The 139,046-nt window shown below is 48.7% G+C and overlaps 1 protein-coding gene across 3 annotated transcripts; it reads right to left on the bottom strand.

The window, feature by feature from the left end:
• Positions 1-61,560: 61,560 nt before the first annotated feature.
• LOC143806201 (class I histocompatibility antigen, F10 alpha chain-like) lies at positions 61,561-133,116 on the bottom strand. 3 transcript variants are annotated; one of them, XM_077286324.1, is made up of 8 exons: positions 132,983-133,116; positions 126,661-126,924; positions 103,106-103,384; positions 101,947-102,216; positions 80,697-80,792; positions 80,214-80,240; positions 62,643-62,680; positions 61,561-62,540 (listed from the first exon to the last, which is right to left on the bottom strand). In XM_077286324.1, the coding sequence occupies exons 1-7, from the start codon at positions 133,032-133,034 to the stop codon at positions 62,655-62,657; spliced, it is 1,014 nt and encodes a 337-aa protein (XP_077142439.1). In that variant the 5' UTR covers positions 133,035-133,116; the 3' UTR covers positions 61,561-62,540; positions 62,643-62,654. The 3 variants fall into 3 exon arrangements, with proteins under 3 accessions (XP_077142439.1, XP_077142438.1, XP_077142440.1); XM_077286323.1 differs by lacking the exons at positions 61,561-62,540; positions 62,643-62,680 and adding an exon at positions 75,734-75,841 and having other exon boundaries at positions 132,983-133,106; XM_077286325.1 differs by lacking the exons at positions 61,561-62,540; positions 62,643-62,680; positions 103,106-103,384 and adding an exon at positions 75,734-75,841 and having other exon boundaries at positions 132,983-133,106.
• Positions 133,117-139,046: the final 5,930 nt, after the last annotated feature.

Below are 139,046 nucleotides of genomic sequence, written 5' to 3'. Positions count from 1 at the left end.
CAGTGACTTGAGGGACATGGGACATGAGGGCCAGGGACATGAAAACCAAGGACCTGGGACATAGGACATGGGGGCCAGGAACATGAAGGCCAGGGACATGGGGCCAGGACATGGTATCAGAGACATGTGGCCAGGGGCATGGGACCAGGACATAGGACCAGAGGCATGGGACCAGGACATGGTGCTTGGACATGGGACCAGGGGCATGGGGGCCATGGACCAGGGACATGGGACCAAAAGCAGGGACATGGGACCAGGACCAGGGACATAGGGGCCAGCATCATGGACATATGGGCCAGCACAATGGAAACGGGACCAGGGACATGAGGCATGGAATATGGGGCCAGGGGCATGGGATCAGACCAATGGGACCAAGAGCATGAGACCAGGGGCATGGGGCCAGGACATGGAGCTAGGGGTATGGGGCCAAGATATGAGACAAGGGGGCATGATGCCAGAACCAGGGACATAGGGGCCAGCAGCAGGGGCATAGGGACCAAGATCAGGGGCATGGGACCAGGGGCATAGGGGCCAGTGCAGCGCCCCAGAGTCCTGGTCGTTGCAGTAACGTCGCTCTGCCGCTAAGGGGAGTGATGTTGCGTCTGATTGCACTAAAGGAGTTCACCTGATCAGGTAACACTCACACTACACTTCACACTCTGGCCACCAGGGGGAGTGGTTCTATTTAGTAGGCCACTCCTCACACTCTGGTAAAACTGGGGGTTGGACAACAAGACAGGGAGAAGTAACTGGGAAGTGCGAGAGAGAGGACCTGTCAGGGATGGGATTCTGGCAGACTCCTAAGAGAACAACGCAACAAGTAAGCAAAGGGAATACAGTAAGGAGACAATAGGACCAGAAGGAGTCGTGCTGAAAGATCGAGGCAACATCCTTCTGAGGCGCAAACAGTCGGTGGCCGGAACGCTGAGAAAGTAAGAGACTTTAAGCAAAACTTCAAACCTACGGCAGGACAGTCAGTTATAGGCGGGCTGTCTCACCCAATTGACCTAGGAGGACACAGGGGGGTAACAACAGGAGTGGGGCGACGCTAGAGTCCCGGAAGAGCTCCGAGCCTCCCCGTCATACGGGTGCGTCCTAACCATAAGATCTGGGGGACGTGGAAGAACATCAGAATCGAGTTGTGAGGGAACACGAGAAACAGACACAACAGTTGTGAGGACTATCCCGTGGTGCTTAGCAGGGAAGGACTACAACACACAAGCGCTAGAAGGTAGGCACAGATTTCCACCTGCAAAGGGAGCTCTGGATGTGCCATCGGACCGGCCAGGCTTGCGCAGCCCGGTTAACCGTATTCCGGATTGAGGATCCTGAAGCCTTCAGTAAAGAGGTAAAGAGACTGCAACCTGGTGTCCTCGTTATTTACTGCCACCTGCACAGCACCACCACAACATCATCACTATTCCCTCCACCTATCATTGTACGCCCCTCAGCAGGGTCACGGACCGGGTCTAGCCACCGTGACAACCCCAGAACAGAGACTCGGAGGCCCGGTACCGGGTACCCCTCGGCCCTGCGACAGTGGGGGCGCTACAACTTGGCGTCACGAACAGGATCTACTTAAGCCTGAAGAATCAGGTCATGTGTGCCTTGGAACTGTGATTTATTATACCTGGACTGTGACTTATTGCAAAGACTGTGTATTGCCACTTGCCGCCAAAACGAGCCGCCATTACAGCGCTGAGGAGAGCGCAGGAGAAGAAGAGGGGCGTGGAAGTGGGCGGAACCAGTCAAAAAGAAGCGCGGAACGAGAAAGCGCGGTAAAGTGCCAGCCCCGGAAGAGGAACTCCGACCCCCAGCAGGTTAGTGGGAGGAAGGGACAGCCATGTCCGAGTCGGGAGGAGCAGAGGCGGCGGTTGCAGCCGTGGACGCAGGGGCAGCTCCGGCCCCCGCAGCGGACGAAGCCGCGGCCCTAATACCACCACTGGTGGCCGCAGAACCCGCTGCCCCCCTCAGCCAGTCGGACGCTGCCGCTACCACAAAGGCCATAATGCCCTTCTCTATGCCGTACCTGCCCGGAGCGGCCTGGCTCCCACGATACTACGGGGAGTCGCATACATTCACTGACTTTAAAGAAGGGATCAGCAGCCTGCTCGAGTTCTATCCCCTGACAGAGCCTCAGAAGGTTCATATGATAATCGGCCAACTCTTTGGGGCGGCTCTGAGAGAAGTGAAGTCCTGGCCCGCCGCGGATAAGGGAACGGCACAGCAGGTTTTTGCAAAGCTTAAAGCCACCTTCGATACCCGTACTGCTACAGAAATTAAATTGACTTTCTATGGATGCAAACAGAGGCCGCAGGATAGCTTACGGGACTATGCCCTGAATCTCCAGGAGGCGCTGCGGGCCATTAAGCAGAGTGACCCCGGCAGCATGCAAGATGAGGATAAACTCCTGAAAGAGCGGTTCATTGAGGGGCTCCTGTGCAGCCACCAAAGGGGCCAATTACACTTCCTTGCCATGCAGAATCCAGACTTGACTTTTGCGCAACTCAAGGATAAAGCTATCCAGGCGCTGCAGGAGCGACAACCCAGCCGCGCAATACCCCCCAGGCGTCCCGCTCTCACATACCACCAGGAGGTGGCATCAGATGCCCCAGTCGCCGCCGAGGCCGATGCCCAGAGCCTAGAGGACGACTCCCCTGCAGGACTCCGCCTTCAGATGCAGGAGCTGACCAAGAGCGTTGCTGCCCTGGCCCGGACGGTGCAGTCCCTACAGGAGGCCCCCAAGGAGAAGATCCAGCTGGCATCCAGACCAGAGGATGTCCCTTGGATACGACGGAGGAGGACTCCGCCGACCAGAGGCCGGGACAACGATCGCTTCCATCAGGACGGACGACCCATCTGCCGCCGCTGTCATCAGGTGGGCCACCTTGCAAGGTACTGTCCTTTAAACGAGCAACCCCTGGGGCAAAGGGCCAACCCCCAGGAGTAGGACGATCAGGCCCGCAACATTGGAGAGCCAAATACGTTGGAGGGCGACCAGTCCTTCCTGTAGTGGTTGTGCAGCGCCCCAGAGTCCTGGTCGTTGCAGTACTGTGGCTCCGCCACTAAGGGGAGCTATGGTACGTCTGATGGCACTGAAGGAGTTCATCTGACCAGGTATCACAGACACCAATACATTTCACAGCCGGGCCTCCAGGGGGAGCTAAGGGTTCTATTCATTAGGCCACTCCCCACCATTGTGGGTAAACTGGGGGTCAGGCAGGAAGTTAGTTGAGAAAGCTGACTGGGTTGGAACCAGGCAACACCTTGTGACAGGGGGTGTTGTGGGAGAAGATTCGGTAGGGTCCCTGTCAGGGGTGGGATCCTGAAAGAGGCCTGGCTACAAGAAGGAATGTTACGGGACCGTGCCTGCTCAGCATAGCGGCGGTGCCCAAGGAAGGATTAGAAGCGAGATAGATTGTGCTGAGTGAGAAACGAGATCAAAGCAAGAAGGAGAATACCAGTAGGAGTCGTGCTGTGAGACCGAGGCAACATCCTACTGAGGCGCACAATCGGCGGCCGGAACGCCGAGGGAGTATTACAATATTCAGCTTCAGGCAATACTCTAAACCAACGGCAGGACAGTCAGTCTAAGGCGGGCTGTCTCACCCAAATCACCTATGCAGTCTTGGGGGGCAACTTGTGGAGAGGGGCGACTCTAGGGTCCCGGAAGAGCTCCGAGCCTACCCGTCATACGGGTGCCGTCCTAACCGCAACATCAGGGAGGGACGGAGGATTAGCAGAACATCATCTAATCGAGTTGTGAGGGAACTTAAGAAACGGACACAACAGTTGTGGGGACTTTCTGTAAGCACAGCAGGGGAGGACCACAACACATAGCGCTAGCAGGAAGGCACAGATTTCCACCTGCAAAGAGAACTCTGGAGGTGCCATTGGACCGGCCGGACTTGCGCAGCCTGGTTATCCGGATTCCGGACTGAGGACCCAGAGATCTCCAGTAAAGAGGTAAAGAGACTGCAACCTGGTGTCCTCGTTATTTACTGCGACCGGCACTTCATAACTACACCACCATCTACATCCGACATCTATCATTTGCTGTACGCCCCTCAGCAGGGTCACGGACCGGGCCTAGCCACCGTGACAACCCCAGAGCAGAGACTCAGAGGCCCGGTACCGGGTGCCCCTCGGCCCTGCGGCAGTGGGGGCGCTACAGTTGACGGTATCCCCATGAACGCTTTGCTGGACACTGGTTCTCAGGTGACGACTATGCCTTACGTGCTTTATAAACAGTATTGGGAGGACACTGATATTACTCGTGGCCCCGATGACGATTTCACCATAATAGCCAGTAATGGTCAGCCATTGCCACAAGTGGGGTATAAAGAGGCCACCATCAAAGTGGGGCGGGTGGAATTGAAAGCCCAGGGGATTGTAATTGTTGATATTGACCGTCGAGAATGTAATCCCATGATGACTATCGGTACTAATGTTATAAAAAATTGTCTTGCAGAAGTTATTGTTCTGTTGCAACAGGTAGCAGAAACCGCTGGCCACAGTGAACAACGCGCCCTGCAAAAAGAAATCAGAGCTCTGATGCAAAGACAGCAGGTAGAGCTGACTGGTGGTGAGATTGGTCGTGTCACTGTGAGTGATTCAAACCCCATCGCGATACCCCCCAGGAGTGAGATGTTAATATGGTGTCGGGCAACCATAGGTCTCAGGGGAAAGGACTACCAGGCCCTGGTAGAACCCGTCTATTCAGACAATAGACCTACGCTCCTAACAGCCAGGGGGGTGGTCGACGTCCGCCAGGGGAGGGTGCCAGTACGTGTCCTTAATTGCGGGGAGGAAGAGGTCCATCTCACCAAGTATGCCACGCTCGCCAAACTGTTCATCATCAATAATAGTGTGATACAGACACCTGGACCCTTGGCCCCATCTAATCTGGCGGGGGACAACGGTTCTGCAGGGCCCTCGAAAGATTCCTGTCGGGAATTGCATGTGGGCACTGACTCCACCCCATCCCATCAGAAAAAGGGGGCCTACAGGGTGGTTCACGAGTACGAGCGGGTATTTAGCAAACACCCCTTAGATTTTGGACAGGTGAAAGGGATCCAACACCATATCCCCACGGGAGATCACCGGCCCATAAAAGAGAGATACCGCCCTGTACCCCCAGCTCATTACCAGTGCGCTAAGGACATGTTGCGAGAAATGAAGGAGGCTGGGGTGGTGAGAGACAGTTGTAGCCCCTGGGCAGCTCCGTTAGTCCTTGTTAAAAAGAAAGATGGCACAATGAGGATGTGCGTTGATTACAGGCAGTTGAATCGCATTACACATAAGGACGCATACCCACTGCCCAGGATAGAGGAGTCTCTGGCTGCCCTAAAGTCTGCTATCTATTTCTCTACCTTAGATCTCACCAGTGGGTATTGGCAGGTTCCCGTGGCGGAGGCGGACAAAGAGAAGACTGCCTTCACGACACTGATGGGTCTCTGCGAGTTCAACTACATGCCCTTCGGATTGTGCAATGCCCCGGGGACGTTCCAGAGAATGATGGAGTGCTGTCTGGGGCACAAGAACTTTGAGACCGTACTGCTGTATTTGGATGATGTCATTGTCTTCTCTAAGACCTACGAAGACCATCTGAAACACCTGGCTGAGGTGTTTGAAGCCCTGTCCAACTTTGGCTTAAAGGTGAAACCGTCCAAATGTCATCTGCTGAAACCCAAAGTGCAGTACCTGGGCCATGTGGTGAGTGCTGAAGGAGTGGCCCCAGACCCCGACAAGGTCACGGTGATCCAGGACTGGCCGAAGCCCAGCAACCTCCACGAAGTCCGGCAGTTCCTCGGGCTGGTAGGCTATTACCGGAGGTTCATTAAGGACTTCACCAAGAAGGCAGCGCCCTTGCAAGACCTGTTGGTGGGCCAATCAAAGAAGACCAAGGGGAAGAACACCCCATTTGATTGGAACAAGGGGCTGGAAGGATCCTTCACTTGCTTGAAGTCGGCACTGACGGGAGAAGAGGTACTGGCCTACCCTGAATACGACCAACCGTTTGTGCTGTACACGGACGCCAGCAATGTAGGATTGGGAGCCGTGCTGTCCCAGGTCCAGAAAGGCAAGGAAAGGGTAATCGCTCACGCCAGCACGAAACTTCGCCCCACAGAAAGGAACCCTGACAACTACAGCTCCTTTAAGCTGGAATTCCTTGCCATCGTCTGGGCAGTGACAGAGAGGTTCAAACACTACCTGGCCTCAGCGAAATTCACCGTCTTCACGGATAACAATCCGCTAACGCATCTGGATACCGCCAAACTTGGGGCCTTGGAACAGCGGTGGATGGCCCGGCTGTCCAACTACGACTTCACCATCAAGTACCGGGCAGGACGCAAGAATGCAAATGCCGATGCCTTGTCTCACATGCCAAATTTGCCAGAAACGGGGGAAGACCCGGAGGCACTTGAAGAGGTGGAGCTGCCTGCATTCCATCGCCCCAAGGCCACTCAGAACTCCCATCACGTGAGGAACAGGCACAAGAGCCAACCGGATGCCACGCTGAATCCCCTGCCCCATCACGGATGGGCGGAAACTCAGGATGGTGACCCCGCGGTCCGTTGGGTGAAAGAGCTCTTGACGCAGGCAGGGCTGCATCCCGTCCCAGATGATCTACAGGAGACCCAACAGCTGTGGAAGGGGAGAAGCAAACTGTTTATCCATGATGGCAAGCTGTGCCGGAGAAGCATCGACCCACGTACTCACGAATTGGTATGGCAGATAGTGGTGCCAAGGCGAGATGCACCCATGGTTCTAGGAGCCTACCACGATGGAGCCGGACACTTCGAGTGGAGGAAGCTGGAGAGGCTACTCCGAGGGAGGTTCTATTGGATTGGCATGAAGAGAGCCATTGAGAAGTGGTGTCGGGAGTGCGGTCCACGCAGGAGGGACCGTGGCAGCCAGCGGGCTCCCTTGCAGCCTATCATCACCAGGCGGCCGCTCGAACTGGTCGCGCTGGATCATGTGAAGCTGACACCTAGCCGGTCAGGCTATATTTACGCTCTTACCATCGTAGATCACTACTCCAGATTTTTGGTGGTTGTGCCTGTCAAGGATCTAACGGCCAGGACTGCCGCCAAGGCCTTCCAGCAGTACTTTTGTAGGCCCCATGGCTACCCGGAGAAGGTACTGACCGATCAGGGACCAGCGTTCGAAGCAGAAGTGTTCCAAGAGTTCTGCCAACTGTACGGGTGTAAGAAGATCAGAACCACACCGTACCATCCTCAAACCAATGGGATGTGCGAAAAGATGAACCAAGTGGTGATCGACTTATTGAAGACCTTGCCCGTAGAGGAACGGAACCTGTGGCCGACAAAGTTGCCTGACTTGGTGGATATATACAATCACATCCCAGTAAATTCTACCAACTGCACTCCAGCGTACCTGATGCGAGGAAGGTCTAGCCAGTTACCCGTTGATCTGGACATGGGGGTCCTAGTCCCCGAAGATACCCCGCCGGATGCAGATTGGGATGCAGAAAGGCAGCGAAGGTACCGCAAAGTACAGGAGTGCGTGGAAAGAAGTCTCGCCCAGGCTAGGCAGAAACAAGAAAGGGACTACAACCAGCACGCTCCTGCGATTCCCCTGTCACCTGGTGAGCAATTACTCAAACGAAAGAGGAGACTACACAAGCTCGATGACCAATGGGAAGCGGAACCATATACCATCCTGCCATCCGATTTTGACAACACGAAGGTCTGTCTCATCAGCAAGGACAGAGGGCAGACCTCGACGGTGATATCCAGGGACCACCTTAAAGCCTGCCCTGATAAGCTGAGAGCGAAGGAAATGGATCCAGGAACCTCCCCACCTGTAGAAAAGGAGAAGATGATCCACACTGTCCTTGGTGACTTTCCCCAGTCCTGGACTCAGATAAATCAGGCCATCGTGGTACCTGTTCTAACGTTCCACCAGCCGGACCCACCAGAAACAATGGTGGCACCAGATCATCCGGTCCCGCAACCTCAGCAAGCCCTACCTGAAGATGCTGTGCCGACCGTTGAAATGGCAAATCCTCCCTCTGCTATCGGCGAGCCTGCCGTACCCACTGTTGGTAGCAGCAGCCCTGAGAGCTCTAGCCTGCCAGTGCTACCCAGACTCACTAGAAGTGTAGCTAGAAGGCAGTGCACTACACCAGCAGTAGCAAGCATAGTGGGCCCTGTTAGGCCAGTAGCAACCCCTGCGCTGCGAAGGTCTACGCGCAGCACTCAGAATCAAACTCCCCTCTGCTACAAAACTTGGAGGTATTAGTGAGTGCTGCTATTTAGTTAACAATTGTTTGTGTGCATATCTTTTGTTACAGGTTTTAAAATGGACAACGGAGTAATGGACAGTGAATTACTCTAAAAAACTTCTAAAAGGGGACCCCTTTGTTTACCCGGGGTCCCCGCTGTTTCAACCACTGAACTGAGAGTCATAAACTGTGCATGACCTAACCTTTGCAACGTTCAAGAGTCCTCACCTCCCATAAAGGGAAGCACTGTTATGTTTAATTGTTTATGATGTTTCAAAATTTTGTGTGTTTTCTGTTAACATGTGTTGTTGTTCTTATTTTCCCAGTCCGGGAGTACTGGATTTAACCGGGGGGGAGTGCAGCGCCCCAGAGTCCTGGTCGTTGCAGTAACGTCGCTCTGCCGCTAAGGGGAGTAATGTTGCGTCTGATTGCACTAAAGGAGTTCACCTGATCAGGTAACACTCACACTACACTTCACACTCCGGCCACCAGGGGGAGTGGTTCTATTTAGTAGGCCACTCCTCACACTCTGGTAAAACTGGGGGTTGGACAACAAGACAGGGAGAAGTAACTGGGAAGTGCGAGAGAGAGGACCTGTCAGGGATGGGATCCTGGCAGACTCCTAAGAGAACAACGCAACAAGTGAGCAAAGGGAATACAGTAAGGAGACAATAGGACCAGAAGGAGTCGTGCTGAAAGATCGAGGCAACATCCTTCTGAGGCGCAAACAGTCGGTGGCCGGAACGCCGAGAAAGTAAGAGACTTTAAGCAAAACTTCAAACCTACGGCAGGACAGTCAGTTATAGGCGGGCTGTCTCACCCAATTGACCTAGGAAGACACAGGGGGGTAACAACAGGAGTGGGGCGACGCTAGAGTCCCGGAAGAGCTCCGAGCCTCCCCGTCATACGGGTGCGTCCTAACCATAAGATCTGGGGGACGTGGAAGAACATCAGAATCGAGTTGTGAGGGAACACGAGAAACAGACACAACAGTTGTGAGGACTATCCCGTGGTGCTTAGCAGGGAAGGACTACAACACACAAGCGCTAGAAGGTAGGCACAGATTTCCACCTGCAAAGGGAGCTCTGGATGTGCCATCGGACCGGCCAGGCTTGCGCAGCCCGGTTAACCGTATTCCGGATTGAGGATCCTGAAGCCTTCAGTAAAGAGGTAAAGAGACTGCAACCTGGTGTCCTCGTTATTTACTGCCACCTGCACAGCACCACCACAACATCATCACTATTCCCTCCACCTATCATTGTACGCCCCTCAGCAGGGTCACGGACCGGGTCTAGCCACCGTGACAACCCCAGAACAGAGACTCAGAGGCCCGGTACCGGGTACCCCTCGGCCCTGCGACAGTGGGGGCGCTACACCAGCACCAGAGACATACGGGCCAGTACCAGTGACATAAAGACTCAAGATGAGGGAGCATACAGTAGGTGACCAAGACGGGGGGACATTATTAATGAAAGAGGCCAAGTTGAGGGACTTAATTACAGTATGGCGGCCAAAATGAGGAACCATCATTATTAGTTTATGGTGGTAAGTTGGGGACATAATTACAGTAGGAGCCAATTAAGGAACATTACTGCTGTAATGTAATTTACTTTTTAGAATACTGTTTGTTATGTGGGTGACAATAGGGCTTTCCTGTTACTGTGCAGGGCGCACTATGTCACTGTCATGGGGTTACTCCTATGCTGAAAAGAATCACTTCACCTTCTTTTTAAATGGTGTTTATTTTGGCAGAATAGGGGTTAATCGGCTATGTTGGAAGCTCTGGAAGTCTGACCTCTCAGCTGAGCTCGGTTAGTCACTCCTATACCCTATATAATCTGGGTCTTGATTCAAACACATGTCAGAGCTAGCTTATGCTGCATGGCTTGGAGGAGAGGTGTTTTTGGTACTTATATGAGAAGGAGTTTGGAGGAGTTATCTGTGACTGTTGGTATAGGTTTGTAAGTGTGATAAATCCCTTCCCTTCTCTTGTTTTATTTTTTCCCCATCCTCCACTCCCTTGTACATTCCTCTGTTATATGTGAGTGAATATTTGTATGCTTGGTATTTTCAGTTATCCCTTGTTCTTGTTGCCTTGTTTGTCGGGTTGGTGTACTGAAGTGCATGGCAGCTCCCCTCTTTCCTGGGTGGGGGAAAGGAACAGATGGAGGGCTGATTAAGGCGTTAAGGCAAGGGTGGCGGCCCTGGCATCTTCACCTTCAGAAGTATCCCAGGGAATAGGGCAAGCTAGGGTGCCCACTAGTGTTAGGGACAGTGAAGGAGTCCCTGGTCCCAGATCACCCGACAGTGGAGTCGTGACAGTTGCCTTTTTTCTTCATCTGACGTAGTTTATAAGTTGGGAAATAAGTGGGGAGAGTTGTCTGGAAACGATCAGCTATTGATAACAGTGTGGTATTTTCTGGAGAGACGAGTCCTAGCTGGAAGAAGTGATGGTGGTATTTGCCAGATTAAAAATAAAAAAAGCGAAGATGAAGTACTTCACCTAGAGACGTCTCTGGTGAGTTCCTATATTACCTGTACACTTACACTATACAGTATATACAGTGCTCCTGTGTATAATGTAACTGGTGATCACTGTATTATCTGTACACTAACACTATATACAGAGCTCCTGTGTGTAATGTCACTGGTGATCACTGTATTATCTATACACTAACACTATATACAGAGCTCCTGTGTGTAATGTCACTGGTGATCTCTGTATTACCTGTACACTGACACCATATTGTCATGCGCAGTGTAGGAAGACTAAGTGCAACACGAGGGGAAGGAAGCCCAAACGCTAGGGAAAGGGGGAGTGGAGACCCCTAGGCAGATCTAATAACACTCTGCCTTCCATACTGTCCCTATATTGGTTTCACACCAATCACCGAGCAGGAAGCTAAGCCCTGAATAGGGAAGTAGGGGAGAGGGTGAGCACTGGTTAGTCCCTTACTGAACGCTAAAGAGAAGAAGGGGGGACGAATAAGGGGGAAGCAACTTAGCTTGAGAAGACTCAGAGAGGTAACACCAAACGTCCTTCAACAGCACCAGAGAGAAAGTTAGCCTACTGCTATCACTCCAAGCCTTGACAAGGGAAAATGTGAATATCACCAATGACTCCCTGAAGCAGACTGGGAGTCTATAAACACTCAGGTCCAGGTGTGTCAATTAGAGCTGGCGGGAGGTTGCCACTGGATCCAAAAGTCACAAGGTTTAAGAAGGCGTCTGCAATGCCAAACGCAGAGACCTTCTGCAGCCAGATGCAGAGTGGCTGTCTGTAGCATCTTACACACCCATGGCATATATACAGAGCCCCTGTGTATAATGTCACTGGGATCACTATATTATCGGTACACTTACAGTATACACATTTGTATGTTGTATTATTTGGTCACTATGTGGTGGTAATATTTAATCCAGTCATCTTGTGGCGGTATTTGGCACTTGTACTGTATGTGGTATTATTCGATCACTATTTAGCTGTAATATGTGGTCTATTCATGCAGTGGCGGTACTTCTCCCTTGTATGTGCTATTATTGTTCTTGGTATAGTGGATTGTGTTGTGTATGGCGGTCAATTGTTCTTTCTGATATTAATTGGGAGAAGATTCTTTATTTCCATTACTGATTAAATACTTGGAACAAGATGCAAATACAGGGGTTCTCCGGCGAAAACAAGTAATAATCACATCTCCACAGGATAAGTGATAAGTTATTGACTGATGGGGTCTGACTGCTGGGACCTGCACCGATTGGCAGAATGTGGAGCTTTGATCCCCCATTAGATAGGAGCGGCATGTGCGACTTGACCACTGATCCATTCATTCCCTCAGTGGCTGTAAGTACTGCTCTTGTTTTTTTCTGAAAGCCCCAAAGAGAATTAATGGATGCCGCTGCATTTTAAAATGGGGATAAAAGTGCCCTGTCAGGGATAAAACTTCACAGTTCTTCCGATTGGTGCGATTTCCAATGGTCAGACACAAACGATCAATAAGTTATCACCTATCCTGTGGAGCCAATGGATCCGTGATAACTTGTTTTAACCACAGAACCCTTTAGGCTGTGTTCACACGTTGCAGATTATTCGCGGTTTTTTCGCGTTTTTTCCCTATAAAAACGCTATAAAACCGCAAATAATCTGCTTAATATTATGCATCCTATCATTTTTAATGAATTCTGCACTTTTTGTACACATGATGCGTTTTTTTCCGCGGTAAAAACGCATCGCGGTAAAAAACGCAGCATGTTCATTAATTTTGCGGGTTTTTTTCGGATTTCCCACTTAAAATGCATTGGGAAGTGTCCGGAAAAAAACGCGGCAAAAACGCATCAAAACCGCGGCAAAAACGCACGCGGTTTTCTTGCGGATTTCTTGCAGAAAATGTCCGGAATTCTCCAGAATTTTCTGCAAGAAATCCTGAACGTGTGCACATAGCCTTAATGTAAACTACCGTAATTGTACATCCCAGTTATGGAGGCGCACAGTAGATGAGCAGGAGCCGCCTGTGTTTTACAGTCAATGCTCCACTATTACAGGGATAACAACTTACAGGTATCTGCATGTAGTTGTAGGGTGGGCCCCTAGGGTCAATTCCTCCTATGGGCCCCAGACATCCCAGTCCGACATACAGGTACAGCTGTCAGTCATTGATAGGACCGCCCACCGGACAAAAAAATCCCAGAAAAAGAAGAGGATTAAATAATTAAAACACAAGTTATACTGGGTCTTTCTCACAAAAGTATATATCAGTCTGCTCCGCTCCTCCTGTTCTATGTTATGGTACTTGCATTTCATGATGACAGGTTCCCTTTAAGATGTGATCATTCAAGGTTTTTTCCAATGTAGGAACGGATCAAAATTCACAAAAAACTCAATTTAAAATGCAGATTTTATAATGGTAAAAAATCTGAAACATCAGGAAATATAGGTCACGTAAGATAGCACACGGATTTCACACTTGTACTCATGGATGACGCACACAAGTATGTCACACGGACACGCAACACTGATAGCACCACTACTGTTTTTTTCCAGTTCCAGTATCATCAGGATGTGTGAAGGGAGACTAAAAGAATAACAGCATTTTACAAATGTAACCTCTGCATTTGTAATGTAATGGCTGCACAATGATTCAGTGCGGTGGACCAACTTTACAGCCTTCTTACACAGGAAGGCCAAAGTATATGATGTGCACTGAGAGATCTGTAGCAGGTCAGTGATAGATCGCCCAGTGTGCGTAGGCTGCCATGGTTCTCGGCAGCACGTTTACACAGGACAATGTGCTGCCGAGACTTTAAAAAGAGCTATTGTTAGGGCTGGTGGAGCGCACCAAATAATTATAAAGGTGGAATAAGGTGCGTTCACAGCCCGGGGTCCACCGTGCAGAGATGATACCTGCTGCTAGGTAATGGCGGACAGTAAATGGCAGTATAATGAAAACACACGGGATAGCTACATCCAGTATGAAGGAAGCGAACCCTGTTGCGTCACAGGGCCGCAATACTGCAGAGGAAACGCAAGTAAAGAGTCACAGAACTCTGCCCCAAGATGCGGGGTTAGAGTCCCTCTTGCGTTCGGCAACAAATACAAAATAGATGTAGCGCAGCACCGCTCTGACGGACACCACTAACCGCCCTAACTAGTGACGGGTAAGCGCACTGGTTGCGCACGGTGCTGCACTCGCTAAAGCTGCCGATAGATGCTATAGATTGTGCCTGGCGCTAGACAGCTCCAACATTAGAGAGCATTCATCAACACTAGGGATGGGTATGATTCGGAGCTTTCACCAGAACACGCACGCACATTTATACTAGCGCATGGCCACGCGGCCATGCAAACCTTTTATAGCGGAAGTTCTCCAGAACCTTCCTAGTGGTCCAATAGGAGCTGCTACAGGACCTGAGCATGTGACCCCCGACCTCCAATGAGAGGTTGACCAGTGGGCATGCTCAGTAGGGGAAAAGCAGGACATAGTCCCTGGAACGTCTGCTCACCACTGATCAGTGCTGGCTACAAGGGCTGAGCCTGGAAAGTCAGCAGTAACCAAGCGCACAGTATCAGCTTGAGCCAGACACTGGGATCGACGTTTCTGCTGAGCAGGTTCCACTGTGGCTGGAGGAGAATGGGAGACCACAGCGGACATGGTTCAAGATTCCCCCTGTGCAGCGGTGGGAACTCAACACCTAACATTATGCTGCCTCCTTGGGCCTCTCTACCCTCGAAGGCAGCAATGAGATGCAGAGCCCAAATGTGCTCAACAGGCTCCGAGGACCTCTCCTCTGGGCCATGACCCTTCCAATCCACCAAATAGAATTTTTTGCCATGTACCACCTTACACCCCATGATAGAGTTCACCTCGTAATCGTCCGTGGACGAAACCGATGTCCCGGCAGATGACTCAGAAAACCGGGACATTTGAAAGGGCTTTAGGAGGGAGACATGAAAGGTGTCGGTGATACCCAGGCATGGAGGAAGGGCCGGAAGATAGACCACAGGGTTGACCTGTTCCAGAACCTTGAAGGGGCCTAAGTAGCGAGGCGCAAACTTAGTGGACTCAACTCGCAGCCTGATATTACGGGCGGAAAGCCACACTAAGTCGTCAGGAGCAAAGGTCGGAGCGGGGCGCCGATGTGCATTGGCGGAGACCCTCATTCTCTCCTTGGAGGCCAGGATGGCATCCTGTGTGCGGTCCCAAATGTCACGTGCCTCTACAGCCCAGTCTGCCACCCTGGAGTCGGTGAAAGACACGGGCAGGGGCACCGGAATCCACGGATGCTGGCCGTAGTTAAGGAGGAATGGGGTCTGCCCAGTAGAGTCGGCTACGGCGTTGTTCAGCGCGAACTCTGCCCACGGTAACAAGGATGCCCAGTCATCCTGCCTGGCTGAAACAAAATGTCACAGGTATGTGACCAGGGTCTGGTTGGCCCTCTCTACCAACTCATTCGTCTCGGGATGGTATGCTGAAGAGAGATTCAGCTCGATGCTGAGTAGACGACAAAGCTCTCTCCAGAACCGAGACGCAAACTGGGTACCCCGGTCACTGACAATTTTGTCTGGCATACCGTGTAGGCTGAAAACATGTTTAATAAACAACGCCGCCAAGGTCTGTGCAGAAGGTAGCTGTGGAAGAGGCACCAAGTGCACCATTTTGGAAAAATGGTTGGTGACTAACCAAATAGTGGTGCAGCTACGGGACTTGGGTAAGCCCACCACGAAGTCCATCCCGACCATTTCCCAGGGCCTGTCCGCCACCGGCAGGAGGTAAAGTAACCCAGCAGGCCGTTGTCGAGGAGACTTATTCTTGGCGCAGGAGACACATGCCCGAATATAGTCTCTGACATCACAGGCCATATGCGGCCACCAGTACGTCCCAAGAGAGAACCTCCGGTCGCAAATTAGATGGCACAAAAGTCTTGCCCGGGGGGCACAGACTCTAGCGAAACCGGGGCCATGGTCCTCAGGCTCTCCGAAGGGACAATTAGCCGAGGCTCCTCCTCTACTGATGACACTATGGAGCGGGAGAGAGCATCGGCACGGATGTTCTCCCCGGAAAGATAATGGAGGGTAAAGTGGAAATGGGAGAAGAACAAGGACCATCTAGCCTGGCGAGAATTTAGCCCCTGGGCAGTTTGAAAATAAACCAAATTTTTGTGGTCGGTAAACACTTGGAAGGGAAAACGAGTCCTCTCCAGGAGGTGTCTCCACTCCGAGAAGGTCAGCTTCATAGCTAGCAACTCACTGTCCCCAATGGAGTAATTCCTCTCCACTGGTGTGAAGGTCTTGGAGAAAAAGAAGCAAGGATGCTTCCGACCTTGAGCATCCTTCTGGAAGAGGACTGCTCCAGCACTGACGGATGAGGCATCCATCTCCATAATAAATGGTTTATCTACATCGGGGCGATGTAGGATGGGCGCGCAAGTGAAGTGAGAGGAAGGCCTTGGATACCTCCTCCAACCACAATTTGGGATTAGCTCCCTTCTTGGTGAGGGCAACCAGGGGAGCTACCAAGGATTTGAAGTGGGGAATGAACTGGCGATAATAGTTGATGAACCCTATAAAGCGCTGCACCGCTTTGGGAGAATGGGGTTCCTGCCAGTCCATCACAGCCTGTAACTTGGCAGGATCCATAGCCAACCCCCGGGCGGAGATGATATAGCCCAAGAAAGGCAAGGAATCCTGCTCAAACACACACTTCTCCAACTTGGCATAGAGGGAGTTTGCCTGTAAGAGGTCGAAGACTTTGCAAACATCTCTCCGGTGGGAGTCTATATCTGGAGAGTAGATGACAATATCATCCAGACAGACTACGACCGAGGTGGTGAGCATATCCCAGAAGATATCTGGAGCACCCCCAGACGCAGGGCAATGGGGTACTCGGTACCGGGTCCCTCTGTGTCGGTTCTGGGGATGTCACGGTGGCCTGACCCGGTCCGTGGCCCTGCTAAGGGGCGTCCAATTAAAGGTGTAGGTGAAAGTTTGTCAAGTGTTCGTGACGCCACCTGTGGTGTTCGGTCAGGGTGACCGACGCTGCTAGGGGTCCGCTGGGGTGATGGAATGGCAGCTAGATGGTATACCTTCCCACAGGTGAAGTAGGTCCCCAGGGCTTCCCATGATGTGTAGATGGTGATGGTGTAGGTCGCAGTAAATAACGAGGACACAGGGTTGCAGTCTCTTTACCTTTTACTGTAGACTTCGGTATCCACAATCCAGAGCACTGCTAACAGGGCTAACTGAGACCGGCCGGTCCGAAGGCACATCCAGAGTTCCCTTTGCAGGTGGAAATCAGTAGCCTTCCTACTTGCGCCTGTGTGTTGTAGTACCTCCCTGCTGAGCACCACGGGATAGTCCTCACAACTCTTGTATCTGTTTCTGATGTTCTCTCTCTCCGTCCCCCAGATGATATGGATAGGACGCACCCGTATGACGGGGTAGGCCTGGAGTTAATTTATAGGGACCCTAGAGACGCCCCTCTCCCACAATTGCCTCCGTTGTCTGCATAGGTGAAAAGGTGAGACAGCCAACCTAAAGTTAACTGCCCTGCCGTGATCTGGAGTAATGCGTAGAACCAGTACTCCCTCGGTGTTCCGGCTACCGGCTACGCGACTCAGAAGGATGTTGCCACGATCTTAGGGCACGACTCCTCCCGGTATTATCTCCTAGTGCTGTGATCTCGTTTCTCACTTCTCCACAATATACTCCGCTTCTTGTCCTTTCTTAGGATGCCGCCGCAGTGAAGTGCAAGCGCGGCTCCGTAACGATCTGTCCCTTGCTAGGCCACTGTCAGGGTCCCACCCCTGACAGGGACCTCCCTGGATCTTCCCAGCAACTCTCTCTCTAGGTGTTGCCTGGGCAAAACCCAGTCAGCTTCTCTCTAACTTCCTATCCAACCCCCAGTTTTACCAGAGTGTGAGGAGTGGCCTAGTAAATAGAACCTTTTGCTCCCCCTGGTGGCCGGAATGTGAAGTGTAATGTGTGACTGTGATACCTGGTCAGGTGAACTCTTTTAGTACAATCAGACGTAACATCACTCCCCTTAGTGGCAGAGCAACAATACTGCACGACCAGGACTCTGGGACGCTGCATAAGCTTAGTGATACCAGTATCTGATCCGTGGACCTCACAGACTGCGGCATCCTCTACATCCCAGATTTATAATAAATAACAATGTGTGAAATACAGGACTGGAAAAATGTCATCTCCAGATTATGTCGTGGAAACTTCTTATACTTTTCTTCATCTAAAATGACAAAAAATGGTGACAGGAAATCACAAAAGATGCGCAAATTATGTGATATTAGAAAAAACAAGTCTGCGTTCTCCTAGAAACAGCGCCTCCCCTGTATCCATGGTGGCGGCCGGTACTTAATCTGCGATATGTGACACGCAGCTATACACAAAAGTGACATTGTTCCTGAAAGAAAGCAGCAATGATTTTCTAGTCTCAGGCTCTTGTATACGTTAGTATTTTAATTCCCCACTATGTAGGATCTCTGCTTGCTGCTGTGATTGGAAACATTAATTGTCTGCATTTATAAATCTCATCCTGATCTCGGTAATTGCAGCCGTGTGATGGTGGCGTTCCGCCTGTGTGAGCTGCACGGTCTGCCAGTGGTGAGAAGCAGGGATCTGGAAAATATTGGTAAATCAGAAAACGCAGACTGACTGCAGGCGGCCATACAGATTTCTCTCCTGACCCCCTTGTATATGGACGTCCAACAATCTATGAAAATGTTATTTTACTAAACCCCTACAGTAAACGCCATAAAAGAAAAAAACAGCAAAATTTCCTTTTTTTGTTTTAAACCGCGCTGATCCCTCAAAAGAAAAACAGAAAATGATCCAATCATCGTATGTACAATAAAATAGAACCAAGAAAACCTACAGCTCGCCATGAAAAATACAACACCATCCTGACACCGGTCCGACCACGAGAAGGAGAAAAAAAGCTGCAGATCTCACAAAATGTGGCACAAACCTAAATATAAACAAATATAAACCCTTCTCCGTACAACAAGATACAAGGTGTCATCGCCTTAATTCTGCCGACCTGAGAAATCATGTTACCGGGTCATTTAGGCCGGCGTCACACTAGCAAGTTTTACGGACGTATGAGCGCATAAACTACGTCCGTAAAATACGCATAACACACGGCCCAATGATTCTCTATGTCCCAGCTCCTATCAGCCGTATTTTACTGATCCGTATTATACGGTCTTGTGCGACCGTAGAAAATCGCAGCATGCTGCGTTTGTCACCGTATTGCGCAAAAAAATCGGCAATGAAAGTCTATGGGGGCGAGAAAAATACGGATTACACACTGACCAGCAGTGTGACCTGCGAGAAATACGCACCGGTGTTAGAGAGAAAAGCCGGTAATTCAATTGCCGGCTTTTCATTTCTCCTTCCCAAACCCGACAGGATGTGAGACATGGTTTACATACAGTAAACCATCTCATATCCCTTTTTGTTTTGCATATCCCACACTACTAATGTTAGTAGTGTGTATGTGCAAAATTTTGGTGCTGTAGCTGCTAAAATAAAGGGTTAAATGGCGGAAAAATTGGCGTGGCAATTTTCTCTGCCAGAGTGGTAAAGCCAGTGACTGAGGGCAGATATTAATAGCCTAGAGAGGGACCATGGTTATTGGCCCCCCCTGGCTACAAACATCTGCCCCCAGCCACCTCAGAAAAGGCACATCTGGAAGATGCGCCTATTCTGGCACTTGGCCACTCTCTTCCCACTCCCGTGTAGCGGTGGGATATGGGGTAATGAAGGGTTAATGTCACCTTGCTATTGTAAGGTGACATTAAGCCAGATTAATATCCTGGATCCTGGATGAGCCTCTGATGTCACTGGTGATTATACACATGACTAATGATGGGGGCGGTTTGATGTGTATGGAGCCTGGATTGGCTCCGCTATGGGGCGTGTCCTTCGGCGGTCCGTGGTGACGTTGCATGCTGGTGGCATGTATTTCGTTACCATGGAGCCGGCGGGCATGCGCACCATGTTCGGAACCCCTATTCTGCCCGGTGAGCCAGATGGGCGTCTGATATCACGGGCAGAAGGTCATGTGTTTACTGTGGCAGGCGATTCAATATGAGTAGGCATAGAGCCTGGATTGGCTCTGCGGTTTGGAATAGCCAATCTGTTGCTGCCGGTGGGCGTGTCCCACGGCTGGCCGTGGCGGCGCTGCATATTGTTTATGTGCAGCGTTGCTATGGAGCCGGCGGGCATGCGCACGAGACATGGGGGTTTTTTATTCGATCTGGCGAGTCATGTGAACATTTGCTGTCACGGATAGCAGGCCCTATAGGCGGTATGATAGACGTAGGTATTGAGCCTGGATTGGCTCTACTGCATAAACTTTGGGCATGTATTGAGGCACATGATTGGTCTTCTTGTATTGTAGGTGTTGATTGGTGGGTTATTAGGGGTTGAGATACAAGCGCAGTGATTGGCAGTTTGTTTGCACTTATGTATGCTCTGATAGGTTTAGATCTGACAGCCAGCTTTGTTTGTTTATGTTTTATCTGGATACATGTGTACATTACTATGATCGTGAACAGAATTATCATTAATTGGGTTTTCTACTGATATTATGATATGTTTTTAATCATATATGTTTCACTGTTTATATATTTTTTCCTGTAATTAAGATCACTTGATGATGTGTATGTAAATTTTATGGGCGGACCTATTAGGCGGTGGTTATCCACTTCCTATTTAAGGCCGTCATTTTGACTGTTATGTATGCTTGACAAAGACCATCTGAGGTTGAAACGTTGCACTTATGGCACAATAAAGTGTTTATGGTCTTCACCTGGATTGGATGCTGTCCTTCACTTTGAACTTTTGGCTTTACCACTCTGGCGGAGAAAATTGCGCGGGAGCCCACGCCAATTTTTTCCGTGATTTAACCCTTTATTTTACAAGCTACAGTGCCCAAATTTTGCACATACACACTACTAACATTAGCAGTGTGGAATATGCAAAAAAAAAGGGATATGAGATGGTTTACTGTATGTAAACCATGTCTCATATCATGTCGGGTTTGTGAAGGAGAAATGAAAAGCCGGCAATTGAATTACCGGCTTTTCACATATCTCTACGCTGAATTAAATATAAATACAGAATATATATATATGTGTCTCAATGACATATATATATATATATATATATATATATACATACTGTAGATATGTTTTAACGAACATTTGAGCACATAAATCCATTAGATGTCGGTTTTGCAAGCCTGCGAGAAAATATCGCAGTACGGATGCCATACGGATTACATACGGAGGATGCCATGCGCAAAATACGCTGACACACCCTGCCTACGGATGACATACGGATCACTATTTTGGGAACATTTCTGCGTATTACGGCTGTAAAAAACGGACCGTATTTACATACACTGAGTGTGAGGCCGGCCTTATGGTGGACAATAAGTGCCATAAACTGGCAAACAAAAAATAAACCTATGGTGCAATTGCTACTTTTCACCATTTCAGCACTGTAGGAATGTCTTCCCGGTTTTCAGCACATTACTTGATAAAAGAAATGGGATTGTACAAAACTATAACTCGTCTCACAAAAAAATAGTTAAGTGGATGGAAAAATAAAAAAATATGACTCTCGGAAGAAGGGGAGGAAAAAAAAAAGTACAAAAATGAAAAATCGCCCGGTCATAAAGATGTAAAAAGGTTTAAATTTCACCAATCAAAAGCAGCTGACGGGACCTCAACACCGTCACAACAGAAACAGCGGCGGGTCCTCACCAGGCGATGTGTCTGCCACCTGCTAGTGAAGGCAAATGTGTAACAATTAGTGATGAGCGAATATACTCGTTACTCGAGATTTCCCAAGCATGCCCGGGTGACCTCCGAGTATGTTTTAGTGCTCGGAGATTTAGTTTTCCTCACCTCAGCTGAATGATTTACATCTGTTAGCCAGCATAAGTACATGTGGGGGTTGCCAGGTTGCTAGGGAATCCGCACATGTAATCAAGCTAGCTAACAGATGTAAATCATTCAGCTAAGGTGAGGAAAACTAAATCTCCGAGCACTAAAAAATACTCGGAGGTCACCCGGGCGTGCACGGGAAATCTCGAGTAACGAGTATATTCGCTCATCACTAGTAACATCGGCAGTTTCCCTGCTGAGATAATAATCACTGATACTCACACTCAGGCGGTGACTGATGTATTGGAGTCTGAGGAGACGTCCAAAGCTCCGAAAAGACAAAAGGGTTAATGCGATATACACACAGGACACAACTAGTGCCATCTATATATATAATCGTCTAAGGGGCACTTCTGTCTGTCTGTTTGTCTGTCTGTCTGTTTGTCTGTCTGTCACGGAAATCCCAAGTCGCTGATTGGTCACGGCCAGCCGGCTGCGACCAATCAGCGACGAGTAGAGTCCGGCCACAAAATGGCCGCTCCCTACTCCCCTGCAGTCAGTGCCCCCTCCATACTCCCTCCCAGTCAGCGCCCGCCGCCCACATAGCGTTTTAGCAGTCCGTTAAACCGACTGTGTTACACAGAGGCATAACGCGGTGTAACGCAGTCTGTTAACGCTGCCATTAACACTGTGTGACAAACTTTTTACTTTTGATGCTGCCTATGCAGCATCAATAGTAAAAAGATATAATGTTAAAAATAATAATTAAAAAAAAAATGGCGCTATTCTCACCTTCCGCGGTCCACCGATGCATGCGAGCGGCGAGGCTGCCAGCAGCTTCCGTTCCCAGAGATGCATTGCGAAATTACCCAGATGACTTAGCGGTCTCGCAAGACTGCTAAGTCATCTGGGTAATTTCGCAATGCATCACTGGGAACGGAAGCTGGCGGCAGCCTCGCATGCATCGGGACAACTTCGGTGGACGCCGGAGGGTGAGTACATAACTATTTTTTCTTTTAATTCTTTTTTTTTAACAGAGATATGGTGCCCACACTGCTATATACTACATGGGCTGTGTTATATACTGCGTGACTGATATATACTACGTGGGCAGTGTTATATACTGCGTGGGCTGTGTTATTTACTGCGTGGGCTGTGTTTTTGGGACACTGCGGCTTACGCCGCTGTCCCCTGACTGCTGCGCCTTCCCCCTGTGTTAGAAACAGATCTCCCATCCAGTGAGACCAAAATGGAATATGGGGTTAACTCCCCGTGGAGGGGGCGGAGCTTATCTCCTGCTCTTGGCGCCGGGAAGTGCTGAAGCACATCCGATCCCTGGACCCGGACCTGTTGGGCTGCCGGATCATGGACCCGCTGGAGCATGCGGTGAGGGATAGGATCGGCAGGGAAGGAAGCGCTTGGTTAGCAGCTTTGCTGACTGGGAGCGACTCCTTCATTGTTATGGTGCAGGCGATGCCGCCGGAGGGTCGCTTCTTCTGATTCGGGAGCCAGATGCAGTAGTACGACGGGAAGCAGCATCGTACCTCAGGTGGGGGAGGATCAGGGATCGGCGCTGCGCGACACGTGCATTAGTACAGCCCCTGCTGCCCCAGTGACAGGAAGAAGGAGTGCAAGTGCCAGCGTTATTACCTGGCTCTGCAATCTTATTTGGAAACAGCATGGGGGGAACCCAGGGAACGTCTGCTTCCTCACAGGATGCAGGCTCTGCAGAAAAGGAGACTGAGGCTCCGCAGGGGGGCATCCCACCACTTTCTAGGAACATGGGGGAAGTTATGGCCAATACTGACAGGAGCAGGGATACGGCAGCCCCAGTGCAACATAATGTGGGTTCACCTCACATAATATCAGCGCCCGGACAGCATAGCGCATACTCCCAGTCTAGTATAGGAGGAGAGTCGCAGTTTCCATCCTACCCACTCATCTTTAGTACCCCGTATTCGCAAATACCAGGCGGGCAATTAGCTCCCTCTCAGGCGGCGGTAGCCGAACATCAGAACGCCCCAGCGTCGCTATCGCTGATGGCAACCGGTGTTCGTCCCCCAATTCAGGGTGCTGGCACCCCGGCTCTGGATAACAGAGTGCGGGTATCCGCTCCGCGCGCAGATCATCATCGTCATCATTGTCATCCCCCAGAGGGCACCGCAGGAATAGACATAGGAAGCGCGGTCGTTCTGACAGCAAGCGGCGTTCGTATCGATCCAGGTCCAGCCGGCGCAGTAGGCGTTCTAGAGCGTCGCGCTGGCGCTCGCCTTCGTCATCAGGCAGTTCTTCAAGCAGGTCGCACAGGCAGGAGTCTTCTCGTCGTAGGTCCATACATCGCACGGAGCGTCAAGGTTCGATGAATCCCGTGGCACGGGACGCAAGCCGTCCGGATGTTGGTGCACCAATTGGTGAGTACCCCTTTGTTGGGGCTTGGGGGGGGGGGAGAACCAACACCATCCTTTCAGACACAGTAGCCAATGCGGCCACAGGGAATAGGATTTATGTTAACCCAAAAATACTACAACCGTCAGGATCGCGCAGGCAGCCCCTCCCTCCTCGCCCGGACGTTTATAAGGATGGTCTGTTTTGTGGTGTCCCTCCGTTAGGGGCTCACTTGGACAGCGCTATCAAGGAACAAATCTGGGCCAATGAGTTCGTCGATATATGGTCCCTGGTTTCCACGGACCAACACTCAATTGATAGAGAGAGACGTTTGGGCGACAAGACATACGAACGAAAACCAAAAGTTGCGAAAACCATTAATAACTGGTTGCAAGCTTTTGCGGTTCGAGGATGTGTTATGGGAGAGAAGCACCCGGAGAGGTGCTCTGAGCTATTTATATACCTAGACAGCATCTATAATTCCTATAACGCCCACGGGGGATCAGCATGGTGGAAATATGATGAAGATTTCCGCCGTCGTCTGTCTGTCAATCCCCAATTAGGCTGGGGTGTGAAAGCCACGGATTCGTGGCTTCGCCTGATAATGGCCCAAAAAACATCTCAATCCTTTCATGGTCCCGCTCCCGGGTCCAATAGCAACACGGCGACAGCATCTATTCGTAGGCCAGGTTCGTGCTGGTTATTTAATGAAGGACACTGTAAGTTCTACGGGCTCTGCAAATATAAGCACGAGTGTTCAGCGTGCGGTGGACCCCACTCCGTGGCTAAATGCACACGGCCACCCCAAAAAGCTAACCCCGGAAAAAACCCCTCTACAGGTGAGGTTACCGACGCCAGAGCGTAGAAAGAATGGGGCCGTGGCTGGACAAATACCCCAATAAGTCGGCTGCGGCGCAACTGCGGTTCGGTTTTTCCTATGGTTTTTTCATCCCGTTTAATCGGTCCCTCGAGTCGCAGTCAGCCCCAAATTTACAATCAGCTAGGGAGTTACCCAACGTGTTAGCAGAGAAATTGGGCAAGGAAATCGGGTCGGGTCGCTTCCGCGGCCCTTTTAAGACACCCCCTTTCCCTAATTTGCGTGTTTCACCCCTAGGTATAGTTCCCAAAAAAGAGACAGGCAAGTACCGGTTGATTCACCACCTGTCCTACCCCAAGGGGACGTCGGTCAACGACGGTATACCCAGTGAGGACTCAGCCGTTACTTATATATCCTTTGATAAAGCGGTGGATTTAGTCAGAAATGCCGGTCCGGGGGCCCTTATGGCCAAGTCAGACATAGAATCCGCTTTCCGTCTACTTCCGGTTCACCCGGATTGCTACCACTTACTGGGAGCCAAATTTGAGGATTTTTACTATTACGACACATGTCTTCCCATGGGGTGCTCAATTTCCTGTTTTTATTTTGAATTATTCAGCACGTTTTTAGAATGGGTTGCCCGCGAGATCACCCGGATAACCGCCATTACTCATTATCTTGATGACTTTTTGATAGTTGGCCCAGCTGATTCAGATGTCTGTTCCATAGCGCTGGCACAATTCAAAGAGGCCATGACATATTTTGGGGTTCCACTTTCCCCCGAGAAGACGATAGGGCCAGTATCAGTGATCACATTCCTTGGGATTGAAATCGACACGGTCGCCATGGAATTTAGATTGCCGAAAGACAAAATCAACAAATTGCTGAACCTCATTAATGGATGCATTTCGGTTGGCAAAGTCACTTTGACGAAAATGCAGTCACTTCTTGGCTCACTAAATTTTGCATGCAGGATCATGCCAGCGGGCAGGATATTTTCTCGCAGATTGACGATTGCCACTAGAGGAGTGAAACAACGTCATCACAGAATCAGGATCACAGCTCAGTTACGTTCTGATTTAAACACATGGAAGATGTTTCTCAGCAATTACAATGGTAGGACTTTATTTCAGGAGACGGAATGTTCAAACGTTGATATGGGTTTGTTGTTTGCAGCGTCAGGCCACACGGGTTTCAGTGTTCGTTTCGGCAGCCAAATATGCTCTGCCCTATGGCCCGCTTCCTGGATTGCCAGGGAGTGGAATGGTGATCCAACCTTGATTGACCTTTTTCCCGTTGCGGTTGCCATGGATATATGGGGCCCACTATTGGCCAACAAGCGAATTCGCTTACACCTTGAAACCGTTGGTGGGGCGCATGCCATCAACTACCTAGCATCTCCTTCTCTTTTGGTTCCGGACCTGATCAGATTCATAGTATTAAAATGTTTGATGTTTAATGTTTGGTTTAAAGCTAATACATTACCTGATAACAATGAGACTGTTCCAGAGTCAGTAACTGGGATTTATTCACAGGACCTACGGGATTTGCGTCTTCAGGAGCGTTTGGAGGAGGTGGATTGCCCACATTCGATCTGGGATGTCCTGGGGACCTGATGCCGTTAATACGCTCATCGGTAGCTCCGTCGACCTGGAGAGCCTATGATGGAGTGCGACCCAGCGTCTGGATTGTGGGTCACTCATACATCTATTGGGCAGCTCGACGTGCTGAATTGTGCCCAGGAGGGCGATCCTTGGGTTTTGATGATGTCGACGTGATATGGCGTGGTATGAGAGGTCTGACGTGGTCCCAAGTGCTGCCGGAGGTCGTTCACATTGCACGGGTGTCTTCATCTCCCGCCATTGTGGTTATCCATGCCGGAGGAAATGACCTGGCTTCGTCTCCACTTGCCGAGCTGCTCACGCTTATCAGATCTGATATGGACAAATTCCCGAGTTTTTTCCCGCTGATGCGACTAGTCTGGTCTGAGGTTATCCCAAGACTGGTGTGGCGGGGTGCCAGGGAATTGGACGCTATGGAGAGATCCAGACGTACTTTGAACCAGAGGATATCGCGCTTCGTGAGATTTAAGAATGGTGTAGTGGTAAGGCACCACCGTCTGGAGGGAGACAATTCCGGTTTTCTTCTTCCAGACGGAGTTCATTTGAGCGAGGCAGGTTTGGATATTTTCCTCAATGGGCTTCGTGAAGGCGTGGTACAGGCTATGCATTCGTTGGGGGGGTCGTAGCTCTCTGTATTCGCTCCTCCTTGGCGGAAGGGTGGAGTTTTGTTGGTGGTGAAGATACCAGTCCGGAAGGCAGTTAATCTTCCTACACCCCAATTTGTTGGCAGATATTGCCTGTTTTTCTAAGCTGCGACCAAAATATTTTACCCAAAGTTAAAAGATGGAAATTTTATGTGTAGATTTCCCAATAAAAGTTTTCAATTTTTATATTTGTTTGTGTCACTTAATGGGAGAAAACGGTAATGGGTCGTAGCAGTCTTTGGGACACTGCGGCTTACGCCGCTGTCCCCTGACTGCTGCGCCTTCCCCCTGTGTTAGAAACAGATCTCCCATCCAGTGAGACCAAAATGGAATATGGGGTTAACTCCCCGTGGAGGGGGCGGAGCTTATCTCCTGCTCTTGGCGCCGGGAAGTGCTGAAGCACATCCGATCCCTGGACCCGGACCTGTTTCCCTCCCTCCCTTTTGTATGGTTTGTTTCAGTCGCAGCTGCGGAAGGATGGAGTTTTGTTGGTGGTGAAGATACCTGCCCGGGAGTCCGGAAGGCAGTTAATCTCCCTACACCCCAATTTGTTGGCAGATATTGCCTGTTTTTCTAAGCTGCGACCAAAATATTTTACCCAAAGTTAAAAGATGGAAATTTTATGTGTAGATTTCCCAATAAAAGTTTTCAATTTTTATATTTGTTTGTGTCACTTAATGGGAGAAAACGGTAATGGGTCGTAGCAGTCATATACTACGTGGCTGCTATACAGTATACTACGTGGCTGCTATATACGACGTGGCTGTGCTATATACTACGTGGCCCTGCTATATACTACGTGGCTGTCTGTGTTATATAGTACGTGGGCTTTGTTATATACTAAGTGGCTGTGCTATATACTGCGTGGTTGATATATACTACGTGGCTGATATATACTACGTGGCTGTGCGATATACTACGTGGCTGTGCTATATACTACGTGGCTGTGCTATATACTACGTGTCTGTGCTATATACTACATACTACGTGGCTGTGTTATATACTACGTGGCTGTACTATATTTTGCACCCCGAACCCCCGGCATCCTGCGACCAATCAGCGACAGACGCAGTCCAGTCGCGAATTGACGCGGGATTTGAACCACGCTTCGCTGATCGGCCAGCCGGGCACGACCAACTAGCGATATTGGTGCGGAATTTAACCCCCACTCACAGCGCGACGTACATACATACATACATATTCTAAAATACCCAATGCGTTAGAATCGGGGCACCATCTAGTGGTCATATAAATGCCCAGGGATGAGGAGAGGAGAGATGAGGAGGTCGCCATGGAAGCCTGCAGCCCTTTATAGGCCACAAGCGTCAGCAGAGGAATCATTCAGGATACAGGGACAACTCTTTAGAGATCCCAAAAAAATTTCTACCCCCTCCACCCCCAGATTCATGGCCGATACCTATGTCTTCTTATTAAATATCACAAGTAGTGACAAGTCCCAGTATACTCACTTCTGGCTGCCGTGTAACGCCTCTTATTTTCTGAAATAAAAGGAAATAGAATTAGGAACAGAAAACTTCCTCTACAAACACGAATAATGGGCCCTTCTTGTTCTTATGATGGGATAATTGTCCCAAAATGTACGTGCACCCGGAGAGCCCCAGGGATCCCTCCTGTACCTGTGTGCTCATATAGGACTGTCTACAACAGAAGAGCCATGTAATACCACATTTCTCCACCAGAGGCAGCAGCAATCCAAAAGGTTAAAGGAAAAGTCCAGTGAATAAAAAATATTTTTAACCTTTATATAACTGAGCAATTTTTTTGTTTTGCGCTTTCAAGTTTTTCCTTCAACTTTTCTGAGACTCATAACTTTTTCATTTTTCTGTCACTGTAGCTTGGTGAGGGCTCGGTTTTGCCTGACGAGCTGTGGTTTTTGTTTTGTACAAGGTATTGATTGACTTTTACTGCAGTTATAGAGGGATATGCAGCTACAAAAATTGCCAATTTTGGAGTTTCAATTTTTTTTCTATCATTTAACATACAGCAAGAGGCTTGGGGGGAGGGGTAATACACCTATCTATCTATCTATCTATCTATCTATCTATCTATCTAATTGGGGTTTTTTTAAATTGTAATTTATTTTTTAGTTCATAAAGCATATGAGCATATTGCAGCATATTGTGAAACTGACATCTTATGCAGGCCGGCCACAGGCTGAACTTTACAGGAAACCAAAGATTACAGTGACAGATACATTCAGTTGGTTCATAGCTGCCATGGCATTGCATTGGCACTACATGATCACAACCAACACTTATAAATGCCGCAATTAGTGATTGATAGTGGCATCTAAATGGTTAAGCAAGAGCGATCGGAGCTTGTTTTATCCGTTGCTGTTAGTGGCAACATTCGGCTTGTAAGCAGCCACCACTAGGGGGAGCTCATCGGCTTACTGCAGACCATTATTGACCTGTGACGTATTCCTCCATCAGAGGTTGGGTGCAGATGTATGGCGAGGGCTCAAGAGCTGATTGCTATGTTCACTATATAATGCAAAACTGAAGTCAGTTCAAGTCATATGTAGGAACTATAAAAAAAAATATGTAAAAATGTAATAAAAGAAATATTTAAGAAATAAAATTTTGAATCATCCCCTTTTCCTATCCGAAAATAAAGACATTCAAAATAAATAAACATATTTGGTGCTTCCTCACCTGTAAATGTCCAAACTGTCAAAATGTAAAAAATTAATTAACCCATAAAGCAAACAGAGTGAAGATAAAATAAATAAAAATGCCAGAGTTGCTATTTTTCACCTTCCCCTAAAGAGCAATAAAAACTGATCAAAACATTATATACACCCGAAACTGGTATGTATTGGGGAAATCAAGAGTTAAAAGTTATAGTAAAATATATTTCCAATATATGAGAGCCAATGGTAGAAAAAACGCCAGAGCACTCACCGATCTTGCAGTTGCAGAAATGCTTTATTGCTTCATACAAAAATCATCTTCACGGCATACGGGAGGACGGGCAAAGTGCAGGAGTGCAACGGACGAGACAACGGTGACCCGTTGAAGCGCCGTTACTGGGCGCGAAACGGCCGTTGTCTCGTCCGTTGCACTCCTGCACTTTGCCCGTCCTCCCGTATGCCGTGAAGATGATTTTTGTATGAAGCAATAAAGCATTTCTGCAACTGCAAGATCGGTGAGTGCTCTGGCGTTTTTTCTACCATTGGCTTTGATATGGACTTTCATGTTTCCACGCTAGCACCTCCGGTCTTTGCCGCTCAGTCTGGCACCTTCTGACATACTCCGCGCTGCTGTGTCCTCTTATTCAGTGGAGCTGTGCTGCTCTAACCCTCCCTCCTCTCATATTCCCAATATATGTTCTCATATCAGGGACAAAATAATGTTTTGCAACCTTGTACAAGAATGGGCTTATCTGCGCCTGTGAGATAACGGCTGAAATATGTGAGGAGGACGTCTTCAATATGAGCAACTCTTTATGTTTATTGAATTCCGAGAAAGTTGCTTAGGCATATACCGTAGATTTTGGACCAATAAAGAATAGACAAGTATGTTTGCATTATCCATCGTATTGTAAGAATATAAAAGGTCTGATGGTGTATCAGATGTCAGACCACGCTTATAGCCAATGTTTTTTGTCCACTTGCTGCAAGTTAAGAATAGAAACTACCTTGTTCCAGATGATACCGTGATTTGGGAGATTATTTTTCTTACAGCTTGGTCCTTCAAACCCAAGATCTCTCCCGCCCTTCAGGGCTGAGGGTGACACTGTGCACGGGGTGCCAAAGGCTCCTTATTCTAAGACCTCCGGCTGAATTGCTGTAAAGCGAGACCAGTCTCTCTGGACACCGGGAGGGTGACGGGTTCTAGACCTGAGAGGACGGTTTCATCAGAACCAAGGTAGACAAAAAATCTACTTGTTCTCTTTACATAAGCAAGCAAATAAGAGTATCTTTGGAAGCTACAGCGAGAAAGTATCTTATTCGGAGGAGGGAATAGGACTAGTCCTGGGAACCAAGTTCAATCCATTGTCTGTGTGAGAAGAGTGCAGGAATAAATAACCCCGCGTGCATGATAAGTTCATGAGAAAACTTATCCTGAGGAAGGAATAAGGACTAGTTCTGGAAACTAGGGAATATAATCCGAAACCCATGACAGAGAGGACTCGTCTCAACCTCAGTGAAGAAACCAACTACAAAAAGAGAAACAGGGTGATGGGGTTTAGACAGGTGGCAGTTATTCTGGGGATAATACTTTGCCTCCAAGGAAGATATATACCTCACCCAAGGGCTAATGGTGATGTTGGTAAAAAACAATAACCTGTCATTGGGGAGAGACATCTACAGTACAGGTGGATTTCTGATAAAGGATAGTTGTGAAACAAGGGAAGATGCAGCGAAGCTCACATGGGCAGATAAGTATGTAAGTTATGTGGCCACATCAAACCCAAGATTAGTCTGGTGTAAGAGTTGGTCACATATCATATGGATCACGGGGAAAGATTATGGGTACTGAATACATTGTGGGGGGAACGAACCTGGATCCAGGGATACAGCAGAGGTTCAAGATCATTATAAAAAGCTAGAATGCACGGAATCTGATGACTGCCATAAACAGGGCCGGCTCCAGGTTTTCATGGGCCCTGGGCGAGTCCCAGTGGGCCCCTTTAACACATACCACAATTCATAATGCACCGATACAGCAGAGAAATATAGGTATAGTACAATGCCAAAAATTTCACTTACTTCTTACATTATATGAGTGATATCTATTCTACATTAGCTCAGAAACCGGACAGTATAGTCCTCTATACAGAATAAGGAGCCCCATATATTGCTCCAAAGAGAATAATGAGCCCCATATATTGTCCCATACAGTATAATGGCCCCATATAGTGCTCCATACAGTATAATTGGCACCACATAGTCCTCTATACAGAATAATGAGCCCCATATATTGCTCCAAACAGAATAATGAGCCCAATATTATGCTCCATACAGAATAATGAGCCTCATTTAATACTCCATACAGTATAATGGGCACCACAGAGTGCTCCATACAGAATGAGCCGCATATATTGCTCCATACGGAATTGACCCCATATATATATAACAGTATAGTGAGCCACATATAATTCTCCATACAGTATATGATGGGCCCCATCTATTGCTCCATATATAATGGGCCTCATATAATGCTCCATACAGTATATGATCGGCCCCATCCAGTATACTGAGTCCCATATATTGCTCCATACAGATTGGGCCCCATATGATGCTCCATACAGAATGGGCCCCATATAATCCTCCAAAAATAATTGGCCCCATAAGATGCTCCATGTATAATGGGCCCCATATAATGCTCCATATATAATTAGTCCCATGAGATGCTTCATATATTATTGGCCCCATATACTGCTCCATATGTAATTGGCCCCATATACTGCTCCATATTGAATTGGCCCCATAAGATGCTCCATATTAAATTGGCTCCATATTAAATTGGCCCCATATAATGCTCCCCATAGAATTGGCTTCATAAGATGCTCCCTATATTATTGGCCCCATAAGATACTCCATATAGAATTAGCCCCATATATTGCTCCAAATATTTAAAAAAAAAAAAATTAAATACCTCTCGTTGCTTGTTGCTGCTCTGCTCTGGACTCCTCAGCGTCTTCCTGCTCTCTGTGCTGTGACTGCTCAGGCAGAGGGCGCGCACTGGTGACGTCATCGCGCCCTATGACCTGAACATCACAGTCAGAAGATGGAAGACGCTGCAGCGCTGGAACCGGGAGAGATAAGTATCGCAAGTGCTGGGGCCCGAAGCAGGCGGGGGGTCCACTCGCGGGGGCCGGCACTATAGCGTGCCAGTGTCCCCGACGGCGAGTGGGCCCCCTGCCTGCTCAGGGCCCCGGCACTTGCCCGGATGCGCCGGGTGCTGACGCCGGCCCTGACTGTACCAGAATGAACGCCCTCCCCTTAGTGAAATCTGAGGTCGCATGGGTCGCATGATAACACAGCCACCATGATAACAATGTGTAATATATGTTAATCTTCACAGTTTTATTCTCTACAAAGGGTTAATGAATTTGGTATGTAAGCTGTGCAGTGCACGAGCAGGTTATTCTGGTTCAAGCTGTTTTTTTCAGGTGTCCTTCCCGCAATTTTTATGGATTTTGATTGGTCAAATGGCTTTGAGCGGGAAGGAATTTTGCGTATAAATACAGCTGTTCGGGAGCGCGGTGCGCAGTTACTTCAAGCAAGTTTTGAAGATAACAAGAGGAACAGCTGAAAAAATCGCTTATGCAGCAGCTGCTCCGAAGGGCGGAGGATGAGGGCGGTGTCGAGTGGCTACGGAGCTGTTTAGCTATAGAACCTACTATAAAACCTACCTCCGCTCCGGAGGTTTTCTCAGCTCCTGTGCCGCAATCGCCGCTCTCTCCTCCTGTCCCCCGTGAGCCGCTTGTCCCTCCGCCTCCTTGCCGCAGCTCAGCGAGGAATCGTCGGCCCAGGAATTCATTTTCACCGCCACCATCTTCCCGAGCTGCTGACCGGATGTCGGAACCGCGCAGTAGAAGCAGGAGGTCCTCGCGTTGGAAGTCCCGCAGCCCATCGCGGGAGTTCAGCGAAGCTCATCTCGGGTTACCGGCATCATCATTTCCAGCCGCCGGCACTTCCTCGAGGTCTCGTTTATGCATCTCTGACATCCCGGATGCCGGTTTTGGAGCGCAAGGTTCATCTAGCCACCGCATCCATAAAAGAGCTGCGGCGGCCTAGGGAATTCCAGCGACAACTTGCCAGCCATGCAAGAGAGCATCGTCAAGGGAGGTGAGCACTGCTGCTGCCGCAGCGGCGTCGTGGAGGTCTGTATCACCAGTCTCGGAGCAAGAAGAGGATCACATCTCGCCACCGCTACAGCATTCTCCAGCTCATGGGGGTTCGTGTGCCGAAGTCTCCATGGAGTGTGACGTCGTCCATCAAGACAGGGGTGAGATTTTAAATGTGCCCCCGTTTGTCTCTTCTTCTAATTTGATATATGTAGTCAGGGATGGTAGGCACGGTACTGTATAAGGAATGTGCCTCTGACTGCAGAGCCCCTTTAAGGGATAGCTAGATGGGAAAACTGTGCAGTGCCCAATTCCCCCCTCCCACTACTTCCCCAGGTGATGTCACGATTGGGACGCCCAGCGGACCAACCGGGGAGAGGAGGGGAGTCTGGCCACACCCTCAGGGGTTAAATTCTAGTGACGGGACCAGGTTCTCCCTCTTTCTCCCCGGCTGACCCTTGGAAGCTGTTGTCCTCTTTCTCCCCGGCTGACCCTTGGAAGCTGTTGTCCTGACCACCATGGCTGCCCCTACGATCGAGGCCCTACAGCAGGGAGCTGCACAGGAAGGTGAGCAATGGTCGCGATCCCTTAATTCTGGCCTGGGTGCTCACCTTCCTGTGCCCTCTCCTCACCCCATAGCCTCCCCGTCGTCCCCCAGGGCTCCGTCCCTGCACACACCCCCTCCTCGGGCCTCGGCCTCTCCTGCCGCCCCAGTGCTGCTAGCCCTCACTCACCTGCCCATGTTATCGGCCCCGTCCCCTGCAGACCCCGGTTCCCCAGGGCTCCCGCTCTCAGCCCCCGGCGCTCCTGCTGACCATGGCGCAGCGGCGCCGCCAGGTAAACGCTCGGGGCGTTCCTCCCGTCCTCCCCAGCACCTGCGTGTCGGAGCGGAGCCGGCGCTGCCAAGCCGCCGTGCTTCTGCCCCACGTACGGCTCCGGGGGGCGCGGTGGGCGTCGCGACGTTTGCCCCAGGTTCCGCTTCCCGCCGGTCCCAGGCGCCCGCGCCACACTACGAGTGCGCCCGGTCACTTCCGGTCCCCACTCCGAAGCCCGGAGCCCGGTGCGCTTAGTGGAAGACTCCCCCTCTCACACAGTCCAGGCCCGCCCTGCCTCCCAAAGTGCAGTGCGGGCCGTGTGGGACACGCTCACTTCCGGCCCCACTTCCCCCCTGCAGCCCCGCGGCTTTGCTGGGGCAGGCAGGGGGCCGCCCGCCGCCTCGGTGTCCTCGGCTGTGCGCCAGCCTCTCAGGAGGACCGGGGTGCGGCGTGGCCAATCAGCCCGGGTGCAGCGCCGGTCCCCTGCAGCGGCGGGGAGTCTCCCCTCCCTGATGCCGGCCGGGGACCATCAAGCCCCGCCCACGTATGCCCCTGCACGCACTGGTAGCACAGTGCTAGCCTGTGGGGCCCCAGCCCGCCAAATCGTTCGGGGGGGTGCCTCATATGCAGCGCCCCCTAACCCCCCGAGCCAGTTCCCGCCACACAGCGTCGCACCAACCCCTGCCACACCCGGGCTGCACCACCGTGGACCTCTGGCCAGCCCACTCCTGGCTCACCATGTCCCCCCAGCAGGCACATCAGCGTTGCCTGTGCGGGGGGGCGGGCGGTCAGGGGCCAGAGGCACGAATACGGCCGCAGAGCGTGATGACCGGTCTAACCGGACCGGCCAGCACGCTCTGCGGCCAGGAGTGTACGCACCAAGCACGCACACAGTCGCACCAAGCACAAACACAGCTACAATAAATTGTGCTCCACCAACACGCCCATGGTCACAAAAGCAAATCGCAGACAGTTTCCTATCATTCCCCGCCCTCTTAAGCTCACCACGCAGTGCAAGTCTAACAGTCGCTGCGCCTTCCCCGGCTCTACGCCCAACACCGCCACTCACGCCCCATAACCAAATTAACGTCCCCCCTAATCCCGAATTAAATGCCCCCACACAACCCCTAGACATGGCAATCGCAGGCATTGATGCCGCAGATCGTCCTCACCCTCATCAGGAGATTCCCGCCACCGTCCTCGCTGTCCCTCTAGCTGTCGGCATTCCCACTCCAGTTGCCGACACCACTCATACAGGAGCCGCAAGAGCCACCATAGATCCCGCTCCTCCAGATGGCGCTCGCCATCCACAACCGACGGCTCAGACACATCGGGGAGTTACAACGGGCGGTACCTGTCGCATGCCGAAAGACGGCGGTCTCACCGGTCACCCAGAGTGGTTACTCGGTGGGAGCAGACATTGACACCCCCCGTCACCGACCAGGCGGAGATCGGAGCCCCAATAGCATCTCGTCCTCGAGCACACGACAGATCTCATCCGTCACGTGCTCCGTCTCTGGCTGCCGCACAGGGAGAACTACCATACATACCTCCCCGGTCCACCAGCCAGCACCAAACCATTGAGGCAATAGAAGCCGGAGCACCTCCCTCTCCAGGAGTCGCTCGGCACCAGACGCAATGCAGCAGACAACATCCCCGTGCCACGGCGCTGGCCGCTGGCCTGCCATCTTCATCATTCCGGGCGGGCGGCCAGCACCAGGACAGCGCCACGGCGGGAGCCAGAGTCCCTCCGTCCGGAGACACTCTGCCTGCATCCGACAGCGGTGAATTCCCTGATTTCGGTGACCACTCAACCATACAAAATGTGGGAGAAAGCGAGCTAGCATCCGCTATAAAGGCCCTAGTTCAGCAGTTGACTCGCCCAGGCGTACCAACTGACACTAGCACCACCCAAGCAGCTAGTCTTCACAAGGTTGTATTTTTCTGTGGAGTTAGCCCACTGGGAACACACGTAGATTTAGAAACAAATCAGAAAATATGGGGTAACGATTACGTAGATATATGGTCACTGTTATCGGCCGACCAACAGTCCGTAGACAAAGAAAGGAGGATAGGCGAGCGGCTACAAGATAGGAACAAACAAAAAATAGCGCAAACGATGAATAACTGGCTTCAGGCCTTCGCGGTTCTCGGCTGCATCATGGGCCAAAAGCACCCAGAGCGCTGTTCCGAACTATTTATCTATCCGGACCTAATTTATAATTCATATAAGTGTCACGGTGGGTCTGCATGGAAGCAGTACGACGAGGAGTTCCGCAGGCGGTTGGCCATGCAACCAGACTTGGGCTGGGGGGTAAAAGCGACGGATGTATGGTTGCGACTCATGCTGTCCCAAAAGCACCCCCCCTTTTCAGCAGCGACCACTTATCACTCAGCAGCAGCAGGCCAGAATACAGTGGTCGTACGCGGACCTGGGGCCTGCTTACTGTTTAACGATGGATACTGCCGCTTCCAAGGGTCCTGTAAATACAGACACGAATGCTCCTCCTGCGGAGGTGGACACCCTGCATCCAGGTGTACCCGCCAAACAAACAGAGCGCCTGCGAGGCTTAACCCCGGTGAACGTAACCTCAATGGGCCCATGGCTAAACCGTTATCCTAATAAAGAAGTGGTGCAGCAAATATATTTCGGTTTTAAATATGGCTTTTATATCCCCTTCAAACCCAGTCCCACACCGACTATGGCAAGTAATTTGAAATCGACACGCGAGTTCCCTGAGATTTTACATAAAAAAATTCAAAAAGAAGTAGAATTGGGCAGGATGGCGGGCCCATTTAGATCATTGCCATTCAAGAATCTCAGGATCTCGCCATTAGGGATCGTTCCCAAAAAAGAGCCAGGAAAATATCGGCTAATACATCACCTCTCTTACCCAAAAGGTGCATCGGTTAACGACGCGATACCCGCGGAAGAGACGTCCGTAACCTACTCTTCTTTTGACAGGGCCGTCGAGCTCGTGCGCGCAGCGGGGCCCGGTGCCCTGCTGGCGAAATCCGACATAGACTCAGCCTTCCACCTTTTGCCAGTTCACCCTGAGTGTTTCCATTTATTAGGTTGTGAGGTGGACAGGCTATTCTACTTCGATATGTGCCTACCAATGGGCTGCTCCATTTCCTGTCATTACTTCGAGCTTTTCAGCACCTTCCAGACTGGGTAGTACGGTACGAAACTGGTAGCAATTCAACAATTCACTACCTCAACGATTTCTTGTTCGTTGGTCCCGGGGACTCCAGACTCTGCTCATTTCTTCTCCAAAAGTTTAACTTTTTAGCTTGTAAATTCGGAGTACCACTTTCACCGGATAAAACAGTCGGCCCCTGTAGCGTTCTGCCTTTTCTCGGTATCGAAATAGACACCAATGCAATGGTGTTTCGTCTACCTGCTGATAAACTGCAAAAAACTCTGCAAATGGTAAAAAACTGCCACGAAGCCAAAAAAGTCACCCTACAGCAGATGCAGTCCCTGCTAGGATTGCTCAACTTTGCCTGTCGGGTAATGCCGGCGGGCAGAGCTTTTTCACGCCGACTATCACTAGCAACCAAGGGCATAGCCCAGCCGAGCCACAGAATTAGACTAAACCGCTCCCTGAAGGCAGACTTGCTGGTCTGGAGGACATTCCTGGAGCCTACAATGGGCATACATGCGTTATGGCACGGGAGACGCCGAGCAAAGATTTGGGCCTAGTGGTCGGTGGAAATATTACAGATGGTTTCGCGGCAATCTACAAGGACCAGTGGTGCAAAGGCCCATGGCCTGAACTATGGACCACGGCCGCATGGGGCCGTGACCCAGCACTGGTGGAAATTTTGGCAATAGTAACATCAGTCGAGCTATGGGGTGCCCAATTGGAAAATATGAACATCAGATTTCTAACCAAACAGCTGAGAACAGCAAAAACCCTAAACAGCATGTCCTCTTCTTCTCAGCCAGCACTCGCGCTGTTGCGCCGCCTAGCATTATTATGCCTCAAACACAACATCTGGTGCCGGGCCAGATTTACAGCGACTGTGGATGATAAAAGTGTTAACTCTTTGTTATCTTCTGATTGGCAGGCATTCAAACTCTTCCTCCCCAAGGCGCAAACATCAGGCCTACAATGTCCTCCTTCCCTCTTGGACATGGTGGCCAATCACTGATGCCCTTGATCCGCGCTTCAGTGACACCGGCTACTTGGCAGGTTTACGGTAAGGCGTGGGAGGAGTGGTGCTCGCTAACTCAAGGAAGGCCAGTCGACAGGTGCGACCGGGCGAGATGCGACGTCTTAGTAGAACTCTTAGAACGGCTCAGGTGGAGAGGTGCGTCGGAGACATTAGCGCAACATCATCTATCGGGAATAGCCTTTTTCTTTCAGCTGCTGGGGTGGGTGGACGTAACCAAATATTTTTTCATCAAACAGGCCGTTAAAGGCTGGAAAAGGCTTCAACCTAATCAGGAATGCCGTCGCCCAGTTTCCTTAAGGCTACTGCACGACATAATTGCAATATCTTCAGCAGTGTGCAAGTCACAATACGAGGCAACGCTGATATCTGCGGCATTCGCTATCACCTTCTTTGGGGCGCTTCGCATCAGTGAATTAGTGCCGCAGTCAAAAACAGCATCAGTAGGCGGTTTAATCAACGAAGACCTCGTCATATGCAGCGAAGCTCTGCGCATTAGAGTACGGAGATCCAAATGCGACCCCACCGGGAGGGGGACATGGGTATTGGTCAAGGCGTCAGGCAGCCCTATATGCCCTCTAAAAATAGTCAAACACTATGCGGTAGTAAGACGTACGGGTAGATTTTTTCTTTCACACACCGACGGGTCCCCGCTTACTAAATATCAGTTTCAAGCGATTTTTAAACAGTGCCTAGAGGCAGTCGGCGTTGCCCCGAAAGAATATGGGACACATTCCTTCCGAAATGGGGCGGCTACCAAAGCAGCTAGAGCGGGGGTATCGGAAGTTGAGGTGCAGAGAATGGGCCGCTGGAAATCCGCATGCTTTGCCAGATACATAAGACCAGACCTGCTTTAACATTTTTTGTCTCTTACAGGCAGCTTTAAGCCCACAGTTTGGGTAGTGGGGCATTCTTTTGTCTACTGGGCGTACGAAAGAGCCAAACTGCGGCCGGGCGGAACAAATTTTGACTTCCCGAAGCTGGAAGTCAACTGGAGAGGCATCAGAGGGCTTCGGTGGCATCAGATCTTCCCGGAGATGGTCGACATCGTCAAGAGGGCCAAGGGGCCGGTGGTGCTGGTGCTACATGCCGGAGGCAATGATTTGGGCAAACAAAAAGGGGCCGAGCTGTACACAGTAATGTCAACAGATATTGAGCGGTTTGTTTGTTTATTACCGGATATGGTGGTGGTGTGGTCTGAGATAATTCCTCGAGCGGTTTGGCACGGAGCCAAGGACGTGAAAACCATCGAAAAATCAAGAAAAAGGATTAGCACAAAGATGTCGAAGTTTGTGAGAGAAAATTACAGCATTGCGGTTCGCCACCAAGAGCTAGAAGGGAACAATTTATCTTTACTAAGACCGGACGGCATCCACCTCACGGACGTCGGGCTCGACATATTCTTGACGGGTTTGCAGGATAGTGTTGAACAGGCCATAATGTTGTTGTGTGGGAGTCGGAGTCCTGTGTAGGTCATACACATGATCCTCCGTGGCGGTAGGTAGAGGGGGCAAAGGTTCGTAACCTCTCATCGGCTTGCTGGCCCAGCGGTCGGCGGCGGGGCCTTTCAGCAATGAGTGCGTCGCGAAATGTAATTGCCCTTCTCTACTTTGCAAATAATAAACTGTGACCGACCTGTTCAACCCATCCAGGTTTCTCGGTATCTTTTATTACGGTGTGGTGGGACGGGGGAAGGCACTGGTTACGACACACGGGTCTCTGCAGTCTGGTAGGCACGGTACTGTATAAGGAACGTGCCTCTGACTGCAGAGCCCCTTTAAGGGATAGCTAGATGGGAAAACCGTGCAGTGCCCAATTCCCCCCTCCCACTACTTCCCCAGGTGATGTCACGATTGGGACGCCCAGCGGACCAACCGGGGAGAGAAGGGGAGTCTGGCCACACCCTCAGGGGTTAAATTCTAGTGACGGGACCAGGTTCTCCCTCTTTCTCCCCGGCTGACCCTTGGAAGCTGTTGTCCCACCCTCCCTCCCTTATAAACTGTTGAATGTACTGTGCTATTATTGTTAAAAATATTTTAAATCATTTAAAAAAATAAAAAAATAAAAACTTTTTGACGTTCTTTTTATATACGTCACAGCGGTAGGTAGAGGGGGTAAAAGGTTCGTAACCTCTCATCGGCTTGCTGGCCCAGCGGTCGTCGGCGGGGCCTTTCAGTAATGAGTGCGTCGCGAAATGTAATTGCCCTTCTCTACTTTGCAAATAATAAACTGTGACTGACCTGTTCAACCATACAGGTTTCTCGGCATCTTTTATTACGGTGTGGTGGGACGGGGGAAGGCCCTGGTTACGACACACGGGTCTCTGCAGTCTGTCCTTTACGAGTATTTTTCTAGTGGTGTTCTTGCAGCAATGGCTAATGTCCCTGCTGCGATTAATGAGTCAGTCTCTGGGAATGTAGTTATCAAACCTGGTTTGCCTGAGGTATTCTTAAAAGAGTCCCTTACTTGTGAGGTATCCCCCCTGGGTTTTCATCTTAATCCCTCAGTAAAGGAACAAATATGGAAAAGGGAATACATTGACGTTTTTTCCCTTTTACCTTCTGTAAAGGAACAGCAGCATAAATATGACAAGAAGGAGGAAATGGATGTGAAAAGAAAGATTTCTAACCCTAAATCATTTAACAATTGGCTCCAGGCCTTCTTTATTTATGCTGCTGTTTTAGGCCATGTTCACACGTTGCGGTTTTTACCGCAGAACCGCAGCGATTTTGCCGCTGCGGGTCCGCTGCAGTTTCCATTGCGTTTACAATAACATGTAAACCTATGGAAACCGCAAACCGCTGTGCACATGCTGAGGGAAAAACCGCGCAGAAACGCAGCGGTTTACATTCCGCAGCATGTCACTTCTTTGTGCGGAACTGCAGCGGTTCTGCACCCATAGACCTCCATTGTGAGGGTCAAACCCGCAGTAAAACCCGCAGAAGAAAAAATATCTGCGGGTTTTCTGCGGTTTTGGTGTAGAAACCGCTGCAGCAGGAAGTGCGGGGAAGCGGGAGGAAGTGCGTGGGCGGAAGTGCGTGGGCGGAGTGTGACCGTCAGCATGGAGGCATGTATGTGAATGTGTGTCTGTGTATATGTGTGTGAAGTCTGTGTGTGTGCGTCTGTCTGTGTGTGTGTGTCCCCACGCGACGATAGTGCCACCCAATTGTGCTAAGTCGCCGTATGGGATTACTACTCCCATCCGATATTAGGATGGGAGAGTTGTCCCTGTGTCCGGCGACTTAGCACAATTGTCAGTAAAACACAAAACACATACACATACAATACACATACAATAAACGTAACATACATGACAGACATTACATACACCATATAACATAGAGTATATACTCACCATACAGCACACTGGTACGCGAAGCCCTCGGTCCCCTAGGGAAAATGTCCAAAAGAAATAAACCAAATCCATACTCCCTGTCCACAAAATCCAATAACGAGTGTCCCACGCCGATCGCTTGCTCTCCGGCGATACACTACCAGGAGCGAAGCTCCCGGCAGTGTATCGCGTACTTTACCGGAGTTCAGCGGCTCCGGCATCTCTATTTACGGCAGTACAGCTGCGTGTGAACTTTCCCACACAGCACTGCCGTAAAGCGAGAGTACCGGGGTCAATGAACGCCGGTAAACTCTCGCGCATGCGCAGTTACACACCGACATGAGCCGGAGCTCCTGTCAGTGTGTTGCTGCAGCCGTGGAGAGCAGACACATCTCGGATGTGTCTGCTCTCCATGGCAGATCGTCGTGGGACCCTCGTTGGATTTCTGCGGACAGGGCCAGGGAGTATGAATTTGGTTTGTTTTTTTATTTCTTTTTTCAGGTCGAGGGTCTTCAGATGGATTGAGCGTATAATAAAGGCTTTGTGAAAAAGTGGGTGTCTTTAGTTCATTAAAATATTTTTTTCTAGTGTCTGTGTTTTTTTTAACCCTTTCATAGGATTAATAATGGATAGGCGTCTTATAGACGCCTCTCCATTATTAACCGGGCTTAATGCCACCTTACAATAGCAAGGTGGCATTAACCCCTCATTACCCCATATCCCACCGCTACACGGGAGTGGGAAGAGAGGGGCTAAGTGCCGGAATTGGCGCATCTTTTTGATGCGCCTTTTCTGGGGCGGCTGCGGGCTTCTATTTGTAGCCGGAGGGGCAAATTTCCATGGCCCCTTTCCTAGGCTATGAATATAAGCCCACAGCTGTCTGTGTAGCCTTTCTGGCCTAAAAATATAGGGGGACCCTACGCAATTTTTTTTTGGGCCCCCCTGTAGTTTAGAGCCAGAAAGGCTACACAGACAGCTGTGGGCTAATATTCCTAGCCTGGGAACAGCCATGGGTATTTTAACCCCTTCCCAAGCCACAAATATTGGCCCACAGCTGTCTGCCTAGCCTTTCTGGCCTAAAAATATAGGGGGACGCAATATTTTTTTTGGGTCCCCCTATGTATTTTTTTAACCTTTTAATAGGATTAAAAAATGGATAGGTGTCTTATTGACGCCTCTCCATTATTAACCGGGCTTAATGCCTCCTTACAATAGCAAGGTGGCATTAACCCCTCATTACCCCATATCCCACCGCTACACGGGGGTGGGAAGAGAGGGGTTAAGTGCCGGAATTGGCGCATCTCATTTTGATGTTTTCACAAAATGGAGGATGAAAGAAGAAGGGGTTGGGCAAGGAAATGACATCATGTGGTTTGTTTTTTTTCCCACTGCAGTTCAAGCTTTATTTGTGTCAAAAACACAGACAATCTGCAGTGAAAAACGCATTAAAAACCGCATCAAAAAACGCACCAAAAACCGCACCTGCGTTTTCTGCCAAGATCTGCGGTTTTTAGTGCAGAAAAAAACGCAGGAGAATCTGCAACGTGTGCACATAGCCTTAGGGGAGAAATTCCCCAATTTATGTTCAGGCCTTTTTTAACACCTAGATTCTATTCTTGAAGCTTACAGAAATTTTGGGGGTATGGCGTGGCTTCAATATGATGAGTTGTTCAGACAGAAATTAGCTATGTACCCCAATTTATCTTGGATAAAAGAAAGATCTAGGTTTATGGATCAATTTAATGTTGCCTCAGAGATTTCCAACATCTAGGCAGAATGTGAGTGCCCCTCCCAAAAAAGGTATATGTTTCGCTTTCAATGAAGGTAGCTGTAAGTGGGCTCTTAATTGCCGCTTTCGGCACGAATGTTCATTTTGCGGGGGAAATCACCCAATGTCTAAATGTTACAGGAAACAATTTCAAGCCGGACATCAAGGGCTCATTAAGGATACTATTCCAAAAGGCTCAGACTCCGGTGAAATTGCAAAACATGGTCCCATGGTTAGAAGCGTTCCCAAATCAGGGGATTAGTTCTCTAATCTTTCACGGTTTTCATGATGGATTTTTTGTTCCTCAATTCAAAGGCTTAGGTTGTAAATTTGTTCAGAATTTACCCTCAGCTGCTGACTACCCATTAATAGTTAGAGATAAATTGTTGAAAGAGCTGAAAACAGGTAGAATTTCTGGCCCTTTTGATTCCCCCCCGTTTAAAAATGTTAGGATCTCCCCTATTGGGGTAGTCCCCAAAAAAGATCCAGGCTCCTTTTGCTTAAGGCCGGCGTCACACATGCGTGTTTTACGGACGTAAGAGCGCAGAAACTACGTCCGTAAAACTCGCATTACACACGGCACAATTATTCTCAATGGGGCTGCTCCTATCAGCCGTATATTACGGATCCGTAATATACGGCTTTCTACGGCCGTACAAAATCGCAGCATGCTGCGTTTGTCAGCGTATTGCGCAAAAAAATCGCCAATGAAAGTCTATGGGGGCGAGAAAAATACGGATTCCACACGGACCAGCAGTGTGACTTGCGAGAAATACGCAGCGCTGTTAGTGAAAAGTCGGTAATTCAATTGCCGGCTTTTCATTTCTCCTGCACAAACCCGACAGGATATGAGACATGGTTTACATACAGTAAACCATCTCATATCCCCATTTTTTTTGCATATTCCACACTACTAATGTTAGTAGTGTGTATGTGCAAAATTTCAGCGCTGTAGCTGCTAAAATAAAGGGTTAAATGGTGGAAAAAATTGGCGTGGGCTCCCGCGCAATTTTCTCCGCCAGAATGGTAAAGCCAGTGACTGAGGGCAGATATTAATAGCCAGGAGAGGGTCCATGGTTATTGGCCCCCCCGTGGCTAAAAACATCTGCCCCCAGCCACCCCAGAAAAGGCACATCTGGAAGATGCGCCTATTCTGGCACTTGGCCACTCTCTTCCCACTCCCTGTAGCGGTGGGATATGGGGTAATGAAGGGTTAATGCCACCTTGCTATTGTAAGGTGACATTAAGCCAGATTAATAATGGAGAGGCGTCAATTATGACACCTATCCATTATTAATCCAATTGTTTGAAAGGGTAAGGCTACTTTCACACTAGCGTCGGGAACAACCCGTCGCTGTGCGTCGGGCCGACGTTCCCGACGCTAGCGTGGTCTCCGCCGCACAACGGGGGCAGCGGATGCATTTTTCCCACGCATCCGCTGCCCCATTGTGAGGTGCGGGGAAGTGCGGGGAGGTGGGGGCGGAGTTCCGGCCGCGCATGCGCGGTCGGAAAAAGCGGACCGTCGGGAGCAAAAAACGTTACATGTAACGTTTTTTCTCCCGACGGTCCGCTACCACACGCCCAAGCGTCGCAAAACGGACGCGACGTTTGGCAATGCGTCGCAAATGCGTCGCTAATGTTAGTCTATGACGAAAAAACGTATCCAGCAAGAACTTTTGCTGGATGCGTATTTTCGGCAAAACGACGCATTTGCGACGTATTGCAGTTAACGCTAGTGTGAAAGTAGCCTTAAAAAAAACACACACACATGATTTAAAAGTATTTTAATGAAATAAACACAGCGGTTGTTTTAATAATTTATTGCTCTCTCAATCCATCAGGAAACCCTCGCTTGGCAAAATAATAAACGCACAAGATACATACCTTCTGATGTCCGATCACGTCCCACGAAGTAATCCATCTGAAGGGGTTAACTAATATTACAGGCACGAGCTGCGATAAACCACTCGCTCGTGCCTGTAATCCCCGGGTGCTGAAAGGAAAGCAGAGTGATCTATACTTACATTCAGTTGCGGTGATGCGCCCCTGCTGGATGTTCTCATGAACTGCAGCCTGGGAACTTTTTCCCACGCTCCAGGTCATATGAGGACATCCACCAGGGGGCGCATCACCGCGACTGAAGGAAATGTAGGTCAATGACCTACATTTCATTCATTCGCCGGGGATTACAGGCACGGAGCACAGCTGCATTTGCAGGGCTCCTGCCTGTAAAATAATTAACCCCTTCAGATGGATTACTTCGTGGGACGTGACGGTTCAGCTGAGGGTATGTATCTTGTGCGTTTATTATTTTGCCAAGCGAGGGCCTGCAAATGGATTGAGAGAGCAATAAATTATTAAAACAACCGCTGTGTTTATTTCATTAAAATACTTTTAAATCATGTGTGTGTGTGTTTTTTAACCCTTTCGTACTATTGGATTAATAATGGATAGGTGTCATAATTGACGCCTCTCCATTATTAATCTGGCTTAATGTCACCTTACAATAGCAAGGTGGCATTAACCCTTCATTACCCCATATCCCACCGCTACAGGGAGTGGGAAGAGAGTGGCCAAGTGCCAGAATAGGCGCATCTTCCAGATGTGCCTTTTCTGGGGTGGCTGGGGGCAGATGTTTTTAGCCACGGGGGGGCCAATAACCATGGACCCTCTCCTGGCTATTAATATCTGCCCTCAGTCACTGGCTTTACCATTCTGGCGGAGAAAATTGCGCGGGAGCCCACGCCAATTTTTTCCGCCATTTAACCCTTTATTTTAGCAGCTACAGCGCTGAAATTTTGCATACACACACTACTAACATTAGTAGTGTGGAATATGCAAAAAAAATGGGGATATGAGATGGTTTACTGTATGTAAACCATGTCTCATATCATGTCGGGTTTGTGCAGGAGAAATGAAAAGCTGGCAATTGAATTACCGGCTGTTCACAGATATCGCGCTGAATGAAATCTAAATACAGAATATATATATATATGTCTCAATGACATATATATATATATACTGTATATATGTTTTCCCGAACATTTGAGCACATAAATCCATTAGATGTCGGTTTTGCAAGCCTGCGCGAAAATCTCGCAGTACGGATGCCATACGGATTACATACGGAGGATGCCATGCGCAAAATACGCTGACACACCCTGACTACGGATCAATATTTTGGGAACATTTCTCCGTATTACGGCCGTAGTACGGACGTATAATACGTGGCGTATTGTCTTACGCCAAGTGTGACGCCGGCCTAATTCATCATTTGTCTTATCCGAAAGGAGCCTCTCTTAATGATGAAGTGAACACTGATATTTGCTCTGTTAAATATTCTTCCTTTGATGAAGCCATTGAAATCCTCCAAAGGTTTGGCCAAAATTCATTTATGACAAAATCTGACATAAAATCTGCTTTCAGAATCTTACCCGTCAACCCAGATGGTTTTAATTCGCTTGGTTTATTTTTTGATAATAAATTATTTTTTGATAGGTGCCTCCCTATGGGCTTTTCGTTGTCCTGTTATTATTTTGAATCATTTTCTACATTTTTGCACTGGGTGGTTAAATTTTCTGTAGCTGAATGAGGAGTGTTACATTATCTAGATGATTTTTTGTTTGTTGGCCCAATGGGCTCTGATGCCTGTTTTTCCCTTCTGCATAGTTTCATAAAAATTTGTGAGCATTTTGGTGTTCCGATTGCAGATGAAAAAACAGTTTCTCCCTGTACTTCTTTAGAATTTCTTGGTATTCACATTGACTCTGTGAGCATGACGTGTTCCCTTCCGAATGATAAGATTTGCAGGTTGCGTACATTGATTCAAATTTTTTACTTAAAGATAAGGTTACGCTAAAAGAGCTCCAGTCTTTGTTGGGTATGCTAAATTTCGCCTTGAAGGTTATCCCTATGGGTCGGGTGTTCTCTAAACGATTGTATGATCTCACAGCCGGTCACTCTTCCCCTCATGCTCATTTGCGTCTTAACAGTGATACAAAGGAGGTTGAAGTTTTTGTTAGAGTTTAATGGTAAGAACCTTTGGCAATCTGCTTTCATATTTTCGGACAAGCTCAGTTTATCATATTTTACTGACGAGCACCTTGGTATGGGTTTAGCATTTTCTTCCAATTGGGCCTTTGAATCATGGCCCAAGGCTTGGGTCGATAAGAAAATTACTAGTAATTTAGCATTTTTAGATCTTTTTTCTATTTTTCTAGCTATCCAGTTTTGGGGTGATTATCTTGCCAACAAACGTATTGTTTTCCGCTCTGTTAAGCAAGGTCTTGTCTTCATGCTAAATACCCTTTCTTCTAAGAATCATCTGTCTTCTGTAGTTCTTAGGCAGTTGACCCTTCTTTGTTTAAAATCGAATATTTGGCTGAAAGCTGTTTTTTCCATCAATACCAATAATGATAATGCACAGCTTATTTGTCACCGCCAGGCGTCTCAACCTTTGGATCGAGTCTCAGAAGCGGACAAAGGAAGATCAATTTGTCCTCCGGAGATATGGGAATTAATTCAAGTTTGATTCATTGTTGTGTTGAAAATTCTTTAGCAGATAAAACTTGGGCTGACTACTCAGTCGCTTGGAATATGTGGGTAAAATTTTGTCATGCCAATAATTTCCCCTTTCAGGAAGGCAACTCTGCTGTTGCTTTATGTTTTGCTGAACAATTGGTAAGAAATGGCTTATCCTACTCGGCCCTTGCAAAAAATCTGGCTGGAATTTCATTTTTTCTCAAAATTTTAGGTAAAAAAACGTTGTCTGATTTTTTCGTAGTCAAGCAATTTTTGAAAGGCTATAAGAGGTCTACCTTCGTACCGGACAATTACTAAAGGACATTTGCCTATCTCTTCCTTCAGTTTGCAACGATCTTTTTGAAGCATCTCTGTTCTCTACCGCCTTTTCTTTTGCATTTTTTGCGGCTTTGAGAGTGAGTGAGATTGTTTCCCTCAAGAAATCGTCCCCGGCGGGTTTCTCACTAGAACATGTTATGTTGCAGGGGCATCATGTGGTTTTGTTTATCAAAAAGTCTAAAACCGATCAATTGGGCAGAGGTGCGTCTGTGAAATTGAATGCCATTTCCGATCCGATCATCTGTCCGGTTTCCAATGCTAGGAGATGGTTGGCCTATCGGCCTAGTTCAGATGGCCCATTCTTTTTGCATAAAAATAACGAACCGGCAACGGTGTTTCAATTTAATTTTATTCTCAAGAAATCTTTGAATTATTTAGGTTTGCGAAGCCTTAAAATTTCGTCCCTTTCCTTCCGTATTGGAGCAGCTACTGAGGCTGCCAGGCTCGGCCTGAGTGAGACCCGCATAAAAAGAATTGGTAGATGGGAGTCTAACCGTTTTAAATTATATATTCGTCCAGAATTATCATATCATTATATATATATCATCATGTTGTTCATCTTTTAGGTGTTTTCACTATTTGGATCATCGGACATTCCTTTGTGTATTGGGCCGAGAAGAGGGCATTCATAAGATGTTATACAGAAAATGTAATAATTCCTTCCTCCAGATTTTTTGGCATAGCAAGAGAGGAATGTTGTGGCAGAACTTGATTTTTGAGATTCATAAGCTAGCCGAGAAGAGACCTTACCCGAACTTAGTCATTATCCATTTAGGTGGTAACGACCTGGGTAAGATGAAAACCTTTGACCCTTTTATCTTGCATTAAGAGGGATTTGTGTTTATTAAAAACAGAGTTTTTTAATGCTACATTTGTATTCTCAGAAATTGTTCCAAGATTGTTGTGGTTTCAGAAGAATACATCGTTCCTCGAGCGGATTAGAAAGAGGATTAACAGGAAGATTCAGAGTTTTATGCTGTTAATTCATGGCTTCTCTTTCAGGCACGTCAGCCTTGAGGATGCAGTTCCAGGATTGTATAGGAGGGACTTGGTGCATTTGTCCGATATTGGCCTGGTCATTTTTAATCTGGATCTCCAGGCCATTATCGAGGATTGGCCGGGGCGTTTTGGGGGGGCCATGCCTTGTTGAGTCGGGTCCGGGTGGATTTGGACGTTTCATGGTGAAGTTTATTCAGTTTTGATGGAGATATTATAAAGGATATGTTGGTTATCCATTTTATTAAAATTTCAGTTATGTTACCCAAAAATAAACGCCACGGCCAATTTATATTTCAAACTAAGTATTGTAGTTGTGTGTCTTTATTTATGGGTATTGGTGGGGATTGTGTTACCATGAACGCCCTCCCCTTAGTGAAATCTGAGGGGGGTCGCATGATAACACAGCCACCATGATAACAATGTGTAATATATGTTAATCTTCATAGTTTTTATTCTCTACAAAGGGTTAATGAATTTGGTATGTAAGCTGTGCAGTGCACGAGCAGGTTATTCTGGTTCAAGCTGGTTTTTTCAGGTGTCCTTCCCTCAATTTTTATGGATTTTGAATGGTCAAATGGCTTTGAGCAGGAAGGAATTTTGTGTATAAATACAGCTGTTCGGGAGCGCGGCATGCAGTTACTTCAAGCAAGTTTTGAAGATCCCACCCTCCCTCCCTTTTGGTCTTTTTAACCCCCCTTTTTTGTCGTGTCGTTTATTTTGTGGGAAAAATCGCCCGGGTCCGGGTGGATTCGGACGTTTCATGGTGAAGTTTATTCAGTTTTGATGGTGATATTATAAAGGATATGTTGGTTATCCATTTTATAAAAATGTCAGTTATGTTACCCAAAAATAAACACCACGGCCAATTTCTATTCCAAACTAAGTATTGTAGTTGTGTGTCTTTATTTATCGGTATTGGTGGGGATTGTGTTACCATGGAGGGCATAGATATAAACCAAGATGGGCCAGGATGAGCTACATATATACCAGGATGGAGGACAGGATGGGGCCCAGTCCAAATCTTGCACTGAGGCTCATCAGTCTGTAGTTACGCCTTCGTCAAGAGGGGTTCCAAATGAGTTTAAAGATAGAAACCAGTTAGTTGTGGGGTTCGAGTCGCTCCTGTACTGGTGGGCTACAATAAACAAAAATGTGTGTTGGATTAATTACATTTATTATAACCCGCAGATGTTTGTTAGTCATGAACAAGATGCAGTAAAAGGCATTGCAGAACAATTGGGTCCAATTTCCCTCATGACCTGGCAGAATCGAATGGTGTTTGATATTTTACTAGCAGAAAAAGGTGGGGTATGTAAATTGCTTGGAACTTACTGTAGTACTTTTATCCCCAATAATACAGCCCCAGATGGTAGTATAACCAAAGCCCTGGATGGACTGATGCAGCACCCCAGAGTCCTGCTCGTTGCAGTAATGTCGCTATTCCACCAGGGGGAGTGATATTACGTCTGATGGTACTAAAGGAGTTCACCTTGCCAGGTATCACGGCATCACACACACTTCACACTCCAGTCCACCAGGGGGAGCCATGCTCCTATCTAGTAGGGCACTCCTCACAGAAGGGTAAAACTGGGGGGCTGGATAGAGAGTTAGTCAGACGCTGCCTGGGTTTTGACCCAGAGAGTTCCTGTCAGGCAGACAGGGGGAAAGGAGGAACATCTGAGCTGCAGACAGAGGGCCCTTGTCAGGGGTGGGATCCTGACAGAGGCCTAGCGAGATAGAAAGACACGGAGCTGCGCCTGCCCCACGTGCAGCAGCATCCTAAGAAAGGACAAGAAAGGAACTGTGTCGTAGAGAGTGAGAAACGAAGTCACAGCACAAGGAGTTCTGCCCCAAGTCAGGCAGCCTCCTTCTGTGGTGCGTAGCCGGTGGCCGGAACACCGAGGGAGTAATTGACTCTACGCATTACTTCAGAGACCGGCAGGACAGTCAATTCCAAGTTGGCTGGTCGACCTTAATACCTAAGAAGACACGGTGGCAAATTGTGGGGCCGGGGAGTCTCTAGGGTCCCTATAAACAAGCCCCAGGCTATCCCAGTCATACGGGTTGTCCTATCCATACCATCTGGGGGACAGAGAGAGAAAGACATCTAGAACATCCACGAAAGTTGTGAGGACTATCCCGTGGTGCTCAGCAGGGAAGTACTACAACACACAGGCACTAGTAGGAAGGCTACTGATTTCCACCTGGATAAGGGAACTCTGGATTTGCCTTTGGACCGGCCGGACTCTGCCTGCCCTGTGATCAGTGCTCTGGACTGTGGATGCTGAAGCTTCCAGTAAAAGGTAAAGAGACTGCAACCTTGTGTCCTCGTTATTCACCGCGCCTTATATCGTCCACTATCACCACCTACACTTGTGGGAAGCCCTGGGGATACACTTCACCTGTGGGAAGGTATACCATCTAGCTGCCATAACATCGCCCCAGCGGACCCCTAAGCAGCATCGGTCATCCTGACCGAATACCACAGGTGGTGTCACGAACCTTATACAAACTACACCTTTAATTGGACGCCCCTCAAAGGGCCACGGACTGGGTCGGGCCACCGTGACATTCCCATCGAGTACTGAAGGACCCGGTGCCGAGTACCCCATTGCCCTGACGTGGGGGCGCTCCACTGACATCCCTGTCTGAGGAACTTGTGGAAAATTCAGAGATAAATGATCCATTTACAATCCTGTTGGAAGGATGGTTCGGCACATAGAGCGGACTAATTACCTCGCTACAGATGCCTCGCTGTGTGATAGCAGCCATATTGATGACCTGCAGATGTTGATGTATACCTTGCATTAGAGACCGTCTCCAGAGACTGATTAAAACCGGTTTCACATTTGCAGTTGTGTCCGCAGCATTTCTTCCGCAATAATCCGCATGCGTTGTGTATTCCTATATTTAACACTAGGGACGCATGTGTCTGCGATCGGTTGCGTTTTGCCGCGTTTGACGACGCATGCGTCATTTTGATGTCTGCGGTTTGGTGCGGTAAACGCTACATGTAGTAATTTTAGAGGCGTCAATTTGCCGCCTAGAAACGTATGCGGTTGTTAGCGGATGGAATGGGGCAAAAAAGCGCATTGCTGTCTATGTGAACGCATGCGGCCGCAAGCACATGCGTTTGCTTGCGTTTGTGAACACATGCGTTGCACAATAGGAAAACATGTCTAGACACTGATTACCCACCCCCCACATACAAAGTGATAAAGGGAGGGAGTGGACATTTGCAGGTCACTATACAGCAGACAGGGAAGCAGACCAGACAGAGGAAAGAGGAAACAAGACTGAACAATGTGAGTATATCCTAGCCAATGCCTTTATTTTCTATTTTCTGTCTCTACATGTCCTAATTTCTGCCATTTCTTTCTTTCTGCGTGCATCAGAATGTCATCTTCTTCTGATGAGGAGCAACGTCATGGGCCTTTTCAAGCCGAACATGTCAGTGAAGTGAGTACTCAACTCCTCAGATTGGTAAGTATTCACTGTCACATCTACACATGTGACAATTGTTTTTTCCTTTTTGTAGAGCACTTCTTCCACTGCGGCAGAGGGTGAGCAGGAGCAGCGGGTTCACGGTCGGGTGGCAAGGCGGCAGCGTGTAAGTATACCTGGCTGACTGTGTACTGTATCCTCACTTTAGTATTCTTGAATCTTCCTTTCTTTACTTTCCTCATTCTTTACATTTTTCTTCTGGACTCCTTTTTTATCTTGACTTTCATTATTCGTGCCATTTCTCTGCCTCTGTTTTCTTTCTTTTCCTTATAATGTATCCAACATTAATGTCTTCATTTATTTTTTAGGTTCCAGAATGGGATGAGGACCTCATTGACAACGATATCCTCATCTCCCTGGTCCATGACCGAGTCCCGTTGTGGGACACCCGGGTTCCCCAGCACAACGTGACGATCCGGCGGCTATGGAATGAGGTGGACAAAGCGATGTGGGATGGCTGGGACAACGCCGCCCGACTTGGGTCCGAAATGCATTTTGTAAGTATTGCAATGCAGTGTGATGCAGCAGAGACCTTGGCTGTGCTCGCACAACTGTGTGTGATGACAGAAACTCTCAGGAGTTTCTCTCATCACACACAGTTGTGTGAGTACGGCCAAAAGTACATTGTCTAACCATTATTTTTTGTTTTTTTTCAACAGTGCTCAAAGTCAAAACACGTGGGCATTCGATGAAGGACTGCTTCAACAAGGACCTTCGTCAAGAGAGCTGTGTTCCCAGTGGTCCTGGAGCAAGGATCCGAAAATATAAATACCACCGCATCCTGGCTTTTTTAAGACCGGTCATTGCCCAGAGAACGTAAGTATTTTTTCGGTGTATTAGGTTGTGTTGTATTGCCATAATCTGTATGTTTCTATTCCACAGGAGTTGGCGTTTAGTAAATGTTTGGTATAATTTTTTTTTCTTTTTTCACAGCACATGGAGCAGCACTGTTGACCCAGGTTCTGGAGCGGTCCTCCATCAGCCACGGACCCGTCCCAGCCATCCTGCAACACTGCAGCAAGTGGGCCTGCCACACTAACTGGAGACCAGGAAGCTGGTCCATCAGGTGTCAGACTTTCCCAGTCCTCTGCCCCTTTTTTGGGGGGCTCCTCCCGGCAGCGGCAGAGGGCATCGGACAGGTCACTCATGCCTGAGTTTTTGCACTTGAGCTCTTTTTTTCAGGATGGACTCAAGGCTTTGGGTGACCAACTGGATACTGCTATTAGCCATATGAATACACGTATCCAGGAGGTCACCAAAGCCTTGACCAAGTAAAAGCCGACCTCCAGAGGCCAGCACATCATTTTTTTAATCAAATTGAACAGGGCATGTTGGACAACCTTACTCCTGATCTCCAGCTTAGTGTCATGCAGGCCTGCAATGCTGCTTACGTGCAGTCTATGCAGTAAAGTCGGTATTTTCAGCAGACAGTGGTGGCATATCCACCTGTGCCTACACTGTCACGCTTGACCTCAATGCCGACCTCTGCTGCATACCACTGCACGGCCACCTCCATTCCAAGCACTGCCGGACACCACTACAGCACCACCACCATGCCGAGTGCTGTTGGACAGCCCACCGCCACCACCATGACAACTGCTGCTCCTGCTTGGACTTCCTCCACTGACACCACCATGCAGCAGCAGGACCCTGGCATGGCCTTCCGCTCTACGAACACTATGGACTCTGGTATGGCTGCCCGCTCTACGAGCACAATGGACCCTGGCATGGCCTTCCACTCTATGAGCACTATGGACTCTGGTATGGCTGCCCGCTCTACGAGCACAATGGACCCTGGCATGGCCTTCCGCTCTATGAGCACTATGGACTCTGGTATGGCTGCCCGCTCTACGAGCACAATGGACCCTGGCATGGCCTTCCGCTCTTCGAGCACTATGGACTCTGGTGTGGCTGCACGCTCTAGGAGCACAATGGACCCTGGCATGGCCTTCCGCTCTACGAGCACTATGGACTCTGGCATGGCTGCACGCTCTACGAGCACTATGGACTCTGGTATGGCTGCCCGCTCTATGAGCACAATGGACCCTGGCATGGCCTTCCGCTCTACGAGCACTATGGACTCTGGTGTGGCTGCACGCTCTAGGAGCACAATGGACCCTGGCATGGCCTTCCGCTCTACGAGCACTATGGACTCTGGCATGGCTGCACGCTCTACGAGCACAATGGACCCTGGCATGGCCTTCCACTCTATGAGCACTATGGACTCTGGTATGGCTGCCCGCTCTACGAGCACAATGGACCTTGGCATGGCCTTCCGCTCTACGAGCACTATGGACTCTGGTATGGCTGCCTGCTCTACGAGCACAATGGACCCTGGCATGGCCTTCCGCTCTTCGAGCACTATGGACTCTGGTGTGGCTGCACGCTCTAGGAGCACAATGGACCCTGGCATGGCCTTCCGCTCTACGAGCACTATGGACTCTGGCATGGCTGCACGCTCTACGAGCACTATGGACTCTGGCATGGCTGCACGCTCTACGAGCACTATGGACTCTGGCATGGCTGCACGCTCTATGAGCACAGTGCAGCCGGACCCTGACAGGACACCCGCCATGAATAGGCTGCAACAAATGAGCCCACCGATGCTTCCCAGAACACGTAGATCCCAGAAAGGAAAAAAAATAAAATACTGCGTACTGTCAGTATTCCTCCCCCCTCACCTCCCAGTGTGTCTGTAATGTCAGGTTTGTCTCACCCTTCCAGTGTGTCTCAGGATTCTCATGTGTCAAGCCCCCTCCCCGAACTACCAGACCCCACTAGTTTAATTGCCCCTTCTCCTGCCACCCCTGCGTCGTCCACACTTAGCCAGGCCTCACAGCTACACACCCCCCATTTCCGTCACTCTACCCCAAGCAGGCGCAGTTAAATAAATATTTTTGTTGTTCTAAAATAAATACAACTGTTTTTTGCCCCCAATTACGTTTGGTTAATTGTGTCTTTCGCCGCCGGCAACACACACCGTGCGCCAAATCAAAAACTGTGCCGCACACTTTATTTTTTGCCCACATCATAGCTCCAGTAGTTAGTAAGTACAACACTGCAGTTTTGTGTGTCTTTAGTATAGAGATATGAGGTGGGCCAAAAAATTTATACTTGTATTTTCTCCATAATCTCTTCCTTCTGCTTAGTCTGTGACTAGTGTTGCAGACTGAAAAGAAAATGGTGGCAATACAATGCAGAACTATACTCAACAAGTCAGGTGTCCAATAACTCATTAGTTAGGACACCTGACTGGTGAGTAGAGAACTGCCTTGTATAACCTCCATTTTCTCTTATGTGTACGTAATCTATTTCACACAAAGTGAAGGGATGATGGCGGTCATACAAGGCATATCTATGCTCACCTGGACATGTGTCAGAAATAGTGAATTCATGAGCCTGTTATATGTGCATCATGAATTCATTATTTCTGACACCTGACTTGATGAGTGTAGATCTGTTTTGTATTAAATAGCCATCGTCTCTTCAGTTTGCGTCCAATAGATACTGCAGAACAGAATCAGGACGCAATGACGTCAACAACCTTACCACTAACAACCTAAGTGGTTTGTAGAGGAAATACATAGGAGACACGGTCAAGATACCAAAAATATAAAGTTTATTAACAACAAATATTAGTAACATAACTGGTACAGACCCAAACCCAACAGGATATTTTACACAATATTGTCCTGCCATGCCACACATCCAATATCAGAATAAAAAAAGTCAGCAAATTGGTTCCGCATGTGGCCAACTTCAGCAGTTGACCGCAGCGGGTGATGCTGGTAATCTGGCAATGGGTTTGCAACTGGTTCATACAGTTCAATGTTGGGTTGCTCCTTAGCCATTATGTAATTGTGGAGAACCACACAGGCTTTGACCACCTCATCGACTGTCACCATTTTTAGATTAATGGCTGTTGCAAGAATGCGCCATTTTGAGACTAGAATCCCAAAGGTACACTCTAATGTTCTTCGGGCCCTGGTCAGTCTGTAGTTAAAGATCATTTTAGTGTGGTTCAAGTCCCGACTGGAATATGGCTTCAGCAGGTTTTCACACATCTGAAAGGCCTCATCCCCAACCATAACAAATGGCATCGGTGGACCTTGAGTGTTGGGGAGAGGTCGTGGCCATGGAAAATAAAAATTTTTGCCATACACATGGCAGCCCATATCCGAGTTCTTGAAAGTCTGGGAATCGTTGCCACGGCCAAAAGCTCCAATGTCCTCAACGATGAAGCGACAGTCCGCATCTGCTATTGCCATGAGCACAACAGAAAAATATTTTTAGTAATTGAAGTGCTCCGATCCTGTTCTGGCTGGTTTGATAATGCGAATGTGCTTTCCATCCACCGCTCCCAAACAGTTGGGGAAATCACACACACTCCAGAATTTTTCAGCAATTTCAATCCACATGTCCAAGGTGGGTAGGGGTATAAACTCATCCCGGAGTACATTCCACAAAGCCCGACAGGTGTCCGCAACTATTCCGGACAGGGTGTAAATTCCAAGTCGGTATTGGAAGTGGAGGGATGATAAACTCTCTCCGGTTGCCAGAAATCTGTAATAAAATAAATAATTTTTTTTTTAAATGAATTATATTTATGGTGTTGTTCTGCTAAAGACATAAAGGAAAATACAAAGAATACATGTCAGACCAACCAAAATTAGGACTGGCATTTGTTTAGAATTGTTACGTACCTTAATGTAACCAGCAGACATTCCTCTGGTGGAATCGCTCTACGGAGCTGGGTGTCCTGTCTCCAGATGGCTCCTTGGACACGACCAAGCAAATCCCGGAACGTGTCTTGCGACATCCTGGTATATTCCGGGAATTTGTCCGGGTTGGCATTAAGCTCGCCATATAGTGTGTGGTAGGCTCCACGGCTCTCACGTAGTTCGATAATGGGGTGTCGCCAAAAACGCCGACGCCGTGTCCTTCTCCATCTTTCACGATTTCTGTGTTGCACCCAAGCTAACGCACAGGCAAGAAACAGCTTGAAGCTTAAATCCAGGTTGAAATAAAAGCTCTCCATGCGAAGATCCATCATGACACAGGATACAGTAGCACACTTTGAAGATTTCAGCAGTCCTAGAGTCTATATATAGAGATCCCATAATACACGCCTTCTGTAGTCACATTGGCGGTGTCTGGTTATCTAGATTTTTCTCCTGTAAAATTTTCCACCATGCACAAAAAAACGCAAACGCATGAAAGAAAGCATGGAAAAGCGTGAAAACGCGGCGTTTGTACGTGTTTCTATGCGTTTTTCCTGCACTTGCGGATGTGGATTAAACGCTGCGGATTCAAATGCAAATGTGAAACTAGCCTAAGTTTGAGGTTCTCCTGATATTCCTAAAAAAAAAATCCGTTTGAAAATGGCGCCTGCACAGTAGCAGCTATCTGTGTATATAGAGGTGATCGGAGAGCTGCTACTGCGCAGGCGGTGAAACCTTGGAGGAGGAAATTCTCTAGCACATGCGATTATGCTGCAGAGCAGGGGCCACGGCCGGCACCTGCAGAAGGGGATTTTTTCTTCAATATGTATAATATTCATTATGTAAACTAGGGGGCGGGTCAGTGAGGGATCAGTGACCTATCAGCAGGCTGCATTATGAATAGCTAATCAGAGCACCACATGAAGAGCCCCCACAGGCCGCCCCGGAGCACGAGCATATCATTAACTCTACACTGAAAATAAAGATTAAACAACAACCACAAGATGAATGTCAGACTCCCTCCCTTTGATGTGGGCTTCGGCGCTGAGCCACATCTTACTGGCACGTCAGCTGTTTTGAACAGCTGACATGTGCCTCTAACAGCGGCGAGTGGAACTGCAATCGTTGTTGAAAAGTACAACTCATTCCGCAAAAAACAAGCCCTCACATGGCCATATTGACTGAAAAATAAAAAAGTTATGGCTCTGGGAAGGAGGGAGCGAAAAACAAGAACGCAAAAGCGAAAATACAATATAGAAATCAATGATCAGGAGCTCCCTCTTGTGGTGGATTATATTAATGTTTTTCTGATATAGAAATCAATGAGCAGGAGCTCCCTCTTGTGGTGGATTGTATTAACGTTTTTACAATATAGAAATCAATGAGCAGGCGCTCCCTCTTGTGGTGGATTATAGTAATGTTTTTCTGATATGGAAATCAATGAGCAGGAGCTCCCTCTTGTGGTGAATTATAGTAATGTTTTTCTGATATAGAAATCAATGCACAGGAGCTCCCTCTTGTGGTGGATTATAGTAATGTTTTTCTGATATAGAAATCGATGAGCAGGAGCTCCCTCTTGTGGTGGATTGTATTAATGTTTTTACAATATAGAAATCAATGAGCAGGAGCTCCCTCTTGTGGTGGATTATATTAATGTTTTTACAATATAGAAATCAATGAGCAAGAGCTCCCTCTTGTGGTGGATTATATTAACATTTTACAATATAGAAATCAATGAGCAGGAGCTCCCTCTTGTGGTGGATTATATAAATGTTTTACATTATAGAAACCAATGATCAGGAGCTCCCTCTTGTGGTGCATTATATTAATGTTTTTACAATATAGAAATCAATGATCAGGAGCTCCCTCTTGTGGTTGATTGTATTAATGTTTTATATTATAGAAACCAATGATCAGGAGCTCCCTCTTGTGGTGCATTATATTAATGTTTTTACAATATAGAAATCAATGAGCAAGAGCTCCCCTCTTGTGGTGGATTGTATTAATGTTTTTACAATATAGAAACCAATGATCAGGAGCTCCCTCTTGTGGTGGATTATATTAATGTTTTTACAATATAGAAATCAATGAGCAAGAGCTCCCTCTTGTGGTGGATTATATTAACATTTTACAATATAGAAATCAATGAGCAGGAGCTCCCTCTTGTGGTGGATTATATTAACATTTTACAATATAGAAATCAATGAGCAGGAGCTCCCTCTTGTGGTGGATTATATTAATGTTTTTACAATATCGAAACCAATGATCAGGAGCTCCCTCTTGTGGTAGATTATATTACTGTTTTACGTTATAGAAATCAATGAGCAGGAGCTCCCTCTTGTGGTGGATTATATTAATGTTTTACATTATAGAAACCAATGATCAGGAGCTCCCTCTTGTGGTAGATTATATTACTGTTAACGTTATAGAAATCAATGAGCAGGAGCTCCCTCTTGTGGTGGATTATATTAATGTTTTTACAATATAGAAATCAATGATCAGGAGCTTCCTCTTGTGGTGGATTGTATTAATGTTTTATATTATAGAAACCAATGATCAGGAGCTCCCTCTTGTGGTGGATTGTATTAATGTTTTTACAATATAGAAATGAATGAGCAGGAGCTCCCTCTTGTGGTGGATTATATTAACATTTTACAATATAGAAATCAATGAGCAGGAGCTCCCTATTGTGGTGGATTATATTAATGTTTTTACAATATAGAAATCAATTAGCAGGAGCTTCCTCTTGTTGTGGATTATATTAATGTTTTCTATTATAGAAACCAATGATCAGGAGCTCCCTCTTGTGGTGAATTATATTAATGTTTTACGTTATAGAAATCAATGAGCAGGAGCTCCCTCTTGTGGTGGATTGTATTAATGTTTTATATTATAGAAATCAATGAGCAGGAGCTCCCTCTTGTGGTGGATTATATTAATGTTTTACGTTATAGAAATTAATGAGCAGGAGCTCCCTCTTGTGGTGGATTGTATTAATGTTTTCTATTATAGAAACCAATGATCAGGAGCTCCCTCTTGTGGTGGATTATATTAATGTTTTACGTTATAGAAATCAATGAGCAGGAGCTCCGTCTTGTGGTGGATTGTATTAATGTTTTATATTATAGAAACCAATGATCAGGAGCTCCCTCTTGTGGTGGATTATTTTAATGTTTTAACAATATAGAAATCAGTGAGCAGGAGCTCCGTCTTGTGGTGGATTGTATTAATGTTTTATATTATAGAAACCAATGAGCAGGAGCTCCCTCTTGTGGTGGATTATATTAATGCTTTTACAATATGGAAATCAGTAAGCAGGAGCTCCCTCTTCTAGCAGAATTTATACATTTTTTGAGAAATTATGAACTAATGAGCAGGCACGGCCTCTTGTGGTGGATAATAATATTAACCATTAATATTAGCTATTATACTATTTATAACATAAGAAAGTTAATTAACAGTGTTTAATTACATGTTGTCAATGTGTCAGTTTTTACAGTGTTTCCTTCAGTGATTTTCACATATAAAAAAAAATGAATAAATAAATTGTAAATCTTCTCCTATTCACTGCGATGTTAATCAAGTACTGCCCAAGGTTGGTATCCATGTGTTATCAGTGATTTTCTTGGACCTACAGACTGAGATGGGTAATTTTGATCCAGTAACTCACATCTGCAGAATAACTCGGACATGTGAACAACCTGAATAGACTATAATGGGTTCATGTTCTCTCCGTGAAATCCTTGACTCACAGATATCTGAAAGAGTCAGTGCTGGGAGATCGAAGAGCACAAAGGACAATCACTGCAATCTACAGCTATGGGAAGACCACAGGACACGTGGGGATAATACGTCCCCAGTCTATAAAGCCTCGGTGTCGGCGGAGACCTCACACCATAACACATAGCTAATGGTTCTTTTGGTTCAGATTGAACTTCTTTAAACCGAATGGTAAATGCTTTCTGCAAATCAGCCGGAGATGAAGGTGAGATGAGCTCATGTGTATGAAGTGTCTATAGCAAATACTGAGCTGGGGAAACGGGTCCTACAATAGCTCCTATAGGAGACAGAGACATCAGTAACAACAAGAATAAATACAAAATAATGGACAAATCACCCTAAATGTCTTCCGTACATATTATTATTATTATTAATTATTATAGCGCCATTTATTCCATGGCGCTTTACATGTGAGGAGGGGTATACATAATAAAAACAAGTACAATAATCTTGAACAATACAAGTTACAACTGGTCCAGGAGGAGAGAGGACCCTGCCCGCGAGGGCTCACAATCTATGGCGCCTTCTTCAGGACAATGATTTACAGATCCTGAACGGAAATAACTGAGGAATCGCGGGTGAAAGAGAAGGCGACAGCGACGTCCATGGACGCTCCGATCTTCTGTTTTCTGCTCCTAGAGATTGAATGATAATAAGGGTTAATTATACTGTTCTCACAGCCGCCCAATAATCGTTTATTACAGAGTCATTATCATCAGGATCCGATATTTACTTACAGTTATGGAGGTTTATAAGTCAGAGGAGGCACCGGAAGCTGCGAGAGAAGGAGAAATGTTTGTCGCGTAAAATAACACCAGAAAACTGGCAGAGTTCCCCTGATAACTAGACACGGGGTCTGTCATATCTTCTTTTAGCTCCGTCTGCAGATATACAGTATGCACCTCTTATACTCTGATGATCTCGTTGGGAATATTACATGGATGACGCAGATTTTCTCGATCGCTGTTATATTCTAAGGATCCAGTTGGAATATGAGGCGTTAATGTCGCACGTGGAGCCGAGCTGGGATTTTTGGTTTGTGCTTGTTACACACTAAATAAATGAGAAATTTATCTGCAAAATAATATTTTCTTTTTAATAACTGTCAGTTCTGAGAAGATGCAGGGATTAATAAGAGAAGTAAGATTTGGACTTCAATCACTTGTTATTGTGTCATATTCATGGTCAGATCTTACTCCACTGAACACTGTTCATACTATACACTGTGTGCAGAATTATTAGGCAAGTTGTGTTTTAGAGGATTATTTTTATTATTGATCAACAACTATGTTCTCAATCAACCCAAAAGACTCATAAATATCAAAGCTTAATATTTTTGGAAGTTGGGGTGGTTTTTTTTTTAGATTTGGCTATCTTAGGAGGATATCTGTTTGTGCAGGTAACTATTACTGTGCAGAATTATTAGGCAACTTAATAAAAACCAAATATATTCCCATCTCACTTGTTTATTTTCACCAGGTAAACCAATATCACTGCACAAAATTTAGAAATAAACATCTCTGACATGCAAAAACAAAACCCCAAACAATGAGTGACCAATATAGCCACCTTTCTTTATGATGACACTCAGCAGCCTCCATCCATAGATTCTGTCAGTTGCTTGCTGTTTACGATGAACATTGGGTGCAGCAGCCACCACAGCCTCCCAGACACTGTTCCGAGAGGTTGACTGTTTTCCCTCCCTGTAGATCTCACATTTTATGAGGGACCACAGGTTCTCTATGGGGTTCAGATCAGGTGAACAAGGGGGCCATGTCATTATTTTTCCTTCTTTGAGACCTTTACTGGCCAGCCACGCTGTGGAGTAGTTGGAGGCATGTGATGGAGCATTGTCCTGCATGAAAATCATGTTTTTCTTGAACGATACCGACTTTTTCCTGTACCACTGCTTGAAGAAGTTGTCTTCCAGAAACTGGCAGTAGGTCTGGGAGTTGAGCTTCACTCCATCCTCAACCCAAAAAGGTCCCACAAGTTCATCTTTGATGATCCCAGCCCATACCAGTCCCCCACCTCCACCTTGCTGGCGTCTGAGTCGGAGTGGAGCTCTCTGCCCTTTACTGATCCAGCCTCTGGCCCATCAAGAGTCACTCTCATTTCATCAGTCCATAAAACCTTTGAAAAGTCAGTCTTAAGATATTTCTTAGCCCAGTCTTGACGTTTTATCTTATGTTTCTTGTTCAAAGGTGGTGGTTTTTCAGCCTTCCTTACCTTGGCCATGTCCCTGAGTATCGCACACCTTGTGCTTTTTGTTACTCCAGTAACGTTGCAGCTATGAAATATGGCAAAACTGGTGGCAAATGGCATCTTGGCAGCTTCACGCTTGATTTTCCTCAATTCATGGGCAGTTATTTTGCTCCTTTTTTTCCCAACACGATTCTTGTGACCCTGATGGCTATTTGCCATGAAATGCTTGATTGTTCGGTGATCACGCTTCAAACGTTTGGCAATTTCAACACTGCTGCATTCCTCTGCAAGACATCTCACAATTTTGGACATTTCAGAGCCCATCAAATCTTCTTCTGACCCATTTTGCCAAAGGAAAGGAAGTTGCCTAATAATTAAGCACACCTTATATAGGGTTTTGATGTCATTAGACAACACCCCTCCTCATTACAGAGATGCAAATCACCTGATTTACTTAATTGGTAGTTGGCTCTCAAGCCTGAACAACTTGGAATAGGACAACATGTATAAAAAGTATCATGTGATAAAAAAAAACAACTTGCCTAACAATTCTGCATGCAGTGTATATGTGTAGGACCAGTGGTGTAACTACAAAGCTATGGGCCCCGGTGCGAACTTCCAAATGGGCCCCCCCCCCCACATTCCCCTAGATACGCCTCGGACTGTTGCAGGAATCTCCTGCACTGCAACATGGTGTTGGGTGCCAGCACAGCCCGCACAGTGGTATATCCAGCACAGCCCGCACAGTGTTATATCCAGCACAGCCCGCACAGTGGTATATCCAGCACAGCCCGCACAGTGGTATATAGAGCACAGCCCCCACAGTGGTATATCCAGGACAGCCCGCACAGTGGTATATCCAGCACAGCCCGCACAGTGGTATATAGAGCACAGCCCGCACAGTGGTATATAGAGCACAGCCCGCACAGTGGTATATAGAGCACAGCCCGCACAGTGGTATATAGAGCACAGCCCGCACAGTGGTATATAGAGCACAGCCCGCACAGTGGTATATCCAGCACAGCCTGCACAGTGGTATATAGAGCACAGCCCGCACAGTGGTATATCCAGCACAGCCCGCACAGTGGTATATCCAGCACAGCCCGCACAGTGGTGTATCCAGCACAGCCCGCACAGTGGTATATAGAGCACAGCCCGCACAGTGGTATATCCAGGACAGCCCGCACAGTGGTATATCCAGCACAGCCTGCACAGTGGTATATCCAGCACAGCCCGCACAGTGGTGTATCCAGCACAGCCCGCACAGTGGTATATAGAGCACAGCGGTATATAGAGCACAGCCCGCACAGTGGTATATCCAGCACAGCCCGCACAGTGGTATATCCAGCACAGCCCGCACAGTGGTATATAGAGCACAGCCCGCACAGTGGTATATCCAGCACAGCCCGCACAGTGGTATATAGAGCACAGCCCGCACAGGGGTATATAGAGCACAGCCCGCACAGGGATATATACAGCACAGCCCGCACAGGGATATATACAGCACAGCCTGCACAGGGGTATATAGAGCACAGCCCGCACAGGGGTATATAGAGCACAGCCCGCACAGTGGTATATACAGCACAGCCCGCACAGGGGTATATAGAGCACAGCCAGCATGGGTATATACAGCACAGCCCGCACAGAGATGTATACAGCACAGCCGGCACAGGGGTATATACAGCAGAGCCCGCACAGGGGTATATAGAGCACAGCCCGCACAGGGGTATATAGAGCACAGCCAGCATGGGTATATACAGCACAGCCCGCACAGGGATGTATACAGCACAGCCGGCACAGGGGTATATACAGCACAGCCCGCACAGGGGTATATAGAGCACAGCCCGCACAGTGGTATATCCAGCACAGCCCGCACAGTGGTATATCCAGCACAGCCCGCACAGTGGTACATTATACAGCACAGCCCGCACAGGGGTATATAGAGCACAGCCCGCACAGGGGTATATACAGCACAGCCCGCACAGGGGTATATAGAGCACAGCCCGCATCTCATCCCACCACCCCCGATAATGGCCCCACAGTCCGGTTAAAAAGAAAAAAAAAAAACACTCTCCTCACCTTTCCTTTTGCCCGCGCTGCTCGTCCCTGCTCCTGTCTCGGTGGCTGCAGTCTGCGCAGGACACAGCAGGTGCGCGATGATATGACGTCATCGCGCACCCGCAGTGTACTGTCAGAGGCAGAGCGGGGAATGATGGGAGAGGGAGCGTCAGGTGACGCTCTCTCCGACATCATTGCATTGAACTATACCGGTGTCATAGACGCCGGTATAGTTAAATGCGGCGGCGGCGGCACTGGCGGGGGGCGGAACAGTACAGCGGGCGGCCCACTACTGGCACCGGCTCTTCTGGCATTTGCCAGAAGTGCCCGATGGCCAGTCCGGCCCCGCAGGTCAGGGGCCGGCCCTGGGCCCCTGACCTGCGGGGCCCGGTCGCAATGGCGACCGCTGCGACCGCGGTAGTTACGCCCCTGTGTAGGACCCAGCAGCCGCCTCCAGTAGTGATATTACTACATTATTCCGTTAGTCCGCCATCACAGTGGTGGTGCGGTGGAGGGAAGGACATTGCCGGCGGTGCGGCAGAGGGAAGGACATGTGCGGCAGAGGGAAGGACATTGCCAAGACATACTGAGGGGGATTTAGATTGTGAGCCCCGATGGGGGAAGGACATGTGCGGGCATGTGGCAGGGGGAAGGACATATGCAGCAGAGGGAAGGACATTGTTGGCTGTGCGGCAGAGGGAAGGACATTTCCGGCTGTGCGGCAGAGGGAAGGACATTGCCAAGACATACTGAGGGGGATTTAGATTGTGAGACCCGATGGGGGAAGGACATGTGCGGGCATGTGGCAGGGAGAAGGACATATGCAGCAGAGGGAAGGACATTGTCAGCGGTGCGGCAGAGGGAAGGACCTTTCCGGCTGTGCGGCAGAGGGAAGGACATTTCCGGCGGTGCGGCAGAGGGAAGGACATTGCCGGCGGTGTAGCAGAGGGAAGGACATTGCCGGCGGTGCAACAGAGGGTAGGACATTGCCGGCAGTGCAGCAGAGGGAAGGCCATTGCCTGCGGTGTGGCAGAGGGAAGTGCAGCGCCCCAGAGTCCTGGTCGTTGCAGTACTGTGGCTCACTGTGCTGAGTGAGAACCGAGATCAACGCAACAGGGAGAATACCAGTAGGAGTCGTGCTGTTAGACCGAGGCAACATCCTACTGAGGCGTAAATAACCGGTGGCCGGAACGCCGAGGAAGTACAGGGCTCTAAGCATTACTTCAAACCAACGGCAGGGCACAGAGCTATAGGCTGGCTGTCTCACCTACATCACCTACGCAGACATAGGGGGCAACTTGTGGAGAGGGGCGACTCTAGGGTCCCGGAAGAGCTCCGAGCCTTCCCGTCATACGGGTGCGTCCTACCATAAGATCTGGGGGACGAGAAGAAGAAGAAGAACATCAGAATCGAGTTGTGAGGGAACTGTCATGATCTCAATGGCAAGAGATCATAGCATCAGCATATAAAGGAACTAGCTCTTGGAAGATGGGAACTGAGCTGACCATGAACTAAACCTAACGCACAACTAGCAGTGGCCGGGTAGCATGCCTACGTTGATTCTAGATGCCCAGCACCAGCCGGAGGACTAAATAATGCTAGCAGAGGAAAATATTAGTCCTAGCTCACCTCTAGAGAAATACCCCGAAAGGAGACAGAGGCCCCCCACATGTATTGGCGGTGAATTAAGATGAAATAACAAACGTAGTATGAAAATAGGTTTAGCAAATTTGAGGTCCACTTACTACATAGCAGAAGACAGAAAGGACACTTTCATGGTCAGCTGAAAACCCTATCAAAACACCATCCAGAAATTACTTTAAAACTCTGGCATTAACTCATAACACCAGAGTGGCAATTCCTGTTCACAAGAGCTTTCCAGACACAGTAACGAAACTACAGCTGTGAACTGGAACAAAAATGCAAAAACAAACATGGACAAGAGTCCAACTTATCTAGTAGTTGTCTAGGAGCAGGAACAAGCACAGAGAGGCTTCTGATAACATTGTTGACCGGCAAGCAACTAACAGAGCAGCAAGGTTATATAGCGACTCCCACATCTTGATGGGAACAGGTGAACAGAGAAGATGAAGACACCAGTTCAATTCCACCAGTAGCCACCGGGGGAGCCCAGAATCCAAATTCACAACAGTACCCCCCCCTCAAGGAGGGGGCACCGAACCCTCACCAGAACCACCAGGGCGATCAGGATGGGCCCTATGAAAGGCACGAACCAGATCAGAGGCATGAACATCAGATGCATTCACCCAAGAATTATCCTCCTGGCCGTATCCCTTCCACTTGACCAGATACTGGAGTCTCCGTCTGGAAACACGAGAGTCTAAGATTTTCTCCACAACGTACTCCAACTCACCCTCAACCAACACCGGAGCAGGAGGCTCAACGGAAGGCACAACCGGTACCTCATACCTGCGCAATAATGACCGATGAAAAACGTTATGAATAGAAAAGGATGCAGGGAGGTCCAAACGGAAGGAAACAGGGTTAAGAATCTCCAATATCTTATACGGGCCGATGAACCGAGGCTTAAACTTAGGAGAAGAGACCCTCATAGGGACAAAACGAGAAGACAACCACACCAAATCCCCAACACAAAGCCGAGGACCAACACGACGGTGGCGGTTGGCAAAAAGCTGAGTCTTCTCCTGGGACAACCTCAAATTGTCCACCACCTGCCCCCAGATCTGATGCAATCTCTCCACCACAGCATCCACTCCAGGACAATCCGAAGATTCCACCTGACCAGAGGAAAATCGAGGATGAAACCCCGAATTACAGAAAAACGGGGACACCAAAGTGGCAGAGCTGGCCCGATTATTGAGAGCGAACTCCGCCAATGGCAAAAAAGCAACCCAATCATCCTGGTCAGCAGACACAAAACACCTCAGATATGTCTCCAGGGTCTGATTAATCCGCTCGGTCTGGCCATTCGTCTGAGGATGGAAAGCGGACGAAAAAGATAAATCTATGCCCATCCTAGCACAGAATGCCCGCCAAAATCTAGACACGAATTGGGTCCCTCTGTCAGAAACGATATTCTCAGGAATACCATGCAAACGAACAACATTTTGAAAAAACAGAGGAACCAACTCGGAAGAAGAAGGCAACTTGGGCAGAGGAACCAAATGGACCATCTTAGAGAAACGGTCACACACCACCCAGATGACAGACATCTTCTGAGAAACAGGCAGATCTGAAATAAAATCCATCGAGATGTGCGTCCAAGGCCTCTTAGGAATAGGCAAGGGCAATAACAATCCACTAGCCCGAGAACAACAAGGCTTGGCCCGAGCACAAACGTCACAAGACTGCACAAAGCCTCGCACATCTCGTGACAGGGAAGGCCACCAGAAGGACCTTGCCACCAAATCCCTGGTACCAAAAATGCCAGGATGACCTGCCAACGCAGAAGAATGAACCTCAGAGATGACTCTACTGGTCCAATCATCAGGAACAAACAGTTTATCAGGTGGGCAACGATCAGGTCTATCCGCCTGAAACTCCTGCAAGGCCCGCAGCAGGTCTGGAGAAACGGCTGACAATACCACTCCATCCTTAAGGATACCTGTGGGCTCAGAGTTACCAGGCGAGTCAGGCTCAAAACTCCTAGAAAGGGCATCCGCCTTAACATTCTTAGAACCCGGTAGGTATGACACCACAAAATTAAACCGAGAGAAAAATAATGACCAGCGCGCCTGTCTAGGATTCAGGCGCCTGGCGGTCTCAAGATAAATCAAATTTTTGTGGTCAGTCAATACCACCACCTGATGTCTGGCCCCCTCAAGCCAATGGCGCCACTCCTCAAAAGCCCACTTCATGGCCAAAAGCTCCCGATTCCCAACATCATAATTCCGCTCAGCGGGCGAAAATTTACGGGAAAAGAAGGCACAAGGCCTCATCACGGAGCAGTCAGAACTTTTCTGCGACAACACTGCCCCAGCTCCGATCTCAGAAGCGTCGACCTCAACCTGAAAAGGTAGAGCAACATCAGGCTGACGCAATACAGGGGCAGAGGAAAAACGGCGCTTGAGCTCCCGAAAGGCCTCCACAGCATCAGGGGACCAATCGGCAACATCAGCACCCTTCTTAGTCAAATCGGTCAATGGCTTAGCAATATCCGAAAAACCAGCAATAAATCGACGATAAAAGTTAGCAAAGCCCAAAAACTTCTGAAGACTCTTAAGAGAAGAGGGCTGCGTCCAATCACAAATAGCTTGTACCTTGACAGGATCCATCTCAATGGAAGAGGGGGAAAAAATATATCCCAAAAAGGAAATCCTCTGTACCCCAAAAACACACTTAGAACCCTTCACACACAAAGAATTAGACCGCAAAACCTGAAAAACCCTCTTGACTTGCTGGACATGAGAGTCCCAGTCATCCGAAAAAATCAGAATATCATCCAGATACACAATCATAAATCTATCCAAATAATCGCGAAAAATATCATGCATAAAGGACTGGAAAACTGACGGAGCATTTGAAAGACCAAAAGGCATCACTAAATACTCAAAATGGCCCTCGGGCGTATTAAATGCGGTTTTCCACTCATCCCCCTGCCTGATTCGCACCAAATTATACGCCCCACGAAGGTCAATCTTAGAGAACCACTTGGCCCCCTTTATGCGAGCAAACAAATCAGTCAGCAACGGCAATGGGTATTGATATTTAACAGTGATTTTATTCAAAAGCCGATAATCAATACATGGTCTCAAAGAGCCGTCTTTTTTTGACACAAAGAAAAAACCGGCTCCTAAGGGAGATGACGATGGACGAATATGTCCCTTTTCCAAGGACTCCTTTATATATTCTCGCATAGCAGCATGTTCAGGCACAGACAGATTAAATAAACGACCCTTTGGGTATTTACTACCCGGGATTAAATCTATGGCACAATCGCACTCTCGGTGCGGAGGTAACGAACCAAGCTTGGATTCTTCAAAGACGTCACGATAGTCAGACAGGAACTCAGGAATTTCAGAGGGAATAGATGATGAAATGGAAACCACAGGTACATCCCCATGAGCCCCCTTACATCCCCAGCTCAACACAGACATAGCTCTCCAGTCGAGGACTGGGTTGTGAGATTGCAGCCAAGGCAATCCTAGCACCAAATCATCATGTAGATTACACAGCACCAGAAAGCGAATAATCTCCTGGTGATCCGGATTAATACGCATAGTTACTTGTGTCCAGTATTGTGGTTTATTATTAGCCAATGGGGTGGAGTCAATCCCCTTCAGAGGAATAGGAGTCTCCAAAGGCTCTAAATCATACCCACAGCGTTTGGCAAAGGACCAATCCATAAGACTCAACGCGGCGCCAGAGTCGACATAGGCGTCCGTGGTAATAGATGACAAAGAGCAAATCAGGGTCACAGATAGAATAAACTTAGACGGTAAGGTGCAAATGGAAACAGATTTACCAAGCTTTTTAGTGCGCTTAGAGCATGCTGATATAACATGAGTAGAATCACCACAATAGAAACACAACCCATTTTTCCGTCTAAAATTCTGCCGCTCGCTTCGGGACAGAATTCTATCACACTGCATACTCTCTGGCGATTTCTCAGTGGACACCGCCAGATGGTGCACTGGTTTGCGCTCCCGCAAACGCCTATCGATCTGAATAGCCATTGTCATGGACTCATTCAGACCCGCAGGCACAGGGAACCCCACCATAACATCCTTAATGGCATCAGAGAGACCCTCTCTGAAAGTCGCCGCCAGGGCGCACTCATTCCACTGAGTAAGCACAGACCATTTACGGAATCTTTGGCAGTAAATTTCCGCTTCATCTTGCCCCTGAGATAGGGACATCAAAGTTTTTTCTGCCTGAAGCTCCAAATGAGGTTCGTCATAAAGCAACCCCAAGGCCAGAAAAAACGCATCCACATTGAGCAACGCAGGATCCCCTGGTGTCAATGAAAAAGCCCAGTCTTGAGGGTCGCCCCGGAGCAAGGAAATCACAATCCTGACCTGCTGTGCAGGGTCTCCGGCAGAGCGAGATTTCAGGGACAAAAATAATTTGCAATTATTTCGAAAATTCTGAAACCCAGATCTATTCCCCGAGAAAAATTCCGGCAAAGGAATTCTCGGCTCAGATACAGGTGCATGACAAACAAAATCTTGCAAATTTTGTACCTTCGTGGCGAGATTATTCAAACCTGCAGTTACACTCTGAAGATCCATTACAAACAGGTGGACACAGAACCATTCAAAGATTAGAAGGAGAGAAAAAAAAAAAAAAAAAAAAAAATTTCAGCAGACTACTTATTTCTCTCCTTTCTCAGCCAAGGATTTTAACCCTTTAGTGGGCCGGTCAAACTGTCATGATCTCAATGGCAAGAGATCATAGCATCAGCATATAAAGGAACTAGCTCTTGGAAGATGGGAACTGAGCTGACCATGAACTAAACCTAACGCACAACTAGCAGTGGCCGGGTAGCATGCCTACGTTGATTCTAGATGCCCAGCACCAGCCGGAGGACTAAATAATGCTAGCAGAGGAAAATATTAGTCCTAGCTCACCTCTAGAGAAATACCCCGAAAGGAGACAGAGGCCCCCCACATGTATTGGCGGTGAATTAAGATGAAATAACAAACGTAGTATGAAAATAGGTTTAGCAAATTTGAGGTCCACTTACTACATAGCAGAAGACAGAAAGGACACTTTCATGGTCAGCTGAAAACCCTATCAAAACACCATCCAGAAATTACTTTAAAACTCTGGCATTAACTCATAACACCAGAGTGGCAATTCCTGTTCACAAGAGCTTTCCAGACACAGTAACGAAACTACAGCTGTGAACTGGAACAAAAATGCAAAAACAAACATGGACAAGAGTCCAACTTATCTAGTAGTTGTCTAGGAGCAGGAACAAGCACAGAGAGGCTTCTGATAACATTGTTGACCGGCAAGCAACTAACAGAGCAGCAAGGTTATATAGCGACTCCCACATCTTGATGGGAACAGGTGAACAGAGAAGATGAAGACACCAGTTCAATTCCACCAGTAGCCACCGGGGGAGCCCAGAATCCAAATTCACAACAGGGAACACGAGAAACAGACACAACAGTTGTGGGGACTATCCCGTAAGCACAGCAGGGGAGGACCACAACACATAAGCGCTAGAAGGAAGGCACAGATTTCCACCTGCAAAGGGAACTCTGGAGGTGCCATCGGACCGGCCGGACTTGCGCAGCCCGGCTAACCGTATTCCGGACTGTGGACCCAGAAGCCTTCAGTAAAGAGGTAAAGAGACTGCAACCTGGTGTCCTCGTTATTTACTGCACCGCACCACCACCACCATCCACACCTATTATTTGGGGCGCCCCTCAGCAGGGTCACGGACCGGGCCTAGCCACCGTGACAACCCCAGAGCAGAGACTCAGAGGCCCGGTACCGGGTACCCCTCGGCCCTGCGGCAGTGGGGGCGCTGCAAAACTTGGCGTCACGAACAGGATCTACTTAAGCCTGAAGAATCGGGTCATGTGTGCCTTGGAACTGTGATTTACTGTGCTTGGACTGTACTTTATTGCAAAGACTGTGCTGTGCCACTTGCCGCCAAAATCCGCCGCCATTACAGCGCTGAGGAGAGCGCAGGAGAAGAAGAGGGGCGTGGAGTGGGCGTAGACAAGCTGGAGAGCGCGAACGACCATGGCCGCCCAGTCTAAATATTTCTGTGTCCTGAGGACGTGTCCGTCAGCAGCCGAGGTCCGCCTCCTCATTCTCTTTGGAGGATGGAGACCATGGAGACGGGGCCGCCCACGAAAGAGACCGCGGGAAGAGGACACCAGAGAGGAAGCGAAAATGGCGACGCCGGAAGCACCGCGTGGGAATGACCCGACTCAGCAAGAGGCTGCACAACCCGACACAGCCCCGGACACGCCATCGTTGCGGGAATTGACCCTGGCGGAGCTACTGATAGGCCGACCCCCATGGCCGATGTCTGAGGAGTGTGTGGCTGCAGCAGAGGCCCGGCAGATAGCCTGCCGCCTGGAAGCCGATGCCCGTGTGATCGCTCGGCTGGGCCAACCTACAGAGGTCTGCCTGTCTCCGGTGTCCCCCGCTTCTTTCATCCCGACCGCGGCGGAGTGTGAGCTGCAGGCACAGGGCCTGAGGATCATGCCGGAGGACAAGCCTTCTGCAGGGAAGGTGCCGGAGCCCGTCCCCGCGGAAACTCAGGAGGTCCGGGTCCACCGCGTGCCTCTGGGTCGCGCTCGCCCACAAGCAAGGAGGGCATCCCGACGAGGGATCCTGTCACTGCTGGAGCCAGGACCGGTCCTTGCTGCACCAACGCGACCCGTTGGCCGGGTGAGGCCTGGAAGAAGACCACCCCCTGCACAACCACCATCAGAGTAATGAGTAAGCTTTAATGATTGTAAATAGTTCATTGTTTTCCTCTGCTATTTTGCTGCTAAAACCCGTAGGGGTTAGTAGTGAGTCCTCCTAGGAGCCATATAGACATGGCTCAGTGATCTTAAACTGAAAGAAAAATGATATGTTCTATACTGTGTATAGTAGTGGAAGGACAGTAGGCTCGGGCGGAAAGGAGCGGTCCTGTAACAGAAAGGAGAGGCAGTAGGTCTGGAGCAGTTAGGACAGGCGGTCCTGCAGACGTAAAGAAGGAGAATGCATAAAAGTTAATTAGCCTTATATGTGATATAAGAAGGTCTTTAGTGGATTTAGCGAGTACGTCCTTAAAGGCAAAGTTGGATTAATGTTAAAAATTTTGCACTTAGTAGAATACCCGGTTGGGTAAGAAAAGTTATTTATAGTAAAGTTATTTAAAAAGTATTTAACCATGTTTGTAACGTTCAAGTGTCCTCACCTCCCATAAAGGGAAGCTCTGTTAAAAAGTTGACTTGTACTTGCATTTTCAAAATTGTATGTCTTTTTGCTGACATGTATTGTTGTTTTCTTCCCAGTCCAGGAGTACTGGATTTAACCGGGGGGGAGTGCAGCGCCCCAGAGTCCTGGTCATTGCAGTACTGTGGCTCCGCCGCTAAGGGGGGCTATGGTACGTCTGATGGCACTGAAGGAGTTCATCTGACCAGGTATCACATACACCAATACATTTCACAGTCTGGCCTCCAGGGGGAGCTAAGGGTACTATTCATTAGGCCACTCCTCACAGTCTGGTAAAACTGGGGGTTAGGCAGGAAGTTAGAGAGAACGCTGACTGGGTTGGAACCAGGCAACACCTTGTGGCAGAGGGTGTTGTAGGGGAAGATTCGGTAGGGTCCCTGTCAGGGGTGGGATCCTGACAGAGGCCTGGCAAACAGAGAGAAAGCTACGGGACCGCGCCTGCACTTCATAGCGGCGGTGCCCTAAGAAAGGACAAGAAGCGAGATTTATTGTGCTGAGTGAGAAACGAGATCAACGCAACAGGGAGAATACCAGTAGGAGTCGTGCTGTTAGACCGAGGCAACATCCTACTGAGGCGTAAATAACCGGTGGCCGGAACGCCGAGGAAGTACAGGGCTCTAAGCATTACTTCAAACCAACGGCAGGGCACAGAGCTATAGGCTGGCTGTCTCACCTACATCACCTACGCAGACATAGGGGGCAACTTGTGGAGAGGGGCGACTCTAGGGTCCCGGAAGAGCTCCGAGCCTTCCCGTCATACGGGTGCGTCCTACCATAAGATCTGGGGGACGAGAAGAAGAAGAAGAACATCAAAATCGAGTTGTGAGGGAACACGAGAAACAGACACAACAGTTGTGGGGACTATCCCGTAACCACAGGAGGGGAGGACCACAACACATAAGCGCTAGAAGGAAGGCACAGATTTCCACCTGCAAAGGGAACTCTGGAGGTGCCATCGGACCGGCCGGACTTGCGCAGCCCGGCTAACTGTATTCCGGACTGAGGACCCAGAAGCCTTCAGTAAAGAGGTAAAGAGACTGCAACCTGGTGTCCTCATTATTTACTGCACCGCACCACCACCACCATCCACACCTATTATTTGGGGCGCCCCTCAGCAGGGTCACGGACCGGGCCTAGCCACCGTGACAACCCCAGAGCAGAGACTCAGAGGCCCGGTACCGGGTACCCCTCGGCCCTGCGGCAGTGGGGGCGCTGCAGAAGGACATTGCCAGCGGTGCGGCAGAGGGAAGGACATGTGCAGCAGAGGGAAGGACATTGTCAGCGGTGTTGCAGAGGGAAGGACATTGCCGGTGGTGCGGCAGAGGGAAGGACATTGCCGGTGGTGGGGCAGAGGGAAGGACATTGCCGGCGGTGGGGCAGAGGGAAGGACATTGCCGGCAGAGGGAAGGACATTGTTGGCGGTGCGGCAGAGGGAAGGACATTGTCAGCGGTGCGGCAGAGGGAAGGACATTTCCAGCTGTGCGGCAGAGGGAAGGACATTTCCGGCGGTGCGTTAGAGGGAAGGACATTGCCGGCGGTGTAGCAGAGGGAAGGACATTGCCGGCGGTGTGGCAGAGGGAAGGACATTGCCAGCGGTGTGGCAGAGGGAAGGACATGTGCAGCAGAGGGAAGGACATTGTCAGCGGTGTTGCAGAGGGAAGAACATTGCCGGCGGTGCAGCAGAGGGAAGGACATTGCCGGCGGTGGGGCAGAGGGAAGGACATTGCCGGCGGTGGGGCAGAGGGAAGGACATTGCCGGCGGTGGGGCAGAGGGAAGGACATCGCCGGCGGTGGGGCAGAGGGAAGGACATGTGCGGCAGAGGGAAGGACATTGTCAGCGGTGCGGCAGAGGGAAGGACATTTCCGGCTGTGTGGCAGAGGGAAGGACATTTCCGGCGGTGCGGCAGAGGGAAGGACATTGCCGGCGGTGTAGCAGAGGGAAGGACATTGCCGGCGGTGCGGCAGAGGGTAGGACATTGCCGACAGTGCAGCAGAGGGAAGGCCATTGCCTGCGGTGTGGCAGAGGGAAGGACATTGCCAGCGGTGCGACAGAGGGAAGGACATGTGCAGCAGAGGGAAGGACATTGTCAGCGGTGTTGCAGAGGGAAGGACATTGCCGGCGGTGCGGCAGAGGGAAGGACATTGTTGGGGGTGCGGCAGAGGGAAGGATATTGTCAGCGGTATAGCAGAGGGAAGGACATTTCCGGCGGTGCGGCAGAGGGAAGGACATTGCCGGCGGTGTAGCAGAGGGAAGGACATTGCCGGCGGTGCGGCAGAGGTTAGGACATTGCCGACAGTGCAGCAGAGGGAAGGCCATTGCCTGCGGTGTGGCAGAGGGAAGGACATTGCCAGCGGTGCGGCAGAGGGAAGGACTTGTGCAGCAGAGGGAAGGACATTGTCAGCGGTGTTGCAGAGGGAAGGACATTGCCGGCGGTGCGGCAGAGGGAAGGACATTGCCGGCGGTGGGGCAGAGGGAAGGACATTGCCGGCGGTGGGGCAGAGGGAAGGACATTGCCGGCGGTGGGGCAGAGGGAAGGACATGTGCGGCAGAGGGAAGGACATTGTTGGCGGTGCGGCAGAGGGAAGGACATTGTCAGCGGTGCGGCAGAGGGAAGGACATTTCCGGCGGTGCGTTAGAGGGAAGGACATTGCCGGCGGTGTAGCAGAGGGAAGGACATTGCCGGCGGTGCGGCAGAGGGTAGGACATTGCCGGCAGTGCAGCAGAGGGAAGGCCATTGCCTGCGATGTGGCAGAGGGAAGGACATTGCCAGCGGTGCGGCAGAGGGAAGGACATGTGCAGCAGAGGGAAGGACATTGTCATCGGTGTTGCAGAGGGAAGGACATTGCCGGCGGTGGGGCAGAGGGAAGGACATTGCCGGCGGTGGGGCAGAGGGAAGGACATTGCCGGCGGTGCAGCAGAGGGAAGGACATGTGCGGCAGGGGGAAGGACATTGTTGGGGATGCGGCAGAGGGAAGGACATTGCCGGCGGTGGGGCAGAGGGAAGGACATTGCCGGCGGTGGGGCAGAGGGAAGGACATCGCCGGCGGTGGGGCAGAGGGAAGGACATGTGCGGCAGAGGGAAGGACATTGTTGGCGGTGCGGCAGAGGGAAGGACATTGTCAGCGGTGCGGCAGAGGGAAGGACATTTCCGGCTGTGCGGCAGAGGGAAGGACATTTCCGGCTGTGCGGCAGAGGGAAGGACATTTCCGGCGGTGCGGCAGAGGGAAGGACATTGCCTGCGGTGTGGCAGAGGGAAGGACATTGCCAGCGGTGCAGCAGAGGGAAGGACATGTGCAGCAGAGGGAAGGACATTGTCAGCGGTGTTGCAGAGGGAAGGATATTGCCGGCGGTGCGGCAGAGGGAAGGACATTGCCGGCGGTGCGGCAGAGGGAAGGACATTGCCGGCGGTGGGGCAGAGGGAAGGACATTTCCGGCGGTGCAGCAGAGGGAAGGACATGTGCGGCAGAGGGAAGGACATTGTTGGCGGTGCGGCAGAGGGAAGGACATTGTCAGCGGTGTGGCAGAGGGAAGGACATTTCCGGCTGTGCGGCAGAGGGAAGGACATTTCCCGCGGTGCGGCAGAGGGAAGGACATTGCCGGCGGTGCAGCAGAGGGAAGGACATTGCCGGCGGTGGGGCAGAGGGAAGGACATTGCCGGCGATGCGGCAGAGGGTACGACATTGCCGGCAGTGCAGCAGAGGGAAGGCCATTGCCTGCGGTGTGGCAGAGGGAAGGACATTGCCAGCGGTGCGGCAGAGGGAAGGACATTGCCGGCGGTGCGGCAGAGGGAAGGACGTGTGCAGCAGAGGGAAGGACATTGTCAGCGGTGTTGCAGAGGGAAGGACATTGCCGGCGGTGCGGCAGAGGGAAGGACATTGCCGGCGGTGGGGCAGAGGGAAGGACATTTCCGGCGGTGCAGCAGAGGGAAGGACATGTGCGGCAGAGGGAAGGACATTGTTGGCGGTGCGGCAGAGGGAAGGACATTGTCAGCGGTGCGGCAGAGGGAAGGACATTTCCAGCTGTGCGGCAGAGGGAAGGACATTTCCCGCGGTGCGGCAGAGGGAAGGACATTGCCGGCGGTGCAGCAGAGGGAAGGACATTGCCGGCGGTGGGGCAGAGGGAAGGACATTGCCGGCGATGCAGCAGAGGGAAAGACATGTGCGGCAGAGGGAAGGACATTGCTGGGGGTGCGGCAGAGGGAAGGATATTGTCAGCGGTGCGGCAGAGGGAAGGACATTTCCGGCTGTGCGGCAGAGGGAAGGACATTTCCGGCAGTGTGGCAGAGGGAAGGACATTGCCGGCGGTGTAGCAGAGGGAAGGACATTGCCGGCGGTGCGGCAGAGGGTAGGACATTGCCAGCAGTGCAGCAGAGGGAAGGCCATTGCCTGCGGTGCGGCAGAGGGAAGGACATGTGCAGAAGAGGGAAGGACATTGTCAGCATTGTGGCAGAGGGAAGGACATTGCCGGCGGTGCGGCAGAGGGAAGGACATTGCCGGCGGTTCGGCAGAGGGAAGGACATTGCCAGCGGTGCAGCAGACGGAAGGACATTACCGGCGGTGCAGCAGAGGGAAGGACATTGCCGGCGGTGCGGCAGAGGGAAGGACATTGCCGGCGGTGCAGCAGACGGAAGGACATTACCGGCGGTGCGGCAGAGGGAAGGACATTGCCGGCGGTGCGGCAGAGGGAAGGACATTGCCGGCGGAGCGGCAGAGGGAAGGACATTGCCCGCGGTGCAGCAGAGGGAAGGACATTACCGGCGGTGCGGCAGAGGGAAGGACATTGCCGGCGGTGCAGCAGAGAAGGTCTCTAGATATTGTTTCCGCTTTCTAACAATTTATGGCAGATCCTTACAACTTCCCACAGTCCTAAAACCTATCCAGCCCCCATCACAACAGTAATAAGTGCTCGGACTAATAAAGTACCGTATATACAGTAACCATCACATACGCTACCACACTGGATATAAGTATAATAGCGGTCACACTGCTAAGACATTCTGAGGGGGAATTTAGATTGTGAGCCCTGATGGGGACAGTGATGACGATGATGTCTGGAATTAATGGCGCTAATAAGTGAGTAAAATAAACAAATCTATGTATATTAGACCCATAACGGTGAATGTCGGGATCAGAACCCAGAGCAGAATACTCACTGTCAGCTGCCAGGTAATTCTGCTTTCCTGAAATAAGAGGAGATGGGATTAAATACAGAAAGCTGAGGAAAACATGAAAGTTACAAAGATCCTCTTTCCTTCTGAATATGTAAGTAGGAATTTTCTACAGGTAACATGAACATGGAGACGTCTTATTTCTCTAATTTCTCATGGACTGATGTGTGATTCTCTCGACTTTCCTCGGCTCGCGGTCGTTGCCTCTGATCAGTGGCTGTAGGTCCCAAGATTGTAGAATAACTAATGGAGAGATAAGTATGATTCCATCTGTTCTTTCTTCATTCTCACATCCGGGTGATGTTAAACCCTGGATGGAATGACGACTCTGTGCCGGCCACATGTGAACACAGCCTTAGTGTACTCTTTAAGACTGCAGTAGTGTGAATGGTCTTTGCTGTGAGTAGAGCGATGGTCTCCTAGGTTGTGGTGGTCCGGATACACTGAGCCCTTTTTTTCTGTACTTACTTGTATATAGAATGACTCCAGCAATGACGGGTGTGAGGATAAGAACGATGGCGACCACAGTGATGACCACAGTCAGATGCGAGGCCTGTGGAGGTTCTAAAGGATAAAACAAAGAGAATATGATATAATGATCTGAAATGACCTATCTACACATATTGACCAATTTCCTGAAAGCTAATGTCGCCTTCCTGACTGAAGCTGTGAGTCCACATCGTAAGGAGAGAACCCAGCAAGCAGGAAAAGCACAGACTATCCCCGACCCCGCAACCGATGTCACTCTGGGGGGTAGGAAGCAGCACTGGTCTCATATCTCCCTCTCCCTTTGCTCCAGGTCCTCTCCTTACAGTGCTCTCTCTTACCTGCTTATCACTTCTCATCAGACCTGGCGAGGGAGCGCACTGTCACTGCACATTGAAAACAATATTGCACAGTTACAAGATCCTACTGAGTATAAGTCAGAACTAACAAGTGATGCATGTCTAGGAGAGCAGAGACTAGCCCAGGCCCTGAAATGGACATACTGATGACGCCTCATTTCTAGGCCAGGAAAGGCTAAAATAAAATAAAACAGAGAGAGTACAGAGGGAAAGGTAGGGACATTTTAATGAAATTATATTAGAAAAGCATGAAGATTATTGCAATTAATAGTCCGATATTTAGGATGAAATCAGTGTTAGTTTCAGACCACCCTTTTAACCTTTATAGTATTACTATTGTAAATGCATTAACATTTTTTCCAAGATTATCAAACCATTGAGTGACTTGACTAAAAAGGGGGCTGATGCAATTAACTGGATACTTCAGGCAGTCCAAGCTTGTACTGGCTTAGAGGAACACTTCTTACCTGACCCTGTGTTGGTCTGACAGGACTTAGAGTGCCCTTTGGTAGTGAAGTAAAATCACAGTCATCACGGACCACAAAAATCTGACCTCTGTAGAATCAGCCAAAAGACTAATCTGTAGGGTAACTGGACCGACTTTGTTCTTTTGTAGATTTGATTTTGTAATAACATTCAGACCTGACACTAGAAAAAGCAGAGGCACTTTCCTGAAGTTTCTGTGTCTCCGGCGTAGGACTCTGAACAGGCTTCTCTTCTTGAGGCTCTCCGTAGTTGTGTTCTCTGTTTCTCTAGTTATCATTAAAGAGATTCATAGATCTTGTAATCTAGTACCAGAAAATACTTGCATCCAAAAATAGTTTGTTCCTCTCAGCTCCATCTGTGAGTCCTAAAAAATCCCATGACTCAGTACTTGCAGGTCTCCCTGGGATTAATGATATTCCTCTGTTGTGAACTCTGTTTTCGGGCTCCCTCTTGTGGTCACTGGTGGTATTGTGTGACTTTTGCTTTGGGCTCCCCCTGGTGGCTTTGTTTGTTATCCTGCTGGTCTCTGGCTATCAGCTGGTTCGTTATCCTCTGGGAGGTTCCTATATAGCTCTGTTTTACTTCCACTTGTGGCCGGCTGTCGATGTAATCAGTGCTACTCAGATTCCTTCTGACTACCTTGCTCCCAGTCCATCCAGGATAAGCTAAGTTTTGTTTGCTCATTTTTTAATCAGCAGTGTTTATCATGTTTTCTGTTCCAGCTTGCTAAAATGTAATTCCCTCGCTTGCTGGTTGCTCTAGTGGGCTGAGTTTCTCCCCACACACCGTTAGTTGGTGTGTGGGTTCTTGAAATCTCAGGATGGATATTTTGTAAGGGTTTTTTATTGATCGCATAGACCCCTGCTCTATTTTCTGCTTTCTAGTACTAGTGGGCCTCTTTTGCTGAATCTGATTTCATCCCTATGTATGTGCCTTCTTCTTACTTCACCGTTAATATTTGTTGGGGGCTTCTATATCTTTGGGGATTATTTCTCTGGAGGCAAGCGAGGTCTTTCTTTCTCTTTAGGGGTAGCTAGTTCCTCAGGCTGGCTCGAGACGTCTAAGAATTTTTTAGGCACGTTCACCGGCTACCTCTAGTTGTTTTGGATAGGTTCAGATTTGCGATCAGTCCAGTTACCATCTCCCTAGAGCTCGTCCTTAGTTTAATCACCTGCTGATCTATTTGTGATCCTCCGCCACTAGGGATCATAACAGTACAGCCGGCCGATAAAGTGTTAATTGCATGGCAGAAGCAGGAGAAAAGAAGCCTTGAGACATTTTTTTTTTTGTTGCCGTGTGTCTAGCTGCTGTGGCTAGCTTCTCTCCTCCTCTTAATCTTGCTGTGGCTCTGAGTTCAGCTGCTGACATGGATGTCCAGAGCTTGGCTTCCAGTCTGGATCATCTTGCTGCTAGGGTTCAAAGTATTCAGGATTTTGTTGTTCACAGTCCTATGTCAGAGCCTAGAATACCTATTCCGGAGTTGTTTTCTGGAGATAGATCTAGGTTCCTGAATTTTAGGAACAATTGTAAGTTGTTTCTTTCTTTGAAACCTCGTTCCTCTGGTGATGCCGTTCAGCAAGTTAAGATTATCATTTCCTTTTTGCGTGGTGACCCCCAAGATTGGGCCTTCGCATTGGCGCCAGGGGATCCTGCATTGCTTAGTGTAGATGCGTTTTTTCTAGCCCTTGGATTGCTCTATGAGGAACCTAATCTTGAGAACCAGGCTGAAAAAACGTTATTGGCCCTCTCGCAGGGGCAAGATGAAGCAGAGGTGTACTGCCAGAAATTTCGGAAATGGTCGGTGCTTACTCAGTGGAATGAGTGTGCCCTGGCTGCTAATTTCAGAGAAGGTCTTTCTGAAGCCATTAAGAATGTCATGGTGGGGTTCCCTACGCCTGCAGGTCTGAATGAGTCAATGACTCTGGCCATTCAGATTGATCGGCGTTTGCGGGAGCGCAAACCTGTGCACCATTTGGCGGTGTCTTCTGAACAGACACCTGAATCTATGCAATGTGACAGAATTCTGACCAGAAGTGAACGGCAAAGTTATAAACGGCAAAATGGGTTGTGCTTTTACTGTGGTGACTCAGCTCATGTTATCTCAGCATGCTCTAAGCGCAAAAAAAAGGTTGATAAATCTGTCACCATTGGTACTTTACAGCCTAAGTTCATTTTGTCTGTTACCCTGACTTGTTCCCTGTCATCTTACCCGGTTAATGCCTTTGTAGATTCAGGTGCTGCCCTGAGTCTGATGGATTGGTCATTTGCCAGGCGCTGTGGTTCTGATTTGGAGCCTTTAAAATTCCCTATTCCACTAAAGGGAATTGATTCTACACCATTGGCTACGAATAGACCTCAGTACTGGACACAAGTGACCATGTGCATGACTCCTGTTCATCGGGAGGTGATTCGCTTTCTTGTACTGCATAATTTGCATGTTGTCGTCGTATTGGGTCTACCATGGTTGCAGACTCATAATCCAGTCCTGGATTGGAAAGCTATGTCGGTGTCAAGTTGGGGTTGTCAGGGAATTCATGGTGACGCTCCTGTGGTGTCAATTGCTTCGTCCACTCCTTCTGAAGTCCCTACGTTTTTGTCAGACTACCAGGAAGTATTTGAGGAGCCCAAACTCAATTCTCTACCTCCTCATAGGGACTGTGATTGTGCTATAAATTTGATTCCTGGTAGTAAGTTTCCTAAGGGACGACTTTTCAATTTATCTGCGCCGGAGCATGCTGAGTTATATAAAGGAGTCTTTAGAGAAGGGACATATTCGCCCGTCCTCATCCCCTCTTGGTGCAGGATTCCTTTTTGTGGCTAAAAAGGATGGTTCCCTGAGACCCTGTATTGATTATTGCCTTTTGAATAAAATCACGGTCAAATTTCAGTATCCTTTGCCATTGTTAACTGATTTGTTTGCTCGCATTAGGGGGTCTAGTTGGTTCACCAAGATAGATCTTTGTGGTGCGTATAACCTTGTGCGTATAAAACAGGGTGATGAATGGAAAACGGCATTTAATACGCCTGAAGGCCATTTTGAGTACTTGGTGATGCCTTTTGGACTTTCTAATGCTCCTTCAGTCTTTCAGTCCTTTATGCATGACATCTTCCGTGAATATCTGGATAAGTTTATGATTGTGTATCTGGATGATATTCTGGTTTTTTCGGATGATTGGGAGTCTCATGTTAAGCAGGTCAGGATGGTCTTTCAGGTCCTACGTGACAATGCTTTATTTGTGAAGGGCTCAAAATGTCTTTTTGGAGTCCAGAAGATTTCTTTTTTGGGTTTCATTTTTTCTCCTTCTACTATTGAGATGGACCCAGTCAAGGTTCAGGCTATTCATGACTGGACGCAGCCTACATCTGTTAAGAGTCTTCAGAAGTTCTTGTGTTTTGCTAATTTTTACCGTCGCTTCATAGCTAATTTTTCTGGCGTTGTTAAGCCTTTGACGGATTTGACCAAGAAGGGTTCTGATGTGACTAATTGGTCTTCTGCGGCTGTGGAGGCCTTTCGGGAGCTGAAGCGTCGGTTTTCTTCGGCTCCGGTCTTATGTCAGCCAGATGTCTCACTTCCCTTCCAGGTGGAGGTTGATGCTTCCGAGATTGGAGCGGGGGCTGTTTTGTCGCAGAGAAGCCCCGATGGCTCTGTGATGAAGCCATGTGCTTTCTTTTCAAGAAAGTTTTCGCCTGCCGAGCGGAATTATGATGTCGGTAATCGGGAGCTGTTGGCTATGAAGTGGGCATTTGAGGAGTGGCGACATTGGCTCGAGGGAGCTAAACATCGTGTGGTGGTCTTGACTGACCACAAGAATTTGATTTATCTCGAGTCGGCCAAGCGGCTGAATCCCAGACAGGCTCGTTGGTTGTTGTTTTTCTCTCGTTTTGATTTCATGGTCTCGTACCTGCCGGGTTCGAAGAATGTGAAAGCTGATGCTCTTTCTAGGAGTTTTGTGCCTGACTCTCCTGGAGATTCAGAGCCGGCTGGTATCCTTAGAGAAGGGGTGATTTTGTCTGCCATCTCCCCAGATTTGCGACGTGTGCTGCAAGAGTTTCAGGCGGATAGACCTGACCGCTGTCCACCGGAGAGACTGTTTGTCCCGGATAGATGGACCAACAGAGTCATCTCCGAGGTTCATTCTTCGGTGTTGGCAGGCCATCCTGGAATATTTGGTACCAGAGACTTGGTGGCCAGGTCTTTTTGGTGGCCTTCCTTGTCGCGAGATGTGCGTTCCTTTGTGCAGTCTTGTGGAATTTGTGCTCGGGCGAAGCCTTGCTGTTCTCGTGCCAGTGGTTTGCTGTTACCTTTGCCTGTCCCGAAGAGGCCTTGGACGCACATTTCCATGGATTTTATTTCAGATCTCCCTGTCTCTCAGAGAATGTCTGTCATCTGGGTGGTGTGTGATCGTTTTTCTAAGATGGTCCATTTGGTGCCCTTGCCTAAGTTGCCTTCCTCCTCCGAGTTGGTTCCACTGTTTTTTCAAAATGTGGTTCGTTTGCACGGGATTTCTGAGAACATTGTTTCTGACAGAGGATCCCAGTTTGTGTCTAGATTTTGGCGGACCTTTTGTGGTAAGTTGGGCATTGAATTGTCTTTTTCGTCGGCCTTCCATCCTCAGACGAATGGCCAAACCGAGCGAACTAATCAGACCTTGGAGACTTATTTAAGATGTTTTGTTTCTGCTGACCAGGACGACTGGGTTACTTTTTTACCGTTGGCCGAGTTTGCCCTTAATAATCGGGCTAGTTCTGCTACTTTGGTTTCTCCTTTTTTTTGTAATTCGGGGTTTCATCCTCGTTTTTCCTCGGGTCAGGTGGAGCCTTCTGACTGTCCTGGAGTGGATGTTGTGGTGGATAGGTTGCATCAGATTTGGAATCATGTGGTGGACAATTTGAAGTTGTCACAAGAGAAGGCTCAGCTCTTTGCCAACCGCCGTCGCTGTGTGGGTCCCCGACTTCGCGTTGGGGACTTGGTGTGGTTGTCTTCTCGCTTCGTTCCTATGAAGGTCTCCTCTCCTAAGTTCAAGCCTTGGTTTATCGGTCCTTATAAGATTCTGGAAGTCCTTGGCCCTGTGTCATTCCGTCTGGACCTCCCGGCATCATTTGCTATTCATAATGTGTTCCATCGCTCGTTGTTGCGGAGGTATGTGGTACCTGTGGTTCCTCCGGTTGAGCCTCCTGCCCCGGTGCTGGTTGAGGGAGAATTGGAATACGTGGTGGAGAAGATCTTGGATTCTCGTGTTTCTAGACGGAGGCTCCAGTATTTGGTCAAGTGGAAGGGCTATGGTCAGGAGGATAATTCTTGGGTTGTCGCCTCTGATGTTCATGCGGCCGATTTGGTTCGTGCCTTCCATGTGGCTCATCCTGATCGCCCTGGGGGTTTTCATGAGGGTTCGGTGACCCCTCCTTAAGGGGCGGGTACTGTTGTGAACTCTATTTTCGGGCTCCCTCTTGTGGTCACTGGTGGTATTGTGTGACTTTTGCTTTGGGCTCCCCCTGGTGGCTTTGTTTGTTATCCTGCTGGTCTCTGGCTATCAGCTGGTTCGTTATCCTCTGGGAGGTTCCTATATAGCTCTGTTTAACTTCCACTTGTGGCCGGCTGTCGATGTAATCAGTGCTACTCAGATTCCTTCTGACTACCTTGCTCCCAGTCCATCCAGGATAAGCTAAGTTTTGTTTGCTCATTTTTTGATCAGCAGTGTTTATCATGTTTTCTGTTCCAGCTTGCTAAAATGTAATTCCCTCGCTTGCTGGTTGCTCTAGTGGGCTGAGTTTCTCCCCACACACCGTTAGTTGGTGTGTGGGTTCTTGAAATCTCAGGATGAATATTTTGTAAGGGTTTTTTATTGATCGCATAGACCCCTGCTCTATTTTCTGCTTTCTAGTACTAGTGGGCCTCTTTTGCTGAATCTGATTTCATCCCTATGTATGTGCCTTCTTCTTACTTCACCGTTAATATTTGTTGGGGGCTTCTATATCTTTGGGGATTATTTCTCTGGAGGCAAGCGAGGTCTTTCTTTCTCTTTAGGGGTAGCTAGTTCCTCAGGCTGGCTCGAGACGTCTAAGAATTTTTTAGGCACGTTCACCGGCTACCTCTAGTTGTTTTGGATAGGTTCAGATTTGCGATCAGTCCAGTTACCATCTCCCTAGAGCTCGTCCTTAGTTTAATCACCTGCTGATCTATTTGTGATCCTCCGCCACTAGGGATCATAACATTCCTCAGCTTGTAGCCAGATATATTAAGTGGCTGACTATTGCGGTCTAGAGAATATGTGTTTGCATGTGGAATCTGTTCCCTAGCCAAAATGCCCTAAACCCATCCAACCGGACTACTCCAGGCCATAACTATTCTTAAAAAATCCTGGATCCATCTCTCAATGGACTTCATTACTGAGGGTCATTAATGTACCTGGTGCTTTGGAGAGCATATGGTCTAGAGATGAAAGATAATTGGTTTTGTCTAGTAGTAACATCAATACCTAATCAAGAAATGTAATTATCATTTTTTGATAAGCCTGGATCAAATGGTCCGGAGGTCCTTCCTAATAGGGGCTACCTACATGAACCTGGTGCATCTGTACCTGAACCATATGTCATCAGGTGCTGCTGTAATCATTCAGCAGGACACGCTGGTGAGGAAGGAGGCATCATGGCCAATAGTTCCAGGTGCTGCAGATGCTGTCCAGCTAGAGATACTGGATTTGCAGAATCTGTGGCACCACCCAACTATGCAAAAGGCGTGCATGGACAGGAAATAAGCTATTTCTGTAGCCAATGGGGCAGCACCACACCCTACTATATACTGCTGGGTGTTGACATTTATACAAAAATGTATCCTGACCCTGGTCTTTGTCTCCTGCTTCACCCAGTTATATGACCCAGCTTGTTTGATACCTGTTGCTGACCCTGAACTAACTTAACCATTGATTTGTCTCTGACTCTGTTCTCCTTATTCTGACCTTGGTTATCTCCTGACTTTGTCTCAGTCTCCTGATGCTATCCTGTAACTGGCCTCCCTGCTTTTGACCTGGCTATTCGACTCTTCTCAGCCAGGTCACTCCACCGGCCAGCAGCTACTCCATGGACATTAGTTAGATGAGCCTGTTGTAAGTCCAGAAAAGGGTGAAGGCCTCGGTACCTGCTAAGCAGAATGGTTTGTACAAAGTCTGTGCTTGAAAACCCCATTAAGAGCTGCCAAGCTTACATGATTAACCCTTACAGCTATTTTATTGTTGACAACTAATACGGCTGCATTTACATCTGGTCATAAAAAAAAACAAAACAAAAAAAACGGCTACTACAACAAAACAAGACAAAACAAGAAATGCTGCCATCTCAGTAAGTGAATTAAACATTTCTACCACACAGATGGTCAATGGTTCTATTTGGGTGGAAATCTGTTTTAGCAAAGAAGAAGAAGAAGCTATGAAGAGTAACAGTATCGGCACGGGTTGCAGATCTCACACATGTTTTCATAGGTGTTTACATTTCAAGATAGACTTCACATGTGGGAATTTTTTTAAAGAAATTTCTACATGTGAAAATCCGTTCTAATTCACAGAATGACACTTGCAGAAATCCATTTGTTTTCTGCCTCTAATGATCTAAGGCCCCTTCCCTTCCTCCTTATCCCACCCTTCAGTTGATCTTGGTTGACGTTTCTTTTTTCCAATTGTATTAAATATGTAATAATGCCCCCATTCAGGTGAATGGCACCGATCTTCACTTGCAGAAATTTCCACTCAATATCTGATATGGGTGAATCCACATTACAGGGTAAAATGCACAATAAAAATCCTCTTAAAAATTTGACATGCTGCGAATTTCAGAATCAGCACCACAGGCCGTTTTATCCACACACAAAAAATCTGCAATGTATAAATGAGACTTTTAGGGCTCATTTCCACTTGCGAGAGAAAAAACGGTCCGATTTACGGACCGAAAAAACTGAGGTAATTCATGCGATTGTCATGCGAGTGTCATGCGATTTTTTTTATCGCAACATCCGTATGACATCCGTATGACATCCGTATTGCTGTCCGATTTTTACACACCGGTGTCCTTTGAAAAGCCGTCAAATCAGTGCTGTGTACAGTAAAATCACACGGACAGGTTAGAATAGAATAGATATATACACATAGAATAGGTATATATACATATATATATGTCAGTGAGACACCTATATATATATATATATTTATATTTCATACAGCGCTAGATAGCAGAAAAGCCGGTAATTCAATTGCCGGCTTTTGCTATCTCCTTCACAAACCCGACAGGGTATGAGACATGGTTTACATACAGTAAACCTTTTCATATCCCTTATTTTATTACATATTCCTGACTACCAATGTAAGAAGTGTCTGTGTGTAAAATTTGGTGGCTCTAGCTGTTAAAATAAAGGGTTAAATCACGGAAAAAATTGGCGTGGGCTCCCGCGCAATTTTCTCCACCAAAGTGGTAAAGCCAGTGACTGAGGACAGATATTAATAGCCTAGAGAGGGACCATGGTTATAGGACTCCCCCGGCTAAAAACATCTGCCCCCAGCCACCCCAGAAAAGGCATATCTGTAAGATGCGCCTCTTCTGGCACTTGGCCACTCTCTTCCCACTCCCGTGTAGCGGTGGGATATGGGGTAATAAAGGGTTAATGTCACCTTGCTATTGTAATGTGACATTAAGCCAGGTTAATAATGGAGAGGTGTCAATAAGACACCTATCCATTATTAATCCAATACTATTAAATGGTTAATAAAACACACACACATTAGGAATAAAGTATTTTAATGAAATAAAGACACAGGGTGTTGTAATATTTTATTATACTCTCAATCCAATTGAACACTTGTCACCAGAAACAAAGTTAAAATAAAAAATTAACAATATCCCATACCTTCCGTTGTTCAGTCACGTCCCACGCTGTAAATCCATCTGAAGGGGTTAAATAATTTTACAGCCAGGAGCTCTGCTAATGCAGCTGTGCTCCTGCCTGTAAAATCTGGGGAATTAATGGAAAGCAGGGGATCGTAGCTACCTAGACTTGCGGTGCTGCGCCCCCTGCTGGCATAAACTCGTATGAACTCGAGCGTGGGAATTTTTCTGAATATTTTCTCACGCTCGAGTTCATCTGAGGTTATGCCAGCAGGGGGCGCAGCACCGCAAGTCTACGATGTTACGTTCCCCTGCTTCCCATTCATTCCCCAGTTTTTACAGGCAGGGGTGGCTGCATTAGCAGAGCTCCTGGCTGTAAAATTATTTAACCCCTTCAGATGGATTTACAGCGTGGGACGTGACTGAACGACTGAAGGTATGGGATATTGTTGATTTTTTATTTTAACTTTGCTTCAGGTGACGGGTCTTCAATTGGATTGAGAGTATAATAAACTATTACAACACCCTGTGTCTTTATCTCATTAAAATACTTTATTCCTAATGTGTGTGTTTTATTAACCATTTAATAGTATTGGATTAATAATGGATAGGTGTCTTATTGACACCTCTCCATTATTAACCTGGCTGAATGTCACCTTACAATAGCAAGGTGACATTAACCCTTCATTACCCCATATCCCAACACTACACAGGAGTGGGAAGAGAGTGGCCAAGTGCCAGAAGAGGCATGTGATATATGTGATGCAGTAACCCCTGTAACAGGTAGGGGGCGCTGCATGATCTCCCCAGTATGCGCTTGGATACGTGATGGTATAGAGAGAAAGTTTGGCAGGATTGTAAATGGCCAATATGTGTGTTGCAGAGGAGGTTACTCTGCACTGTCAATCTGATTGTAAGTTGGTCTGCTGGGACCTGTAGTCCCTCAAGAGTTTGTGTTATGTGTATAGTTCTCATGGGAGATTGGCAGGGCTAGTCATGAGAGATGGGAGGGTCAGACTAGCCACACACACACTCCCACCCAGGGGAGTGGTTACCAGTATGTAACGTGACCAGTGTGTGGGTCAGTGTTCGTTGTGAGCTCCCTGTGTGTAGCGCTGAGAGGTGTGTCCGGTAGGTCCTGTGTGGTTCCTGTGTATGGACCTGACCGGTGAAGGTGCTGGATTGTCCTAGGAATGACTAGGGTCCTGCAAGCACCTGAGACGGTCGGTGCTGGATTGTCCTAGGAATGACTAGGGTCCTGTGAGCACCTGAGATCGAGGAATCTGATGTACGGATGGTGCTGGATTGTCCTAGGAATGACTAGGGTCCTGCAAGCACCTGAGACGGTCGGTGTTGGATTGTCCTAGGAATGACTAGGGTCCTGCAAGCACCTGAGACGGTCGGTGTTGGATTGTCCTACGAATGACTAGGGTCCTGCAAGCACCTGAGACGGTCGGTGTTGGATTGTCCTAGGAATGACTAGGGTCCTGCAAGCACCTGAGACCGCGAGACTTGGCTTCGGGTGGCCAGGGTATTGGACGTTCCCGGCTGGGGAAGGACGTCCTGAAGAATACCCGGACTAGGCCACCAGGCAGGGTCCTGGCTACCTGGGTGTTGGGAGGTCCTGCGACGAGGACCGGATCCCTGAATAGCACGAGGTGAGGACCGGGATCTGCGGAGCCAGGGACAGTTACTGTGTGGGGAAGCTGGAGTCCTTCGGTGAGGTCTGGACTGACTACTGGGTGCCGACCAGGCAAGTTGGGGATCCCCGTTAGACAGCTTACCCAGAAGAGTGTTAACGGAGTATGGGGAAGCTGGAGTCCTTCGGTGAGGTCTGGACTGACTACTGTGTATTGACCAGGCGAGTTGGTGATCCCCGTTAGGCAGCTTACCCAGAAGAGGTTAACGGAGTCGGCATGAGGAGCAGGAGCTCCCGTCAGGTACCAAAGAGACTGTTGGTGCCTGTTGTGTTTTATGTGATATAAGTAATGAACTTTGCATAACCCGGTTTATGGCATATTCAATAAACCGCATGGACTGTTTTGTTAGAAAATTGTGCCTGGCTACATTAATCCCGCGCCAAGTGAGTGTCCCCCAATACACTCAGTAAGAGAAATCTTACATGTGGTGGAGAATTTTGGCAACGATCCAGGTGGCACACGTGGAGTTAATTGTTGTGGCAGAGCCACGAAGGTGACAAGCGTCTAGCTGTAACTCGGTAGGGTTACGAAGGTGACAAGCGTCTAGCTGTAACTCGGCGGGGTTACGAAGGTGACAAGCGTCTGCTGTGACTCGGCGGGGTCACGAAGGTGACAAGCGGCAGCGGTGGAGCCGTGCAGAGCCATGTGGAGAGTAGCCGCGGTTGCAGCGAGAGGTTCCGTAGCAGCCAGAGCTGCAGTGGCAGCAGCGGTGACTTGTGGTTTGCTGCCGGTTATGTGTGACTGCAGCGTGAGCTGTGGCAGTGCCAGCAGGAGCTGGTGAAGAGTCGGAAAAAAAAAAAAAGGGACATTTTTTTTTCTGTTTGCAGACTCTTAAAGGGCCAGAGTCACATTAGTGTACTGTGTGAACTGGGGTCTGAGTATCGTGGGGAAGTCCACGGGGTGTATCCCAGGGAGGGGACTGTCCCAAATTGTGAGCGGTGTCCAAAACGGAGATGGTTGTCCAAAAAGGGGCGGAGTCCCAAAAAGGGGCGGTAACCCGAATAGGGATAGTAGCCCAAAAAAGGGGTGGAATCTCAGGAGGGGGCTATATCCCGAACAGGGGTGGTGTCAAAAAACGGAGATGCTTATCCAAAAAGGGGGCGGAGCCAAAAAAGGGGTGGCAATCAGTGAGGAGTCACGACTATGTCCTATTTGGCTGGCAATCAGTGAGGAGCCACGTCTGTGTCCTTTTTGGCTGAATGGAGAGCGTGTGCAGGGGTTGTTAGATCCGGGGAGAGAAGCGTCTTTACTGAGAACCCTGCCAGGAAGTTTTGTATCACCCGGGGACACTAAATGTCTTCGGGCAGCCACTCTCTCCGTTACTGCAGCTGATGTTTCCACATACCATGAGGTGGTTGTAGTCCCGAGCTTGCCGTGTCCTATGGTTATAGGACAAGATTTGGTGACGCTGTGGGACTGGTGGAAAAAGGGTGAAGTGTTTGTGGATGTTATGTGGAAGGGTGGTAGTATTAGTGAGAATGCGCCCCCTAGAGTTGACAGTCCTAAGGTGGGCGGGACTAAAGAAAATGATAAACGTGCCCAACTTACGGACATGCCACCTGAAGTGTGCCACAATGCGACTGGTAGTGGTCTGGTGGATGAAATAAGTGGAGCTGACACCCAGATAAAGAGGGACTTGCGGGATCTTCGTACTCTGGGTGGTGACTATGACAGGTCATGGCCAGTAATAGACGCTGGAGCGGAGTATGACCCTGTGCTAACACACGCACTGACACAGAGAAACGACAGGGCCCCACAGACTGAAGTCATGATAGCGGGGGCAGCCATTCCAGAAGTTGTGACCTGTTTAGGAAGGGACGGCTGGTTCCTGGATGACAGATCGGGTGGTGGTGACTCCCAATCAGACGGTGACGAAGGCGGTAAAAAGGGCAGTAAGACTGACTCTGGTATAAGGAGAAAAACTTCCTCCCGTCGCCGAAGACATAAAAGAGGCAAAGGGGCTGAACCAGTTGCGCCTTGTGAAGATTTGATTGGAGATACGGAAGACCTGGAGTGTGTGAAGTACTCTGAAGTCCCTGTGAATCAGGACGAAGCTAGGGTTGTCACTACTGAAGCCCTAGAGAGGGTTGAACCTGTTAGTGAAGAGACAGTGAAAGAACATGTCGAACAAGAAAGGGTCCTGAGACAAGAGGCTGAGCACAGGGTGAATGAGCTGGAGAAGGAAGTCTCGGAGCACAAAGGTCACCTGTTAACCTGGCAAGGTGTGAACAAAGCCTTTAGGGAAGCTGTGAAAGGGCTCAGAGAAGCATTAAGTGGTCTTCTACAAGAGAAGAAGATGCTGGTCGAAGACTCACATCTGCTAATGCCCATCTTGACCAGGGGTCTGGAAGAGGGTAAAGCTGAAGAAGAGTGGGTGTTAAGAGCCGAACGAGATAGTCACCCGGTTGTGGCAGATGTCTTGTCGGAAAGGTCGATGGCAAAACAGGGGCCATCCGTTCCTGAAGAAAGTGAGAATCCACTCGTCAAGTGTGTGATAGATGTACCCGAAGAGGCGCAAGATGCATGTACCGGTGAGGGTGTGCATGAAGCCTTCAAAAGGCAGTAGAAGCGTGTAGTGTGCATTAGGCACTAGAGACGAAACAGTGGTGAGTGACTTAGGTGGGAGACCTGGTAGAAAAAATGTGACTAAAGATTTGGTGACACAGACAGACTGTGACTTAAGGGCCAAAGCTCAAGGCCTACGTGTTGACCGCTGGGAGCGGGGTAAACCCAATATGGGTATGATTATGAGTGTTGTTCAAAACCGACTGAGACGGTCTTCCCGACTGGTAGGGCGAGGTAGTGTGTGTGACCTGTCTCGAGGTTTCGGGTCTTTGACAGGTGTTCAACCCTACAGGTGGGAACAGAGGGGGGGGACATGTGATATATGTGATGCAGTAACCCCTGTAACAGGTAGGGGGCTCTGCATGATCTCCCCAGTATGCGCTTGGATACGTGATTGTATAGAGAGAAAGTTTGGCAGGATTGTAAATGGCCAATATGTGTGTTGCAGAGGAGGTTACTCTGCACTGTCAATCTGATTGTAAGTTGGTCTGCTGGGACCTGTAGTCCCTCAAGAGTTTGTGTTATGTGTATAGTTCTCATGGGAGATTGGCAGGGCTAGTCATGAGAGATGGGAGGGTCAGACTAGCCACACACACACTCCCACCCAGGGGAGTGGTTACCAGTATGTAACGTGACCAGCGTGTGGGTCAGTGTTCGTTGTGAGCTCCCTGTGTGTGGAGCTGAGAGGTGTGTCCGGTAGGTCCTGTGTGGTTCCTGTGTGGTTCCTGTGTATGGACCTGACCGGTGAAGGTGCTGGATTGTCCTAGGAATGACTAGGGTCCTGTGAGCACCTGAGATCGAGGAATCTGATGTACGGATGGTGCTGGATTGTCCTAGGAATGACTAGGGTCTTGCAAGCACCTGAGACGGTCGGTGTTGGATTGTCCTAGGAATGACTAGGGTCCTGCAAGCACCTGAGACGGTCGGTGTTGGATTGTCCTAGGAATGACTAGGGTCCTGCAAGCACCTGAGACGGTCGGTGTTGGATTGTCCTAGGAATGACTAGGGTCCTGCAAGCACCTGAGACCGCGAGACTTGGCTTCGGGTGGCCAGGGTATTGGACGTTCCCGGCTGGGGAAGGACGTCCTGAAGAATACCCGGACTAGGCCACCAGGCAGGGTCCTGGCTACCTGGGTGTTGGGAGGTCCTGCGACGAGGACCGGATCCCTGAATAGCACGAGGTGAGGACCGGGATCTGCGGAGCCAGGGACAGTTACTGTGTGGGGAAGCTGGAGTCCTTCGGTGAGGTCTGGACTGACTACTGGGTGCCGACCAGGCAAGTTGGAGATCCCCGTTAGGCAGCTTACCCAGAAGAGTGTTAACGGAGTATGGGGAAGCTGGAGTCCTTCGGTGAGGTCTGGACTGACTACTGTGTATTGACCAGGCGAGTTGGTGATCCCCGTTAGGCAGCTTACCCAGAAGAGGTTAACGGAGTCGGCATGAGGAGCAGGAGCTCCCGTCAGGTACCAAAGAGACTGTTGGTGCCTGTTGTGTTTTATGTGATATAAGTAATGAACTTTGCATAACCCGGTTTATGGCATATTCAATAAACCGCATGGACTGTTTTGTTAGAAAATTGTGCCTGGCTACATTAATCCCGCGCCAAGTGAGTGTCCCCCAATACACTCAGTAAGAGAAATCTTACAGGCGCATCTTACAAATGTGCCTTTTCTGGGGTGGCTGGGGGCAGATGTTTTTAGCCGGGGGGGTCCTATAACCATGGTTCCTCTCTAGGCTATTAATATCTGCCCTCAGTCACTGGTTTTACCACTCTGGCGGAGAAAATTGCGCGGGAGCCCACACCAATTTTTTCCGTGATTTAACCCTTTATTTTAACAGCTAGAGCCACCAAATTTTACACACAGACACTTCTTACATTAGTAGTCAGGAATATGTAATAAAATAAGGGATATGAAATGGTTTACTGTATGTAAACCATGTCTCATATCCTGTCGGGTTTGTGAAGGAGATAGCAAAAGCCGGCAATTGAATTACCGGCTTTTCTGCTATCTAGCGCTGCATTAAATATTAATATATAGGTGTCTCACTGACATATATATATATATATGTATATATACCTATTCTATGTGTATATATCTATTCTATTCTAACCTGTCAGTGTGATTTTACTGTACACCGCGCTGAATTTCCGGCTTTTCAAAGGACACTGGTGCGTAAAAATCGGACAGAACTCGCATGGTGCGAATGCTGTGCTATTTTTTTCTCGCACCCATTGACTTACATTGGCGAATCTCGTCCGAGAATCGCAGCAATACGCAGCATGCTGCGATTTTTTTCTCAGTCCGATTTCTGCTGAGAAAAAAATCGCAAATGAAAAGACACCTATTGACTAGTGCAGCGCCCCAGAGTCCTGGTCGTTGCAGTACTGTGGCTCCGCCACTATGGGGAGTTACGGTGCGTCCGATGGCACTGAAGGAGTTCAACTGATCAGGTATCACAGACACCAATACATTTCACAGCCGGGCCTCCGGGGGGAGCTAAGGGTTCTATTCATTAGGCCACTCCCCACCATAGTGGGTAAACTGGGGGTCAGGCAGGAAGTTAGATCAGAAAGCTGACTGGATTGGACGAAGCAACACCTGGTGGCAGAGGGTGTTGTGGAGGAAGAGACAGTAGGGTCTCTGTCAGGGGTGGGATCCTGACAGAGGCTTGGCATTGAAAAGAACGTAACGGGTCCGCGCCAGCTCCGGGAAGCGGCGGGACCCAAGAAAGGACTAGAAGCGAGATAGATTGTGCTGAGTGAGAAACGAGATCAAGCAATAGGAGAATTCCAGTAGGGGTCGTGCTGTAAGACCGGAGCAACACCCTACTGAGGCGCACTACCGGTGGCCGGAACGCCGAGGGAGTATTATAACATTCAGCTTCAAGCAATACTCTAAACAGCGGCAGGACAGTCAGTTTAAGGCGGGCTGTCTAACACATATCACCAATGAAGTCTTGGGAGGCAATTGCGGGAGAGGGGCGTCTCTAGGGTCCCGGAAGAACTCCAGGCCTATCCGACAAATGGGTGCCGTTCTAACTGTAACATCAGGAAGGGACGGAAGATTAGAAGAACATCATTTAATCGAGTTGTGAGGGAACTTAAGAAACAGACACAACGGTTGTGGGGTACTTTCCGTAAGCACAGCAGGGAAGGACTACAACACATAGCGCTAAGAAGGAAGGCACCGATTTCCACCTGTGAAGTGAACTCTGGAGGTGCCATTGGACCGGCCGGACTTGCGCAGCCTGGTGAACCGTATTCTGGACTGAGGACTCAGAGATCTCCAGTAAAGAGGTAAAGAGACTGCAACCTGGTGTCCTCGTTATTTACCGCGACCTGCACCCCACAACTGCACCGTTACAACACCACTTATTGCACCGGACGTCCCCCACTGACAGACAGGGCCACGGACCGGGTCTAGCCACCGTGACAACTCCAGAGCAGAGACCCAGAGGCCCGGCTCCGGGTACCCCTCGGCCCTGCGGCGGTGTGGGGGCGCTCCAAACTTGGCGTCACGAACAGGATCTACTTAAGCCTGAAGAATCAGGTCATGTGTGCCTTGGAACTGTGATTTACTGTGCTTGGACTGTACTTTATTGCAAAGACTGTGTATTGCCACTTGCCGCCAAAAGAAAAGTTCCCGCCAAAACCGCCGCCATTACAGCGCTAAGAGGAGCGCAGGAGAAGAAGAAGGGCGTGGAAGTGGGCGTGAACAAGCTGAAGAGCGCGAAAGACAATGGCCGCCCAGTCTAAATATCTCGGCCCCTTGAGGACGTGTCCGTCAGCAGCCGAGATCCGCCTCCTGATCCTCAATGGTGGGCAGAGACAGAGAAAACGGAACCGCCCACGAAGGAGAGAGCGGGAAAAGGACCAGGAAGAAGAAGCGAGCAACATGGAGGACGCCATGGCCAGCCGCCCGGAGCCGGAGTGTGGGGTCGGAGCCGAGGACTCCCCCAGCTACCCGGAGAGGCACCGCAGCCAGACCTCCACAGTTGACGCTGACCTCCTGCAGACCGGAGCGGATGAGCTGATCCACCAACCCCGGCGGATGCAGCTGAGCACTGAGGCCGGGTGGAAGAAGACCATCATCGGGAGCCTCGCGAGACGTCTGTCGGCAGCCTCGTCTGGTCCGGAGCAAGAAAGAAATTCCAGCGCTCCGAAGCCAGAAAGCAGGGCCCTGCCGGAAAGCGAGATGCTGCAAGCAGAGATGACAACGCCGCAGCACAAGGCCCCGCAACCAGCGTTCCAGACCCCAGCGGAGGCGGAGCAGACCGGCACCGGAGGGACCGCATCTGAAGCAGGTATGAAGGACGACCCTGCCCTGACGACCGACACCACTCCAGCGACTGCTAGTGCCACAGCTGCTGACTCCGTTCCAGTGACTGATCTTGCAGCAGCCACTACCTCTGCTGCAGCAAATGCCCATACTCAAGCTGCGCAGACCTCCATCGCTGCGCATGATTTAATCGTACATGAAAGACGGATTAACGGCGTTTGTCCAGCACTGGGTGTAACCCTGGACCTCACTTTGCCCAGGCCAAGAAGGGTTAAGTGCCAGGTGCAGCCCTGGAAGCCGTCCAACTAAGCCTCGGAAACCTGAAACTGTAAATAGTTAACTGTTTATTTCCTTGCTATTTTGCTGCTAAAACCCGTCCTGGGTTAACTCTTAAAGGGATCCCTTTGTTTACCCGGGATCCCTATTGCTTTTTATTTTTGCTTTCACTTTCATTTTTGCTTTTTTGTTCCACAATGTTATAAGAACTGCCGTAATCATGAACAGTGCATGATACAAACTTCCTGTATATAGTTAGCACCTTATTAAAGGCGCTTCCTACTGGTTTTACTTAAAGACTCTTTGCGAAGATACCATACCGGAGCTTTTGCTGAGTAAGGACTGGTAGCTTGAGAAGAAATGCTACCTCATAGAGACTTGGTCCCCTCTTAAAGGGGATGTTCACGTGTTGCACTTAAAGAAGTGGTATTGCTTTAAGACTGATAGATAGCAATGATGTTTGATGAAAGAAAAAAATGATAATGTTGACATGTAAGAGATATATGTATTCCACTGTTTAACTGAAAAGAAATGTTGATAATGATCCTTAGAAGAAAGTGTGAGAGCTAGAAGAAAGATGCAGTAGGCCCGTAGGGGTAGACAGAGTGTCCTGCATAGTCGGAAGTAAGAAAGTATTAATGAAGGTTGATGATATAAGGAAATAGTTAATAATGTTGATAAGAAATGGGGATAGAAGGTAAACCCTGAGTCCTCCATAGTAAGTCAGTTGATGTAAAGAAAGAGTTAGTAATGTGTTACAGAGGACAGAAAGTGAACCCGTAGGGGTTAGGTAGTGAGTCCTCCTAGGAGCTATACGTAGATGGCTCAGTGCTCTTAAACAGAAAGTATGTTATGTTCTATACCATGTATAGCAGTTGAAAAGGCAGTAGGTCCTGGCTGAACGGGACGGTCCTGTAACAGAAAGGAGAGGCAGTAGGTCTGGTGCCGATAGGACAGGCGGTCCTGCAGATTCAAAGTAGGAGAATGAAAAAGTTAAAGTGCCTTATAATGTGATTATAGGAAGGTCTTTAGTGGATTTAGAGTGTGAGTCCTTAAAGGCAATGTTAAATTATTGTTCAACAATTTTGCACTTAAGTAGAATGCCCGGTTGGGTAACAGGAGTTATTTATAGCCTGTAATTTATAATGTTAACCATGTTTGTAACGTTCAAGTGTCCTCACCTCCCATAAAGGGAAGCTCTGTTCAAATATGCTTATTGTTATTGCACTCAACAAAATTGTATGTCTTTTTGCTAACTTGTATTGTTGTTTTCTTCCCAGTCCCGGAGTACTGTGTTTAACCAGGGGGGAGTGCAGCGCCCCAGAGTCCTGGTCGTTGCAGTACTGTGGCTCCGCCACTATGGGGAGTTACGGTGCGTCCGATGGCACTGAAGGAGTTCAACTGATCAGGTATCACAGACACCAATACATTTCACAGCCGGGCCTCCGGGGGGAGCTAAGGGTTCTATTCATTAGGCCACTCCCCACCATAGTGGGTAAACTGGGGGTCAGGCAGGAAGTTAGATCAGAAAGCTGACTGGATTGGACGAAGCAACACCTGGTGGCAGAGGGTGTTGTGGAGGAAGAGACAGTAGGGTCTCTGTCAGGGGTGGGATCCTGACAGAGGCTTGGCATTGAAAAGAACGTAACGGGTCCGCGCCAGCTCCGGGAAGCGGCGGGACCCAAGAAAGGACTAGAAGCGAGATAGATTGTGCTGAGTGAGAAACGAGATCAAGCAATAGGAGAATTCCAGTAGGGGTCGTGCTGTAAGACCGGAGCAACACCCTACTGAGGCGCACTACCGGTGGCCGGAACGCCGAGGGAGTATTATAACATTCAGCTTCAAGCAATACTCTAAACAGCGGCAGGACAGTCAGTTTAAGGCGGGCTGTCTAACACATATCACCTATGAAGTCTTGGGAGGCAATTGCGGGAGAGGGGCGTCTCTAGGGTCCCGGAAGAACTCCAGGCCTATCCGACAAATGGGTGCCGTTCTAACTGTAACATCAGGAAGGGACGGAAGATTAGAAGAACATCATTTAATCGAGTTGTGAGGGAACTTAAGAAACAGACACAACGGTTGTGGGGTACTTTCCGTAAGCACAGCAGGGAAGGACTACAACACATAGCGCTAAGAAGGAAGGCACCGATTTCCACCTGTGAAGTGAACTCTGGAGGTGCCATTGGACCGGCCGGACTTGCGCAGCCTGGTGAACCGTATTCTGGACTGAGGACTCAGAGATCTCCAGTAAAGAGGTAAAGAGACTGCAACCTGGTGTCCTCGTTATTTACCGCGACCTGCACCCCACAACTGCACCGTTACAACACCACTTATTGCACCGGACGTCCCCCACTGACAGACAGGGCCACGGACCGGGTCTAGCCACCGTGACAACTCCAGAGCAGAGACCCAGAGGCCCGGCTCCGGGTACCCCTCAGCCCTGCGGCGGTGTGGGGGCGCTCCACTAACATTGGTCCGAGTGCAATCCGATTATTTATCGGATTGCACTCGTCCGTTTTCCTCGCAAGTGGAAATGAGCCCTTAAAGTGTGATCTGCTTAGCCGGGGCCATATTACAGTCCATACGGATTGGGTTGCTACAACCCATGTGCTTTTACCCTAAAGAAGCTCTACACCCATGAAGAAAGAGGTTTTCCCAGTTTTCTTTCTGACATACAGGCCACATAGCTCGCACTCACCCCATTGTACAAGGAGCGGCTCCTCCAGGCTGCTGTGATCCACATAACAGGAGTAGCTGTCGCCATCTTTGGGGGTCACGTCCGCGCTGACCCTGATCTGGTAGGTGCCGTCAGGATTGGGGAGGACGTGTGTGGTCTCATATGAATGAACCTCGTCCTCCCCGTTCATCCACTTCACATCCACAGGTCGGGGGTGAAATCCGTACACCTGGCAGTGAAGCTTTGTGACGTCTCCTGATACCCGACCAGTGACCTTCACCCTCGGCCGAACTAAGAAGGAAAATGGAAACCATAAAATCAAATCTATATTGATACTAAAGCCCAACACAACTTACATATGTCATCACATTATCTCAAATGCCAGTAAGACCCCAAATAAAACAACTTTAATTACTATCTATTTTTTCTCTACATCATTTTATAACTTAGTGTCATGTTTAGGGGGCTTCTTATTGCAAAGTCTGCAGTCTAAAATGTCGTGCCTTCCATCCTGAGCTCTGCACTGTGCCCGAACAATCGGTTCCCCCACATACCGGCCGACGGGTGCCCTCAGGAGAAATCACGCTCAACCTGTGAGGTTCTTTTCCTCCCGATGTGCTGTATGAAAATCAAAAACTTGAGGACTAAAGCAACGTTTTTAGTGGAAAAAGGACATTTTTCATTTTCACTCCTCATTTCCATCATTCAGCCGACAGTTATCTAAAGTGTATGGGGGGATTAAACCCCTCTTTTTGGCCCATTTTATTACATTTGCCCTGAGATGTTTGCTGGACCCGAGGGACAGAGACTTTTAACTGATAGACATCAGTAATATGAATAACAGCAAATCAGAGCCAGCAAAATGTTCCTATGACACCGTGGCATACTGCTATAAATGGCAGACCATGCGATCGGTATGAGGCCTGTGACTTGGACCTGTGACACTGAGTGGCTTCAGCAGGGGCAAAATTCCAAGTTATGTAAGTAAGACATTTGGAACGAGACAAAAAAGTTAAGACCAAAATGTGTCGGTGCCAAATATTGCAGAGATGCATCAGGGAGAAGTCTTGTGGTGGTCTGGGCAGGATTGAGAAGAAAAGTCCCAATTCACTTTGATTCCACTTCTAGTTTTGCTTTCATAAACTCCATCAATATGTCACGTGTGAAGCATCATTTTTACCTCTCCGCTCCAGATCCTTTTTTCCGTACTTAATGAATTTCTTCAGGCGATCGATACAGGTATTCTCCAGGAAATTCTTGGCTGCCTCGCCCATTCTTACATCCAGACTGTTCCACCTCTGCGTGGTGATCTCGGCCTCACGCATTGTAGGGATATACGTCTCTCTCTGGGTGTCGAAGAACATGTACTCTCTGCCGTCATATCGGTACTGCTGATACCCTGAGACGCCGCCGTCATCTCTCAGCTCACAGCTCGTCATCACCTGCACAATGTGTAAACCTGCACAAACGGCAGGAACAATTACATGCGGGATATGGATATCATATTGGCCCTAGTTTTAAAAAGTAACATCAAAGAATAATGAAAAGGGCTGAGATAAACGTATGATCCGTCCCCGAAATATTAATAAAAGTAAAGTGAGAGAAGACAGTTATCAATATTTGAAGGTTGTGACTAGTTATAGGATTCTGTAGTAACAAGACCCGCTTTCTTCCATGCTTCTATTACCATCACACTTATGTTCCCGGACCCCGTCCTGAGCATACTCTTCAGGAGGGCAGGATATTCTGTAGGAAAGTGCAGAGTGGTCTCCACATCTTCATGCACATTGTGCTTTTCTGCAATTTCTCCAGACGTCTTTTGATGGACTATATAAGCGGTGTCACAGTCAGGGCCATCACCACTTCAAACTCCGCTCTTTAAAAGGGAATCTGTCACCAGGTTTTTGCCACCTAAACTAAGAGCAGCATAATGTAGGAGCGGAGACCCTGATTCCAGCAATGTGCCACTTACTTGGCTGCCTGCTGTAGCTTTTTTTTTAAATCATTGTTTTATCAGCAGGACATTATCACTAGAGGACCAGTAAACCTGATTGGCAGCTTTCTGCCTATTCACAGTATACACAAAAATCTGCCAATCAGTGCTGTGGGCAGGGTTATACTGAGTTCAGCATTCAGAGAACTGCAGCAGATAAAACTGATTTCATCAAAACTGTATCAAGCAGCCCAGTAAGTAACACATTGCCAGAATCAGGGTCTCTGCCCTACATCATGCTGCTCTCAAATGGGGAAGCAATAATCTGGTGAGATTCCTTTAATTGTCTCTGTGGTGGTTGTGCTCTATTCCTGGCAACCTGAGTCAATGATAATTATGAACCTGAAGACAGCGTATCCTTCTGTTATCCTCTGTTTTCCTTGGGTTTGTGACCACAATCTTTTTTTTTATGCTGGTTATGCTGCACATTTTTTCAAATAATTCCTATTAGTGGCTTTCCACCCGTATCCAGCTAAATTGTGGAAAAACACTACATAGGATAACGTAGAGGAGGGTTTTTTGGGCCTTGCAGCGCCGTTTACGGCTGTCTGCACGGTCTCCGTGTGAGTGCAGCTCGCCCTGTAGTCTGTGTGCAGCCACAGCTGGTTGTATCCAGCTCAGGGTGCGTCACTGCCTCATACCGTAAAATACATTGTCCTTTTTTGCAAATAGTGCAGGCTGCTGCACATTTTTTCAAATAATTCCTATTAGTGGCTTTCCACCCGTATCCAGCTAAATTGTGGAAAAACACTACATAGGATAACGTAGAGGAGGTTTTTTTGGGCCTTGCAGCGCCGTTTACGGCTGTCTGCACGGTCTCCGTGTGAGTGCAGCTCGCCCTGTAGTCTGTGTGCAGCCACAACCGGTTGTATCCAGCTCAGGGTGCGTCACTGCCTCATACCGTAAAATACATTGTCCTTTTTTGCAAATAGTGCAGGCTGCTGCACATTTTTTCAAATAATTCCTATTAGTGGCTTTCCACCCGTATCCAGCTAAATTGTGGAAAAACACTACATAGGATAACGTAGAGGAGGTTTTTTTGGGCCTTGCAGCGCCGTTTATGGCTGTCTGCACGGTCTCCGTGTGAGTGCAGCTCGCCCTGTAGTCTGTGTGCAGCCACAACCGGTTGTATCCAGCTCAGGGTGCGTCACTGCCTCATACCGTAAAATACATTGTCCTTTTTTGCAAATAGTGCAGGCTGCTGCACATTTTTCAAATAATTCCTATTAGTGGCTTTCCACCCGTATCCAGCTAAATTGTGGAAAAACACTACATAGGATAACCTAGAGGAGTTTTTTTGGGCCTTGCAGCGCCGTTTACGGCTGTCTGCACGGTCTCCGTGTGAGTGCAGCTCGCCCTGTAGTCAGTTCTGCAAAAAAAAAAAATTATAAAGTTCACCAAACACACCACTTTACAGTTGTGTAGGCCACATTAGCTCATATTAAAGTCTAGTCCACACTTTAGAAAATTAGTGTTTCTTATACTGTACCTGTTAGGAGCTGTTCAGGAATAAGCACACTAAGCCCTTAGTACTTTTCTGCTTATCTTTATCAGTCAACCAAGATGAAGAAGGCAGGGAGTAAGGCACGTGGGCGTGGGCGCGGAGCAGGGAGAGGACGTGGGGATTCTGTGCCTGCTGCGGGCACCGGTGACTCATCATCACCCAGTTTCAGGAGGGAACAGTCCTTCATGTGCAGCTTTGTCGGAGAGCGCCGTACACTGCTGCTGCGTGAAGACCAAATTGAAGCCGTTGTCGGATGGATGGCAGCTAACGCATCGACTTCAATTAGTGCCACATCCTCTCAGGCACAGAGCACTGGAGAGCACCCATCTGTCTCTTCACCACCTGCCAAATTGCCCAGGCAGTCAGAGAGCCCAGGACAGGAGCCGTCTCTACTTCTGTTCTCTGAATCTCTTGGCTTGGAAACAGGGGGCCAGCCAAGCAGCATTGGAGAAATGGAAGAAGAGGCAGTGTGCAGTGATGCGCAACAGCTTTGTCTCTCTGACTCTGAAGAGGCGGGTGGGCCAGTGCCTCCGGTCACCACACCGCAGTACGCATCTGATGACGACACTCACGTGCCACTTTCTGGTGCGTGCTGTGCTGCCGAGACTACCCAGGAGGAGCAGTTGGTGGCAGAGGGTAGTGTAGATGATGAGGTCCTTGACCCATCGTGGCATGAGGGACAGGAAGGTGGTGGGAGCAGCTCTGAGGAAGAGATTCCCCGAACGGGCCAAAGAGGGAGAGGGAGGGGGAAGACTGCGGAGCCTGTAGCCTCCACTTCGGCACCCGTTAGGAGCATGTCTCTTCCAAAAGACAAAAAGGGTGCTCCCAAGACTTGCAGTGCCTGGTCCTTTTTTGACACAGTTGCAGATGACATTTGCTTTGTCAAATGCAAGGTGTGTCATCATAAAATCAAAAGAGGGAGAAATGTCGGCAACTTCAATACCTCAAACATGTGGAAACATGTGCGGACCAGGCACGCGGTGGAGTTAGGCTAGGTTCACATTGCGTTAATGTGTGCACGCTAACGGACAGCGTTGCACGGCGAAAATGTCGCAATAAACGCCGTGCAACGGGTCCGTTAGAGCACCCATTGACAGCAATGTAAATTTTGCCTGTAGCGCATCACTAGCGCGTGCCTTTTTCGGCTCGCGCTAGCGATGTGCCGTTCTTTTGTAGCACGCCTCGGACGCTGCTTGCAGCGTCCGCGGCGCGCCCGAGGTCCGTTCCCCGCTCTCGCAGAGCTAGCAAGCGCTAGCGCTAAACGGATTGCCCTAACGCAATGTGAACCTAGCCTTACAAAAACACACTGAAGACCTAGGCCAACCAACAGCGGCAGCTACCACCTCTTCAGCTCGTGTTGCCTCTTCCTCCAGCTCACACACAGCTGGTTCGGCTTCCTCCCAGGATCGCCATGGAAGAACCTCTGGCACTGTTGTCCAGAGACCCGCTGTAATTCCACCCGCAGCACCACGTTCCCAGTCATCCTCACACTCCCAGCCAAGTCTACAGCCATCGGTAGTACAGGCATGGGAGAAAAGGCGGCCTTTCTCGGCAAACCACCCACGAGCACAGGCTCTGACTGCAGGCATTGCCAAACTTCTGTCACTGGAAATGCTGTCATTCAGGCTGGTGGAGACTGACAGCTTCCGTGACTTGATGTCATTGGCAGTCCCACAGTACAATGTGCCCAGCCGCTTTTATTTCAGCAGGCAAGCCGTCCCTGCCCTGCACAAGCATGTGGAGGGACACATAAAACACGCGCTACTGAACGCCGTCAGTAGCAAGGTCCACCTCACCACCGATGCGTGGACCAGTCACCATGGACAGGGGCGATACCTTTCCCTCACTGCCCATTGGGTTAATCTGGTTGAGCCGGATACAGATCATGCGAGTGGCGCAGGACGTGTCCTGCCCACTCCAAGGATTGCAGGAATCCAGTCTGTATGCATTATCTCCTCCTCATACACAAGTTCCTCTGAATCATCACTGCAGGAGCCGTCACAGTCCACCTCCACATGGACCCGTGAACGTTTACCTGTTACGACCGACATGAGCACAGCCGTGGCCAAACGTCAACAGACTGTCTTGAAATTAATTTCTTTGGGGAATCGAAGCCACACAGCTCAGGAGCTCTGAAATGCCATCAAGCAGGAGAGCGATGTGTGGTTTGTGGCAGCGAATCTCCAGCCAGGCATGGTAGTGTGTGACAATGGCCGAAATCTGGTGGCAGCTCTGGGCTTCGGCAACCTCACTCACATCCCATGTCTGGCACATGTGCTCAACTTGGTCGTGCAGAGTTTTTTGAGGGACTATCCGGATCTTGATGCACTGCTGCACAAGGTCCGCCTAGAGTGTGCTCACTTGCGGCGTTCCAGCACGGCAAGATCGCGCATTGCAGCTCTGCAGCGCCGATTCCGCCTTCCGGAACATCGCATCATATGTGACCTACCTACCAGGTGGAATTCCACGTTACATATGTTGGAGCGGTTGTGTGAGCAGCAGCAAGCAGTAATGGAGTACCAGCTGCATCAGGCGCAAAGAAGTCGCACTCCGCGCTGTTCAGACTTCACAACCACAGAGTGGGCCACTATGAAGGACGTCTGCCAGGTTTTGCGTCCCTTCGATTATTCCACGCGGATGGCGAGTGCAGATGATGCACTAGTCAGCATGACTGTCCCCCTTATCTGCCTGCTTCAACAAACACTGCAAGCGCTAAGGGATGATGTTGTGGAAGAGGTGGAGGATGAGGAGTCACCATTTCCATCAGCTTCTGGACAGTCAGCGCCACGTGGTTCCTCACAAACGCGTAGGCAGGGGACACTTTGTGAGGAGGATGAGGAGGAGTCAATGGAGGAGGAAGACATCCGTCCAGAGGAGGGAGTTACACAATTGTCCAGTAGTCAGTGTGTACAGCGAGGGTGGGGTGATGAAGAGCGGGCAGAGATCACGCCTCAAGCAGGGGACAGCGTTTCTTGGACAGTTGGCAGTCTGCAGCACATGGTTGATTACATGCTGCAGTGCCTGAGAAACGACCGCCGTATCGCCCACATTCTCAACATGGCTGATTATTGGGTGTACACCCTCCTCGATCCTCGCTACCGGGACAACGTACATAGCCTCATCACACCGTTGAACCGGGAGCGTAAAATGCGGGAGTACCAAGACACACTGGTGAATTCCATCATCTTCTCCAGTCCAACTGATAGAAGTGCTGCTAGTGCTTTACAAAGCAGCTCAGTGCGTTGAGGCAGTGGAGGAGGCTCTGCACAAAGAGGGAGCAGAAGCAGTGCCTCTGCCCAAGGCAAGACCAGTATGGCCCAACTGTGGCACAGTTTTGTGTGCCCGCCACAAATGTCTACACCATCACAGGCGGCTCCAGTCAGCAGGAGGCAACGGTTCCGTCAGATGGTGACAGACTACATGTCTTGCCCTCTTACTGTACTCCCAGACGGCTCTTCCCCTTTCAAGTTTTGGGTCTCTAAGCTGGATACATGGCCAGAGCTAAGCCAGTATGCATTGGAGGTGCTGGCTTGCCCTGCGGCTAGTGTATTATCGGAACGCGTCTTTAGTGCTGCAGGTGGTGTACTAACAGACCGTCGCATGCGACTATCCTCCGATAACGTTGACCGGCTTACTTTTCTGAAAATGAACCAGGCCTGGATCTCGCAGGAATTTGCCACTCCTGTTCCTGATTAAATAATTGGGTGACTGTCTACAGTATCCAGGTCTCCTGTTGTGTTCATCTTTCTACCACCTGAACTGTAATTCCTGGGCTTCAACACCGCCAGTTGAGGCTCAGAAGTGCAGGCTGCACAGTGAAAACATACGACCCAGTGTTATTGGGTTTCAGTAACGTCAGCTGATCCCCAGCTGTGTAGCCGGCAATGTTCCTGCGACCGCCACGCTGACACAACAACTGAAATTGAAGGGAACCTGTCCCCACCCCAGGCGTTTGTTACTGAAAGAGCCACCTTGTGCAGCAGTAATGCTGCACAAGGAAAAGGTAGCTATTTTAGTTTAGCTCCTTGCACACGCAGAACTTAACACTTATAAAATGTGTCCACTGATACCGTAAAACCGTCCCGAAGGTGGGACTTTCCTTCGTAATGTGACGCAGCACAGCCGTCATTCCTACCCCCTTGGTGCCATGCGCCGCCTCCTCAGCGTTGTTTGATTCTGTCCCGGAGCCTGCGCTGTTATGTTATCCCTTGGCCAGGGACACTTAGCGCTGCCCGTCTTCTGACATCATTTGTTGTCAGGCTGACTGCGCCTGTGCGGCCGCGCTGGCCGAGATCCCGCCTCGCAGTGTCTTCTGATTTAATCACACTGCGGGCCTGGGATCCATGGCCATGCGCAGTGCATATCTTCACCTCAGGCTCTCACTCATCTCCCTCCGCCTTCTTCAGACTGTGCGCCGTCAGCTGATCCCTAATAGCATGCCACGGCCGGGACGCCGCACAGTCTGAAGAAGCCGGAGGGAGGGGAGTGAGAGGCGAGGATATGCACTGCGCATGCCCATGGATCCCAGGCCCGCAGTGGGATTACATTAGACGACACTGCGAGGCGGGATCTCGGGCAGCGCGGCCGCACAGGCGCAGCCAGCCTGACACCAAATGATGTCAGAAGACGGGCAGCGCTAAGTGCGCCTGGCCAAGGGATAACATAACTGCGCAGACTCCGGGACAGAATCAAACAACGCTAAGGAGGCGGCGCACGGCACCAAAGGGGTAGGAATGACGGCTGTGCTGCGTCCCATTACGAAGGAAAGTCCCGCCTCCGGGACGGTCTCACGGTATCAGGGGAGACATTTTATAAGTGTTTAGTTCTGTGTTTGCAAGGAGCATAATTACAAGAGCCACCTTTTCCTTTTGCATCCTTAGTGCTGCACAAGATGGCTCTTTCAGCTACAAACGCCTTGGGGGGGAGGTTCCCTTTGCTCCAATCAGGCTTCGGCCTACACTGTGTTCCTCTGCTCCTCCTGCTGTCCCTGGGCTCTAACACCGCCAGTTGGTGCCTGGAAGTGCTGTCCGCACAGTCAACAGTCGCTCCTCTGTTATTGGGGTTCAGTAACGTCAGCTGCTCCCCAGCTGTGTGTGCGGCAATACCTCCAATCTGCTCCTCCTGCTGTCCCTGGACTCTAACACCGCCAGTTGGTGCCTGGAAGTGCTGTCCGCACAGTTAACACTTGCTGCCGTGTTATTGGGGTTCATTAACGTCAGCTGTTCCCCAGCTGTATGTGCGGCAATACCTCCAATCTGCTCCTCCTGCTGTCCCTGGGCTCTAACACCGCCAGTTGGTGCCTGGAAGTGCTGTCCGCACAGTCAACAGTCGCTCCTCTGTCATTGGGGTTCAGTAACGTCAGCTGTTCCCCAGCTGTGTGTGCGGCAATACCTCCAATCTGCTCCTCCTGCTGTCCCTGGGCTCTAAGACCACCAGTTGGTGCCTGGAAGTGCTGTCCGCACAGTTAACACTTGCTGCCGTGTTATTGGGGTTCAGTAACGTCAGCTGTTCCCCAGCTGTGTGTGCGGCAATACCTCCAATCTGCTCCTCCTGCTGTCCCTGGGCTCTAACACCGCCAGTTGGTGCCTGGAAGTGCTGTCCGCACAGTCAACAGTCGCTCCTCTGTTATTGGGGTTCAGTAACGTCAGCTGTTCCCCAGCTGTGTGTGCAGCAATACCTCCAATCTGCTCCTCCTGCTGTCCCTGGGCTCTAACACCGCCACTTGGTGCCTGGAAGTGCTGTCCGCACAGTCAACAGTCGCTCCTCTGTTATTGGGGTCCAGTAACGTCAGCTGCTCCCCTGCTGTGTATCCGGCAACGTGTCGTGCGACCGCCATGCTGGCACACTAACAGACATTTACATGCCTCCAGTGCAGGCTTCGGCCTACACTCTGCTCCTCCTGCTGTCCCTGGGCTCCAACACTGCTGGTTGCTGCCCGGAAGTGCTGTTTGCACAGAGCCAAACACCTCGCCAATGTGTTAGTGGGGTTCAGTAACGCCTGCTGCTCCCCTGCTGTGTATCCGGCAACGTGTCATGCGCCCGCCACAACTAATTTAAGGGAACCTGCCCACCCAGGCGTTTGTTACTGAAAGAGCCACATTGTGCAGCAGTAATGCTGCACAAGGAAAAGGTGCCTATTTTCGTTGTGCTCCTTGCACACGCTGAACCTAACACTTATGAAATGTGTCTCCTCACACCGTTAAACCGTCCCGGAGGTGGGACTTTCCTTTGTAATGTGACGCAGCACAGCCGTCATTCCTACCCCCTTGGCGCCGTGCGCAGCCTCCTCAGCGTTGTTTGATTCTGTCCCAGAGCCTGCGCTGTTATGTTATCCCTTGGCCAGGCACACTTAGCGCTGCCCGTCTTCTGACGGCATTTGGTGTCAGGCTGGCTGCGCCTGTGCGGCCGCGCTGGCCGAGATCCCGCCTCGCAGAGCCTTCTGATTTAATCACACTGTGGGCCTGGGATCCATGGCCATGCGCAGTGCATATCTTCACCTCAGGCTCTCACTCATCTCCCTCCGCCTTCTTCAGACTGTGGGCCGTCAGCTGATCCCTAATAGCATGCCACGGCCGGGACGCCGCACAGTCTGAAGAAGCCGGAAGGAGGGGAGTGAGAGGCGAGGATATGCACTGCGCATGCCCATGGATCCCAGGCCCGCAGTGGGATTACTTTAGACGACACTGCGAGGCGGGATCTCGGGCAGCGCGGCCGCACAGGCGCAGCCAGCCTGACACCAAATGATGTCAGAAGACGGGCAGCGCTAAGTGCGCCTGGCCAAGGGATAACATAACAGCGCAGGCTCCGGGACAGAATCAAACAACGCTGAGGAGGCGGCACACGGCACCAAGGGGGTAGGAATGACGGCTGTGCTGCGTCACATTACGAAGAAAAGTCCCACCTCCGGGATGGTTTTACGGTGTGAAGGGACACATTTCATAAGTGTCCAGTTCAGCGTTTGCAAGGAGCATAATTAAAAGAGCCACCTTTTCCTTTTGCAGCATTAGTGCTGTACAAGATGGCTCTTTCAGCAAACAAACGCCTGGGGGGGGGGGTAAAGGTTCCCTTTCAACTTGCTCCAGTGCAGGCTTCGGCCTACACTCTGCTCCTCCTGCTGTCCCTGGGCTCTAACTCTGCCAGTTGGTGCCCGGAAGTGCTGGCTGCACAGAGAAAAACACCCGCCAATGTGTCAGTGGGGTTCAGCAACGCCAGCTGTTCCCCCGCTGTGTAGCCGGCAACGTGTTCTGCAAACGCCACGCAGACACAAAACTGCCGCCAGTGCAGGCTTCGGCCTACACTCTGCTCCTCTGCTCCTCCTGCTGACCCTGAGCTCTAACACCGCCAGTTGGTGCCCGGAAGTGCTGGCTGCACAGAGAAAAACACCCGCCAATGTGTCAATGGGGTTCAGCAACGCCAGCTGTTCCCCTGCTGTGTAGCCGGCAACGTGTCCTGCAAATGCCACGCAGACACAACAGACCTAAAACTGCCTCCAGTGCAGGCTTCAGCCTACACTCTGCTCCCTCTCCTCCTGCTGACCCTGAGCTCTAACACCGCCAGTTGGTGCCCGGAACTGCTGGCTGCACAGAGAAAAACACCAGCCAATGTGTCAGTGGGGTTCAGTAACGCCAGCTGTTCCCCTGCTGTGTAGCCGGCATCGTGTCCTGCAAACGCCATGCAGACACTACAACTGAAATTGAAGGGAACCTGCCCCCCCCCCCAGGCGTCTGTATGTATAACAGCCACCTTGTACAGCAGTAATGCTGCATTTGTACAAGGTGGCTCATTAAGTTATTCTCCTTGCACACGTCGAACTCAAGACGTATAAAATGTGTCCCCTAATACCATTACACCGTCCCTGAGGTGTGACTTTCCTTTGTAATGACACGCAGCAACCCCCTTGGTAGCGCTGCCCGTCTTCTGACATCATTGGTTGGCTGGCTGCGCCTGTGCAGCCGCCCTGCCCGACACAACGCCCCTCAGTGTCTTATTTATTTGGACTGCGAGGGTGTGATTGATGGGCATGAGCAGTGCATATGTTCGCCTGTCACTCATCTCCTTCCGCCTTCTTCAGACTGTGCGGCTTCATGGCCGTGGCATGCGATAAGGGATCAGCTGACGCCGCACAGTCTGAAGCAGGTGTAAGGACATGAGTGAGAGGCGAACATATGTACTGCGCAAGGCCATGAATCCCAGCCCCGCAGTGTGAATTAATGAAAAGACACTGCGGGGCTGGGATTCATGGGCATCGCGAACCGCACCGGCCGACATGAAATGATGTCAGAAGATGGGCAGCGCTAACAGCGCAGGGCCAAGGGATAACACAACAGCGCAGACTCCTGTACAGCAAAATGCGACGCTCAGGAGGCCGCGTCAAGCACCAAGGTGTTTTTTTTTACAGCTGTGCTGCGTCTCATTAAGAAGGGAACTCACGCCTCCAAGACAGTTTTGACTGTATAAGGGGCTAAATTTTATACGTGTTTCATTCAGCGTGTGCAAGGAACAAAATTACAAGAGCAACCTTTGACTTGTGCAGCATTACTGCTGCACAAGGTGGCTCTTCTAGTTTGTAACACCTGAGGGGGGGGTTAAAGGTTACCTTTAAAATTGGTTCAATTAGGCTTCGGCCTACACTCTGCTCCTCCTGCAGACCCTGGGCTCTAACACCGCCAGTTGGTGCCCGGAAGTGCTGGCTGCACAGAGAAAAACACCCGCCAATGTGTCAGTGGGGTTCAGCAAAGCCAGCTGTTCCCCCGCTATGTAGCCGGCAACGTGTCCTGCAAACGCCACACAGACACAAAGCTGCCGCCAGTGCAGGCTTCGGCCTACACTCTGCTCCTCTGCTCCTCCTGCTGACCCTGGGCTCTAACACCACCAGTTGGTGCCCGGAAGTGCTGGCTGCACAGAGAAAAACACCCGCCAATGTGTCAGTGGGGTTCAGCAACGCCAGCTGTACCCCTGCTGTGTAGCCGGCAACGTGTCCTGCAAACACCACGCAGACACAACAGACCTAAAACTGCCTCCAGTGCAGGCTTCGGCCTACACTCTGCTCCCTCTCCTCCTGCTATCCCTGGGCTCTAACACCGCCAGTTGGTGCCCGGAACTTCTGGCTGCACAGAGAAAAACACCAGCCAATGTGTCAGTGGGGTTCAGTAACGCCAGCTGTTCCCCTGCTGTGTAGCCGGCATCGTGTCCTGCAAATGACACGCAGACACAAAGCTGCCTCCAGTGCAGGCTTCGGCCTACACTCTGCTCCCCCTGCTGACCCTTTGCTCCAACACCGCTAGTTGGGGCTCTAGGAAGACAATCTTGAATATGTCCCCATCCTGGTTCCAGTACCGTCAGCTGGTTCTGGGTAGAGCCTTTGGCTTAGGTGCCTCTGGAGCGCCCCCACACCGCCGCAGGGCCGAGGGGTACCCGGAGCCGGGCCTCTAGGTCTCAGTCCTGGGGTTGTCACGGTGGCTAGACCCGGTCCGTGGCCCTGTCTGTCAGTGGGGGACGTCCGGTGCAATAAGTCGTGTTGTAACGGTGCAGTTGTGGGGTGCAGGTCGCGGTAAATAACGAGGACACCAGGTTGCAGTCTCTTTACCTCTTTACTGGAGATCTCTGAGTCCTCAGTCCAGAATACGGTTCACCAGGCTGCGCAAGTCCGGCCGGTCCAATACCAGGCTGCGCAAGTCCGGCCGGTCCAATGGCACCTCCAGAGTTCTCTTCACAGGTGGAAATCGGTGCCTTCCTTCTTAGCGCTATGTGTTGTAGTCCTTCCCTGCTGTGCTTACGGAAAGTACCCCACAACTGTTGTGTCTGTTTCTTAAGTTCCCTCACAACTCGATTAAATGATGTTCTTCTAATCGTCCGTCCCTCCCTGATGTTACGGTTAGAACGGCACCCGTTTGTCGGATAGGCCTGGAGTTCTTCCGGGACCCTAGAGACGCCCCTCTCCCGCAATTGCCTCCCAAGACTGCATCGTTGATATGTGTTAGACAGCCCGCCTTAAACTGACTGTCCTGCCGCTGTTTAGAGTATTGCTTGAAGCTGAATGTTATAATACTCCCTCGGCGTTCCGGCCACCGGTAATGCGCCTCAGTAGGGTGTTGCTCCGGTCTTACAGCACGACCCCTACTGGAATTCTCCTATTGCTTGATCTCGTTTCTCACTCAGCACAATCTATCTCGCTTCTAGTCCTTTCTTAGGGCACCGCCGCTATTCTGAGCAGGCACGGTCCCGTTACGTTCTTTCCAATGCCAAGCCTCTGCCAGGATCCCACCCCTGGCAGAGACCCTACTGTCTCTTACTCCACAACACCCTCTGCCACAAGGTGTTGCTTCGTTCAATCCAGTCAGCCTTCTCCTCTAACTTCCTGCCTGACCCCCAGTTTACCCACTATGGTGGGGAGTGGCCTAATGAATAGAACCCTTAGCTCCCCCCGGAGGCCCTGCGGTGAAATGTCTTGGTGTCTGTGATACCTGATCAGATGAACTCCTTCAGTGCCATCGAACGCACCATGGCTCCCCATAGTGGCGGAGCCACAGTACTGCAACGACCAGGACTCTGGGGCGCTGCACTCCCCCCTGGTTAAACACAGTACTCCGGGACTGGGAAGAAAACAACAATACAAGTTAGCAAAAAGACATACAATTTTTGTTGAGTGCAAAACAATAAGTATACTTGAACAGGCTTCCCTTTATGGGAGGTGAGGACACTTTAACGTTACAAACATAATTAAATATCATAGCAACAGGCTACAATTAACTCTCATTACCCAACCGGGTATTCTACTAAGTGCAATTTAATGAACAATAATTTAACATTGCCTTCAAGGAACATACACTCCTAGCTCGCTAAAGGCCTTCCCATAATCACATTACAGGGCAAGTTAACTTTTCATTCTCCTACTTTGAACCTGCAGGACCGCCTGTCCCTATGGCACCAGACCTACTGCCTCTCCTTTCTTTTACAGGACCGCCCCGTTCAGCCAGGGCCTACTGCCTTTCTCTACTATACATGGTATAGATATAACATTCCTTTCAATTAGAGAACATGGAGCCGGCTCTACTTGGCTCCTATTAGGACTCACTCACTAACCCCTACGGGTTCACTTTCTGTCCTTAGTAACACATTATTAACTTTCTTACTTTCACTTAAGCAGAACTTTAAATCTGCCCCTACGGGCTTTCTGCATCTTTCTTTTTCAAAGAACATTATCTAGGTTTCACATTTTAAACAAATTGAACACACATAACTTTCCTATATGCAAAACAGTTACATTTCTTCCAGAGCATCATCATCAGTATTTCTTCACATTTTACTAGTTAAAACACATACAACTTTTCTCATTCCAACATTACCATGGCATTACTGTTCTTAAAACAGTATCTCTCGTAAGTACGCTGTTGGACATCCCCTTTAAAAGAGGATCAAGTCTTTCTGAGGTAGCTCGTCTTCTCAGCCTACCAGTCTTTGTTCAGCAAAGGTTCCAGAACGGTATCTTCGCAAAGAGTCTTTAAATAAAACCAGTAGGAAGCGCCTTTAATAAGGTGCAAACTATTTACAAGAAAGTTTGGATCATGCACTGTTCATGATTTCTCAGTTTGTAAAACTTGTGCAAAACTGTAGAAAAACAAACAATAAGGATCCCGGGTCAACTAAGGGATCCATAAATTGTTAACCCTGGACGGGTTTAGTAACAAACAATCAGGAACAGTAACTATTTACATTTTCAGGTTTCCGAGGTTTATCCTTATTCAGGCGGCCTTGGCCCCTGGGCCCCGTCCACGGTGGCACGGATTCCAGCGGCAAGCCCCGCAGGGGCCACCAGGTCACTCGTAGTCTGGATTTGAAGATTAACCCGGCGGGCAAGCTCGGGAGCTACTACAAAGCGCACAGTGGAGACAGTAACAAGATCCGGCAACTCTGGACCAACCGTAGTTGGGGCCACAGGTGAGACTCTCTCAGACTCACATCGCTGTACCTTCCGGGCACGCCATCCTTGCGCATTCTGGTGACGGGTGTACGTCACTTGATCTCCCTCCCATAGTGGCTCGCCTTCTCGATCACAGCAGGGAGTTTCCACGTCGTAGCCAGCAACGAAGATGCCAGTAGGTAGACCCGACTCCCAAATGGAGCCCCATCCTTTCTTGGGGTGGAAGGCCGACACAATTCCTCGTCTTACCACATCCATTCCACCATATATCAACTTCTTGCTTTGCAATTCCCGTTTTTCAACTTCGTTGCGCTGCCCCCAGTGCTGGAGCACGCATTGTTTGTACTGGTCCCAGGTAAGTATCGCAATAGTGAGACCATCCACTGGAACCCCATCCTGCTCGACCCAGGGGGTATCCCACCGAAACATCACTCCACCGGGGTCCATTTCTATGGGCTCTCCCCACTTAGTTGGTAATGGCGGTAACAACTTCCCGATCGCACTGGGGCCGAGGACCACCCGCTCAATAGTGAATGAATGATTACTGCTGCGGGGAAGATCGGTCGCGGGAGCGGGACCGAGCGTGGGGGCAGGGATATCTGTCGTACCTGGGCCTGATGTGGTTCCACTGGTGTCGAATCGGTCCGCTGACAAGAACGCTGGAGTCGGCTGCTGCTCGGTCCGCGGCTCTTCCAATGCGGACCCCGAACGCTGCTCCACTCGCTGGGGTTCCTCCTCCGCTGACTCCGAGGCCAGGATTGGGTGACTCGGCTCCGCTATCTGTTCCAAAGGCTTCGGATCTGCCGGCTGTAGAGGACACGGGTCCACCTCTAGTGAACGAGGGTAAGCCGGGACTGCTCCTTCCCCGTTCCGGCACTCGCTGTTCTTCATCATGATCTGTTGATCGGTGGCAATGCATGCATCTGACTCCGCCATTTCTCCGAGGTTGGGCTTCTCCATCACCCGCTTCCCGCCGTTGCAAATCAGGGGGTTGTCCTCTGCTTTGGGGCAGGTCATCTCCTTGCAGCCCGAAGCGCAGGGGGCGGTATCCATTTCTCGCGCCATTCTGGTAGTCTCCTCCCATAGCACGCCCTCCTTCTTCTCCGAAGTAGCAATGGCGGCGGCTTTTGGCGGGAACTTCTCTTGGTCAATGGTAGCACACAGTCTTGCAATAAAGTACAGTTCAAGCACAACAAATCACAGTCTCTAGGCACACATGACCTGATTCTTCAGGCTTAAGTAGATCCTGTTCGTGACGCCAAGTTCTGGAGCGCCCCCACACCGCCGCAGGGCCGAGGGGTACCCGGAGCCGGGCCTCTAGGTCTCAGTCCTGGGGTTGTCACGGTGGCTAGACCCGGTCCGTGGCCCTGTCTGTCAGTGGGGGACGTCCGGTGCAATAAGTCGTGTTGTAACGGTGCAGTTGTGGGGTGCAGGTCGCGGTAAATAACGAGGACACCAGGTTGCAGTCTCTTTACCTCTTTACTGGAGATCTCTGAGTCCTCAGTCCAGAATACGGATCACTAGGCTGCGCAAGTCCGGCCGGTCCAATACCAGGCTGCGCAAGTCCGGCCGGTCCAATGGCACCTCCAGAGTTCTCTTCACAGGTGGAAATCGGTGCCTTCCTTCTTAGCGCTATGTGTTGTAGTCCTTCCCTGCTGTGCTTACGGAAAGTACCCCACAACTGTTGTGTCTGTTTCTTAAGTTCCCTCACAACTCGATTAAATGATGTTCTTCTAATCGTCCGTCCCTCCCTGATGTTACGGTTAGAACGGCACCCGTTTGTCGGGTAGGCCTGGAGTTCTTCCGGGACCCTAGAGACGCCCCTCTCCCGCAATTGCCTCCCAAGACTGCATAGGTGATATGTGTTAGACAGCCCGCCTTAAACTGACTGTCCTGCCGCTGTTTAGAGTATTGCTTGAAGCTGAATGTTATAATACTCCCTCGGCGTTCCGGCCACCGGTAATGCGCCTCAGTAGGGTGTTGCTCCGGTCTTACAGCACGACCCCTACTGGAATTCTCCTATTGCTTGATCTCGTTTCTCACTCAGCACAATCTATCTCGCTTCTAGTCCTTTCTTAGGGCACCGCCGCTATTCTGAGCAGGCACGGTCCCGTTACGTTCTTTCCAATGCCAAGCCTCTGCCAGGATCCCACCCCTGGCAGAGACCCTACTGTCTCTTACTCCACAACACCCTCTGCCACAAGGTGTTGCTTCGTTCAATCCAGTCAGCCTTCTCCTCTAACTTCCTGCCTGACCCCCAGTTTACCCACTATGGTGGGGAGTGGCCTAATGAATAGAACCCTTAGCTCCCCCCGGAGGCCCTGCGGTGAAATGTCTTGGTGTCTGTGATACCTGATCAGATGAACTCCTTCAGTGCCATGGAACGCACCATGGCTCCCCATAGTGGCGGAGCCACAGTACTGCAACGACCAGGACTCTGGGGCGCTGCACCTCCTTCTGGGTATCTGAGTTCCACCAATGTCAGGTGGTCCTTGGTAGTGCTTTCAGGCATGGGTACCTTCTGCTTAGTAACAGGGTTCCAGTAACGTCAGCTGGTCCTCGGTAGTTCCATTGGCTCTTGGACCTTCGGCTACCCATCCGGGTTCCAGTACCATCAGCTGGTTCTCGGCAGTGTCTATTGCTCTTGTACCTTCTGCTCCCCATCCTGGTTCCAGTACCGTCAGCTGGTTCCGGGCAGAGCCTTTGGCTTAGGTGCCTCCTTCTGGGTATCCGAGTTCCACCAACGTCAGGTGGTCCTTGGTAGTGCTTTCTGGCACGGGTACCTCCTGCTTAGTAACCGGGTTCCAGTAACGTCAGCTGGTCCTCGGTAGTTCCATTGGCTCTTGGACCTTCGGCTACCCATCCGGGTTCCAGTACCGTCAGCTGGTTCTCGGCAGTGTCTTTTGCTCTTGTACCTTCTGCTCACCATCCTGGTTCCAGTACCGTCAGCTGGTTCCGGGCAGAGCCTTTGGCTTAGGTCCATCCTTCTGGGTATCCGAGTTCCACCAATGTCAGGTGGTCCTTGGTAGTGCTTTCTGGCACGGGTACCTCCTGCTTAGTAACTGGGTTCCAGTAACGTCAGCTGGTCCTCGGTAGTTCCATTGGCTCTTGTTCCTTCGGGTAGCCATCCGAGTTCTAGTTCCATCAGCTGGTTCTCGGCATTTTCTCAGCCTTCTTGTACCTTCTGCTACATTTCCAAGTTCAAGACCCTAAAGACGACGACCCGGAAGACCACCCCTAAGATGACGACGACACCAGAGACGACAACCACTGAGATGACGACGACCCTGGAGACGATGACCCTGAAGACCACCCCGATGACGACGACGACGACCCCGGAGACGACGACCCCGGAGACGACGACATGGAAGACCGAGAAGCAGAAGAACAAGAGGCTGCAGAACAAAGAACAGAAGAACATTAAGCATAACACTAAATATCAGAGCAAAAGATATTATCTAAATTATAAGCAGAAGAAGACTAAGCAGTGTATGGGGGTGAGTCCGTTCCTCCTCGTGGTGCCCCTGGAAAAAGCCTGATGCTGTAGGCCAAACTGAACGCGGACAAATGTAACTCTTTTGTGACAGGCAGAACGGAAGGTGTAATCTTCAAACTTTTATAGATAACAACTACAGGAATGCCTGTCACAAATAAGAATATGATGAAGAAGTAGAATATGAAGAAGAATAATAGTTGAATAAAAAGAATATGAAGAATGTAACAAAAAAAATAATAGGTAGAAGATGAAGAAGAAGATGAATAAGGTGAAGAAGAAGTTGATGTCAAAGATGCTGATGATGATGAAGAAGAAAGTGTGGGAGAAGTAAAAAAAAAGGTGAAGGGCGTGGAAGTAGTGAAACATCAATATCTGACAAAATAAAAAAATTCTTAACATAGTCAATATCTTTGTAACTCCGAACATCTTAAAAAAAAAATAAAAATTCCTGCTATTCTATTTGATTGGGCTAAACCTCTATGCCTTTAATGTCTCCGCCACCTCCCCCAATACATCCTACATTATTCTTAGTTGTTTTCCTTCATGTAGAATGAACCTACAAGGAAAGAAAGGGTTTATTTTAATTCCGATATTTTCATCCCATTGACTTGCATTGGTATCGGGTATCGGTATCGGCGAGATCCGATATTTTGCCGCTATCGGCCGGTACTTTCCGATACCAATACTTTCCGATATCGGAAGGTATCGCTCAACACAAATGATGACTATAATATTGCCGAGGTAGCACGCCCTGAAATTATCTGTACTGGATAGAAAGTAGGGGTTCCTATATCATCATAGAGTATGTGGCCTAAGAGAGGGATACCAGCGTCAAACCGAAACACACACACACACTCAAAGAAACCAGTTTCACTGGTGTCTGATGTTGCAGCGCTAAGCTTTGAGATCCTTACAAAGGGACAGGGGATTTATATTTTGTGACACACCTGTGATCAGGCCACAGGCCTCAGAATCACAATACAATGTTTAATGGAACACTCCCTAGCCCCACACATCCTAAGGCACTGCTTAAATTGGAACTGTCACCAGCATCGGCACGTTAAGCTGCCCACATCATGGAATATTGTCTGCAAAGCTAAAAAAAATCTTTTAAATTTTATTTCCTATCTTTGACATCAGCTTGTAAAGTGTAGATGCTAATTTATGGTAAGTTTAGGTGGGTGTTACCCGAGATTGTTCTCTGAGGGGGGTGTACTTTTCCTCCTGTATGATGTTGACCAATCATAAGCAGGAGGTGTCATGAATGTAAAAATAAAAATTGAAAGAAACAACCGCACTCAGGATATGGATTTGCGTCATAAACGTGAAATTTTTAATAGGGAACACCACAGTGATTAAATCAAGTGTTGAGGTAACGTTTTGACCCCTTGTTGGGCCTTTATCAAACCTCACTTTTAAGCAGTGGACAATAGGAGAGGAGGAGAACGATGTCCAGCACGGACACAGCGGCTCCACTGGAGAAGAAAATGTGAGGATCCGGAATGGCACGGACAGGGAAAGCGATCCCTACAAGTACTGTGGGTCCAGAGGCAGGAGGATTGGCGGTGTGAGAATGAATGTAAAAATAAACATGTTCTCAGATGGTCAAAAGAATATGCCTTCTGCTGTGAGATATCAAATGACAGACAGACCTGCTCTCAGTCCTGATCTCTGCAGAGCTGAGTGTGATTATAAAGAGCTTCAGCTTTCATCTCATGGCAGTCAGGCACATTGACTGCTGTGGTATAAAAGCCGAAAGTGTTTTTAATGACCCTCTACTCTGTTATAATTTGCACAGCAATTGCAGAGATCGGGCTGAGAGCAGGGCTGTCTATCACAGCATCTCACAAGACTTGACTTTCTGGAGAAGTGTTATTTTTTCCCCCTTCATGACATTTCCTGATTCTGATTGGTCAACATCATGCATGCACCCTGAGAAGAATGTCAAGTAACAACCTCTTCAACTTTTCAAAAATTCTAACCTAAAATTTACAAGGCAATATCTACACAACATATTGGAAAAATTAAAAAAATAAAAATTATTACTTTATTCAGCTCTGAGGCCACTAATCAATGGTGTGGCTAGTTTAACATGCTAAAACAGGTGATAGGTCCTCTTTAACTCTTTCATATTTGTTTACTAAAGGAAATGAGAATTATTACGGTACTCATTTTATTCTTTTCATGTTGGAGCCATGGGGAACATTGAGATATCAGGAGGTGGATTTGTGATCCTCGTGCACCAATCTCATGGTGGCAGAGATGGCTCTTGGTGGCACCGTGCCTCTGATCTAACCAGGGCCGGTTTTAGACAAAGTGGGGCCCTAGGCAAAAATTTAAAGTGGGGGCTCCAAATGATAACATTGCACTGTGGCCCCCATATTTAGGGGCCTTATATAGGCCAATGGGTCTGCCACTATTGGCTGTACGCAGGGGCGTTGCTAGGGTCAGAAAAGATTGGGGGCCCAAGACAAAGAATTGCCCCCAACCCCCTCTTAATTTTTTTTTAACTCTTCAGATAAAACAGTGCTAACTCTCTGAGAATACTGTAGATAATGTAGTAGATGTCACCTGCAGTCCTATGTAACACCACAGATAACACAGTGATATCTCTGAGTACAGATAATTTAGTATATATCACATGCAGTCCTATGTAACACCACAGATAGACATAGCGTTTCAGAGTAAGACTATGTTCACATGCAGCATTTTTTTTCAGTAGCTTCTTTCAGCAATTTTTTTCACCCATAGAAAGCAATGAAAAAGTTTAAAAAATGCTGCAAATGTTGCAATGTTGTTTTTTGCTGCGTTTTTTGTGACTAAGGCCATGTTCACACTTTGCGGTCTTTACCGCGGAACCGCCGCGATTTTGATGCTGTGGGTCCGCAGCAGTTTCCATAGCGTTTCCATTTACATGTAAACCCTATGGAAACCGCAAACCGCTGTGCACATGCTGCGGGAAAAACCGCTCAGAAACGCAGCGGTTTACAACCCGCAGCATGTCACTTCTTTGTGCAGAATCGCAGCGATTCTGCACCCATAGGAAAGCATTGAACCGCTTACTTCCCGCATGGGGCTGTGCCCACGATGCGGGAAGTAAGCGGATAATGTGCAGATGGTACCCAGGGTGGAGGAGAGGAGACTCTCCTCCAGGCCCTGGGAACCATATTTGGGTAGAGCAAAGCAATCTCTGTGTTGAGGATGTAAAAAACACAGTGGATACCACTAACAGTTAGTCATTATAAAGCATAAAGTGGATGTAATAAAACGTAACTTTTAATAAATATAAAGAAACATAAAAAATAGTCACCCAAGTGAAAACACAAATAAAGGTAATGTCTCAGCCAAATAGCAAATGGTAACAGAGACCAGTAATCTTTTATAGGATTAAAAGATTCCGAATGCGTCACTATTTACGGAATCAAAAGAACTATGGTGTAAAATTTATACAGATGCTGTAAACAAAGTACACAAGTAAAACAGCGTCAATTTATATACACACATAGCCGCATATGAGAACAATAGGTTGGCTACCTTCAACCATAGCAAAAAATGTAAGGCTGTTCATAATGGAAGGGATGACAGTCCCTATGCCAATCCCTATAGGGCTACCGTTAGGCTATCCCCAGAGCTCCTGCCCTTACAAGGGCAGTCTCACCAACTACCCCTGCACACACATGCCCTGCACTCTCCCTATAATGACATTATAGGGAGAGTGCAGGGCATGTGTGTGCAGGGGTAGTTGGTGAGACTGCCCTTGTAAGGGCAGGAGCTCTGGGGATAGCCTAACGGTAGCCCTATAGGGATTGGCATAGGGACTGTCATCCCTCCCTCCATCCGGACTTTCGCCTGATCAGGAAATATCCGGTGCTCTGTGGCCCACGGAATTGGTGAGACTGTTCCATTTTTTACCCTTTTCCATTATGAACAGCCTTACATTTTTTGCTATGGTTGAAGGTACGCTGTTTTACTTGTGTACTTTGTTTACAGCATCTGTATAAATTTTACACCATAGTTCTTTTGATTCCGTAAATAGTGACGCATTCAGAATCTTTTAATCCTATAAAAGATTACTGGTCTCTGTTACCATTTGCTATTTGGCTGAGACATTACCTTTATTTGTGTTTTCACTTGGGTGACTATTTTTTATGTTTCTTTATATTTATTAAAAGTTACGTTTTATTACATCCACTTTATGCTTTATAATGAACCATATTTGGGGTAAAAAAAAAGAATACAAATAAAAAATCATGTTATACTCACCTCTCAGCGCTGCACGCGGCCGGCCGGTCAGAGTTGCTGTGCGAACAGGACCTGCGGTGGCGTCGCGGTCACATGACCGTGACGTCGCGGTCACATGACCGTGACGTCACGAAGGGTCCTTCTCGCACATCATCTTTGGAACCGGACCGCCGGGTGCAGCGCCGAGGAGATCCGGACATCAGAGGGTGAGTATAACCAATTTTTATTATTTTTAACATTACTATTGATGCTGCATATTGCTGCATATGCAGCATCAATAGTATAGGCGGAAACCCGCAGCGGAAACCGCGGAACAAACCGCGATAAATCTGCAGGGATAACCGCAGCGGTTTTGCCCTGCAGATTTATCAAATCCGCTGCGGGAGAACCCGCAGAGGGACGCCGCAAAGTGTGAACATGGCCTTACACTAACTTTATTAAACATGTATTGTAGACAAAATGCATACTGTAAATAACAAACAGCAAAAGCTAAGGGTATGTGTCCACAATCAGTAAACGCTGCAGTTCGGCTGCTGTGTACTTGTACAGCGTCCAACCCGCAGTGGCCAGATGTTACAGTGTAGTGGATGGGATTTCAAGAAATTCAATCTCTACTATGTGTGCACTATCACCTGCACCTCACCCGCAGAGATGGACAAGGGGCGCGTCTGTCCAGGCTGCAGCATGTCAATTTATATGGCGTAGACACAAGTCTCCACCAGAGAAATCTCACCTCTGCAATGTATAGGATGCAGGGATTCCGCACAGATCAATGAACACATGCGGAATCACCTGTGTTCAAAAGATGGCAGCACTATGGACGCAGCACATGTCCACTGCCATTTCCGGATCCTCTGCACATACCCTAAAAAATGGGTGTTTTGAAAGCAGTGGTTTTACTGCCAAGAGAGCATGTTTTGGCTGCAAAAAAAATGCACGCTGATTCCTATGCACACCTGTACTTTATGTGCATAGTTTACCCTTATTGTTTCATGCGGGAATTCAATTATTTCTATATAATAAATGCCCTGATTCAGCAGACAATATTCCTGACTTGGGTCATCCAGACAGTAGTGACAGCAGGTCGCCCTGTCAGATTACAAGCAATGATTTTGTGGTCAGAGCCTACGCTGATGGCTGCTGTATCTGACTCTCAAACCTGATCCTACAGCAAACGGCACAGAGCTCCGGGACCACAGTGAGTAAATCACAGCACTGAGGGGGTCTCAAGGGGGGTTTGGGAGAGACGCTCTACTGCTGATTCACTGCTGTACACCCTCTGGGCACTTCATACAGGGGCTGCAGAGGTAGGGGGCCCCCCTTCTAGGTAGGGGCCCCAGGCGTCTGCCTGGTCTGCCTGTGCCAAACGCCGGCCCTGGATCTAACCATGGTTTCCCGAGAACAAGCTGCTAGACAATTGATGTGCACTGAATTTCTGACACTAACAAAGTCACTAAACAAAAGTTGAGGAAAAATTGGTGCTATAAGTGAAGTGTGGTTCAGGAGAGTATATTTTTTTTGGTATAGAAGAATCGGGTGTATTACAGTACAATGATTATTTAGGGTATTGGATGTCTCACCTCTGGTGTGGTTGAATCTTTTCATCACTGTCTTCACTTCGTGTCTGTACAACGCCTCATCTCTTTTACAAACCTGTGTTGTTCTCTCCCAGTACTCTGGATCCTCGTACTCCTTCATCCATGAAGCTACAGGGATACGTCTCTGAAGATCACTACTGTATATCTCAGTCAACTGGTCATCCAGATATCCAATGATGGAGAACTCAGGTATTCCAGGTAAAGGGACTGAGACCCCCGTGTAATAATAGCGCAGAGAGTGACTGTCTGAGAGACATACAGAGTGTTACATATAGCACCGATCAGATCATCTACTAGAGGGTAATACTCGTATATGTGTCTACCGTATGGCTAACAGCTGACTCAACTGGACATTCTCTTCTCAAAGAGATGAGGGTTCGGTAATCAGGTAAAATTACTGGGAAAATCTACCGGTCTATGGGACAATCCAGGGGAAGACTGATGTGCGAGGCTCATCGACATGCTTTTTAGGTTATATTGACAGGGGTGGTCCAAGTACGACTATTTTTTTAAACTGATTTTTTTCATTTAAAACACAAACCATCAAATTGGATGTGTTTTAGTTATTTCCAAAAGATAGATGGTACATAGCATTTTTGGAAAAATACTACGATGGATTTCTGCTGTCTATTTTTAGTATAATTTACTAGTCATCCTTTGAGTAATACTCATACATATTAAGCCACGGTCAATATACATAAACCCAGACTCATATTTAAAGGATAGCAAAAAACTAAAACTTGGCCCCTAAAGAGACAACTCCAACAAGATCATGTTTCAAAAAGGAGGACAGAAGGAGTGTTTAAAAAAGCATGCAGTAGTGCAGCGAAACGCGCGTCGGGGTTGTGCAATTTCAATTCAGTGTATTATCAGGTTGACATTTTTCATACAGGAACCTTGAGGAAATGGTTCAATTTAGAAATTAACCTTAGCCTTGTCTTTGACAGTAGCCACAGTAGGTTATAATCATTGTTGTTGCATCATATTACAGGCAACATGGTTTGAAGGTTCGGGTCTGTATGATTAAGGGTCGTTCCTCTTTTCCATATTATTTATATGTGATTACTATGATTGATATGGTACTGAATGCCACCTGGTGGTGTCCTTATTTTGCATCTTATATGTATGTGGTTTTTTAACCTATTTTCTAGTGTTTAATACAAATTGTATATTCACTTGCAAACACTCTTTTTTGAAATATTAAGCCATGGTGCAGGGAGGGATCAATACTATCAATCACTGACACAATCAGTGTAATCGTGATTCCAGGACCCTCAACCAGACAATGGATAAATATATAGCCAGAATTAATTTAGACGAGACCATTAAAATTCTCCAAATGTATCACAGTGACTATTGCTTTGGTTTGGCTTCTTGTTTACTTTCAATTTTCCTTCTCGCCTTCCAAGAGCTAAAGCATTTTTTTTCATTTTTCAGTCAATGAGAGTTGTATCAGCACTTGTTATTTTGCAGTACAAACTGTAGTTTTTATATTGATACCATTTTGGGGGCGATATGATTTTCTAGTCTCTATTTCTTCCATTTTTTGGAGGAGGTAAAGTAACAAACAACAGCAATTCTGCCATCTAAGTTTGAGGGGGGGGGGTTGTAATTTAAACCATGGGATAAATATTATAATGTTTCCTTAATTCGAACCAATGTCGGACTGTCCCACACAATATATAGGGAAATGTGGGGTCATAATACTGTATATAGGGACCTGGGGGGCCATAATACTGTGTACAGGGGGTCTGTGGGACATTATACTGTATATATGGACCTGTGGTGCCATCATACTGTACATAAGGAGCTGTGGGGACATGACACAGTTTATAGCAGGCTGTGGGAACATCGTACTGTATCTAAAGAGCAATGTGGGAATCGCTGTGTATAGGGAGATGTGGGGCCTTCATATTATTTATAGGAAGCTATAGGGGCATCATACTGTATATAGGGAACATTGTACTGTATATAGGGAGCTGTGGGGCCATTATACTGTATATAAGAAGCTTTACGGCAAACATTCTGTAAATAGGGGAGCTGTGCAAATATCTTACTGTTTATGAGTCGCCCGCCTGGGCCGTGGGGTACTCGGTACCGGGTCTGGTACTTAAAGGGGATGTCACGGTGGCTGCGACCTGATCCGTGGCCCTGGGCGCCCAAGTAAAGGGGAAGGTCTTTAAAGGGGTTTTAGGATAGAGTTTATGTTCTAGATGCCAACTGTGGTATTCATTCAGTAGGGACCGACGCTGCTTAAAGGGGTCCTCTGGGGTGATTGTATGGCAGCTAGATGGTAAAACTTCCCACAGGTGAAGTAGGTCCCCAGGGCTCCCAGTGTAGTGCACCGATGGTGTGGTGCATTGTATGGCAAAGAGCGAGGACGCAGGTTTGCAGTCTTTACCTGGTTTACTGATGGTAGCAGTCCTCAGTCCAGGGTACCAAGTGCAGGGATAGCTGTGGTCTGGCCGTTTTGGAGGCAATAGAGGGTCCCTCTCCCAGGTGAGGACCGTAAGCCTTTCCTAATTGCGCTACACTAGATGGCGAGGTACCTGCTGCTTGAAGCTTGCTGGCAAAGTCCCCTCTCTCCTGTCCTAAGACAGATGTCTGTACAATAGGCAGTGCGAGCTGTTTTATAGAGTCCCTATCATGACCCGGGCTCTCAGGTTACTGCTTCACCTCAGACTTGGTGTGGGCACTTGATATATAGTCCTATGCCTTACGGTTCTGTCGTGCGTCCCGGAGAACAACACGACCTTGGGCTCCCGGTGCCCGGTTTCTGCGTTCTGGCTCTGAGGGTGTCCGTCTGCTGTTCCCCTCTGAGCCTCTTCCTCCACTGTGCTCCTTTCCTCTAAGCTCCTCCACTAGTCAACACTTCAGGTTATCTCTCTTTCCAGAGGCTGCAGCTCCCACGTGGCTGCTCGGCCTCTCAGTCTGTTCCAGACGTCCTTCTCCTATCTCTCCCTCCTGGAGACTAACTCGCTCCTCCTCCAGACCAGGATGCCTATAGCTAAGGGAAGGTCCCCTGAATCCGGGTCAGAGCTCCCGCTTCTGGCCTGGATTCGGAATGTGTTGAATGTGAGTGCCTTACTTGGTCAAGAGAATCCTCCTTGCCTCCAAGCATGATATCACCCTCCGCGAAGGGAAGGCAACATCACTGTAACAATCAGTTACCTGGGGTGTTACATTTATAGGGAGCCATGATGGTATCATACTGAGAATAGGGGACCTGTAGGGGCATTATTCTGTATTTAGGTAGCTGTGGAGCCATAATACTATATATCAGAAGCTGTGAAGACATCATATTTTATATGTGGAGGCAGAGCTGTGGGAACATCATACTGTATATAGGGTACTGTGGAACATCATACCATGTATATGAAGCTGTGGGGACATCATATTGTATATAGGGAGTTGTGGGGCCATGATGAAGTATATAGGTGGGTGTGGGGCAATCCAACTATACATAGGGGGCTGTGGAGATATCATACTGTATATAGGGAGCTGTGGGTACTTCAATCTGTATAGAGGGAGTTGTGGGGACATCATACTATATATAGGGAGCTGTGGGGGTATCATACTGTATGTTGGGGAGCTGTGGGGATATTATACTGTGTTGCTGGGGCATTATACCTTGCTGGGGCCCCTTTGGGGTTATCATACAGTGTTTTTTTTAAGAATTCACTGTGGAAGTATCATACTGTGTTCTGGAGGGCATATTCAAAGGGAGCCATGAAAGAGATATCATAGTAGGTGAAAACATCAAGAAGCTTCAATAGGGGCACAATTACTGCTCCTATCTTGCTGCAACGCATCCCTTTGATGTCATCTACTAATCTGCTAATAATCCCTTTTTCACATGAGAAAAAATATATATAAAATATATGCAAGAAGCATTTTAAAAAACTGACACACAGACAAAAAATGGATCCAGCACACTGAAAAACAACACAGACCGTTTTCAAGGATGAAAAAAAAATGAAATGTGAAACCGGCCTTCCACTTATGCTTTCTGCTTCTCATTTTATCATGTGTTGCTCTTTATCTCTTCCTTTTAAACGTAGTTTCACACCATGTTCAAGCACAACATTTAACATTTAGTCGTGGCCAAAAGTCATGAGACTGAAACAAATTTTGCTTTTTTTCACAAACTGTGCCGTTTCAGATTTTCTTGCGGCAATTTACATCAACTCCAGATTGTTATGAAGAATGATCAGATGATTTGCAAAGTTATTCCTTTCTATGAAAATTAACTAATAAAAAAAAAATTCCACTGAATTTCAGCACAAAATGACCTGCTTACATTATTATTTCAGTGATCTTCCCATTAGAATAGGCAGGAGAAAGTGTTAACAAGGACAAGGTAGCTGATATCATTATGCTGATTGAATTATGAGAGCAGACTAGCAGAGTGGTTGCTTTAAAAGGGGAATGATTCTTGAAATCATTGTCTTCTTCTATTAACCATGGCTACCTCCAAGGAAACACTTGGCAGTCATCATTGCTTTGCATGAAAAGGGCTTTACATGCTAAGAGATTGCTGCTTGTAAGATTGCCCCTATATAAAGCATCTATCAAATCTTCAAGAATATTAAAAAGAGATTCAATTGTTGTGAATAAGACTAGAAGGCACCCAAGAAAGTCCAGCAAGTGACAGGACCATCTCCTAAAGAAGATTCGGCTACGGGATTAGTTCAACACTAGTGCAAAGCTTGCTCAGGAACGGCAGCAACTTCTCTGCAAGGAATACATCAAGTACATACCGACATTCTGCTAAAGTTGGATGGCTGAAAACTTGTCACACGGTGACTGTTCATGATTAGGGAAATGGGCCCTGAATCGTTCCTAGACCCTAACTATCCCAGTTCTCAAGGGTACCTTTAAAGGTGAGGAGGTTTGGGCCACCCGCCTAACTGTTCTTTTATTCCCTAAGACAGACAGGGATAACAGAAAGCAACAAACACTCAAAAGGTAGAGAGGTATGTAGGGAAGGACAGGAATATACCAACCAAATGGGAGTAGAACAATGAGGAAAGCATACACCCAAAAAACAGGACACAACAATCTCCAGTAGCAGCAACGATCTCCAATTCAGCACAATGTCTCCAAGGCGCTAGGAAGCAAAGCTTTCACTGGCAAGGCAGGGAAGGTCTGGCCACGTTTTATAGGGAGAGGTAATGACCAGATCAGAAGCAGATGAAATGAAGCTGCATGTTTCTGATAAAGGTCTGTTAACCTCTTCAGCACCAAAGAAAACCAAATCCATTTAATATGGGACATAAACACACAGACCAAATGGAAGATCTGCTATTCATGCTACATAGTGATCTTCTAATCCCAGATCTCCCAGGAGGACGTGACAAACTCATGACAAGACTGGGGTAAAGCTATTTCTCTGATGAAGCCCCTTTCAACTGTCTGGGACATTGGGAAAAATAATTACCCAGGAAAGAAAAGGTGATGCTGCCATGAGTTCTGCGTCATCAAAAAGTAAAGCCTTCTAAAATCATTCATGAGTAGGGGCTTTTCATTCATGGAAGGGCTCACTCATAATTACATCTAATACGGACATTTTTTTTCTCATTTGCCATCCATCTGTAATGCTTTTTTTTAGATTAGATGTTATTAAACATTTACGAGTCTAAATATGTTTTCCAGTTACATATTTGCAATGTATCCTTAAAAATCAGATGCAGAACTGTGACTCCTTGTCAATATAATTGTTTTACTCACCCAAAGACTTGAATGAGGGAGTCTCATCCAATTTATGGAAGAAACTATTGCATGCCGCAATTTTTGTCACACGCAGATTCTGTCAGTGAAAATCAATAACATACATCTGCACGGCCCCAATTAATTACATTGTTACTAGGTGTTGTCTGGTGTTCAAGAAAATACGGTTGTATGAACTAAAAGATCACAGAGCACAATCACATCATTTACAGTATATAAACTGTGCCGTCTGCTACACTTTTCAGACTTAAAAAAGTGATGCGCTCTTTAGAACACCGCAATCTATGGAAAGCTGATGCACCTGTATTGTCATACGCTTGTATCACTTTTTTCATGCTATTTTTTCAAAAAAGCAAGTCCCATGATCCCCTGATACTTCCCCTCCACGTCATTAAAAAAAACAAAAAGCGGATGCAAAATACATGTTTAAAAACAAATAAACACATAGACGTGCTTTATAATGCAGACATTAGAAACAGTTTTACAACAGATCTTTTTTTAATGACATAAACACGATGGCAGCCGGACTTATTATGACTAATATAATGGATATAACAGGTGCCTCCGTACTCACCAGAATACACTCCAGACACACCCAGAAATATCACGGCGTACACCTTCTCCATCCTGTATGTGATATAAATTACAAACTTGATGATGTTGTCATGGAGAAGCGTGAAGCTGAACAGCAGAAAACAAAAAATGGGCCGTACTATATATAAGGGAAGGAGCCGATCTCTGATTGGACAGTTGCTAAGTTTTCTCCAATAGGAAAATTAGTCTGAAAATGATCAGCAGTTGCTGGGCAGACTAAAGGAGGGCTTACAAACTAAAAGTGAAAGTATGATGTGATTCAGGAATGAAAGGGAACCTGTCACCATAGAAATGCCGCCCCGTCCACAGGCCCCATGTTATAGAGGAGCTGAGTAGATTGATATATAGTTTTGTGATAAAATATTCTGTATAACTCATGTTTGAACCATTTAATCCTCTGCACTCTAGCATGGCAGTGAGTGACAGCTTTCTTTCGAAGTGTGCAAACAGGCAGGGTCGGACTGGGGCACTGGGACACCAAACGATTCTCCGGTGGCCTGTGTCCTCGGCAGGACCCCGAGCAGGACGTAGAAGGGGCTGGCTAGTTTCAACTGAATGTGCGCACTTTCAGTTAAAATGTATTGGGGTGCAGAAAGTCTGCTCCCCAATGGTTAAAATGGCAGCCAACCTATTAGACGCCGGCCACTGATGTTAGTGCGCCAGTTTGCAGGTAGCGCATGACAGTGACCTCGACGGATGAGTGACCTCTGATAGGTCGGCAGCTATTTTAACACAACCCCGCAAGATCTGAAGAGAGAGCATGCCGGGCAGTGCCAGGAGCGCCGGCAGGGAAGAATTTTTTTTTTCTCTTCTTCCGTGGATGTGGCATGATGCGGGGCAAGGAGGGACATGAAACATGGAGCCCAGGGACATGGCCAGGGACATAGGGGCCAGCACCATGGACATAGATGCCAGCACAAGGGCTATGGGACCAGACCAATGGGACAAAGAGCATAGGGGCATGGGGCCAGGACATGGAGCTAAGGGCATGGGGCCAAGAGTCATGGTGCCAGAACCAGGGACATAGGGGCCAGCACCAGGGGCATAGGGACCAAGATCAGGGGCATGGGACCAAGGGCGTAGGGGCCAGCACGAGGGACATACGGGCCAGCACCAGTGACATAAAGACCCAAGATGAGGGAGCATAGGTGACCAAGATGGGGGGACATTATTAATTAAAGAGGCCAGGTTGAGGGACTTAATTACTGTATGGAGGCCAAAATGAGGAACCTTCATTATTAGTTTATGGTGGCAAGTTGGGGACATAATTACTGTAGTAGCCAATCAAGGAACATTATTGCTGTAATATAATTTACTTTTTATAATATGTCATATATGTAATATTGGTTTCCGCAACAGAGAGGAGCCAGAAGACCGCAGCATCTGATTGCGCCTACTCCTAAGCTGAAATAAAGTACTTCACCTTCTTTTTAAATGGTGTTTATTTATTTTGGCAGAACAGGGATTAATCGGCCATGTTGGAAGCTCTGGGAGTCTGAGCTCTCGGCTGAGCTCGGTTAGCCACTCCTATACCCCATACAATTTGGGTCTTGATTTAAACACGTCAGAGCTAGCTTATGCTGCATGGCTTGGAGGAGAGGTGTTTTGGTACCTATATGAGGAGTTTAGAGGAGTTATCTGTGACTGTTGCATGGGTTTGTAAGTGTGATAAATCCCTTCTCGTATTTTTTCCCCATCCTCCACTCCCCGCTGCATTCCTGTGTTACATGTGAGTGAATATTTGCATGCCTGGTATTTTCAATTATCCCTTGTTCGTGTTGCTTTGTTCATCAGGTTGGTGTACTGCGGTGCACAGCAGCTCCCCTCTTTCCTGGATGGGGAAAGGAACAGACAGAGGGCTGATTCAGGAGATAAGGCAAGGGTGGCGGCCCTGGCATCTTCACCTTCAGAAGTATCCCGGGGAATAGGGCCAGCTAGGGTGCCCAATAGTGTTAGGGACAGTGAAGGAGCCCCTGGTCCCGGATCACCTGACAGCAGAGTCCTGACAGTCTCCTTTTTTCTTCATCAGGCGTAGTTTATAAGTCTAGAAATAAGGGGGAAGAGTTGTCTGGACATGATCAGCTATTGATAACTGTGTGGTATTTTCTGGAGAGACGAGTCCTAGCTGGAAGAATTGATGGTGGTCTGTACCAGATTAAGAAGAAAAAAAGCGAAGATGAAGTACTTCACCTTGAGACGTCACTGGTGAGAGTCCCTATATTGCCTGTAAACTTACACTATACACTATATACAGTGCTCCTGTGTATAATGTAACTGGTGATCCCTGTATTACCTGTACACTGACACTATATACAGAGCTCCTGTGTATAATGTCACTGGTGATCACTATATTACCTGTACACTGACAATATATACAGAGCTCCTGTCCATGTCACTGGTGATCCCTGTATTACCTGTACACTATACACTATATAAAGAGTTCCTGTGTATAACATCACTGGTGATCTCTGTATTACCTGTACACTGATACTATATTGTCACACACAGTATAGGAAGACTAAGTGCAACATGAGGGGAAGGAAGCCCAAATGCTAGGGAAATGGGGAGTGGAGACCCCTAGGCAGATCTAATGGCACCCTGCCTCCCCAACAGTCCCTATATTGGTTCCAGACCAATCACCAAGCAGGAACCTAAGCCCTGTATATCCCTACAGCTAGGCCCTGAATAGGGAAGTACGGGGGTAAGCACTGGTCAGTCCCTCACTGAACACTAAAGAGAAGGGAGACAAACAAAGGGGAAGCAACTTAGCTTGAGTATACTCAGAGAGTTAACACCAAACGTCCTTCAACAGCACCAGAGAGGAAGTTAGCCGACTGCTATTGCTCCAAGCCTTCAAAAGGGAAAATGTGAATATTACCGGTGACTCCCTGAAGCAGACTGGGAGTTAATAAACACCCAGGTCCAGGTGTCTCAATTAGAGCCGGAGGGAGGTTGCCACTGGGTCAAAAAGTCATAAGGATTAAGAAGGTGTCTGCAATGCCAAACACAGAGACCTTCTGCAGCCAGATGCAGAGCGGCTGCCTGTACCATCTGAATACAGAAATACATAAATACAGAGCCCCTGTGCATAATGTCACTGGGAACACTATATTATCTGCACACTTACACTATACACACTTGTATGTTTGGTCACTACGTGGTGGTAATATGTAGTCCAGTCATTTTGTGGCGGTATTTGGCACTTGTATGTGGTATTATTCAATTACCGTGTAGCGGTATTATGTGGTCTATTCATGCTGTGGCGGTATTTCTCCCTTGTTTGTGGTATTATTGGTTTTGGTATAGTGGATTGTGTTGTGTATGGCGGTCAATTGTTCTCTCTAATATTAATTAGAAGATTATTTATTTCCGTTAGTGATTAAATACTTGGAACAAGATGCACCTACAGGGGTTCTCCAGCGAAAACAAGTAATAATCACATCTCCACTGGATAAGTGATAAGTTATTGATTGGTGGGGTCTGTGACTGCTGGGACCCGCACCGATCGGCAAAATGTGGAGCTTTTATCCCCATTAGATTGGAGCGGCATGTGCGATTTGACCACTGATCTGTTCATTCCCCCAGTGGCTGCGAGCACTGCTCTTGTTTTTTTCTGAAAGCCCCAAAGAGAATTAATGGATCTGAGGTCAGACATCCCACCTGCCTCTGCATTTTAAAATGGGGATAAAAGTGCCCTGTCAGGGATAAAACTTCACAGTTCTTCCGATTGGTGCGGTTTCCAATGGTCGGATGCAAACGATCAATAAGTTTTCACCTATCCTGTGGAGCCAATGGACCCGTTTGTTTTAAACAAAGAACCCTTTAATGCAAACTACCGTAATTGTAAATCCCAGTTATGGTGGCACACAGTAGATGAGCAGGAGCTGCCTGTGTTTTACAGTCAATGCTCCACTATAACAGGGATAACGACTTACAGGTATTTGCATATAGCTGTAAGATGGGCCCCTAGGGTCAGTTCCTCCTGTGGGCCCCAAGACATCCCAGTTCGACGCTGCATACAGGTACAGCTGTCAGTCACTGATAGGACCGCCCTCGGACCAAAAATCCCAGAAAGAGGATTAAATAATTAAAACACAAGTCTTTCTCACAAAAGTATATACAGTATCAGTCTGCTCCACTCCTCCTGTTCTATATTATGGTACTTGCATTTCATTATGACAGGATCCCTTTAAGATGTGGTCATTCAAGCTTCTTTCCAACAATTAACAAAAAAAACTCAACTTAAAATGCAGATTGTTGGTTTTTTTTATGGTAAAAAAATCTGAAACATCAAGAAATATAGGTCACGTTCACACCTTCAGTATTTGGTCAGTATTTTACATCAGTATTTGTAAGCCAAAACCAAGAGAGGGTGATAATTTGGGCAGCACGGTGGCTCAGTGGTTAGCAATGCAGTGCTGGGGTCCTGGGTTCAAATCCCACCAAGGACAACATCTGCAAGGAGTTTGTATGTCTATCATTTTGTGTATATTTCTATTTTACTGATTATCATGTGTTCTCTTGTAGTATTAGTTATTTGCCAATTGATGAATGGCTGTTATTTGCCATCTAATATCAGCCCCCACATTCCTGCACTGTTATCTCTCCACAGGGTCAGTGAATAAACCTGTTTGCTAATATGCTAATGAATATTGAACTAGCTTGTTGAAACAATGACCCCCTGTAGTGCCTTAATCCACCAGGCACCTTTGTCAGGTGTAAGAGGCCTGAAAACCACCCCAACCTGTCTGACGACTTCTGGACATAAGAAGAGGACAGGAGCTGAGGGGAAGCCAGTCTTGTTTCGGAACTATGAAGTGAACACAGCACGTCAGAGAGAGGAAGAAGGGAATATGGACTGTTATCCTCTGTGCTGGATTGTTGGACTTTTATCCTGTAACTGAACTGCATTTTTGTTCTGGAATATTTTTATCCTTTGTGTGGTGGATCGTATATGGACCTTTCGTACTTTTGCCTAAATAAAGGTTTTGGGATTGTTCACTCTTCGCTGGCTCTGTTGATTGTGTAGTACCGGAGAAGGAACCTGTGACAACTGGTGGCCAGCAGCGGGATCAACAGAGCATAACCTAATGGAGAACCACCCACAGAGTGAGTACAGAAATTGGACTGTATGCAGTTTACAGGAGAGAGCCAGAGACCTGGGCCTGAACTACCAGGGATTGACTAAAGAGGCCTTGATTGACCTACTGGTGGGTGCCAGCCCAGCCACCTCCTCCCATATGTCTGAACGACGAGCACTGGAGACGAGGACCCCCACCCCAAAAAGCCAGTGGGTGGTGTGGTACGAAGAAGAGATGGCGGTTCTGGGCCCAGGCGTCTCTCAGGAGTACAAGGAGGAGGCTGCCCGCCGAGCACAGCGGAGACAAGAAGCAATGGAGCTTGAAAGAGGGAGTACCGCAATGTGGAATGTAAACCCAACTATCCGGGAGCCTGTACGGATCACCCGGACAGAGTTTAAGCCATTTGATGAGGCTTCCGGAGATGTGGAGCGGTTCTTCATGAACTTTGAGCAGCAGTGTGCTGTGATGGAGGTGCCCCACTCTGGCTGGATGCGTTTGTTAGTGGGATTCCTGAATGGTAGCCAGGCGGAGGCTTACCGAAGCATTGACTCACAGCGGAATCGGGATTATAACATTGTAAAGCAGACTATCCTGGATTACCATGCTATCACCCCAGACTCATATAGGGCCAAGTTCCGAGACCTCCCATGCACTACAGGGGGATCGTTTAGGATGTATGCACATAAGATGTCCCAGGCATGTCGGAGATGGCTGGAAGCAGAAAACGCCTTTACTGTGGAAGATGTTATACAGGCGTTCCTTATAGAACAATTTCTTGCCAAGTGCCCCACAGAGGTACGGTAATGGGTCCGGGAGCGCACGCCGTGCACCGTGGATAGAGCTGCAGCCCTGGCCGATGAAGCCCTTACTATCCGACCGCAATGGAGGAGGCTTCTGGACAATGAACCACGGCCTTCTCCCGCGCCCCGTCCCCCTCCGATTATATCTGCCCCTCCACCCAGC

This window comes from Ranitomeya variabilis, chromosome 2 (genome assembly GCF_051348905.1).
Source record: "Ranitomeya variabilis isolate aRanVar5 chromosome 2, aRanVar5.hap1, whole genome shotgun sequence".
In the NCBI taxonomy this organism is placed as follows: Eukaryota; Metazoa; Chordata; class Amphibia; order Anura; family Dendrobatidae; genus Ranitomeya; species Ranitomeya variabilis.
The sequence above is the reverse complement of the archived record's forward strand: the minus strand, read 5'-3'. Positions and strand labels throughout refer to the sequence as shown.

Excerpts from the sequence above, each read along its gene's own strand:
- LOC143806201 (XM_077286323.1), bottom strand. The coding sequence starts at position 133,034 with ATGGAGAAGGTGTACGCCGTGATATTTCTGGGTGTGTCTGGAGTGTAT. Across the intron at positions 126,925-132,982 it reads TGTGTCTGGAGTGTATTCTG|ACAGTCACTCTCTGCGCTAT; the intron begins GTGAGTACGGAG and ends TATGTCTCTCAG. Across the intron at positions 80,793-101,946 it reads GCCGCTCCTTGTACAATGGG|AACCTCCACAGGCCTCGCAT; the intron begins GTGAGTGCGAGC and ends TTTATCCTTTAG.